Source organism: Lygodium microphyllum, chromosome 10 (genome assembly GCF_053477565.2).
Source record: "Lygodium microphyllum isolate KBCC chromosome 10, Lygodium_microphyllum_v1.1.10, whole genome shotgun sequence".
NCBI lineage: Eukaryota > Viridiplantae > Streptophyta > Polypodiopsida > Schizaeales > Lygodiaceae > Lygodium > Lygodium microphyllum.
This window is the reverse complement of record NC_141144.1, coordinates 99868901-100013079: the sequence shown is the minus strand read 5'-3', so window position 1 is coordinate 100013079 and position 144179 is coordinate 99868901. Positions and strand designations below refer to the sequence as shown.

General features: G+C 42.9%; 2 protein-coding genes across 2 annotated transcripts; both read left to right on the top strand.

The window, feature by feature from the left end:
* The first annotated feature begins 47922 nt into the window (after positions 1-47922).
* LOC148030346 (protein EXORDIUM-like 2) lies at positions 47923-49470 on the top strand. Its single transcript, XM_087686656.1, has one exon. It carries the CDS (start codon positions 48173-48175, stop codon positions 49244-49246), a length of 1074 nt encoding a protein of 357 aa, XP_087542782.1. The 5' UTR covers positions 47923-48172; the 3' UTR covers positions 49247-49470.
* Positions 49471-75540: 26070 nt separating this feature from the next.
* On the top strand, positions 75541-137521 carry SFGH (S-formylglutathione hydrolase). Its single transcript, XM_087686655.1, has 7 exons — positions 75541-75806; positions 77190-77307; positions 77621-77668; positions 79391-79587; positions 79742-79840; positions 121616-121681; positions 136858-137521. Exons 1-7 carry the CDS (start codon positions 75657-75659, stop codon positions 137038-137040), a joined length of 861 nt encoding a protein of 286 aa, XP_087542781.1. The 5' UTR covers positions 75541-75656; the 3' UTR covers positions 137041-137521.
* Positions 137522-144179: the final 6658 nt, after the last annotated feature.

Sequence of the window (144179 nt, the reverse complement as noted above, 5' to 3'; positions counted from 1 at the left end):
ATCTTCCCCCTGTTCTCCTGTTAAAAGTGACATGGTTGGGCTTATTGGGGTGGAAGAATGATGCTCCTCTCAAATTCGTGACAACTCTAGGGTCTTCTTGCTACTACTCTTTCCACCTTTGCCAAAGCTTCTAGAATGATGGATCAAAGATGCATCAAGGTTGCTAGGTCTGGAAATGAAATACTGGCCTACTTTGCCTATACTCGTGTCATGAAATTTAGTGGAATTGGCATGGCTTCACCATCAAGTGTCTCAACTACAAACAATCCCAATGGTATGGATAGCATGATGGCCAAACTAGCGGAAGGTTTTCACCTAGGACACTTAACGTACAAGTGTGTGATCCCACACTCAAGGCATCTCAAGTCAGCCTTCTCTTGATTGGCTTGCTCCCTTTCGAGGCATCGAGGTGAGATGTCTCTTGGGTGATCGTAAGTCTAGCATACCATGGGTTCTTGGTTCTGCCCTCCTAGGACGCTACCTCTACGTGTTCCCCTACCCAACACCATCATCGGCATTAGTCTAAAATCCATCAAGATGGGATTGCCCTCTTCGTCATACGATATGTAATGGTTTATGTATGCTGCATCCTCATTTGGCTCCTCTATGTAATGTATCGAAATATCGCTCGATGGATGGGTCATGATGGGTCCAAGTGGTCTAGCTATCCCTGTGGGGTTGATGTCCATCCTAGGTGTTATCGTGTTTCCCCCAGCATAGAGGAGCGGAAAATGAAAAAAAAAGGAAAATATCAGAAAAGGCGCAGGATAAAAGCAGGAAAAGGCGCCTTGACCGATAACCAGACCCTGAAAATTTTAAATGTTCGGGCACGACCCTCAGAAAGCCTCGGTGTCGCCCCGAGATAACAAAAGAGTAAAAGGGCGCACCATTAAAATGTGGGAGCGCCCCCGAATCTTTGTAAAAGAGTGCCAGGCTCACTCCTGTGCAAAGTGTACGTATTAGTTGGGAATAGGATAAATTAGAATGGTGGGAAATGGGAAAAAGGGGCCTAGGCTACGGTCGGCCATGAAAAAAAAGGGAAAAGGGGATGACAGCCCAAAAAGGATTTAGGGCTTTGTATATAAAGTTGAAAAGTGAATGAGAAGCTCATTCTTTGGTGTGTGGCAAAAAGAGTCTTCTTTTTCCTCTCTTCTTCTCTCCCTCTTGCTTGTGTGTGCTCTTGAGAGAGGGAGTGTGAGAGTGTGAGGGAGTGAGTGTGTGTGGGAGTGAGGGATAGGGTGAAGCTCTTCACTATCTTCTCTTCCCTTCTTCTCTTCTCTTCTCTTCTCTTCTCTTCTCTTCTCTTCTCTTGCGCACGCGGCTATGGAGGATGGAGCTTGGAGATGGAGGAGGCTTGAGGATGCTTGAGCTAGCATCAAGAATTGTGGAGCTACCAGAGTGCAAGAGAGAGGAGCATACTCGATCAAGCATCAAGGTAAGCTCACTACACTCGTAGGATCGACGGCGCGTCGGCTAGGTGAGAGATAGCCATTAGAGCTCGCTTGGAACACTTGAAACAATAAGCGGTCCGTAGGTCTTTGCGGTAGAGCGAAAACTCCCACATTTTGGTTCCATTGTCGGGACCAACGGATTCAAGCTTGAGCACTTGCGCGCCTCATATCGGGCATCGAAGTAGGGTACTCATCCCCGAAATGGAGCTTGAGATAGGTAGGAAGTCGGGTGGTTTTTAATCTTCAAAACAAGTAAGTATTTTGGGATATTTTGGTTGTTTGATGATTGGAAAGCATGGAGAATCTATTTCAGTTTTTTGCCTTCGATCTTTGTTGCATTTAGCATAGGTTAGAGTTAGGAAATCGAATCGGAAAAGGGTAGGGCTTACTGTTTCAAAACATGGCAAAATAGTGAAAAAATCGTGCAAAATGTGTTAAATGCTCGCTAATGAGGCCTAAGATCAGCAAGTGAGTGATTGGGGGCGTCAACGCCACATTTGGGAAGGCATATAAGAGCCAGGAGGCCAAAAGAGAGCTCATTTGTGCCATTTCAGTGTGAGAGAGAGACAGATAGAGAGCTCTAGTCCGTGTTGATTCAATCGCATCACCGACGCACTTATCGGCCCGTTCAGGTATACAAACCTCTCCCTCTACTTCCCTAGATAGGATCTGGAAGTGCATGACCATGGCGCCGGCCTACATTGGGTGAAACGATCGAAATCGCATTCGAGCGAGTTACGTGCGCCACATTTGGCCCATCCGAGTGGCCTCTGCTGGGCCGAGTCCCAGAATCAGCCCTCGGCCCTTGTCACTCGGCCCACTTGGCCAAACCTAGTTGGCCCTCGGACCGTCCGAGGCAACTGTACGAGTCAACCCACTTGGCCGTCCGAGTCAAAGCTCTTTACCACGTGGCACATCCACACTCAGCCACACTCGGGATTCGGCCCTCGGGCAAGTGCCGTTCGGCCCATTCGAATTACCCTGTCCGAACGCGCCATTCGGCCCGTCCGAATCAAAATCGTCCGAGTTAAATCCGGAAATTCGGCCCTCGACCCCATGCCTCGGCCTGTTCGAGTGACCTACTCGGACCTTGCAATTCGGACCAGTTGGTCCGAGTGCATTTTTTAAATCAAATCTGTCATAAATTTGACCCGACCCGACTAATACGCATTAGGCAAACTGTCGAAACTCTTCGGGCACTCAAAACTTGATTTTGGCACGCGTGACAAGAGAGATTGTGGTGCGCAGCCGCGTAGCGGCTAGAAGTGGACAGTTGCGAACCCAAGGACTTGGATGCAAGCAGCTGAACCGTAAAACCTGATCGACCGGAAGCGAACAAGGCAACATACAAGGAAACCCTAAATCCTGACTAAACGGCCAGAAAATGGACCTACAAGCCTATCAGGCCCGAAACAAGCGATACTGTGTAGGACACTGAGGAATTGGTCACGGCACTCACATTGAATTTCCGCACTTGAAGTATACTTAATAAAGCTGAAAGCCTGATTGGGCACAAGTGCACGAGAAATGACACACTCACCGAGTGACCATAAATTGAGGTTTGTATTCAATAACCAAAGGTACTCACTCAGATAAACCGCTCAAGGAACCCACCAATATAGGAGAGGACCCAAGATATAAACAAACCGTCAAGCACAGAGTAGGACCAAGTCAAGACCATTCAACCTGATCGACAGCGTAGTGGAGCGCAAGAATTCGACCATGATGGAGGAAAGCTCAGACCATCGGTCTAGTGAGGAACTTGATTTGAACATATTCCCAGATACTATTTAGCCAGCTGGTGAGTAGCTACGACGCGCATGCCCGGTACGAGCACCGCGGCAGGACAACATACGCAATCATTGTAGACCTAGAGGAGGAGAGAAGGCTAGCCCGCAAGACACTGTGGGGAATAGTTGAGTATAATAGGGATCAACGGGCTAGGAACCAAAGGCAAACCATGGAGCTGCATGAGGTGCAGCGAGTGCTGAACTTGGCTGGCCGAAACTGAACGGACCATGAGAGAGCACTAGAGGGAGACTTGTCATTGAGTGAGCTCCTCATGAAACGGCTGCTCAATAACACCGTAGTAGAGCAGAGTGCCACCGCACTAGCGATGTCTATGCTTGCAGGATTAGGGGCAAACCAGGGCTCAAAGAGCCAGGCCAAAATACCGATTGTTACCAAGCAACTCGATAAGTACCAACCGCATGATGATCCATACAACTTTGTTAAGCAGTTTGAGCAAGTCTGCGAAGCCAACGGCCTCAACGACTAGACTCAACGTTCGCAAGCATTCGGGCTTTGCTTAGGTGACAAGGGTAGGATGTGGTATACAAGTCTGGATGCCGTAGAGGGAGCCAACTTCAATAATCTCAAGGATCTCTTCGTCAAGAGATTCGTGAGCCGGGATACTCCTATAACTTGCCGGTGCGCTTGATGAACGTCAAGCAGAAAGAGAGGGAGGACATCCGCGACTATGTGACCCATGTGAGAAGTCTCTTTAAGAGAATCCCTCTAGGCAAGCGACCGACTGACATAACAGTTTTGACTGTATTCATCAGCGGAATTTGGGATGAGGAGTTACATAACGCTTTGGCAGGCAATTCAAGCTTGCAGGGGGACATGGTGGCTAGAGTTTTCGAGAAAGCCATCAGAGTCGATGACCAGCTGAAAGAGCGAAGCTCTAGAAGCTCAAACCTAGAAGAGACCAACCCGCGAAGCTTAGAGAGAACGTCAGCCTCTACTGAGCGGCCAATCCCATCATTCCAAGATAAGGGGAAGGCCACTGAGATAGACCAAGGCTTGGTTGAGGTCAAGATGGAATTAGCCAAGCTACAAGACATGTTGAGATGCCCAACGTGCCCACACGTCCAATGCGTGTACTCTGGCGGAAACCACTTGCCGGGCGAGTGTCAAGACCCTAGGTCAAGACCTTGTGCTAACTGCGATAGGTTCGGCCATGATGTCGCATATTGCAGACTACCAAGAAGACTTCCATACCCGCAACCCTACGGCCAGCCTTATCTAGCTAACAGGCCGCAGCCATTCTTCGGAAGGGGAGCCCCATTGGCTCTTCCTGCACCTAACGATATGAAACCAGCCGTCCCTAGAATGGGCATAAATCCTACAGCCATTCCTAGACCGCCTGGTCCTTACGTGACCCACCCACCGAGCAACGCTCCAGTACACTACGTGGAGCAGCCAAATGATGAAGAGACCTACATATGCCCTTACGTCTCGCATGACGATGAGGGCAACGTGGTCCTCATGGATTATCGACCCGTGCCAGTGATGGTGTTAGGACGAGGACGAGGTAGAGGCCTAGGAGGGCAGCCGCAGGATCCAGTCACTTGTTGGACTTGCGGACACCCCGATCGTGTCTCATCACGCTACTCTGAAAGAGAGCAGCAAAACAGGGACAAGGCTGACCAAAGGTGCGCTGAGTGTGGAATCACCCATCTTTTCATAGACTGCCCTAAGCGGAAGCTGTCCTCTAGCTCAGCCAACTTGCCATCCGTCCCATTGGGGCTGTTTGGTGTCGAAAACCCCGATGGGGAGGCCACACCTATTCCCTTGCGGGTTATGACCCGAGCCCAAACGAAGCAGATCGGCATCTCTCTGCCAGGACCTAGCAATCTTGACGCAACCTCAATAGGAAAGAAAAGCCGTAGGTGGAAAAAGAAGAGATCGGAAGCTAAGGTCGCACTAAAGATCGAGAGTACTACGACTCTACCTACGGGAAAGAAGGTCTTAGACGCGGAGGCAGAGACTTCAGCCCCTAAGACAATTGAAAAAGAAAGAGCTAAGGTAGGGGAATACCCGCATCCGAAGTGACAATTAGAGGCCATAGAAAAGGTGAAGGAATGGGTGAGGGAGGCTCAACAGTATCTCAAAGACGCTAAGCCCATCGTAGAGAACGAGATCGATGATCTCTCCAGCATAAGCACACCAATATCACCGCTTCAACCTAAGTCGGCAGAAGTAGCTATGCCGCAAGCAGCGTCGCTAAGACCAAGCCTAGACGCAATAGAGCCACAGATCAGCTGTGGCCATTGGCACGAACAATCTAGGCTAAAGGAAGGACGAGTATCTAATAATCTCCTGACCACTCTAGTGACCACTCCTGTAACACTTAGCCTAGGAGATTTGCTTAAGCAGCACCCTACCCTATGGCAAGACCTTAAGTAGTGGGTCGAAGGATCACAAGAGCAAGTCACGGCAGACCCTCGAGACCAGGATGCAGAAATGCAATTGCCAAGTTTGACGCTGCACTCCGTGCCTAAATCCTTGCACATCAACGCCTTTTGAGAAGGCTCTGAGATGCACGTGGTCCTGCCGGTCCTAGCCTTGGGTGACACAACAAGGAAGGGAATCGTAGACATGGGAGCTGGGGTTAGTGTGCTTAGCTACTCAGTGCTTCAGACTTGGGGAAACCCGCCTGTCGAAGCTGCTAGGTTTAATGTCACGCTAGCAAATGGTATGAGAGTGAAGCCATTCGGGGTACTGAAGAATTGGCCAGTGAAGATCGCATGTGTCCAGTTCTCTGTCGACTTTATAGTCATGAAGGGAGTGGACTACGATGTCCTATTAGGCCGACCCTGGATGCGCAACGCTGGAGTCATCGAAGATTGGGGTAACGGCTTGATCTTCCTTGGCAATAGAACGGACGCTGTAAGAATAGAGATGGACACTTAGAAGACCTCACCAGTCGACCTAGACGCCATCTCTGCTATGCTCAAGGGGAACACTTAGGTCAAGAAGCCCTATGGGTCCTTGACCAAGTATATCCCATGCCCAGAGGATAAGCGGGATTGGATACACATTCTCGCTACAATGGACCTACCATTCTCAGACCATGAGGCGTATGAGCAGGCCATCAAAATGATCGGCAAGACCAACGAAGTACTCTCTACAGCAGTCTGCATGATGGCAGCAAGCCTCCATGGAGAGCCTAAGCCTGTCACCTTCCAAGTACTATCCAATAAAAGGGAACTCTAGGGGGTATTGGAATACCTAACGGACAAGCTAGCTGGCAACCCAGTTGCAAACTTCAAACCACTCCAGGATCTCTTAGAGGATTCCAAGTGGCAATGGACCAAGGTGCACGAGTTAAACCTCATGTATAACTAGGCCCTGGCTCCTGACCAACGACACGAGGCATACCAAGTCCTAGGAGACGACGAGCAGTCAAATGACAAAGATTCCAGCAACGAATACGAAGACTGCCAATCCTTCAGTGATGAGAGCGAGTGTGAAGTAGATACCATAGAATACGACACTGAAGGACAAGAAATTGAGCAAATACGAGCAGACGCCAAGCCGGAGAAAAGGCAAGCCCTTAGAAAAGAGCGAGGAGTCATGCGCATGGAATGTGATCGTGCTTAGTTGGAATGCATAGGAGCCATAGACCTTGAGCAAGCAGGCCTAGCCCAGCCAGGAACGACATCAATACTTAGGACCGAATCGCCATCTGAACTACGGCACCAGGGGAGACCACCTCTTCTAGCGAAGATGGAGGGTTTGACTCTGAATCGGAAGTTACTTCGGATAGTGACCCAGAGATCCCTAGGCGGCCCATGACCAGACGCACCAAGGGGGACTTACTAGTCCACCTGAGGCATAGACGGTTAAGGCAGGATAATGCAAAGCACCCCAGGGATACAAGATCAGAAGAACAATAGAAGGCGTAGGACCTCCCTAAATGCTTCACGAAATTCAAAAAAGGGATAGGGTAGTAGTTCTGTTAGGTGCCAAATGTCAAGGGTAGACAAGCAAACCAATCGAAGGACCAGCCAAGGTCAAAGAGGTAGACCTAGCCCCAGAAGTGGAGACATCCCGACCAGTGTTCATTGCCGATGACTTGACTGGTAAGGAAGAATTGAGTCTTGTCGCTCTCTTGCAGGAGTACATAGACGTATTTGCCTAGTTCTTAGAAGAGCTACGGGGGGTAGATCCGAGTGTTGTGACTCACAACATACCCATGACGACGGATGCAACGCCGGTCAAGCAGCAACCGTACCCTATGAATCCAAAACATGCTCATGCTGTCAAAGAGGAAATTGACAAGCTGATGAGAGCTAAATTCATTTATGAAATTGAACACACAGACTGGGTATCACCCATAGTCATTGTGATGAAGAAGAACGACAAAATCTGAGTGTGTGTCAATTACAAGAAGGTGAACGCTGCTACGAAGAGAGACAACTATCCCTTGCCGTACACCGAGCACATGCTTAAGAGGGTGGCAGGAAAGGAAGCCTATAGTTTTCTGGATGGCTTCTCAGGGTACAACCAGGTGCAAGTGCATCCTGCAGATAGACATAAGGCTGCCTTTGCCACGGAGTGGGGCGTCTTTGCATACATAGTCATGCCCTTCGGGTTGACCGATGCCCCCACCACCTTTCAACGTCTCATGTGCACCATCTTTAAGGACATGCTTCACAAGGAGTTAGAGGTCTTTGTCGACGATCTGTGTGCTCATTCGATCTGGATCGAACACTTAGACAAACTTCGTGCAGTCTTTAAACGGTGCCGCTTATATCGTCTCTCCCTGAACCCCTTGAAGTGTCAATTTTGGGTAAAGCACGGATGCATCTTAGGACACGTGGTGTCGAAGAACGACATTTCCACTGACTTCTCGAAGGTCAGGGTTATTGTTGACCTTCCATCCCCAATTAATTACAAGGGAGTTCAATGCTTCTTAGGCCATACAGGATACTGTCGGCGGTTTGTGCTGAACTACACACTGATCACGAGACCACTGTACAAGCTGCTGATCGTCTTCGAGTGGACCGAGGCATGCCAATGGGCATACGAAGAATTGAAAAATGCTTTAATAATAGCACCACTTCTAGGAGCCCCAGATTGGACCATTACCTTCCACGTGCACATCTATGCTTCTAAGTTTGCATACCCAGTGAGCATAACTTAGATTACCCAGTGAGTTTTGCTAGCAGACAACTCACTAAGATGGAGTTGAATTACTCGACAACAGAAAGGGAGGGATTAGCCATGGTGTTCGCTGTGAAGAAATTTTGGCATTATCTATTGCCCACACCCTTCATCTTTTTCGTGGACCATCAAGTCCTGCTCTATTTAGTGAACAAACCTTGTGTTACAGGGTGCATAGCTCGATGGCTCCTCCTGCTCCTAGAGTTCGATTTCTCCGTGGTGGTACGAAAGGGAAAACAACATTACATGGCTGATCACATGTCCCGCATACCCACAGGAGAAGCCGCTGGACAAGGCATCATTGACGAGTTACCTAACGCCCACTTATTCCATATGTCCAGCGAGAAAGATCTATTTAAGGCTGACCTAACACCATACTGGGAAGACGACATAGTCCAAGTGCTCGAGCTTAGACTACCTGAGCGACCAATAGAAAATGCATGACTTAGGCGCTTGATCCTGAAGATCCAGCCCTACCAGCTGATTGTAGGCCAACTCTATAGGCTGGGGCAAGACGGATTGCTGCGTAGGTGCGTGTGTGGGCATGAGATGCACGATGTGCTCTCGGAGGCACACAGCGGCATCATGGGAGGACACTTGAGTGGAGACATGACAGCAGGGAAGGTGCTGCAGTCTCAACTATGGTGGCCCATGCTTTTTCGCGATGCCACGCGATTCGTCAAGCATTGTGACGAGTGCCAACGGACAAAATTCCCGATTCGTAAAGATCAAATGGAGTTGACCCCAATCATTGCTCGCCAACCCTTCGAAAAATGGGAAATTGACTTCATAGGATCCATCAGTCCTGCGGTGTAGTACTCACAAGCCAAGTACATCGTAGTGGCCACAGATTTTCTCACGAAGTGGACAGAGACAAGAGCCACACGAAAAAACGATGCTAGGACGACTGCCAAGTTCTTGTGGGAGCAAGTGATCTCGCACTTTGGTTGCCCCATCGAACTGGTTAGCGACCAAGGCACTCACTTCATCAACGAAGTGATAGCACATCTCCTATCCACCTTTCTCATCATCCATCGCAAATCCTCACCAAACTATCCTCAGGCTAATGGCCAAGCAGAATCAACTAACAAAATTCTTATCAACGTCCTGACTAAAGTAGTCTCAGCCTCACGAAGTGACTGGGACAACAAGTTGATGGCAGCCTTATGGGCCTACCGCACAGCTTATAAAACGGCAGTCGACCAAACCCCCTTTAGGCTGACCTATGGAACTGAGGCAATTCTACCGTTAGAATTCTTCGTCCCTAGCCTGAGAATAGCACTCCAAGAATGATGGGAAGGGAAGGAAGCATGGACGCAATGCCTGGTTGACCTGGAACGCCTATCAGAGACTCGTCTTCTAGCCACCCACTCGCTTATCTGCGAGAAAGCCCGACGCAAGAGCTGGTTTGACAAGCACGTCAAGCAGCGCGAGTTTGAACAAGGTGACTTAGTGCTCCTCTACTCAGCTAAAGGACATAAGCAAAATATGAAATTCAGAGGTCTCGGACCCTTCAAGGTTCGGGCAATCAGCCGAACCAGCAATGTCGAGCTTGAGACTCTAAACGGTGAAGAAATAGGCTTCTTCAATGCCAGTCGTGTCAAGAAGTACTTCCCTCCCACTCATCCTTTGCATGAGCCACCAATGTTAGAACCACCGATCAAAATACGAGCAGCCACAATCACTGAAATCAATGAAGATGATGAGGAAGCTGTAGAACCCGCTTACCTTCGTGTCACGGTCACTGCCAAGCAAACATGCACTTTCAACGCCTTGATCGATGAGGGAGCAGACTTCAATGTCTTAAGCAAGGCAGAGGCAACCCAAGTGGCCTTCAGCACTCAACAGAAGGCCTTCCTTGACACCATCCTGGACGCTACCCACGCAGCGCAAGGAGAGCCATTGGAGGTGATGCAAAGAAAACTCGCCATGGCACGAAGAGCCCTATACACTGGACTACAGATGCCACCATTACCTGCAGAGGTTAGGCTGAGCTTGGATGAACAACGAAAATACCTAATGCTGGCTAGCCTAACCCCCCAGGAGATCGACGCCCTCGGATTCGAGGAAGAAGCAGCATACGCAGAACGGCAGGGGGAAGAAGCAGAACTGGATATCGATATAAATCGATTCAGGGAGGACATAGTCCCACAAACCCCCTCGCCATAGTCTCAAGAGCCACCACCAGAGGACCCATTTGTGGAAAGAAAAGCTGTCTCTAGGGAAAGACGCAAAAAGTTGGTTGAGGAAGCCAGAGAAAAACTGAGAGCCAAGCCAGCCGTGCTACCGTCCGCACCTCTCCCACCGTGCCCTGATGATCTGCCCGCAGGATTCCACGTAGAACTGGTGTTGTGGGAGATACAGGAACTAGGAAAGGATCCATTCCCCTTTAGTTTCCTCCTACCCAACAGTCTGCGGAGGGTCCTGCCGCTCAAGGTGATGGACGAGGTAATCGCGGTCGGTGGCCGTTTGGGGCAAAAGTGGCTGGAAGAGCGGGAAAAGACCCCGACCTCTCGGGGCACAGAGGCGGCCATCTACTAGCAAAATAAAGTTTTTGAAGTCCCACACATTGTACAGGGCTACAAAAGCCAACCCCTGTGGAGGAGGCGAGTATGCAACATGAGCATGCTTGCCTGGATGGCGTTTTGTAACACCCTGCCATTCGAGTGGAACAACCCTACCTACATGGCGTACCCTCGAAGGGTAGGGGTAGATTTTGATGCCACTCTCCACGGGCGGTATCAGTCACAATGTGTGACCGGGCCTTCCTTTATTCAAACTGTCACTAAAAGAATAAAGAATAAAGTGACGTGACGGGCACCCGCCACCTGCAGTGTGCAGTGGCGGGTACTGTCAGTGTAGTAATACACGGGGCGGCACGGCGGAGGCGCCTTTACCCCCAACAACCTCCCACTTAAAGGCGAATCTGCCCTAGTGAGAGAGAAAAGAAAAAAGAAAAGACAGTACAAATGTACATAGGTACAAGGGATGAGGAAAGGTGACATCTCATCCAACGCCCATCAACCTCTTGAGGAAGGCAAAGCGCTCAGTAGTGAGGCTCTTCATGAGTAGATCAGCAGGATTCTCGTCAGTGGAGATCTTGACAAGGTCAACAGACTTGTCCTCCACGACACCACGTATGAAGTGATACCTCACCTCAATGTGTTTCGTCTTCGCATGGAAGACCGGATTCTTAGCCAACTGAATGGCACTCATAGAATCTGAATGCAGTGTAGGTGTAGCATCAATCCCAAGGTCAGCAACTAGACGGCCTAACCATATGGCCTCCTTGCAAGCCTCAGTGGCTGCAACATACTCGGCCTCAGTGGTAGACAAAGCCGTACACTTCTGAACCCTGGACATCCAAGAGACAGCCCCTCCAGCATAGGTGAATACATAGCCAGAAGTGGACTTTCTACTATCTGCATGTCCTGCATAATCGGAGTCAGTGTACCCCACGACCCCTGTATCCTGGCTGCCATAGCAAATACACATATCTACTGTGCCCTTCAGGTACCTCATGATACCCTTCATGGCATCCCAATGTCTGCTGCCAGGTGTAGCCATATAGCGTGCCACAACACCAACTGCATGCGCAATATCTGGACGAGTGGCTATCATGGCATACATCAAACTGCCCACGGCTGAAGCATAAGGGATCTTGGCCATCTCGGCCCTCTGCTCATCTATCTGCGGACAATCGGCCTGTGATACCTTCATATAAGAAGGTAATGGATAGCCAATAGGCTTTACGTCCTGCATGCGGAAGCGCTCAAGGACTTTATGAATGTACTCCCGCTGTGAGAGATACAAAAGCCCCTGATGCCTATCGCGCTTAATGCGCATCCCAAGTATATGTGAGGCCTGTCCCAAATCCTTCATCTCAAAGCTCTTCTTCAGCTTAGACCATCTAGCTCATCATGAGCTTTCCCTGCTATCAGCATATCATCAACATAGAGTACCAAGATAAGCAAACTGCCATCACGGGCTTTCTTCTGTAAAGACACGGATCCATAGCACTCCTGCTGTAGCCCTGTGACTGCATAAAGGCATCAAACTTATGATACCATTTCCTAGGTGCCTGCTTCAAGCCATACAAGCTATTCTTCAACTTGCACACTAGGTGCTCCCTGCCAGGTTCTGCAAAGCCCTTAGGCTGATCCATATAGATCTCATCATGCAAGTCCCCATGTAGAAAAGCCGTCTTGACATCCATCTGATATAGATCTAAGTCAAGCTGTGCAACCAAAGCCAAGACTAAGCGCAGGGTGGTCATCTTAACCATAGGAGAGAAGACCTCATCAAAGTCCACACCATGTTTCTACTTAAAACCCTTTGCTACCAATCTAGCCTTGTATGCCGGCTTGGGGTGTCCAGGGGTACTTTTCAGCTTGTACACCCACTTGCATGGCAAAGCCTTCTTGCCCTTAGACAAGGCAACCAAATCCCAAGTCTCATTCTTATGCAGGGAGTCTATCTCAGACTGCATAGCCCTCTCCCAGGAGTGACTGTCACCCCTGCACATAGCCTCATCATAAGTGAAAGGCTCTCCTGCATCTGTAACCAAAACAAAATGCATAGAGGGCTGAAATCTGTCAGGTGGACGTCTGTCTCTAGCAGACCGTCTCACCGCAGGCTCTGCTGCCTGTCTAACTGCCTGTCCAACACCCTGGCCCTATGTAGGAACTGCTGCAGGCTGTACTACTAGCTGTGCTGGAGCTCTAGGCTCCTCCTGAAAGATCACTCTGCGGATCTCAACCACCTTCTCAGGCTGCCTGTGCATCTTGTCTTCATGGAAGACGACATCATGGCTGCGTATTATTTTCCGCGCCTGCGGATCCCATAGGCGATAGCCCATCTCTCCTGACTCACCATGGCCAAGGAATATGCATTTAATGGTCTTTGGATCCAATTTACTCCTCTTGTCCTTGGGCACATGGCAGAATGCCTCACATCCAAAGACATGGAGATGCGCATAAGAGGGTGGCTTACCAGCCCAAACTTCCTCTGCAACCTGGAAATCCAATCCACTAGAAGGCAATCGGTTTATGACATGCACTGCCGTACTAACTGCCTCAGCCCAAAAACTCTGGGATAGGCCTGCATGGCTAAGCATAGAGTGCACACGCTCCTGAATAGTCCTGTTCATGCGCTCAGCCAAACCATTCTGGGGTGGGGTGTAAGGGGCGGTCAACTGACGCTTAATACCCCTGTCATCACAAAACTGCTCAAAAGCATGCGAGACATATTCTCCCCCATTATCTGTCCTAAGGCATTTCAGCCTATACCCAGTCGGTTCTCAACAAGAGCAAGCCATCTCTGAAAAACTGCCAAGACATCGAACTTCTGCTTTTTGGGATAAGCCCACACTTTCCTAGAAAAATCATCAATGAAGGTAACGAAGTACTTCGCGCCACCCATAGACATGCAAGGCATAGGCCCACAAACATCGGAATGCACCAATGACAAGGGCTCTTTCATGCGTGGCCTACCCGATTTCTTATGCGTAGACCTATTCTGCTTACCATAGAGACAATGATCACATGAGTCAAAACATGCATAATCCAAAGGCGGAAGATACTGCAAACCAGATAACATTTTCATTCCCTTTAAAGACATATGCCCCAAACGGGCATGCCAAAGTGATACATGTGGGATAGAGCCCACTACCAAAACATGGTCTACAGAAGACCCAGATACAACAAGAGGATAGAGGCTACCAGCCTTGGCGCCTCTAGCAAGCACAAGTCTGCCTTTGGTGATCTTCCAGGCAGAATCCCCAAAACAGACATGAAACCCTGCATTATCCAACTGTCCTGCAGACATAAGACTGCGCGTAAGCGCAGGTACATGACGTACATCCCTGAGCAAAAAGGAACTGCCTGCAACTGAATATCTCCACAGCCCACAATATCAAGAGGCCTGTCATCTCCAAGTCTGACTGATCCAAATACAGTACGGTAAGAGTGAAACCACTCACGGTAAGGCGTCACATGGAAGGACGCACCTGAATCCAATAACCAGCACTGTGCATACATACTAGGTGTCTCAGTCAAGTATGAAGCATCAGAAGAACTAGCTGCAAGTATGAACTCATCACTACCATCGGAATCCTTGGTCTGCATGACATTAATTTCTTCAATCTTGACGCTGGACTTCGCAGGTACTATGCTGCGATCAGAGGACTTCTCTTGCACTTTCTCTTTGCCCTTATCCTTGTGCTTCTCATTGCGCAACTCATGACACTGTGGTCTGATATGGCCCTTTTTCCCACAATGATGACAAGTGACATTAGCGTTGCGCCCACGCGACTTTCCACGAGATTTAGACCGACCCTTCTGCGAGTCACGGCCTCGGCCATTACCACGGTCATACCTGTCATTCCTGCCTCTAACTGTCAAAGCATGACTAACATGAGAGGCATCCAAGTTTTTGCGATTCACCTCTTCCTGAAGAAGAGCACTCTCAACATCTGCCAATTTTAGAGTAGCACTAGAGGCACAAAGAGCAGTGCGGAATACATCCCATGATTCATTCAGAGTCCCAAGCAAGAAAAGAGGAGTTACTTCCTCTCCAAAGGTGATATCCTGCGAAGTCAGGTTCTTCAGTATAGCATGGAACTGGCTCAAGTGAGCAGACATAGTCACATTATCCTTCATGCGCGCAGATCCATAAGCTGCTTCAACCAGTGCATCTGACTCGCCGGACTTTTCTTATCATAAAGATTCTTGATCTTATTCCATAGATCCCATGCACTCTGTGCTTCCTTAAATACATTATAATGTACCTATTCAGTGAGAGACAATACAATCGTGGACTTGCATAGCTCATCAACTTCAAGCCAGTCGTCATTGTCCATAGTTTCAGGCTGCTCCCCACTCAATCGAAGTGGCTTAATCTGAGATTTCTGCACCAAAACGTGCCATATTTGACTCTTCCAGTAAGAGTAGTTGGTACGATCCAACTTTGTAATGTTAAAGATGGCACTATCATGCGAAGATGATGCCATTATGCAGGCTGGAAATGCCCAAACAGTCCAAAACTGCTTGCTGTTTTAGTGTAGAAACTGCCCAAAAATGACCACAACGGGGTCCAAAGGGCGAGCAAAGTGTGCCAAAAGTTGCTGCCCACTTAGTACTAGGTGCGGTACACCAAATCAGGATATTTCAGCATGAAAAGTACACCTCAGTCCACCAATAACTGCTTGCTGTAATAAATTGCTGGTATGCAGTCTAGAGAGCAAACTGTCCCAAAATAGGATCCAATGTCAAGCAAACAATGCTAGGTCCAAAGCCGGCATGAAACGGACATAAGCAAGGCCAATGACAGTGAAAAGAACATGAGCTCAACACCGAAGCATGTAAAAATAACATCTGCTAGTGAAAGGCACACCCCCAGACACTCTAGGCAAAGTGTTCCTGTAACTGCCAAAACCTGACACAAATAGGTGTCTGCTCAAAGAGAAAGATCCAAATATGAGACTCAGCTCATAAGCATCCTGTGAACCAAGAGTACATCAATGCATATCCATAAAGATCGGAGTATGATCCCAAAGTCTCAATGCGTATGTAGCTGCTCAAGACATAAACTGCTCCAAATACATGTAAGTGCTCCAACAGCATGCAACTGTCAAAGGTCAAGCAAGCATGTAAAATGCTCCCACTGGCACAAAAGGCGTACAAAGCGAGCTCAGAAGCTCAAACAACCCAAGAGAAAGCACCAGTGATAAGTGACCCTGCCAATGCATCAAGCGCATCCAAGAGAGCATGGCATACATGAAGCACCGGTCGTATTAACCATGAAGCAATACATAAGTCCAAATAAGCTCTCGGCCAACTCAATGACATCCAAATAGCAACCAAGATCAGTGATCAAGTAAGCCGGGAATGCTCAAATACATCCAAATCCAAGCTCCAAATGTCGATATGGCATACACGAACCAAATAGCATATGTCACGAACCAAAGCATGTAATGCAAAAGCCTAACTGTCAAGTAGAGACATGAGGCATAGGCGGTCCACGAGCATGCCAAGTCGGTCCAAATGCCAGTGAAGACGAAGCTAATGCGAAGCTCAAAAGCATCCCATAATCTCATACATATGCTCCAATTCGTCCCCAAATGTCAGAGACATCATGCCAAAGCTCAAAGCATACATCCGGTATCGGTAGGTAAGTGCCAAAGCCTGTAAAGTACCTTCAGCCCACTGTTATTCCAGCATGTATTTACTATTCTAAACAGTAGATTTCAGCCCCAAATTCAAGCCAAAATCATGGTCAAACCAAATGCATACATCCCCGATACATCCGTGTAGGAAGTAGACCGCATACGGGCATCAAATAAGGTAACCGGAGTAGAGTATAAGCATCAAATGCCAATGCCAAGTGTGGCTGCCCTATTTCCAGCACTGTATAACAGTAAATAACAGTCCCAAATCAGCCAATATTTCAGGCCAAAATCATGGCATAATCATGTGCACACATTCCCAAGGCACTAGGCATCATGTAGACTGAAATAAAACCCTGAAAGAATGATCAAATACCTCAGTATCAATGCCTTGAAGGTGCCTCAATAGGCTGGGAAGGTGCTCGGGAAGCCGGGGAGTGACGGGAGCTCGGGGAGATCGGATATGGCTGCCGGGATGGAGATCCAATGCGTGAAGTGAGTCGATGCGAAGGTCGGGAAGCACCGAGTCGAGCTCGAGTAAGAGAATGCCAAGCTTTGATACCAGTTGAAAGGTGAGAAGGATCGAAGCTTGCACGCGAGCTATGGCGGGAGAGCAAGAGCAAGAAAGAGAGAGACAAGAAATGGGAACTCCAACAGTCACAATGTGTGACCGGGCCTTCCTTTATTCAAACTGTCACTAAAAGAATAAAGAATAAAGTGACGTGACGGGCGCCCGCCACCTGCAGTGTGCAGTAGCAGGTACTGTCAGTGTAGTAATACATGGGGCGGCACGGCGGAGGCGCCTTTACCCCCAACATGACTTTCCCATTATTTATAACTCCACTGTAGTATCCTTTGAGTATGCCCTTCTTTTTACCGCCGAAAGCCTAGATGAGTCTATGATGCGCTTTCTTGCGGATTTCTCCTCATGTCCTGACCCTGCTTTTGTAACAACTTGTAATTATCTTAGGTTACTTAGGCTACTTCTTAAGCAGGACCCGACTCCACAAGAGCGCGGCCTACCTCCCCTATTCGTTGACCCTAACGCTATAGACAACTGCGCCATGGCTCGTCTCATGATGAGGGCTAGTCTCCTTCCCTCTTTTTGCCTAGCCCTTCTAGAAGACATGAATGACAGCCAATTCACTAGGTGCAATCACCCCTTCCTCTCCACCACTTCTCTTCATGTCCGCATGAATCTGAAAGATTACATGCAAAGTCGCCAGTTTTTGAGCAAATCTATCCGACCCCCTTCCCCTCCTCATTTCGATGAAGACAAGTAGGCCTATTTATCATTTTCAAAAAAAAGAAAAAAGAAACAAAAGAAACAAAAGAAGAAGGAAAAAGAATGCACCACAGCCACCGCACCTAGGGTTCTCCCTAGCCCCCTCCCCACTTCACACTTAGGGCAGATCAAGGGCAAGACTTTCAGACCTGTCACCCTAAGACTTGCACCGCACCTCCAACGACACACGAACTGGGTCCTCAAGTGTGGGACGTTACCGAGGGCTGGCCCAAGGTTAGACCCATCTCCCAGTTCCACTACCATGGGCACCACACACTACACGGCGAAATAGACACACCCCTTAGGGAATGCACAACTTTTCTTGTAGGTTATGTTTGAGTTTCAAGAACTGGCTACTCCATTGAAGCGGATCATCCACGCTGATGGCTATCATGATTGAACCAAGCCAAGATAGATCTGCCATTGGCATAGATCTTGGAACCTCATTTTCCAAAGATGCATGCCCAATGCCTCAAGATCTATGGATCGCTTATTGATTCCACAAGCTTGAAGACCTTCAACTCAAAGACAAAGATCTTCAAATCAAAGACACAGATTTTCAATGCAAACAGAGTTCGGGGGAGCTTCTCCAGAATAAATCCCTCCAATACCATCCTCCTAAGGGATTGCTTATTGCTTCAAGCATTTCTGATACTCGAGGGATGACCGGCTACATAAGGGGCGCCGCAACAGTGTGAAAGATGCCGAGTATCTTCATGGAGCCTAAAGCACACCGGAATCTCTCCTGGTCATCGTCCTTAAACTCCATCACCTATCATTCACCCAACCACCTTGAAAGCAGTGTCATCCACCTACCCATTCCGCCTTGCAACCGACCTAACAGGCCACTACGTCCCACCGTCGTGCCATGGGACTGGCAGTTGGCTAGGAGGGGGGTAATGTTACCGTGTCTCCCGCAACACAGAGGAGTGAAAAATGAAAAAAAAGGAAAATAGTAGAAAAGGTGCAGGATAAAAGCAGAAAAAGGCGCCTTGACCAATAACCAAACCCTAAAAATTTTAAATGTTCGGGCACGACCCTCAGAAAGCCTTGGTGTCGCCCCGAGATAATAAAAGAGTAAAAGCGCGCACCATTAAAATGTGGGAGCACCCCCAAATCTTTGTAAAAGAGTGCCAAGCTCACTCTTGTGCAAAATGTATGCATTAGTTGGGAATAGGATAAATTAGAATGGTGGGAAATGGGAAAAAGGGGCCTAGGCTACGGCCGGCCATGTAAAAAAAGGGAAAAGGGGATGACTGCCCAAAAAGGATTTAGGGCTTTGTATATAAAGTTGAAAAGTGAATGAGAAGCTCATTCTTTGGTGTGTGGCAAAGAGAGTCTTCTTCTTCCTCTCTTCTTCTCTCCATCTTGCTTGTGTGTGCACTTGAGAGAGGGAGTGTGAGAGTGTGAGGGAGTGAGTGTGTGTGGGAGTGAGGGATCAAGAGGGTGAAGCTCTGCATTCCCTTTCCTTTCTTGTTGTGCCTATCATTGTGCATTCGAGAAGCTCGCTCAATGTAAGGTCAGCTTCTAATGCTCTCTCCCTCTTAGTGTTTGGTATTGTCCTATTTTGGTTGGCAAGTGCTAAGATGCGTTAGACTTCACGCATTTCTATGTCTTGTCTTAGTTTTTGAGCTCGTTGCTCTTGGTGATAGGTGGCAATGCTTAGCAATGATTTCCTTGCCAACCTTCTCTCCTCCTCTAAATTGGCTATGGTCTCCTTGGATGGTCTACCATGATGCTCCATTTTGGTTTGCAGGTCATATTGGGTCATAAATATTGTTGGATATCGACTAGGAATTCTTCCAAGTCAAGCTTGTTAGTTTTTAGGTTGGCATTGGCTGCTAACATATTGCTAACTTCTTGAGCAACTAGGACATCGATTAGATTGGTCAAGTTAGGTAGAGTTGTGTCCCTAAACATACTTATCACTTTCGCTCCTGAAGCAACTCATCAATTCAAGTCTCTTAGTATTCAGTGATTGGGGTCCTTGGTTGTTGTTAGATGTCTGGCGGTCTCCTCCTACTAGTGGGTTCATTTAGCTTATCTCTTCTTGGGTGAGTTCCTTGTTATTTAATGCAATCCTCAATGTTATGGGCACTCAAATGCTAGTGGTGTGCTCCTTAAAGTACGCTATGCGAAATCAAGCTATCAACTTTTCTATGCATGTCAAGTGTTTAATTGATGCAATGTGTGAATCCAATGAAAACAATACAATGCAACATATAATTTTCTTGATTCTCTCATGCATTTAATGACCACTCTAATTGGTTCATTCTGGTCTCTCCACCATCCTAGACGTGTGTCTGAGGGGTAGCAAATTTGGTCAATGAGTCTGGGTCTCTATCGAGACACAGGGATGAGGGTCATTGCCGTGGTCATTTTTTGGGCCGTTACATCGCGATTCATGAGTCTGATGGCCATATGAGCCGTTCTACGCATTTGGAGACCTACGAGGGTGTCCTCTAGATTGGGTTTGCCTACCCTGCGTAGGTCCAATCTACCAGAATCTGGGTTCTACACAACTCGTCCGAGTGACAATGTCTGAGTTGCAAACTCGCACGTCCAAGTCGAGTACATGTCTGAGTCCTATTGTCTTATTTGTAATGTCTAAGTGCCTGACTTGGACCATTCGAGTGGAGTGTTTGAGTTTGAGTGGAGTATCCGAGTTTGAGTGGAGTGTCAGAGTCCAAGTGAACTAGGGCATGGCCATTCGAGGCCAAATTAATTCTAGGGTCCGAGTTCGAGTCTCAGACACCTCGTACAATTTTTGGTTGTTCGAGTGGACTTGTGACTCAGACGACTGTGGAATTCGTTCGAGTGCGACGTAGCCAACAGGGGTCTAGAATGATGAAAAATCACTTAGATACTCCTAGCGCCTATCCTAACGTTGTAAACAGGGTCCTCACTAGGATCAACAAGCATTAATTTTGACACTTGGAGCATACTTGTAGGGCTTAGGGATGCAAAAATGCAAATTGATGAATGAATCTATGCTTCTGCCTTGTAGAGCTCTCTCCTTCTCTCTCGAGAAAGCTCTCTTAACTGAATGCACACAAATGAGCTCTCTCTTTGTCTTCTTGGCTTCTCAAACCCTTTCTCTCTTGCCGTGTTACTTCCCCTTCTCTCTCTTTGTTGTGCTAATGCATTGAAGCTCTCTTTTTCTTGTTGTTTCTCTATTTTGGGCTTGCTATTACACCAGAAACCCTAATGTTTATTCTTTGTTTTCCTTGTTTTTTCCTTACCTAAATGCATCCAAATCACAAGCAACTACTTATATTAATCCAATCTATTTACCTAAATCCAAAAAACTAAAAAATTTTACTCATAAGAGAGATCGAATACCTCTTCAAATCCCTTGCTTCCTACCTATCTCAAGCATTAGTTTGGGGTGTGGGGTGGGTTGAGCTCACAAGGGGTGGGGGGGAAGAGGGCTTGGGTGGAGTGGGTTTTTTTTTTTTTTTTTTTTTTTTTTTTTTTGGGCGGGGTTGGGGGGGTGCTGTGTCATAGGGGGGTGAGGTGGGGTGGGTGGAGGGGGGCGCATCGCATCGTGTCGTGGGTGTGCCTTGTGGTGGAGTGGGCAAACCCTACTTCAATGCTCATTCGGAGCACACAAGCACTTAAAGCTTGAATTTGTCTGTCCCGGCAATGGAACCAAAATGTGGGAGCTTCTCACTCAACCACCACGACCCACAAACCACTTATTATTTCAAGCATTTCAAGCATTTCAAGCATTTCAAGCCAAGTGCAATGGCTACCTCTCACATAGTTGTATGCACTCTCACACCTACAAGTGTAGTAAGCTTACCTCCATGCTCGATCGAGTTGCCTACTCCCTTAAGTACTCCAATAGCTCCACCATCCAAGGTGCAAGCTCAAGCATGCTCAATCCTTAAGTTCCAAGTTCCATGCTCCATTGTCGTGTGTGAGGCAAGAAAATAGAAGAGAATAAGAATAGAGCGGAAAATGGAGAGCTTCTCCACCACAGTCCCTCACACTCACACACTCACTCCCTCGCACTCCCTCTCTCAAGCACAAGCTCAAGCAAGAAAGAAGAAGAAGAGGAGACCTAGTTTTATTCACAAACAAGAATGAGTTTCTTCATTCACTTTTTGCCTTTTTATACAAAACCCTAATCCCCTTTGGCCACCCATCCCTTTTTTACACGCCCGGTCATTTTAGCCTCAATCCGCTTTTCCTATTCTCTTTATATTTGCATTGTGTCTTCACCCATGCTCGTCTACATTTACAAATTGCACAGGAGAAATCCTGGTGCTCTTTTATAAGGATTTAGAGTATATTTTTATATTCTAGATGTGCCTTTTCTCTTTTGCACTTGCCGTGAACTTTTAAGGTTGCCCTTGCGCTTTTGGCTCTTTTTCCTCCTATTTCTTTAGTCAAGCTGCCTTTTTCTACTTTGCCCTACGTTTTTTTAAATTTTCTTCTTACTTTCTTGCACTATGGTTAACACCAGCCCCACAAATTCCTTTAGGCAATATGTTTACTTTGCATACTGCATGCCATATTTCGACTTTGACCAAAAGCCTCCTTTCAACTAGAGAGTTGGATAATGCATGTTATGTTGTATGTTTTGGTGATTCCTCATGGAAGCTTGCTGGTGGAAATCTTGTCCTAGCATGAGGTGCCAAGTCTAGCACTCTTAACCCCTTACTTGTATCTCGGTTTAGTGGCTATAGTACTACATGTATCATTATGGCATCGTCACCTTTGGCAAATATCATTAAAGGGAATAAAAATGCTTACCGGTTTGTAGTACCTTTCGTCCCTTGACTATAAGTTTTTTTATTCTTGTGATCATTGGCTTTATGGTAGGTACACTCATAATTCTCATAAGAAGTTTTGCTTTATGCACATGGATGTGTGTATGGCTCTTGCTGATTCTGATGTTCGTGGATATATGTCATGTAAGTCTTTAGTAGGTGGTGTGAGCTATTTTGTTGTTTTTATTGATGATTACTTATATAAGGTCTCGGCATACCCCATAAAGCAAAAATTAAAAGTCTTAGTTGCATTTTAGTGTTGGCTTGCTTTTGTTGAGAACCAAAGGCTGAAATGCCTATGATTTGATAATGGGGGAGTATGTATCTAAAGCCTTTGAGTAGTTTTGTGACAAAAGGGGTATTAAGTGTCAATTAACCATCGTTTGCACCCCACCCTAAAATTTGTATGGCTGAGTGCATGAAAATGGCAATTCAAGAGCAAGTCCATAGTATGGTTAGCTAGGTGGGCTTACTGCAACACTTTTGGGTTGAGGCAGTTACCGCTATCATACATTTGATTAATCAATCCCTGTACACTACTCTAGACTATCAGGTTGCATAGGAGGTATGGTTTGAAAAACCTCTATCATATGCTCATTTGTGTATCTTTGGATGTGAGGATTTCTACCATGTTTTCAAGGACAAGCCCAATATATTGGATTTTAAGTCTGTGAAATGCATCTTTCTTGGTTATGGGGATGCAAGTGAGATGGGTTTCACCTATGAGATCTGCAAGCTCGAAAGGTCATCCATAGATATGATGTTGTTTTCCATGAAGAAAAAATGCATAAGTAGCCTTAGCAAGTCGTTGAGGTACACAATGTGATATTTTAGGAGGAGCCTCCTATTACTGTACATCCAGTAGATACCCTACATTAGTTAATGTTCTAGCGGCCAAAGACCATGACGTTAAACAAGAGGTACATGTCCCAAAGCCTATTTTGTGGCAGTATACTAGAGATAGACGTCAACTTGGATTGATTTGCACCCTTTATGGATTATGTTATGGTGATAGATGTTGGTAAAAATCTTACCTATGATGAGGCCATACATAGAGGTGATAGTCACTCTTTAGAGAGGGCCATGCAATCAGAGTATGACTCATTGTTGAAAAATCATACGTGGATTTTGATTCCTTTGCCTAGTGAAAAATGTGATTTGCCATACCAGTGGGTGTACAAGTCAAAGAGTACCCTTGGATGCCCCAAGCTAGTCTATAAGGCCAGATTGGTTGCTAAGGGTTTTAAGCATGAGCGTGGTGTTGACTTTCATGAAGTCTTCTCTCATGTCATCAAGATGACTACCTTATGCTTGGTTTTGGCTTTGGTTATGCAGCTTGATCTAGACCTCTATCAAATGGATTTCAAGACAACTTTCTTACATGAGGACTTACATGATAAGATCTATATGTAGAAACCTAAGGGCTTTGAGAAAAAAGGCAAGGAACACCTAGTGTGCAAGTTAAGAGAGAACCTTTATGGCCTTAAGCAGGCACCTAGAAAATGGTACCACAAGTTCAATGCTTTCATGCATTCCTAGGGATATACCCATAGTGATATGGATCCGTGTTTATACAGAAGAAGGCTCATGATACCAGCTTATGATTTTGGTAGTCTTTGTTGATAATATGTTGATTGCTAAGAGTGCTCTCAGGATGAGTTGGATGCCTTGAAAAATAAACTCAAGAAGAGCGATACTATGTAAGGATGTTGTATGGCCTATATGCTCATGAGGTCTTTTTGATGCTTGATCTTTGATCTTTTGGCACGGGTGCTATCATATGCCCTTGTAGAGATTCTTTGCTTGATATTTATGGATTTTATGCTAGTGGAACGTCTTTGGATGCTTGACAAACATTGAGCAGGCGGTTTATGCTACTTGAGCATTTGGATACTTGAAACTGGGATCTTCACTTGGATGTTGCATGGTTGATATACAGTGGTCCTCACAGATATACTTGAGCTGATTTGGGCTTTGCACTCCTTGAGCATACACCTATTTATGTCAGGTCTTGCCAGTGTTGTGCACACTTTGCCCTATTACACAGGGGGTTTGCTGGCTTACTGACGGATTCATTTAACATGCTTGGGTGTTTGCTCGATGTTCGTATGACTATCACATGTTGATTTATGCCCGCTTGATGCTGGTTATGCTTTGACAGTCAGTGGTTGACTTGGTGCATTCATTTTGCCTACAGTTTGCTCTCATTGTACCTAGCTGTAATTTATTATAGCAAGAAGTTATGCATGGACTAACATGGAATTTTCATGCTGAATCATCCTAATTTTATATACTTTTGATGGTACTTGGTGGGAAACATCATTAGCTATCAGTTCATGGTCATTTTGCCTTGGTTTTGGTGATATTTTGACTATTTACACCAAAAAATAGCAAGCAACTTTTTGGATTGCAGTATGGCATCTTCTTCCACTGACAATGCTATCTTTAACATCACTAAGCTTGATGGTATGAATTATGCCTATTGGAAGAGCCAAGTTTGGCAGGTATTGGTGCAGAAATCATAGATAAAGCCACTAAGGATACATGGCGAGTAGCCTGAAACTATGATTGATGACAAATGGGATGAGCTTGATGAGTTATGCAAGTCCACCCTCATCTTGTCTCTCACTGAACATGTGTATTACAATGTGGTTGAGGAAGCACAGAGTGCTTGGCAGCTTTGGGATAAAATCAAGAATCTCTATGACAAGAAAAGTCCAGCAAGTTAGATGTATTGGTAGAAGCAACTTATGGACCTGCGCATGAAGGAGAATATGACGATGTCTGCTGATTTGAGCCAGTTCCATGCTATTCTCAAGAACTTGACTTTGTAGGGCATTACCTTCAATGATGAGGTTACTCCATTGCTTTTGCTTGGGACTTTGAGTGAGTCACAGGATGTATTTTGCACTGCCTTATGTGCTCTTGCTACTATTTTGAACTTGCTTGATGTAGAGAGTGCTCTTTTGCAGAGACTACCTCTTCGAAGACCTCTCCGAAGATGGTAGAGAAGGGGAGTGCTAGGGTAGGGGAGTATCCTCACCCTAGATGCCAACTCGAGGCAATAGCCAAAGTTAAGGACTGGGTAAAGGAAGCCTAGGAGCACCTCAAGGACATTGAACCTATGTTAGAGGATGAGATCGAGGACCTCTCTAGCGTGAGCATGCTAGTCTCACCTGCATGACCAAGGTCGAGAGATGTATCCATGCCATAGGCGGTGCCACCTAGGCTGAGTTTAGATGCTACGAGCCAGCCAGTCAATTAGGACCAATGGCCAAGAAGCACAAATGTAGGAGAAAGGCAAGCAACTAGCAACCTCCTCGCGATGTTAGTGACCACCCCAATGACTCTGAGTTTAGGAGACCTTCTCAGGCAGCAACACCCCACACTATGGCAGAAGTTGAAACACTAGGTGGAAGAACCGATGGAACATGCTGCCACTAACTTGCAGGATCATGATGTAGTCACACAGATACCCAGCTTGACGCTGCACTTAGTACCAAAGTCACTACACGTCAACGCCTTTTGGGAAGACACTGAGATGCATGCAGTCTTGCCTATCCTAGCCCTAGGAGACGTAATACAGAAGGGAATCATAGATACTGGGGTAGGAGTGAGTGTGTTGAGCCATATTGTGCTTCAGGCTTGGGGAAACCTGCCTGTCAAAACCACTAGGTTCAACATCACTCTAGCTAACGGAACGAAAGTAAGGCCATTTGGAGTCTTAAAGAATTGGCCAGTGAAGATCACAGGTGTCCTGTTCTCTGTGAACTTCATTGTCATGAAGGGAGTGGACTATGACATTATGCTAGGCCAACCCTAGATGAGGAATGCTCGAGTTGTCAAATACTAGGGCAATAATCTAATCTTCTTAGGAAACCGAATGGAAGCAGTAAGGGTTGAGATGGACACTTGGAAGTTGACCCCTATTGACCTAGATGCCATCTCTGCCATGCTCAAGGGTGATGTTTGAGTAAAGAAATCGTACGAGCCGTTAACTAAGTACATCCCTTGCCCTGAGCATGAGCGAGATTGGATGCATGTCCTAGCAACCATCGATCTTCCATTCTCAGACGAAGAGGAGATGTACAAACATGCTGTAAAAATTGCGAGTGTGTCGAAGAAGGAGCCCACAATGCCACTCTGCATGATGGCCAGGAGCTCAAGTAACCGACCAAGGCCCATCTCTTTCCATGTTCCTAGAAAGAAGCTAGAACTTCACAAGATCCTCAAGTATGTGATAGGTAAATTGACCAGCAACCCCGTTGCTAATCTCAAACCTCTCAAAGACCTCCTGGAGCGAACCTAAGTGGAAATGGACTAAGGTGCATGATTTGAACTTACTGTACAATTGGGCCTTAGTCACCGACGAAGAACGTTCTAGAGACGAGAGTCTAGGGGATGACAAGCAGTTAGGAGGAGCTGATTTTGATGATGAGTACATGGACTGTCTCTCTGTAGTGAGGAAAGTGAAGAAGAGATAGACACCGTAGAGTACAACACTGAGGGAAGAGTGAGAGAAGATAGGGGCAGACTCCAAGCCTCAGAAAGGGAGTGCTTACAAGATTGAGAGAAAGTCATGCGGATGGAGTGCGATTGCTCTTGGTTGGAGCACATGGGAGCAATAGATTATGAACAAGTAGGGATAGCCCAACCACCCACAACACCCTTGCTTAGGGCAGACGCATCTACCGAGATACGACTATCAGGGGAAACTCCTTCCTCTAGTGATAATTGTGAGTTTAATTCCAAATTCGAGGTCAGTACGGAGAGTGACCCAGAGATACCCGACCTCCTAGGACCAAACGCACCAAGGGGGATCTGCTAGTCCACCTGAGGTGCAAATGAGTGAAGGAAAAAAGGAGAGGGCAGACGAAGAATTCAGAGGTGGAACAACATAAGAAACTGTAGGACCTATTGAAATGCTTTACAAAGTTTAAGAAAGGTGACAGAATAGTGATCCTGCTGGGGGTGAAAAGACAAGGACAGACAAGTGAGCCGATCAAGGGAACCGCCAAGGTCAAAGAAGTCTTGGTAGGGGAATGCGAGAAGCCTCAATCTATGTTTATAGCCGACAACCTAACCAAGAAGGAAGAAGCCAATCTCATTGTGCTCTTGCAAGAGTACGTGGACATATTCGCCTGGTCTTTAGATGAGCTTAAAGGAGTGGATCCTAGAGTGGTGACACACAACGTACCAATGGCCCCTAATGCAGCGCCTCTGTAAAAAACCCACCGTACCCTATGAATCCAAAACATGCCCAAGCCGTGAAGGAGGAAATCGATAAGCTAATGAGGGCATGGCATGATTCATCTACGAAATAGAGTACATGGACTGGGTATCATCGATCATGATAGTCACGAAGAAGAATGGGAAGATCCGAGGGTGTGTGAACTATAAGAAGGTTAGTGCTACGATAAAAAGGGATAATTACCCATTACCATACACGGAGCACATGCTTGAAAGGGTAGCAGGTAAAGAGGCCTACAGCTTTCTGGATGGCTTCTCACGATACAGCCAGGTGCAAGTGTATCCCGATGATAGGCACAAGACTGTGTTTGCCACTGAGTGGGGTGTCTTCACTTATATCGTAATGCCCTTTGGGTTAATGAACGCACTTGCAACCTTTCAGCGTCTAATGTGCACCATCTTCAAAGACATGCTTAGAAGAGAGCTAGAGGTGTTTGTAGATGACCTATGCGTGCACTCTAGTTGGGCAAAACACTTGGAAAGTTGCAAGCAGTCTTTGAACGATGCAGGCTTTACAACTTGTCATTGAACCCCTTGAAGTGCCAATTCTGGGTCAAGCATGGATGCATCTTGGGGCATGTGGTGTCCAAGAACGACATAGCCCTGACTTTTCAAAAGTCAGGGTCATTGTTGACTTGCTGCCACCCAAGGATTATAAGGGAGTTTGGTGTTTCTTAGGTTACACCAGATACTATTGGTGCTTCGTGTTAAATTACGCATTGATTGCAAGACCATTGTATAAGCTGTTGATCATGTTCAAGTGGATTGAAGAGTGCCAGCGGGCATATGAGGAATTGAAAAAGGCTCTCACAACTACACCAATCTTATGAGCCCAAGACTAGAGCATCACGTTCCACGTGCATATAGACTCGTATTTGCTATTGGAGCTGACTTGTGCCAGCTTGGTGAACATAACTTGGATTACCCTATGAGTTTTGCTAGTAGGCATCTCATTGACATGGAGATGAATTACTCCACCACAAAAAGGGAGGGGTTGGCCATGGTAGTCGTCGTAAAGAAGTTTCGACACTACCTTATGGCCACGCCTTTCACCTTTTTTGTAGACCATCAAGCCTTGCTATATCTTGTAAATAAACACTGCGCTACTAGACGCATTGCTAGATGGTTGATTCTTCTTCTAGAATTTGATTTCTCTATGGTGGTACGCAAGGGCAAGTAGCACTACATGACTGACCACATGTCCTGAATACCCACCGTTTGCTGGACAAGGCATAACTGACAATTTGTTGGACGCTCATCTTTTCAACTTGTCCAGTGAGAAATATTTTTTTAAAGCTAATCTAATGCCATACTTAGCGGATGATATAGTCCAAGTGCTAGAGCGCAATCTACCTGAAAGACCTATCGAGAAGGCCAAGCTTAGGAGACTTATTCTGAGAATCCAACCTTATCAATTGATAGCCGATCAACTTTATAAGTTAGGGCAAGACGGGTTGCTATGGCGATATGTGTGCGAGAACGAGATGCATGACATGTTGAGCGAAGCGTAGGGTGGGATTGCTGGAGGGCACTTTAGCGGGGATACGATAGCCTGCAAGGTGCTGCAATCTCAATTGTGGTGACCCACCCTATTCTGCAATGCTACTAAGTTTGTAAAGCATTGCAATGAGTGTCAAAGGACTAAAGTTCATGCACAAAAGGATAAGATGGAGTTGACCCCTGTCATTGCACAACAACCCTTTAAGAAATGGGGAATCGAATTCATTGGACCCATCAGTCCCGCAGCACAATACTCACAGGCTAGATACATCATCGTAGCAACTGACTATCTTATGAAATGGACCGAGGCACGAGCCACTAGGAAGAATGACGCTAGGACCACAATGAAGTTCTTGTGGGAGTGGGTCATCTCACGATTTAGGTTGCCCTATTGAATTAGTAAGTGACCAAGGCACTCACTTCATCAATGAGGTGATTTCCCACCCGCTCTCAACCTTCTTAATCATCCATAGGAAATCCTCACCCTACTATCCTCAAGCTAATGGCCAAGCATAATCCATGAACAAGATCTTAGTCAATGTCCTTATGAAGGTAATTTCCACCCCACAAAGTGACTGGGACAACAAACTTATGGCAACATTATGGGCCTATCGAACAGCCTATAAAACGGCTGTGGGACAGATGCCCTTTAGGGTGACCTATGGGATTGAGGCCATCATGCCATTAGAATTCTTTGTCCCTAGCTTCAGGATAGCATTACATGAGAGATGGGAAGGGAAGGAAGCTTGGACCATTGACTGTCTCATGGAATTGGAACAACTCTTTAAGACTCGGCTCATAGCTACCCATGCCCTAATTTGTGAGAAAGCATGATGGAAGATGTGGTTTGATGAGCACGTCAAACAACATGACTTTGAGTAGGGAGACCTTGTTTTGCTCTACTCGGTAAAGGGCCACAAGCAAAAAATGAAATTCTAAGGATTAGGACCTTTCCAAGTGCGCACCATTAGTAGGATGGGCAATGTAAAAGTGGAAACCCTTGAAGGTGAGGGCATAGGCTTCTTTAATGGCAGTCACATGAAAAAGTACTACCCTTCCACATATCCACTGCATGAGCCCCCTATGCTAGAAGCCCCTGTCAATGTCTATGTAGCCACCATCACCGAACTACATAGCGAGGATGAGGAGGTAGTAGCACCAGCATACCTGCACATCGCGGCCGTAGCTCGATGCACACACACATTTGATGCCTTGATTGACAAGGGAGCTAACTTCAATGTCTTGACTTACACTCATTGGACCCTCATTGGTAAGCCACAGTTATAGCGCACCAATGCTAAACTCAGCCCATTCGGGGGCAACAAGTCATATGCACTCCTAGGGAAGTGCAAGATCGTAGTCTCTATCGAGCCTAAGAGCCTATCAGTCATCTTCTATGTATTGCCAAATATGAAGGATGCAAGTCAAGGATTGCTATTAGGATGCACTTTCAAGAAGCAAGCACATTACAATGTAGATTATGATTTGCAGCGTATTCATCTTGCCATTGGCAATGTTTGAAACGTGACAACTTTCAGCAGGGGCGGCGAGGCTCCACCCAAGCCTGCCATGCCACCGATAGAGCTACCTCTAGGACCAAGCCGAGGGAGGGGGGTCATGACTCATCACAATCCATCTAGACTACAAAACCACCGCCAACTAAGGCCATCCCCAAAGCCACGGAGCCCATGCTTAAATGGGTGCCAAAGCACCAAAAGCGACCTACTCATAGCCAGCAAACACAACCCCACAAGGCTAACAACTATCATTCGAAACCTAAGAGACTGACCCGATGCTATTGACATAGGCCCATAATCAAGCTGCGATGGATCCCCAAAGATCTATTGCGAGGCCAAGGATACTCTAAAGGCAACACTTGGATATGGGTGCCCAAGAAGGAAAATCCTAGAAGCATAGTTCAACCACAACCATTGTTTGCCACCCCACCCCCACACAATCACACTCCCACTAAGGCAGTGAACACCTGAACTTGAGCTGCAAAGCTTACAAAATCCACAATAGTTGCAGTAAAAAAAACCCCAACCAATCTATCGACCCAAACAATAGCTTGATACATCGGAATCATCTAAGTCCAGAGAGCTTGGCACCCTAGTGGTTACGCAAGAGGAAGGCAATGCACCATCTATGCCAGTGGATGCACCCTTAATATCCCAAAGCAGCACTGGACACACGAATCAGACTATGAAGCTACCCTTAGACACTACCCTTAGGCACACCATTGTCAAGTCTGTTGCCACTAGAACCATCACTGTCTAGCCCAATTCCACTGCAACCACTAGCAAGTCTTAGGCCTTCCTACAAGCGACGTTCATTCCTATTGGTCGCCAAGGACCCTGCTGAGAATACGAGAGATGACTTGGTGACTTGCATCAAGCTCTTGGAAAACACTTTCACCATGTTGGCTAAGAGCTATGAAAGACTTGACCTTGGCTTGCTTGATGAACCCCTTGCCTTTGATGTTCATTCCTTATCCTGCACTTGGGAAGAATACGAGTTCATGACCATAAAACTCCCCAAGGTTGCAAAGGAGTTGATCGATAATTGTGATATCTCAAAAGAGAATGCACTCATTAGACGGTTAATAACATCATACCGCAAGCCCCAAAGGCATGCATCACCCGTTAAGCTTGAGGAACTCACTGGCCTCGCCGACTCAGACTCACTGTTCTTACAAAAATGGTGTAACCTACATCTCCAATGGGAGAAACGAGGTTGCCAAGTAATGACTAATGCTGAGTAGTGACGTGCAATTAAAACAACCGAGTACGTCCCAACTTACATAGCACCAACCTCTTTCAGGGTCTTGGCCATCACCCAAAACAAACACTTAGATGACCAGCCACCCTTACATTGATCTCATCCTTACGAAAGAGGAGCTGCATGTGGCTAGCCGCATTAACTCGGGTGATTTTCTAACCGATGTCCTAACTTACATTACCCAAGTATGCATTAGCCCTCATAATCTTGATCATCATGCCCACTTGGAACACAACCCTGATTTCTATGATTGGCTTATGCCAAAGTAGATAGCACCATACTGTACTCAACTGCCCTTGCCTCTCCCATGTCCAATCCTAGGAAGGATTCTCATAATTTCTTGAGGGGGGAGGGGGTAAGGTGATAGGAAAAAAGAAGGAAACAAAAAGCCTTAATCAAAGTTAAAAGTAGGAAAGAATAAAAAGGGTTGGAAAGAAAATGTTGAAAATGTTTTAGAATGAATAGGCTGTTGCTCTAAAAATTTCATGTCTTTAATTCAGCTTGTTCATTCTCTTTATGGAAGAAAAATCAATTTCTTGCTTACCAAAAAGCCATTAGAGGAATATTAATTTTGGATTATGATGAATGACAGGTACCCACAATGGTAGGGCAAGATGAAGGTGGCAAGCTCCCTTTTATAGAAGAAGAGCACACTAGGTATGGCCTGAGTGTCGAGACAAGGGGCTTTGGCCATTTCACCTTCAAACACACACTGAACCTGGACGAAGCCATCTTGGAGGAGCCAACTATAAAGCAACTGGTGGACAAATATGCCCTCCGAAAGTACATGGAGAAAGTAGGGCAAGCAATGGATTGCTGCATGTGTGCAGAGTTCTTGAGAAGCTTTGATGATGCAAGGAACCACGGCACAATAACAGTTAGGACTTGAGAAGAAGAACATCAAGTGGAGATACCATTGAGCACTGCAAGGGTGGAGAAGGCCCTAGGTTTGGCCCCCAAGAAAGAAAAATGTCCTCGGAGAGATATATATGCCATGCTGGGAGTGAACAAGCATGATGTGCACACGGTGGACGGGATAAGTCTGTCAAACATCCCAAACCCAGAAGTGAGGATGCAAGCGAGGATGGCCCATGCCCTCTTCTCAGGACAAAGGCACAATGCATTAATGAACAAGATTGGTGTGCCACTACTAGAGAGCATAGTCTCACGGTCCCCTAAAGAAGTGGATTGGAATGGGTTTGTCATAAAAACCATCAAAACCTCGATCACCATCCTAGCCACAAGCACAGCACTAATAGGAGGGGAGTCCCTAGCCTCGACGCCTAGATCATCGCATAAGAAGCTTGCCTCCAAGGCCTCCATAATCAGATTCGGCAGGGTCTTGACAGTAATCATCCAAGAAGCAATAAAGGAGGCAGAAGGAGTTGATGAAGAAGTTGGAGAGACACCCCATCAATCACCTCCCCCTAACATAGAGCAATCCAGTGAGAGAACCATTAGTGAATGGGGAGAGTAGGAGGTGCAGACTAGCCAAAAGAAGGCCATGAAGCCCCAACAACAAAGGAGAGAGGATATGACGAAGGAAGAACGGGCAGAGCTAAAAAGAGCCCAAAAATTTTCCAAAAGGGCGGAAGAAGAATGAAGGAGAAAAGAGGAGGAAGAAATGAAGAAAGTGAGAGAAGAATCATGAAGGGCCGAGGAGGAGAGGAGAAGGAGAGCAGAAGAACAGGCTAAGGAGCTAATGAGAAAGGAGGATGAAGACATGGCAGAGGCCATGCACAGGTTTGTAGAGGAGACCCATGGTACCGAAGAAATGGCCACCTTTATGGCATGAAGGTGAACCAAGCGACATCGTTGAAGCAGCCCAAATTGTTGTAGGAAAGGGAAAAGCCCCATTGCACCCCCTCCCTTTGACTCTCACACCTCAGACCACCACCACCACCTCCACAACATAGGAGCCGGTGCATGCCATATGGACACCACTCAGCTCATGTCATGATGCAGTTCCTGGTCATGAAAGTACAAGAGATAGTGCCAGGGACAGGAGCCAAAAGGCTGGCTACAGTAGACACCGAGTTAAGGCAAGACCCAAAGCGGCAAAGGTTGGAAGTATCCGCCACCAGAGCATTGCCAACAATGATCTCGACCGCGGACTATGATGCCTATGTAGATGAACTCCTAGCCTAGCTAGAGAAGGCTAAGGAAGAGAAGAAGGCCACGACTGCAGAACTAGAGGTCGAAAGAGAAGTTTCCATAGCTCTAAGGCTAGAGATAACACGACAAATTGTGAAACATCAGAAAGAAATTCGAAACCTTAAAGAGCAACTCAGTGCCAAAGAAAAGGAGGCACAAGAGAATGAAGATCGCCTAAGGCAAAGGCTAGACGATGAAGCCCAAGACCTAGTGGCGGAGCAGTGGGGCCACAAGTTGCTCATCCATCAATACACTGAGCTCCAACAACAAATGGCACGGGTGGAAGAGATGAATGCGGAACTACAAGAGAGCCAACGGGAAGGGGATCGGGCATCAGAAGAACAACGCCAAGAACATGAGGATGCCTTGGTATTCAACTTGTGGTTAGCAATGGAGGAGCAAGGAAGGCTAGAGAGAGAGATAGGAGTTGTGCCGAACGAGAAGGAAGAGGCCATAAAAGAAGCCAACAGGAGCTTGCAGGAGGACAACTTGCGAAACGCCAAGCAAGAAGTGGAGGGGCTAATGACCATGCCTATAACCGAACAAAAATTGCACATGGCAGAGCTAGAAAGCCACGCGCAAATTACTGAAGATCTATCAGAAAGGCTCGCAGAGGCCCACCAACAATAGTTCTTCGTGGTGGCTAATCAAGGTAGAAGAATAGCCGAAGAGTAGCTGAACCGTCGGGATAAAGAGAACACCCAAATGTTGGAAGTGTGGAATAAGTAGTAGCAAGTGGTAATGATGCTATCTCAACATATGGAAAGGGGTAAGAAAGATCTGGAAGAGAAGGCACATTAGTGGGACATGCGCAACTTTGAAAGAGCGTGAGGATTGACAGAGCACCTGGTAGTGGTGGAGTGCGAGAGGCTGCTTGCAGAATCTAGAGCTGAGGCCGTTGAAGCATGCTCCAACAAGTAGAGGCAATCCTTTTTTAGCACAGTGCTTCATGTCACACAAGTTGAAGGCGAGGATTCGGTGGAGAGAATGAAAAGGAAGCTGGAGTTGACAAACATAGCTTTAAGGTATGGTCTGCAAGAGCATGCACTCCCAACCGGCACATGCATAACCAAGGAGCAGCAATGCAGCTACTTGAGACAAGCTAGCCTCTCCACCGATGAGCTCAGGAAACTTGGATTCAAGGAGCAAGAGCAGCCCCATCCACCCCCAGTCCCAACCCACAATGGAACAAGACATCCAGGAAAAAGGGCCAAACTTTGAGCATGAATTCAAAGAAGAATCACAAATTAGAGAGCCAAATCCGCCCTTGCCTGACCACCCCTAGAAGAGCCAGAGGGTGCCCAAGTTCCCGAGCGCGTTATTGCTGCAAGAAGAAGAAGACGGGAACTCGTGGAGAAAGCTCAGCAAAGAGCACGAGCACGGCCACAACAGCTTCCTAATGAGCCCATGCCACTACACGAGGATCACCATCCCGTCAATTGGCCGCAGGAGCTAACTATTTGGCAACAACAAGAGCTCCAATTGTGACCCTTCGAGTTCTCCTTCCTCTACCCATGAGCCTTGGACGGAGTCTTATCCTTGGAGGTAGTGGAAAGGATCATTCATTTAGGCAATACTATGGCTAATTGATGGGTCAATGATAAGGTCTATCAGGTTCCCAAAACTACTGGCAGGATAAGGTCTATCAGATTCCCAAAACTATCTGAGGTTACAAGGCACAACCAAAGTGGCGAAGGAGGATTTAGGACACCAATTTTGATGCATGAATGGCCTTTTGCGGTACGCTACTGAAAGAAAGGAATGATCCTATCTACATGCCCTGCCCTTACACACATGGGGTGGATTACGACAGGGGATGCATGGTGTATATGACTTCTTGAAGATCTACAACATCAACGTAGCAACTCCTGAGGAATGCATCTACAACATCAACGTAGCAACTCCTGAGGAATGCATGACCTTTAAAGTAAGGGACTTGTGCCCATCCATCAACTGATTTCTCTTCCTGCCCGAACCTAGCCTTCATAACTACTTGTAATTACCTTAGGACCATTAGGTTTTTGCTTTTAAAAAAACCAACAGCTAAGGAAGCCCACCTTTCCCCACTCTTTTTTGACATTAACCAAGGAATAGATAGCTATACCATGGCTAAGCTCGTGATGAGAGCAACCCTGCCTATCTCTTTTTGTATGAAGATCATTGAGGACATGAGCAATAGCCACTCTACGAGGTGCAATCATCCTTTCTTGTCAACCACACCTCTTAATGCAAAGGCTAGTATCAAGGAATACCTGCAGAGCCACACCTACTTGACCAAGCCCCTAAGACCACCTCGCGAATCGTCCGAGAAAAATCAGGGAAGAGCCTAAGAGCACCCCTTGCATCAAAATGCCTGCTATAATCATCTACTAAAAAAAAGAGGGGAATAAAAGGAAAAAGAAAAAGAAAAAGGCAAAGAAAGAAAAAGTGGAAACACTGGACCCCCCAAAAGCATCTTGAGTGCCACAATCACTGCACCTAGGGTTTCCATACCTAGCCCTGTCCCCCACTGCACATGCTTAGGCCACATCAAGGGCAAGACATTCTCCCAGACCTGTCTCCCTAAGTGACGTACCACACATACAACGACGTACGAACTAGGTCCTCAAGTGTGGAATACCACTGAGGGCTTGCCCAAGTTGACCCATCTTCCAGTTCCACAAGCACGTGTACCATGCATCACATGACAAAGCAGACACCCCCAGGTAGTGTACCTTCTTTTCTTTCCAGGTACAAACAAAGGCCCCAACCGCCGGCTTCGGAGGCCCCATCATCCATGCAATACGCCCCCGGTCCCCACTCCCAAGCCCAATTTCCCTGGGACCCATCAACATCGACTCACACGTTTGTGCTTCCTCATCAAACCCTCACCATCTCAAAAGGCAAGCGTCCTGGAACCAGCACTTACTTACAAACGAGGCCATCTTGTGCGATGATATCACCATGCAGGCAAAATAGAACAGAGACAGAGACCGAGGCAGCCCCAATCAAAAAGTGAATGAAGAAGCTCATTTGGAACAGTGTGTGAGAAGGCAATTGTGGAGGACCAAAAGATGGATCCGTCTAACTATATCTTCAATTTCAAATATGGATCCGCCCATCCGTCTCTCTCCAAGAGGGATCCATCCAACACCATATTCAATTTTAAAAGATAGATCCACACAAGGCCAGTGTCAAAGGGAGACATGCCCCAACTACATCTTCAATTTCAAGGGCCGGTCCATTCAACACCATCCCCCGCAAGGGCTTGTATACAAACTCAAAAAAGCCATCTAGCTATACCCATCCCACATTCCAACTACTACACATCAGTGCGATGGGACTGGCACTAAGCTAAGAGGGGGGTACTGTTAACCTTAGCATAAGAAGAAAGAGGAAAAAAGTGAAAAAGCACAAGTTGGAACCTAAAAGAGGCGACCCAGGAGGAAATCAGACACAATGAAAGAGGTAGGAAGGAGAACGAATAAAAGTGCAAGGGCAGCCTCAAAAATCATGTCAAAGGCAAAAGCACATTTTTAAATACAAGACGCCCCTAAGACTTTTGCAAAAGAGCATCAAGCTCCCTCCTGTGAAAATTGTAAAGGTAGATGGGCGGTAGGAAGGAAGCTAGGAAGATAGGAGAACAATGGACAAAAGGGCCTAGACCATGGCCGGCCATGTAAAAAGGGGATGATCGCCCAAGGGAAAGAGGGCATGTATATAAGCCAAAAAGTTAATGGAAACTCTCATTCTTGGCGTGTGGCAAAAAGCTTCTTCTTCTTCTTCTCTTCTTCTTGCCTTCTTATGTGTGCTTGAGTGAGGGAGGGAGGGAGTGAGTGTGTGAGAGTGAGGGATCGAGGAGAAGAAGCTCCCCATCTCCTCTCTTAATCTTCTTCTCTTCTCTTCTCTTCTCTTGTCTCGTGCGGTTATGGAGGATGAGAGGGATTGAGGTTGCTTGAGCTTGCCTCAAGGATCGTGGAGCTATCGGAGTGCAAGAAGGAGGAGGGTACTCGATCGAGCATCAAGGTAAGCTCACTATACCCCATAGGTAGGGAGAGCGCATCAGCTATGTGAGAGGTAGCCATGGCCACTCGGCTTGAAATGCTTGACCAATAAGTGATCCGTAGGTCTCGGGGATTGAGCGAGAGAGCTCCCTTCAAATTGTGTATTAGCCACTCATAATGATTGAAATGTAGATCAATTAGTCAACAAAACCAAATTTCTAAATGGTGATTTACATGAGGTAGTGTATATTTTTTAGCCTCATGGTTTTGTGCAAAAGAGGCAAGAAAACAAAATGTATAGATTAAAAAAAGGCATTGTATAGTATGAAGCAAGCACCTTGGGCTTGGTATGAGCAGATACATACATACATACTTAACTATACATGTTTTTCAGAATAGTCTAATTGAGAGCAACTTATATGTCAAACATGAGGGTGATGTACTTTGAATCATTGTAGTTTATATCGATGACATGCTGCTCATTGGTCCTAATGAGATACATATTGCTACTCTTAAGGTTGAGTTGAATTCAACTTTTGACATATAATATTTGTTGGGGCTAAAGGCACCTGCATCTAGCTACTCATGTATTACTACACTAACAATACATGCACACTTGTACACTACAGGTGGTGGGCATTTATCATTGTCACTTCATTCTTTATTCTTTCAGTATAATTTGAATAAAGAGAAGGTCGTCACAGACTGTGACTGTTAGAGTTTCCACTTCTTGTATGTGTTCCTCTCTCTTGCTCTTACTCCTTCCACCATAGCTCTTGCTTCCACTCACGTGATTCCACTTCGGGCTCACTCCTTTCAACTGGTATCACAGCCATCTTCCTTGAGAGCTCAAGCCCAACCTACGGCATTGCTTCAACTTCCATTTGAATATCTACAATAGTTCACAGTCATGGTGAGTAGACATAGCTTCAATCTTCAAGTTATGTTGATTTCGCATTGCTCGGCCTATTAAGGCTTCTTTAGGGCATCATTGGACCTGCCTTGAGCTCACTTCAGTGAGCATTTAGCTTAGCCATAGTAGCAACCACACTAGACTAGCTAGCATGATTTGCGCCTAGTTGTCCAACCCACCTCCCTGATCAATTTGGTGCCTCTCTTGCCTCCCATGTGATCATTGACAACCCTCAGCACTTGGAAAACCTCTTGGACTCTTCTCGGAATTGATCACTTGTGCATTGGAGCTCCCAACCTCAATTACTTGCTAAAATATATAGTAGACATGCTGTTGTACATGTTTGAATAAAGTTTTCTTAGACATGAAGCTTGTACATACTTTTCGAGATGCCTGCATACATATATATGGATGCTAAATACTTGGGGAATGATATGGTATTGATGTGAGATGCTATTAGACTGATTTGAACACACATTTGGCTTAGTTTTCTCAGAGATTTCATTGTTGTAATGGCAGGGCTAAATGTCATTTATCTGGGAAAAGCATATGCGTCTTGTCATTTGATGCTTCTGGAGCTTGGTATTGATGCCTGGATGTTAGCTTGACACTGGGGGATGCTTAACAAATGTCTTAAAATGCTTTTGGGCTTTGATTGAGCTTGCATTGGCTTGGTTTTAGCTAAGATTTTACTATTGTAATATAATGCATAGCAAGCTTCTCTCTAGGAATATTAAATGCCTATTGCTCTTGGCCGTCATTCGAGTGCTTCATACAATTGTATTGATACTTAGCATTGGTCTTTGTACTCAAATATAATCTTGGATGCTCTTGAGCTTTGATTTTGCGCTAGATAACATTCATCTTGTCTGTGGTTGCATGCCTTAGTTGCTTCATGGGCTATGCAGTACGAGCTTGAAACACATATTGGGCTTTATGCTTCCAGATGTATGCTCTATGGATCTTGGATGTCTAGATGTCATTCATGATATTTTGAGCTTTGCTTGCTCATTTGGCATTTGAATTTTGCTTCAGTAGGAGCTACTCATCTTTGTGTATTGATCCACATTGGCACTTGGATGTACTACAAAGCATTTGGTTTATGCAGTTGAGCCTAAGCTTTTATCACAATGAGATAGTGGGATTCATTGTGATATGTATATGCTCTCTTGATAGTTATGCATATCCCATTGTGGGCTGATTTGATCTCTTGGTTTGGACCTGGTACTTATGTTTGTTAGGGTGTTGCCAGTGGTATTTATATGCTTCTGGATTATGTATTGAGCTTTTTCTTAGTAGGTTATGTATCTAGTAGTTCTCTTCATTTATCCTTGAGACCTACCCTATGCATGATATCTATGCCTATTGCATATATGATTTTTGACACACTGAAATTGTGACAATCTTTAGTGTTGGTTGTTCATGGCTTCTTCCCTCTTGGTTACTTACAATTGGTTGTTGTGGTATATTGTTGCAATTTATTACTGTAACCTGCCATTTCAGTTTTATGCATTCTATTTAAGGGCAATGACCTAGACTTAATCTTTTGCTTATAGGTTGTGGATGCTCATTACTTTGGCAGTATCTCCTATCTCTGGCTTATTTTAGCAATAGTTTTGGGGTTGATTTTTAGGGTATTATAATAGCTCATCTTGTCCTTCTGTGTACCTGCTTGGTCTCATTATGGCTAATGATTCTCATAATAATACTATCTTCAATATTGAGAAACTAGATGGGACCAATTATAGCTACTGGAAAACCCAAATATGACAAGTTTTAGTGTAGAAATTACAAGTTAGACTACTCAAAAATGGGGATGTCAAACCCGAAAACATTGTGGCTGAGGATTGAGATGAACCCAATGAGCTATGCAAGTCCACAATCATTTTATCACTCTCTAAATAGGTCCATTACAATGTTGTAACTGGAAATTAGATTCCGTATGAGTTTTGGACATAGATTAAGAATCTTTATGACAAGTAGAGTCCTGTATCTCAAGTGTATTTGTTGAAATATTTGATGGACCTTCCCATGAAGGAAGTAACTTCTATGTGTGCACACTTGAATGAGTTTCGCTCCATCATTAGCCATTTAGCTTTGCAGGAGGTTGAGGTCAAGGATACTTTGCATCTTTAATTTTTGCTGCTTCGTACTCTACTCGAGTCATGGGACACTTTCCGTATGGCTCTATGTGCTAAGGATGGGCTGAAATTGTAGGATGTTGAGAGTGCCCTCTTGATAGAAGAGGTGAACATAAAGAATGTGAATGCTTTCCATATGTCACATACATTGATTGTGTTGAGAGGCTAATAGGATGGACATAGCTATGGTAGAGACTTCAATAGGTCTTAGTCAAGGACACGTGGACAAACTCACAATAAGTCTCATGGCCATACGTGCGATCTTGTCATTATTGTGGAAAAACAAGTCATATTTGGCCACAATGCCATAAAATGTGCGAAGACAAGCGTAAGGAGAATAGAAAGGGTAAAGTGCAAGACAAGAATGATGATCGCAATATACACTCAATGTTGGTTGATAGATTCAAGGGCTTCCTTTCATGTGACCCCTCATAAAGAGTGGTTTCAGTCCTATTGCAGTATTATTGGATCTATTTGTCTGAGTAATGACCTCGCATTGGAGATAGTTTGTATTGGTGATGTCTAGCTACATTTTGGTTCAGGTAGCATGTTCATTCTTCATAATATATCTCATGTATCGGCTCTGACAAAGAGTCTTATCTCTACTAGCACCTTGGATGATACATGTTATGTTGCCTCTTTTGGTGATTCCTCATGCAAGATTACCCATGGAAATCTTATTATTGCATTCTAATACCCTCTATCCCTTGCTTGTATCTTGGTTAGTTGACCATGTTTTGGCTATGGTTGCAATTCCACATGTATCTCACTAGCATCGTCACCTTGGGCACATGTCTTTGAAGGAAATGAAAATGCTCATCAATTTGCAGTATCTTCCAACCCTAGACTATAAGTGTTTTGAGTCTTGTGATCATTGTTTATATAGTAGACAGATACATGCTATGCATAAAAAGTTTGATATGAAGTGCATGGGTGAGCCTTTGGCTCTTGTTCATTTAGATGTATGTGGTTCTATGCCTTGTCGTCACTAGTGGTGCGAAATACTTTGTCACATTCATTGATGATTACTCACATAAGGTTTGGGCTTACCCTATTAAGCAGAAAGCAGATGTCTTGTCTAACCTTTAGCATTAGCTTGCTCTTGTTGAGAACCAGTTTGGGTATAGGTTGAAATGCCTAAGGTCAGATAATGAAAGTGAGCATGTCCCAAAAGTTTTTGAGAAATTTTGTGATGAGTGGGATATTAAGCATCACAATTGATCACCCCCTTCACTTCTCCCCATAATAGTATTATTGAATGCATAAACATGATGATTCAGGAGAGAGTCTACAGTATGCTTAGCTCAATAGGATTACCCTAGCACTTTTGGACTGAGGCTGTTTACTACTGATGTATACTTGATCAACTGGTCCTCCTGTACTACTATTTATTGCCAGGATGCAGAGAAGGTATGGATTGGGAAACCTCCATCATATGCTCATTTGCACGTATTTGGTTTTGAGGTATTTTGCTATATTCCCAAAGGCAAGCTCGATAAGCTAGATCCTAAGTCCATGAAATTCATCTTTCTTAGTTATGGGGATATAGGTGAGATGGGCTATTGCCTATGGGATCCATAGGCTTGCAAGGTTATCTATAGCCATGATATCCTTTTCCATGAGGAAAAGATACGTAAGTAGCATGAGCAGGTGGTTAAGGCTAGATTGGTGGTAGCTAAGGGTTCAACTAGGAATATGGTATTGTCTTCGATGAAGTCTTTTCTCCTATGGTCAAAATGACACTGCTTGGTACTAGTATTGGTTGCTTAGCTAGATCATGACCTTTTATCAGATGGATGTAAAGATGACTTTTTTACATGGGGATTTGCATGATGAGATCTATATGCAATAGCCTAAGAGCTTTGAAGAAAAAGGCATGGAACACCTAGTGTGCAAGTTGAGAAAGAGGCTTTATGGCCTTAAATAGGTACCTAGGGAATGGTACCACAAGTTTTATGCTTTTATGCATTCACAATAATATAACTGTAGTGCTATGAATCTATGTTTGTAAAGGAAGAACGCTTGTGATGGCAGCCTTATGCTTTTGGTACTCTACGTGGATGATATGCTTATTGTTGGTGGGAGAGCTCATGTGATGAGATGGGTGCCTTGCAAACTCAGCTCAAGGAGAACTCTGGGATGAAGGACATGGGATAGGCCTCACATATTCTTAGGATGGGCATCATGCATGATTACTCTAAGGGGCTCCTTTATCTATCGTAGAGGGAGTATATCCAAAAATTCCTTGAGTGCTTTTATATGCAGGATGGTAAGCCTATTGGATGTTCTCTATCTTCCCATGTGAAGGTTAGTTAGGCTGATTATTTATAGTCTGATGAGCAGAAGGCCAAGATGACCAATATACCTTATACCTCTGCCATGGGCAGTTTGTATGCCATGATAGCCACTTGTCCCGACATAGAATTTGTAGTGGGAGTTGTGGCATGCTATATGACTACATTTAGCAGACGGCATTGGGATGTCATCAAGGGTATCATGAGGTACTTGAAGGGCATTGTAGCCATGTGTATATGTTATGGTGGCCAAGAAACAAGAGTCGTGGGGTACACTAACTCTGATTATGTAAGGCCCACACACCTATACATTGCAGGTGTGGCAGTGCCCATCACTATCACTTCATTTTTTATTCTTTTAGTGATGTTTGAATAAAGGGAAGGCCGATCACACATTGTGACTGTTGAAGTCCCCACATCTCTTCTCTCTCTCTCTCTCTCTCTCTCTCTCTCTCTCTCTCTCTCTCTCTCTCTCTCTCTCTCTATCAATCATAGCTCTTGCTTCCACTCCAAGCTCACTCCCTTCAAGATTTGGGTATCTTGTATCATTATTTGGGCATTTAGTTCAAGTAGTGTGATGGAGATATTGCTTTGTGTCAAATAAGTATGTTGAGGCATTATTACAAAGATTTGATCTTGAAGACTACAAAAATATTGCTATTCCTATGGAGATACAAGCCTTCACGACACCAAAAATACTTTTGACATCTTCCTCTATCAATAGACAACTAGATTCTTGATTTATAAATATGTTGTGAGTCCTAACGTTTACTTTGCAATCTCACAAATGAGTAGGTTTATGCATAGCCAAATGTTGGGTATTGGCATGCAGTGTAGTAGATCTTTTGATACTAGAGTCACACCCGATACCTTGGATTGTTTTATCTCCAGGGGGGATCATTACCACAAGATTTACATTCTTTTTAGATTCTCATTAGACTTGGTTATTATGACACCCATGTATCCACAAGTGGTTGTTGCTTCATGCTTGGTAGCTCATGTATAGTGTGGTTGAGCAAGAAGCAACCCATTATAGCAACTTCTAACATGAAGCTAAGTATAGGGTCACTTTCACAGCTATGGTTGAGCATGTTTGGCTCAAATGCCTTTTAGTTGATTTGGTCATCTACCTACCACAATCATCTTCATTGATAGTTAGAGCACATTAGTATGCATGAAATTCAGTATTCTATGCACGTATTAAGCAGATTGAGGTGCACTATCATTATATCATGGAAAGACTCTCTATAGGAGAGATCAACTTGGCCTATGTGCCAACATAGGCCTATTTCGCCCTTTAGGAGGTTTTTTTCCCTCAACCTTGTATATATGCCTATTCATTTTAGGGGCATACTTAGCCTTATAAATCTTCTTCTTCCACTACTCTCAATACACTTTGAATTGTGCTCTCTTAACATTCCTCTTCTCCTAGTTGTGTACTTGGATTCATGCAATCCTAAATCCACAACCAAAAGTCAAAATTTAACAATTTGCAATAAAACAATAATATATCCTAGATTTGGCATGCATATTAAAAGGATTACAAAAGCACATGCTACAATTAGCATATCAAAGTTTGAATCCCACAAAATTATGTATTAGATAGTTAAATAAAGTGATAGACCTTGTAAGAATGTGCAATATATGATTGGACATGTATGCCTCCCATAATCACAAAGAAAGTTATTTGTGTAGATGAATGATGAGTCCATGAGGTATTTACAAGGGCTATAATTCAATGTATAGTATAAGTCACCTAATAAGTTCCATTTGCTCTAATTTTTTCACACAATTAGAGCTATAAAGACCATGTTCTACTTCTCAAAGTTGTTGACTGACCATGGGAGAGAGATCCAAAGCCATATTAATAGGTTACGTTTTTCTAGTGACCCAAGTAGTAATTCAACCGGTAGCCACTTGGACCTAACTTCCCATAAAGCTTATAAAGGATCCTTTGCCTTAAGTTATTTGAGTCAAAATTGAAAAGATGTCTTTAATCTTTTGCTCTTAGCTTTTCTATGATATCTTCTATCTCTTGAAGTCTGAAATCTACCAAGTCACTCTCAATTACTATATATCTCTTGCCCACCATTAAAAGGTGTAGGAAAGGGTTGTGTATATACTCTTCTTTGCAATTGGAATTTAGGGATATGCACATACGATGACACTGTTAATCCATGTGAGAAGCTAGAATATAAGAAAAGGGTGAAGGGACGATTGACAAGTAAAACTTGTCTAATCCTTAAAAAATTATCAAGTTGAATTTTCCAAATCCCAATTGAGAAGGAAACGAATTTGGCATGGAGAATATCTGATGTCCATTCAAATGTTTGTACCAACTCACTCACAAATTGAAGATGTATTAAATCTCATGGAAACCACCACCATTATTGGGTCAATCACTTCCATCAAACATTAGTTTACAATCCAAGAACTTTCACATAGGGTCACAACTATCAAAGAATTGAAATTGAGATTTGTTTTGATCTAGTAATGTGTGCATTCTAGAGGAGAATTAAAATGCAAATGATAACTTTCTTTTAAAGTGGAGGGGTTCGCATAGCTTAAAAGTACATCAATTACTTAGAAACTGATTGAAGATAGTCTTGTTTTGGTGCTAAAGCTCACAAATGACATGGGATTTTACATAGCTTTTGGTCATAAAATAGTTTTATCAGTCACAATAAACATGAAATGGCTTGGGTTGTATGTGAATTGTTCATAGCACACCATAGAGAAGCCACTCTTAAGCTCAAAGGAGTTGATGGCCACTTAGTTTCGGGATCCATAGTGGAAGCACGGTCTATTAAGGCTTGGGGCTACTTGAAACTTGTTGGAAACATTGATGCGTAACAAGTAATTGCAATATAAAAGTTTAAAACATGTAGAAGATGAGCAAAATGCAATAAGTAAGAATATGGATACACAGGAATGGTGTCATTCTTACTGTTCATGAAATATAAGGTAGATTCTTTAAAGCACCTTTTTGGTAGTACACTGTCTTCTTTGGATATTCTTGCAAGAATATGTACATATTTGATTGAATATAGATGTTCACCTAAGAGAAAAAAAAGTGTTCATGAAATACTTTTTTAAAAGCTAATACATTTCATTACTCGTACATCTTTACTGGCATGTGAGGACATGTTATAGTAACAGTAAGGGGATCTAAGCCTATTCTCGAGGGTAAAATTATCCTTAGCTAACTAGCACATTGCATATTTTTTACTTTTTATATTTTAGAGGGTTTTGGTTCTTTCCCTAATCAACTATTGAGATTAGCACAAGGGAAAAAGCAAAACCAGCACAAGGCTACGACTCAAGTTTTAAGGTTGTAACACCCTTCAAGGGCGGGTTTATTCTTCACATGAAAAGTACAAATACATTTACCCTGCAAAATAAGGATATACTTAGGATAAGAAGAATAATGTACCCTTCCAATCTCTTCATGAAGAAATGGAGGTTTTGGCATCGCCCTTCTTTTGGATATTTTTCAATTTTAGCAAGCAAATGCTCTTGTTGATCGTTGTACTTTCCAAATTTGTGTCATTTCCACATTTTAGTTATTTTTGAAGTTAGCGCCCTCAAACTTGTACACGTTTAAAATAATTCCCATTTATATTTTGAAATGTATTGCAATGAAAAAAAGAAATACTATTTTGACACAAAGCTTAAGAAGTTGTCTTTTTGGAGCATTGGGACTGTGAGGGGTTTTCACATTTAGCTTCATGCGAAATTTGACTTTGGTGGATGGTTATAGTTGAAACTAAAAGTTTTGAAAAGCTCATGCTTTAATACTTGCTTCAAATTTTGAAAGTTTTTTTAGTAGCAATTCCTTTGCCTTAAACTTCTGTTACAACTAAAACTATTATGAAGCGCAAGGTTTTGAACCCTTCTTTAGATTTTGAAAGTATTTTAGTGGCACTTCATTTTTTTTTTGCATTGAACCTCCTCTGTTTTTTTTTTTTTGGATAGCCGTGACTCAGCCCTTATGAAAGCCAGGTGTGCGAGAGAGTAGGTCTTGGGCATGAGTCGTTGAATGTTGAATGTGGCATTGTTTGGAAGAATGATGTGGGGTGCAGTGCACCGGGGTCCCCGACCAGGTGATCTCGATGATCATCTTGTTATAAAATGGTCCGTTTCCTTCTTCTTTTATTATTTTCCCGCGCCGAAAGGGTAGAAGACCAGAGTCGCCGACCAGCGGAAAAACGAACCAACTTGAAACAGCTCTTCAGAAAGCCTTCGGAGTCCCGCGGGCAGGAGTTGGCCGAGAGCAGCGCGAGAAGACAAAGCATGTGCGAGACACACTCACTCGGCGCGCAACAAACTCACACTCACAATCTGATGACACAGTTTCCCATACCCATACGTCCATTACAGTGCACAACCCCCCCTTTAAATGCAGCCTGCGGCTACCGATCACGGATGTATCGTTAGCACACCTGATGGCTGTAATCCTGTAGAGTGTTTGAACATCTACTTCCGACGAGGGGTAGTGCAGGCCTTCTTTCTTCATCGACGGACGCCATGGCCGCTTCCTCGGCTTCTTCTTCTTCTTCGACAGCAAGACGATGCCTGCTGATAGCTTCCCTGATGCTCCTGCAGCTCACCCCCGTCTGCCTCGCCTCCAAGCCCCACGCCCTCAACCTCTTCTCCCAGAGCCTCGCGCTAGTCACCCCCCCGCCGCTGCTTCTGCCCTACCGCAACGGCCCCGTGCTGTCGGGCGAGAAGACCCTGGACGTGTACATCATCTGGTACGGCAACTTCACGGCGGCGCAGAAGGCGATCGTGGAGGACTTCATCCATTCCTTCTCAGCTTCGTCGGAAGCCGCCGCTGCCACCGCCACCTCCGTGAGGGCGGTTAACGGCAGCAGCAGCAGCGGGCACGCGGTGAGAGAGTGGTGGATGACGACGGCGGGGTACAAGGACGCGAAGGGGGAGGGGGTGATAACGGAGGTGCGGCTGGCGGGGACGGCGGCGGACGAGAAGAGCACGATGGGGAAGACGCTGACGGCGCGGGGGGTGGAGGAGCTGATGCTCCGCTTCGTGGCCGTGGGCGGGCGGAGGGGAGGGTTCCCGGCGAGCGCGAAGGCGGTGTACATGGTGCTAACGGCGGCCGATGTGTACGTGGACGGGTTCTGTCTGAACTCCTGCGGGTTCCACGCGTACACGTTTCCGGGGAAGGCGACGGGCGGGCGGATGCTGCCGTATGCGTGGGTGGGGAACTCGGAGGTCCAGTGCGCGGGGCAGTGCGCGTGGCCGTTCGCGGTGGCGCACTTCGGGCCGCAGACGCCGCCTCTGAGGCCGCCCAACGGGGACGTGGGCGTGGACGGGATGGTGATCAACGTGGCGACGGTACTGGCGGGGGCGGCCACCAATCCCTTCGGGACGGGGTACTACCAGGGGGACGCGGCGGACCCGCTGGAGGCCGTGTCCGCGTGCACTGGCATCTTCGGGCGGGGGGCGTACCCTGGCTACCCGGGGGAGCTCCTCACCCACTCCGCCACCGGCTCCAGCTTCAACGCCCATGGCCTCCACGGCCGCCGCTTCCTCATCCCCGCCATGTGGAACCCCGCCTCCCTCAACTGTGTTCCCCTCTAAATGTTTACATAACCCACCGGCGCTGCTCTCTGCACCACAGTGGAAAAGCCAATAATAGTTTTTGTATTGTACAGCACCTGAGATTCCCATAACACCCGTTTCAGGCTCGCATGTTGTACCCGGCTTTCCGGCTTTGCAGCCTTTGCCTGCTGACGCCGAGCTGGCCAACCATTCATACTCCCACTAGCCCTAACTAATATATTCGAAAGGTTGCCTACGAATAATGAGTTCACACTGCTGAAGAGTGTGTTGGTTCTGCAGTGACTGCCGCTTGAAGGGGTACCGACGTTCTGGTGATTTTTCGCTTTATCTTGCTTGGAATGGGAAAGTAGCCGTTCTTTTTTAACTCTTTTAAAGCTGCCCTGAAACTGCACTACTGTAGAGCTTTTTAACGTGGAAAAGTTGGCTTTGTGTGTACCCTCTAGCACTCTTAGGTTCGTTTTCTTAGCGTAGCATAGAGTACGAGCTAGCGTAGCATAGAGAAGCTCGTACTCCTAAACTCAAAAGGCCTAATGGTAAGATAAATTGGAAACTAATGTAAGGGCAGCATAAATAAGTTTCCTCTTGTTTCCTTTATCCCTAAATTTCAAAAGTTTAGGTGCAACTTTGGGTATTGAAGCGTAGTTGGATCAGTAAGTTGAATACTTGAAAGTCTTAATAGCCCTTGTAACACCAGTTTGTTCATGTGGAATAGTAAGTTTAATATTTGAAAGTCTTAATAGCCCTTGTAACACCAATTTGTTCATGTGCAAGGTTTTTGCAACTAGACTACCTAGAAGTCCTTAATTTAGGCTCTTTGGTCCTTTCCATTTGCTACAAGTGACACCTTAATTGTTGGAGCCAAAAATCCAAAGCTAGTTAACGATAAGTAACACACACATGAGTGGATGAATGAATATTAGAAATCTAAACAAGATGGTTATAAAGTTAGTTTCCACTACTCTTCTTAAGGATGCAGGATTGCCCTCCTCCTTAGTAATGGAGGAAAGAACTTAGATAATATAGCAACAATGAACTCCTTTTACAATGAATGGGAAATCGCTAGCCTCAAGATATTTTCCCCTATTGTCAATGGACTCTGAGGCATTGCAATCCTCTCTATGAAACTAATTCATCTTCTTCCAAAAGAGCAAATGCTCTATCACAATGGATTGCAATGCAATGTTGAAAGACAACACACTTTCAGGTTGGCCCTTATTTGGTGAATCCTACAGCCTAAACTCAACCTATTGAGTCGTTTGAACATGATGAGAGCTGCAACTATTTGGAGACCTCACATTTTGAGGATGGCCCTTATTTGGTGACCCCTACGGCCTAAACCTAGCCTATTGAGATGTTTGAACATGATGAGAGCTGCAATTATATGGAATCTAGAGAAAAATACAATTTATTATACTAAAGTACTTGTTTTGAGAAGTCATAAGAGGAGCAACCCTATCCCTTTAAAGCTTGGATACACATCAACTAATAAAACTAGAGCTTGAGTGGATTTCCTTGTTACATCCATATGAACTACAAATATCAATTCAACATTGATTTGCTTTATTATATTTCAAAAAGTTTACCTACAAGATCAAGGAATGTTAAGTTGCTTTATTGTAGCGTCCAACTGTCCCATGAAGTTGTTGCCAAACACGATTGCTTCTCTTGCTTCTTCCTTTCCCAAATATCTATGTCAAGATCCCCCCCTTGCCCCAACATCCATTACACTCAACTTCTCTCTTTCTCTTCTCACCCTTATATGATCTTTTGCCTTATAGCATCTGACTCTCTTTTTTCTTCTCACCCTTATCATCCTTCTTTATCTAGATAGCATTTACAAATTTCTACTTACTAGTAGAAAATGAAGCATTTTCTTTACCTTTCTGACTAGCCACAAAAGCTTGATCTGCAACATGCATAATGGACCTATTTTGCCTAACTTTTTCTTCTTGTAGCAAAAGAGAGAGCAACTCATCAAATGGCAAACCATTTGGATTGCCTTCTTTCATCAAACAAAGAGTAGATACAAATCTCTAATAAGAATCATGAAGACCATTCAAAACAATTTATAGAAGTGAACTATTTAACAAAATCTCATTTGGAACAATCAACTACTCATTAAGATATTTGACATTTGTCAAAAAACTATCCATGGAGTCACCTTTATCCATATGTTCACTCTCTACCTACTTATGTGAGTATGTAACACAAGTGTTATTTTTTCCTTGATGTAAATGTGCAATTGTATCCCAAGCATCCTTAGATGTTTTGCATGAGAAAATATGTGAGATCACGGTACATTTTACAAACAATGTAGCCAAAGCACGAGCTTCTGTATTTCTACCATCCCAACAAATCTTTTCAAGAGCAGGTGGTAGTGGTACTCTAGTATTAACTAGAGCAAAACCTGCAACATCCTCAACAACATCTATTTTTGTTTCTTCTTTTGCACTTTCGACTTCCAAAATAGCAGCATGACATCTTTCAATACCATGTACAATATTTCAAATCCCCTTTGCAACCAATACATGACAGATTATATAAGCACATAGTGGATAGTTGGTTCCATCCAACTTATCTTAAATAGCCAATATACAAAATATATCATTTTTGCCAACCATGGCCATTGACTATACTTGATGTAAAACTTTCATGTGTATGAAATGTATAAAACCAACATGTGCTATGTAGCACATTAGGAAGGAGATTATAAGGGCTCTTATGTAGAAAATCTATTGATGTCAAAAATTCTACACAAAAGAATGAAATAGTGCATTAAAAATCGGTTAATTCCAAGCCCCAAAGAGCTAGCCCACAATATATGTCGACATGAGAATACTTGTCAAACCTCATCCCAAGGAAATCATGTGGAGAGTGTTTATATTGTGCCTAAGAGGTAGACTCCTGCTCTGATGCCAATTGTTGGATTTAGGATTGCAAGAATGTAAGCACACAGCTAGAAGGAGAGGAAGCTTGAGAGAGCACAACTCAAAGTGTATTAATAGTTTTGGAAGAAGAAGATTTACAAGACTAAGTATTATTGACAATTAACAAGCATATATACAAGGTTGATGACAAAAACCTCATAAAGAGGGAAAAAAGTGCCCTAGTGGTCTTAAGTGTGTTCATACACATCACTATTGAAATATGGAAACATTGGTGTCAATAAGTGCACATTATATCTTAGGTTTTAAAAATGGTTAGATGAGATGCACCTCATATTTAGGACAAAAGCAAATGAAATTGATGCTCAATAATGTCTCAAAAGGGCTATCACTTGCTAAAAACCATACACATTGGATATTAAGGGTCCATTGAGACTAGAAAAATAGAGTAGGGATATATGATGAGCGTGTGACATAACATTTGGAGACTACATTGATAAAGAATCAATTATAGTTAATGCTATGCAAACCGACACCTAGGCACTGCCTGGGGGTTTACACATATAGAGCCCACATGGAAAACAAAGACCTTAAAACAAGGTTGAGGTTGATGTTGTAGATGATGGTTGTAGAAAGAATCAAAGAAGAGAAAAGGAAATGTAGCTCAACTTCCTCACATGACTAAACATGGTAAAAACCAATGTAGCGTAAGGCTGAAGTTGAAAAAAAGCTATAGAGAAGGAGGTAGACAAATCCCCGAAGGGTAGGAACAAAGAAGAGGCTTGCACACAAGGGACCAAGGTCAATTCAAACCCCCCTGCCCCCCCAAAAAAAGAAAAAAAAATGAAGTCCCAAAAGGCCAAGTCATGCCTACATGTAACAACAAAAATAACTAAAACATGAGGGAAGAGGGAAGGAACAATCTAGCAAATGGTAAGGACAAGCTATCCATCGATAAATATATTTTGCACCTCTTGCAAATGAAAGTGATGATTGGTTAGGGCCCGATCTAGATAACATTGATGAATAGGAACACTCATAAGTGCTCTATTATCTCATGTAATGTATGTGGACTAAAATTCCAAGGCTGAAAAGCTACATGAAATAAGATTCTAAAAATAAGGAATATAATTGCCTTAAGATTTTAGGAATTCAAGTCTATATGACATGGAGAATGAAGTATTTCCTAACTATGGTGCCTTCTTGGCACCTTCATGTCGTAGGGGTAGAGGAGGTATGTGTCTCTTAATCAAAGAGAGTTTGCACCCTTGCTAAGGTGGAAGGACAAAGTAGGCAGGGTTGTTGTAGTCTTTATCATGATTAGTAGATTTGGTTTGGCCATCGTTACAGCATATGGTTCATGGATTATGGGGTAAGTTCGTCAAAGAAATTACTTAGGATTGCACTAGACTAATGGGTGATTTGGATATAACTACATGCAAAGATGATAGGTTGCACAACTACAATACCATATTAGTTGCACAAAAGGATAGTCAAAACAATATATGTAGGTGTAATGACTTGCCATGCATCCTACATATCTTGATTGATGAGGGACACACCTTCACCTAGCATAATAGCATAAGAACAATTCATAAAGAGCAACTAGGCTTTATAGAACCTATGTCAATCAAGTTGGATGGTAGCTTGCATCAGGTTTCTTTCCTTCTCACTAATCATATAGAGTCAAGATGTGGCCCATTTAGAACACCTTTCAAATGACCACCCTTGCTCAATCTAGTAATGGAGGACCACTATGCTTTGTGTTCGATTGCACCCTTTTGAACGACAATGACTTTATGACAAGAACTTTATAAATTAATTGGAAGCTTGCTCGAAGGAGATGAGTGTTAAGATTATTGACCCAATTAAGAAGCTAAAGAAGTGCTTCTTTGCTAACCTCACTAAAAAGCATGGCAAAGATAGCTTTGTACTTAGGAGGAAGTTTATGGATGGAGGTGTATGATGTAGAAGTTCTCTTCTTAATGTCTATTTGTTCATCCTAATCCTAATGATGTTTATCCTAATGATGATGTTCTTATTTGGCTCTCACAAGATGTTGATGGCTATATTGCAATCCAAGGGCAAAGCACCCACTTGCATGGCAATGCACCCTTTCCATCAGGCAAGGAAACTAAGTCACATGTGTGGTTCTTTTGTAGTAAATTAACCTTAGACTACATAGCCCTCTCCCAAGAATGAGAATCACCTATGTGCTTAGCCTTCTCATAGGTAAGTAGCCCAATAGAGTTTGTCACCATGTCATAATCCATAGAGGGCTTGTAGCGATCAAGAGGATGTGAAGCTCTAGTAAAGCATCTCAAAATTGGTTGTGGGGCCTATATGGCCTATCCTCTTTGTCATGATCCTACACAACATGTGAATCCTAGGCCACTACATCATTAACAATTGTAGTAGGCTGTCTCATTAGGGCTAGCTATTGTGATAGTAGTTCCTCCTGAAAAATCACCCTGTGAACCTCAATCATCAACTCTGGTCTCATTTGTAGATCCTCATGGAAAATAACATCATGGCTATGGATAACCTTTTGAGCTTACAGATTCCAAAGACAATAGCCCATCTCACCTACATTCCCATATCCAAGAAAGATACATTTGACACAATTTGAATCCAACTCATTGCACATGTCTTTGGAAATATAGCAGAATGTCTCGCATCTAAAGACTTGCAGGTATGCATATGAGGGAGGTTTCCTAAACTATACCTCCTCTACAACTCTACTACTAAGAGAAATGCATGGGGATCTATTAATGAGATGCACAATAGTAGTAAAATTTTCAACCCAAAATTCTAAATAGTCCTATTCATGCACTTTGCAATACCATTCTTAGATGGGGTGTATGGTATTGTTAATTGATGCTTAATACCCTTCTCATCACATAGTTGCTCAAAAACGTTCGAGATATATTCACCCCCATTATCAAATCATAGGCATTTTAGCCTAAACCCAAATGGGTTCTCAACCATGGCGAAAAAGTGTTGAAACATAAGTAAAGCATCCAATTGGAATGATAGGGTATGGGATCACAAACATCTAAATGCATAAGAGCCAAAGGCTCACCCATACTCATAAAGTTAGACTTTTTAAATGAATTACGAGTCTGCATGCCATAAAGTCAATGACCACATGAATTAAAATGAGAATAATCCAACAGTGAGAGATACTACAAATGGGACAATACTCTCATACATTTCAAAGACATATGTCCAAGGCATTGATGCCATAAATATACATGGGAAAGATTGGTCACAACCAACACATGATCAATAGACCCAAAAACAAGCAAAGGGTAGAGGCTATCAACCTTGGCACCTCTAGCAAAAACAAGACCACCATGAGTGATCTTCCATAAAGAATCGCCAAAGGATACATCATTCTTGTCATCATCTAACTATTGAAATAAGACTTTTGTGAGGGCTAGGACACGACGTACATCATAAAGCACAAAAGAAGCACCAGTACCAAATTGCACTCTAATATCATCCATGCCAATGATGTGTAATACAATGCCATCTCCCAATCTAATTGAATCCATAATAATACAATGGCGGTGAAACCATGGCGATGCAGGATAGCATGAAAGAAAGCTCTTGAATCAAGAAGCCAACACTGAGAGTAAGTAGACAGTACATTGATCAATTGAGTAGCATCAAGAGATGATGCTGCAAGAATGTAGTCATCAAAACTATCATTCCAATGCATTTTTTCTCCTCTATCTTCACACTGGGCTAAGGTACAATCTGAATGGACTTTACATTTTCCTATACATTTCACTTCACATTTTCCTATACAATTCCCTTTCCTTTCTTGTTGTGCCTATCATTGTGCATTTTATGGCATTGCAGCCTAATGTGACCCTGTTGTTGCCCACAATTATGACATGCAAAGAGGACTTACAATTGTGGGAATTACTAGAAGATTGCCCACAAGAGACTTGCCCCTATTAGGCTATGAATCTTTACCGTGGTTATTATTACTATTTTCACCATTTTTGCCTCTAACAATCAATGCATGAGAAGTGTGGGTTGCATCAATATTCTTGATGTTTGCTTCTTCTATCAATAGAGCACTTTTTATATCACCGTGTTTAAAACTATCCTCAAGGGGATTAGCACTCATAGCAATACAAAAATTATCCCATGACTCAAGTAGTGTGACTAGCAAGAATAAAGACTTTATGTTATCCTTAAATTTGATATCCTACGAAAGCTAGTTGAAAATCGAGTGGAACTCATTCAAATGAGTAAATATGCATATACCCTTCTTCATGCAAAGATCCACAAGCTTGTTCAACTAATACAAGTAAGATGCATCGCTCTACTTTTCATAAAGATCAAGGATCCTCTTTCATAAATCATAAGCACCACCGTTAATAAAGATAACATCTAAATACACCTGCTTAGACAAAGCTTGTATGATAATGGACTTGCATAACTCATTACCAAACACATCCCAATCTTCTCTATTCCACCCTTTTGGCTTTATGTCCTTTGTCTTCAATGATTGAACATGCTTTTTTGCATTAATACTTACCATATTTGTATCTTTTAGTACTGGAAGTTGCTAGCATCAAGCTTTTCAATGTTGAAAATAGCACCATCACCTGATGCATGAGAAATACCTACCATAATGACTACAAAGTATAAGAGTATGGGCTATTGTAATTATAACAAAATAGTCCAAAAGTGAGCCAAAAGGGTGAGCAAGAGGTGAGGAACAAAAGAGGATATAGTTGTCTACAAACAATACATACTAGAGTGCTCAAACCAAACAAGGTGCTTGCACTCAAAGAAACTACTCATAAATAGTATTTCATATCGCTATCCATAAAACTGTAGTAAATCACTGTAATCAATAGGCAAATGATCAATCGAGTAAGTTCCCACTGCTAAGAACATGCATGATAAATACTTGCCATAATGACTGCAAAGTACAAGAGTATAGGTTGCTTTAATTACAGAGCCCATAAGAGTAAATATCTTCAAGAATAGTGTATACATATATTAATTGAGCATATACATGAGTAAGAGACTCTCGCTGACTCTAAAGAATCGAGCTCTGCCAAGCAAATATAAGTGTCTCCCATTGGAAGCAAATCCAAAATGTTCAAGAGCACAAGTAGGCTCAATGTATCAAGCATATAACATCCTCAAAGCCCAAGCGCATCAATGATACATCCAGGAGCATATATATCCATTATGTCTTCAATCCGCAAATGAAGAATCATTGAAGCAAATGGTTAACACCCAAATACATCTAACATAACTCAAATCCAAGCTTTAAAGGTCACCATAATTAGTATATTCAAATATAAATATCAATGCCAAGTATCAACATAAACATATGGAAGACCTAAATAGTATGTAAGCATGTAATACATAAAGCTCTATAACTTATAAGCTTGCTATCCAAACTAGAACTATTTCTATTCTATGTAAAAATAGAGAACTAAAAACATGCATAGGATCAACTATGTGAGTATTGAGATCTATAGTTTTCATCGTGCTCTTTGTTTCTAGTTATAGAACACCTCAATCCAACATCATATGTAAAAGCTATGGCCAAAATACAATAGTGCTATCACATTGCCATAACTGTCCGTTACTTCTACAACATGCATTATATCCACTCAAAATGGATAGAGTGGCTACATCTTAGCTCAATGATCACTCAATAAGGCTCAGTTATGCCCTAGGAAGCTCCTCAACTAGCCTATAACAAGTATTGAAGGTAAGGAAGCCAATGCATATCTCAAAGGGATTGAAATGGGACTCCCATGAAAGTTGCAAGTCAAGCTCTCCCCCAAGCTAAATGCAATGTTGGTGAAGCTCTTCCAATGCCCGCTCTAATATCAATTCAAAGGTGAGTAGATGGTGAAAACAAGAAGAGAGTAAGAGCTATGGAGGTTCAAGCAAAAAGAGAGAGACCGGTGTATGGGAACTCCAATAGTCACAATGTGTGGCCTACATTCTTTTATTCTATTTGTCACAAAAAGAATAAAGAATAAAGTGACAATGATAGTATTTGAACAAATTGTCATTGAAAAGAATACAAAAAATATTACATATTATTGATAGTAATCCTTATTGAGTAGTCTTTCTAGGCATGAGTGGATGAAGGTTCCAACTGTTACCTATATTCATACAAAAGAAGAAGGTGAGAACCTTGCCTTCTAGTACATATTGTAGATGTCATCATAGGACTTGATTCTTATCCCGATCACATCTAAAAATATGCTAAAGAAACTAAATCCTAAAAAAGACTTAAAAAATAAAATAATTAGAGCAAGAGTATATCATCAAACCAAATCAACAGTTGCCCTAGACTCAGTTAGCATATTATTTGTTCCTATCAAAACACTATGTTATTAAACTATCTTCGAATGAAGCATGTTTACTATTTTACAATTCCAAAAAGCTATTTTTTGCTAAGGTACTAGAGATCTCTTATTCAAGAGAATGAGGTATTGAAAGACTAAGAATATGTGCAACATATTTACCAACACTACAAAGTGAAATGCAAACAAATTAGTCATTAAGGGTGAGTTTGTTAGAGTCCTGTTGGGCTAATCATTAGTCCACCCAAGTGATTAGTACATATAATCGAAAGGTTACTTTCAATAAAAAGTATGCATTGAATGAAGTAAGTAAAACGTGATCTAAACTTAAGAGCCTATGCTGAAAATGTTGAAAAAGAGAGCTAAAACGTACAAATCTTGTGTATATTAATATCTATGGCATATACGATTTATGAGTACCATTAAGATTTTCTCAATCTAGTAATAAACCGGTGTCATTCAAAATGATTTTTCTCCGAAGGTCCTTCTAGGGCTTAGATCTTAGAAGATCATAAATATCTATATGAGCCAATATTATCCATAAGGACTATGTGGGAGTCAACGTGAGAGAGAGAGAGAGAGAGAGAGAGAGAGAGAGAGACTGGTTTGTGGGTCTTCATGTTAAAAGTACTACTAAATGCATATAAATTAAAGTGACTACAAGAGGATCAATATGTCTATAGCCCATGCATCCCTTCGTAGTAATCCACACGCGGACTAGTAAGGGGCTGGATGGGAGGTTGATTCCTTCATAATAACAGAATCGAATTGTCGAAGCTACAAGATTAAAGGTGATCACTGGGTGTCGAACTAACTACAGAACCGATGCAAGCAGCATACGGAAGGGCTGGCTGATGAGCAACCTACTACACGCCAGCCTGTTCCCATAATTAACGTTATGAGGCCGCTGGTATTTATATCATGGCTATTATATGCGGCCAGCACTGTGGCGCAGTAGTGAGAGGGAGGAATTGATCAGCCTTTTGTTCAGCTGCTTGACTCTGCGACTGCATGACAGACGGCCACGGCCCACAATTATCCTCAGAAGCTTCTGATCGTGGATGGAATGCTTCCAGGGACGTCCGAGTCATGATTAGCTGTCCTCAGAGGCTGATGTTTAAGGCGGCGGACCATTGCAGTGTATTGACAGGCGCAAATACTTCGACCCACAACCACCTTCCAACTCGGGCCTTCGGAATCGTAATTAATCATAGCATTTGTCGGAATCCAAATTTGGTAAACAATATGCTCGTTCATCAAATCATGATGAAGGACGGAAAAAAATCATTGGCTCCTTGAAGCCATGCCCGCTCAAGGAAAAGCATTGGCTATCAGGCGGTTATTGATTCCATGTCAAACACGTTCAGGTCGAAATATGGCTTTAAGATTGACTGATGAATCGATGGATGCTGGCAGCTGCCAGAAATTCTGGTAGTGCAGTACGAAAGAGGGGTATTCTACCTCCTCATCACAAGGTTGGAGTGTTAGTGAAAATATCAAACTTACCCATGTCATTTCACTACCACGCCCAGCTTGTCATCATGAAGATTCATTGCCAAAAATCGAACAAAAGCACCAACACAAGCCCTATAATTGATAATAAAGCAGCATGCTGAAGCTAGCAATGGGGTGTGTGTAACAAACCTACCTACTAGTTCGCGTTCCTAAATGTACAAAACTACTTGGTCATGTCCATATGGTGTAATTGAAGCAGCTACATGGTAGCTCATGGCATTGAGTGTGGAAACCATTCATTATCTCACAAGGAGCTCTAACAAAAAGTATGACGTGGAAAGAGCTAAAGAGTAGTGGCCTTTTAGATAAGGCCAAGGGGAGTATATGCCTACTTAAGGAGTGCCTTGAATCTAGGAGTGCAAAATTTATTAAGACAATACCGCTACAATTGATGTGCCTTTTAGCTGTAATGAGCTAAACATATTATATTGCATCCAAAGTGCCTTATACCCTAGGTTAGAATCCTTATTTGAAAAGAGAGAGCATGCATATGTGTTATATGTAATTTAGTGAGAGGGTGTGTGCACATATGCATAGATGAGACACTATAATTAAAAATCGAGTAGGAATGTGTGTGTGTGTGTGTGTGTGTGTGTGTGTGTGTGTGTGTGTGTGTGTGTGTGTTTTTAAGTCATATAACAAGAAAAAAATAAATTAGGTGCTACTTATGGCTAGCTCAAATTGAATGTGTATACGTATGTAGTTTTTTTATATATAAAGAAATCAAGTTGTAAACAATAAAAGCAAAGGTTATATTCACTGTCTTGCGTGTATATAAGCGCTTATACCAAAGACATAGAGAGAGATATGTGTGTGTGTGGATGTGTCACATGCACAAGCGCGTGCGCATGTGTGTGTGTTTTGCCTCATCAGACTATGTAGTAAAAAGTATTTGTGTGTATGTGTCTACTATCCTCACACAAGGCCAAATAGTAATGTGTGTGTGTGGGTGGGGGGGGGTTTTTTGTATAACTCAATTATGATATTTTTATCTTATCCTTCCCCAAAAGCTTCTCTTAAGCAATGTAATCACAAATTATAAACATGGCTAAATGCATCACATAAGCAATGCTAAAAGTTTTGTTGCTTAAGCAATGCCATGATTAATGACTCCTTGCAATGCTTAAGTGACACTTTCCTCCAAAGTTCAAAATTTTGAATGTTGTGTTGTTGACATTATGGTGCACATTGTGTAAGTGACATATTCAAAATTTGTGTAAGTGACATATTCAAAATTGAAGGTAAATTTGTGGCATCAGTAAACAACCCTTTTCCTTGTAGAGTTACTCCCCTTAGTAGTGTGTTTTGTGAGTTGAAGGGATGCCTTCTTTTCACATTTTTCAAATGCAAGTTAAGGCATCTTTATTGAAGTCAATAGTGACCTTTGCATTATGTAATATTGAGTGAATTTGTTGCTTCACATAATCAACATTACATGTCACATGTGGCTTAAAGGACTTAACTAAACAAAGTCTTCTTCTTCCATTGAAAATATTAGAGATATACTTTTCAAATTCAATATCTAGCAAGATAATACATTTTCTGAGCAAGGATGCAACTTACCCTTATAAGGATTGATATTTGTGTTGGTTAGCACTAGCTCCAATTATCCGATTTTATCCAAGCCTCATACATGAGTGTATTGAAATTGGCACCTTTACTAATTAGAGCATCAAGATTGTGCTCTTTCTTTGTAATGATATACTAATTACTTGTCATTTCAATCAACCTTTATCATATTTATAGCTCTAATAGCAATGTTTAGCACTTCCATCACAGGTTTGATGCTCAAGGGGATATCACTTCTTGATATGCCTCCCATTGATGTTGCATATTCCTTACCTTGCCAAAGTTTCTAACTAAACATTGCTCATCCTACTAATGGAGTGGAAATCCATGTCCAAGTCCTCTAAACTTCATTTTTGGGCTTATGTCCTCTAATTCAACAAAGCAACACAAGGTCACCTTTACTGAAGTCCCTTTGATGTAGTAAGGAGATGACTGTTGATGGATGACCATAAATATAGAAACTAGATGTTCAATAACCTCATCGGTGAAATGTATCCCTTGATCACTCACTACTTTTTATGGGGCAACTGGATCGAGATATGACTTGCTTCGACAAGGACTTTGTTGTAATCTTGATGTCATTCTTACCAATAGCCCTAGTCTCAGCCCATTTGGCCATTTAGCTTGCAAACATTGAGTTGTAACGATAATGGGTCCAACGATTTCAATTCCCCACTCTTCAAATATTACTAGACTACAACTAGTGTTAGCTTCATTTAATCCTTTCAAATGGATGCTATTATATGATGGCACTTGTCATAGTGCTTTACAAATCAAGATGTGCATATCTTTGACTAAGGTTGCCCACCATAACTAGGCTTGAATCGCTTTTCTTGCCCTGTGTCTATTGAAATGGCCACATTGTATCCCTTAGCATGCTTCTTATAGCAAATTATGTATCTCATGCTCACAAACAAACCTCCTTAAAGAACCATCATGGTCTAACCTATAGAATCAACTTACTATGATTCGGTAAGATTAGGTCTTAGAAGCTAGATTCAAGCACTAGAAGTAAGTCGTCAAGCAATGCATAGTGATGTGCATGGCTTGTTGACACATAAGAAGAAAATGAATTTGAGTTTCAAGTAAATAATCGTAAAACTTGTTTACTTGCACCATCCCTAATCTTCCCTTTTAGTGCTAGAATAGTTTGTTTCAACTTCAATGAACTACTTTCTACGAAGCTAATGGGAAAGTTCATATTATGTTATTTAGGTTGGCATAAAATCACTCCATTAACAATCTTTTGTGCGTTAATATGTATAAGGAAAGTTATGGACCCTATATGGGCTTGCAAATTTGATACTAAAATTAGAACCTTCTTCAAAGCCTCATATTTGCACTAACATTATTCTATCCAAGTGAATATAATAAATAACTTGTAAAGAGATCTAGCAATAATTTTCCAATTAAGAACAAACAGTCGATAATGCTCGGTATGACAAAGGGAGTGCAAAATTCCCTTTAGGTGGTTGGAGGAAGATTAACAATAAACTAAAACATCCATGAACTTGAGCCATTGAATATCTATTTTATTTCCATGACTCCACTTTAGACTAACGATCTAGATGCATAGATCGGCAATGGATTGAGAATTATTTATTTTATGATCCATCCATTCATGTCATAATCTATTGTTTTGTCATCTAAGGTTTCTTCATATGATTTAATGTCAATTTTTTCTTATTTGTATTCTTCATCTCAACTCTCACCCTCATTCATTTGACTTGACATTGATGCACAATCATATTGAAAACTTTAGTCAAGAACTTTAGACTAATTCAACTTGGAAGATTTTGAGGGCCCTTCTTAGGGATTGAGGTTGGCTAATACATTAATTCTATGGCTCTTACCAACTTGAATTTGTTAAGGGGTGTCTCATAGGACTACCCCATGCTTGGACTATTACTAAATTAATTATGCTTACACTTCCACTTGTATCTAGAATTCCTTTTTTGTCAGTGCAACCTAAGGCTACCATTTGTCGATGACTCTTTCTTAGAAGGTGATCACTTCTAATGCTTCAACGATCTCATTGAGTGTTAAGCTCAAAATATGCACGCTTAGATTTGAGTTTTGCAAGTTGAAGTTAGTTGTTTATCCTTGGGATAATTATTGTTGTTACCCCTAATTCTATCTCCTTGAGTCAGTTGATCCTAACCCCCAAGGCAGATGGCTTTGCACTTGCTAAGACATTGCCACCCATAATTCTCCTTCATCTAGTAGTGGATCAAATGCACTTTTTCCAAAGGTTCCTAGAATTATTAGAAGTCCTATTTGCACTAGAGATCGGCTTGCCTATGGGCAATGTGGTTGCACTCTTGCAATTTGAGATGACTTAAATTGTCTATCTCTTTACTTTCTTTTTGGAATTCTCTATCTAGGTTTTGCCTTTTAGGGCATCTAGAAGCTACATGCCCGAGTTGACCACAATATCAACAACAAATCTCTTGTCTAGACCGGATCATGCCTTGTCCATGATCTCATCCTAAAACCATCATTTGGAATTAGCATGTAGTCCATTAATGTTGCATTACTTTCATCATTGTTGGTGACATAAATGTTGCTATGTAACTCCTCTTCTAGTGATTCCTCCACATAGTGGGCATGAACATCACTCAATCAATGCATGATAATCAAGACTCATGATATTAGGATTCTTGAAGGATTGATGTCAGTCCTAGGCAACATAGGTCTCTAGTCATTAGGTGTAAGTAGGGCTAGAGGGGCCTTGCATATAAAAGTCCTCTATATTCCAAGTATGGGTTGTTAGCAGCATGAAGATATTTCAACAAGGCTCAATGTCTATGCCCTTCAAACTAGGTGCCCTTATCCTGCTCAAGGATACCTTTAAAAAGGTTTAGTGAATGGTGCACAAAAGGACCTAGGTTGTTTCCCAAGCTCTTGAGGGATGCTTGTCTGCAATACCTCAAGATGGCATTTCCACACAAGGATCAAAGCTTTTATCTAAGCAAACAATTGGCACAGAGGCTCTTGCAGAGTAGTGACTTTCAAGGTGCCAAGGCATGGGTTAGAGTTCATTGTTGAACTAAATCTAACTCTGGATGTGCATGGTCATAAAAGAACTATCCTTAACATCTAGCTTATAGAATTGCATGAGTAATTTTACTTTTTAAGTTTTAGCTTGAGTTCCAAAGATCCTGTCAAGCTCATCCCATGCCTTTTTTGCATCTTTGATGCCGAAGATATGGTGCAACACATCATCAGATAGTCCCTAGGCAATGATGCCTAGAGCTTTGCTGTTCATCTTTATCCACCCTTTTGTCTCAAACTGGACTTCTTCAACAAACCCATCTTCATCATCTTCCTTCTTGCCATCTACATCTCTTGTATCATCCTCAAATAGATCCCAAAGGTCTTTCCTCATGAGATGGTACACTGTCTTTTCTTTCCAAGCATGAAAGCCTTTACCATCGAATTTGGCTATTTGCTCAAGTTCAGACATTTTGAAGGAGGTCTTACTATGACTATACTATGAATGGCCTTACCATATTCCCTTTACCAATATCTTGAGGGTTAAGATGCAAGTGTTCTTGGTCTTTCTTGTCTCTAACTATGGATTTGTAGCCTCAAAATGCTCAAAAATGGTCTTGTGGATCACAAGGAGAGCTGTGCATATAGTTGATAGGGCTCAAATGGGTGCAAGGTGTTGAGAATCAGCAATCACACTCACTAGATAGCCTCTTTGTATGGAGCTTCTGGGCTAAGGACATGCAGGCTTACCTATCCCATATGCACAGTGGTGCCTACTGCAGTTTCCTACTTTCCTATAAAGCATTGTACTTGCTTCCTTTTCTTAATGCAATAATTGTACTCTTTTCTTTTCAGTGAAGTGTCAATGTCATTGTCCACATACACAAGATTGTGTTTATGAGTCCAAGTCTCAATCTTGGAACCTAATTCACTTGTGTAACAAACAGTGTCTTTGTCTTCTCCATCATGAGTCCACACTTCTCATTCCATCCACCATAACTCACTGCCATGCTCTAGATCCCGTATCCTGTCACATGGTATCAAAGCGCAGCTGAGCATGGCTTAGCATGTTTCAGGTCCTCTCTCTACTCTCTCAGTCTCTCATAATCTCTATCCAGCTCAGCTCAAGTGTTTGACTTCATCTCCAACTCCATTTTCACTCTCTACCCCTTGGCAGCCATAGCCAACCTGCAACCTACCTCTGTTGGAGGAGCTGGATCTCCACTTACAGGGCATATCTTCACTTGCTTTCTTCTGGAGAAATGTTCCTTGACTCAGGGCGCTGCATCCTGTCACTTCAAACACCAACATTGGTGACCTACAGATCCAGCATTGCGTGATTCGTCAGTCGCAGTTTAGAAAACGGCGCCTTCTGTTCGTACAGCCCAATGTCCATCTGCGCAGCGCGATTCGTCCTGGATCTTTAGGGCTTTTGAAGCCTATCACTTAGGCTATCTTCAGCTTGAATCTTGAGGCTTATGGTTCAGGCTATGAGCTGGAATCCTCAAAAAACCAGTCGTGCAGAAACCCTAAAAAAGACCACCATAGCTTTTTGAGCTCAAGCTCCTCTCTCACTTCACCTTCTCTCTCCTGCCACTTAAATCCAGGAGGGGAGATCTCACTAAGCTACTAAATTTCTCAACAAGACAAGCATCAAATCAAGGAGGGGAGATCTGTGAAGCATTTTTGAAGAACCATTGAAGATTTGAAGACTCAAGGAAGAAGATACAAACATAGTGTCCAGTGACACTCATCTAGTGCTCTTAGCACTTGTGTCTTGTGACACAACCAACTTTGCTGCAAATTGAGAATTTTGGAAACTGATTTGCTGCTGATCTTGCAACCTCAACATGGGAAAAGACTCTCCAAATGCTCGATTCAAAGGAGTCGGGTTCCACACTTGGCAAACCTGCATCAAGCTCATCCTGATGAAGAAGGGTCTTTGGGCCATCACAAATGGCAAAGAGAAGAAACCTCGAGATGCGGACCTTGCAGTTACTTGGCAGAAGAATGATGACAAGGCACAAGCCATCATCAAACTGGAATTGGATGACAGCTACATTCATCATGTGGATGCCTGTGACATGTCCCATGACACTTGGGATAAATTGGATACCCTATTTGGTGCACAGTCAAACTCGTCTAAATATGGTCTATTAATTGAATTTTTCCGACTTGATATGAAGCCTCATACATCCCTGGCATCCCATCTGAACTACATGGAAAGCCTGCTTAACTTGCAGGAATAAAGCTAAAAATAGATGAAGATGTTTGTATTGGTGCCTTGCTAAAAAGTCTGCCTCCTGCCTATGATAATGTATCAACCACTCTAACCAATATGCCTGATCCTCAACTTGTTGATATTAAAGCCTCTCTGTTAGAAGAAGAAAAGAAACTTAAAAGCAAAGAAGAGCCCAGCACTTCAAAGGATGAACAAATGCTATATGTAAACAACAGATACAAAGGTAAAAAGGAACCGCTCTTCTGTGACTTTTGCAAAGGGACCGGACATACTGAGAAGTTTTGTCATGCTAGGAAGAGGTCCCAAAAGGCCTATCTTGCAGCTGTGAAAGAAGAAGAAGACCATGGACCAAAAGATGAAGAAGAAGATGAAGACGAAGACCACCAGGATCGGAAGGACAAGACTCATCAGTCCTTCTACTCTCATTACTCTGATAGATTGTTTTAAAAGCCTTGTACTTCCTTGCCCTAATGCTTCCTGTCATAAGCTTTGTAAACTCCTCATGTAACTTGGCATTACAGTCCCTATACACTTTGTGAGGCCCCTGTTACAGCCTCTGGATGTCCATCATGTTTTGGTGCCCACACTTAGCCTTTTCTGCGACAGCCTCTGGTGTCTACCATGTTTGTGGTGTGCCCACACTTTGCAGGTGGTTCTCATTACAGCCTCTACACACTTTGTGCCTTTCTAGTTGTGATTGAGGAGGGGTGTTGAGAATCAGCAATCACACTCACTAAACAGCCTCTTTGTATGGAGCTTCTGGGCTAAGGACATGCAGGCTTACCTATCCCATATGCACAGTGGTGCCTACTGCACTTTCCTACTTTCCTATAGAGCATTGTACTTGCTTCCTTTTCTTAATGCAATAATTGTACTCTTTTCTTTTCAGTGAAGTGTCAATGTCATTGTCCACATACACAAGATTGTGTTTATGAGTCCAAGTCTCAATCTTGGAACCTAATTCACTTGTGTAACAAACAGTGTCTTTGTCTTCTCCATCATGAGTCCACACTTCTCATTCCATCCACCATAACTCACTGCCATGCTCTAGATCCCGTATCCTGTCACACAAGGGCTTTTATATCAATCCTTGAGGTATTTCAAATGCTAATTCCTCAAGGGTACTTGCTCAACATGTAAGAGGTTCCCTTCAAGCCACCATTGGTCAAGTTTCTATTCACATAAGGTCATTAAACAATGTTTCACTACTATGCACAAGATCAAGGTTAAAAGTCTTCAAGTTGGTAATGTTTTACAGAATTAAGGGCATAAGTTTCATAACCTCAAGGTATTCCTTCTAGTACAAGTGCAGACGTTTTCTAATGCTAGTGACCTTCTAGTGGGATAATACAAGTTCAAGAACCTTGATATACTCCCTCTAGTACAAGCATAGACTTTTTGCAATGCTAGTGACCTTCTAGTGGGATACTACAAGTTCAAGAAGTGGTTATTGGAGCTCAAGGGAGTGCATGGGCACTAACTACAATCCCTTGGGGTATCCTATAGCCCAATACCTCCAAGCTAGTAAACCAAGGGATGATGACCTCTTAAGCTTTGGTGGTTCACTATATATAAATCTTCAATGTCACGTGCATTTAAGGCCTATTTAAAATGACCCTTATTTGTAAAAATTTTTGAAAATAAAACACATCCATTTTTTGTTCAATTTGTAAATGGCCCCTTTATTTGGCACCCTTTTGTATGTTAAGAAATGTGTCAAAATGGTATTTTAAAAAATCCTTCTTTTGAATCCATGTGATATGCTTACATGTTGATGAGAGACCCCCTTGATTGAGAGGCATAAGAAATCTTGTCAAATGTGATCAAAATAATGTTAATTTGAGTCAATAGAGGCCAACTCAATCAAAGAAGGAACTAGTTGGGAGTCTAAAAGTAGAAAAGTGCTAAAAGTAATAGTTGCCTAAAATTGTGCATTGCTAACAATAGCAATTGGCATAAAGCTTAGAATGTCACAAAGAAGTCTAGTCAAGCATCAAAAGAATAGGAATATAATTTTTGGAATAGTTTTAGGCTGTAATTTCATTTTTAAAATAGTACAACAATAACCATTTTATGAATCTCATAATACACAATATTTGTAAAATCAAGTGTCGAGCTCCCTCATACAACTTATATTTAATTAGAAGATAAATTGAGTCTCTCCTGCACACATAAAAATATTATATAGATATTTTTGTCTACAAGTATGTCTATCTATTCGTAATTGTTGTCTATGTAATTTAAGATCCCGCAAGCAACCCACAAAGGTCTATGGCCCTTCTACATAGGCCAATGGACCAAACAAGAAAATGGAAAAGTGTGAAGGGTACCCACTCATGCAACCCTATGTATTTAAAGTTGAAAGATGAAGAAAACTCTCATGTTCTTGTGTGTGCATACTTGAGAGCTAGTGTTGCTATTGTCTCAAGTTAACAATCTCTATTTCCAACAATAAAATAGATACCGCTACACCTACTCACACAAATTGCATTTTTACCTTGAATAATTTAATTTTGTCACCTCATAAGCATCCTAGATTAATTAAATACATAATATCATAATATTCCTAAACACTACAAGTGGCGAGCACCCTTCACCATCACTTCATTCTTTATTCTTTTAGTGATTAATAGAATAAAGGAGGTTGGTCACACATTGTGACTATTGGAGTTCCCACATCTTGTGTATCTTTCTCTTACTCTCTCGCTCCATCTGCCATAGCTCACACCTTTGGTGCTTCCGCTTGCTTGTGCTCTCACTCAAGCTTCTCCCTTCAACTGATATCAGAGTTAAGATCTAGGAGCTTCACCCGACATCATCTCAACCCAGATTTGAAAGCTTCAACCTCAGGGAAGTTACTATATGTATATCCTCTACATCATATGCATTCAAAGCCTATTTATAAATATCCTTATCTATGAATTTTTTCTGAATAAAACATAACCCTTTTCTATTCAATTTGTAAATAACCCCTTTATATTACACCCTTCTATATGTTAAAAAAGTATAAAAATTGTATTTTAAAAATACCTTATTTTGAACCCACGTGATGCACACATATATTCATGAGTAACTTACCCAAGGCTTCAACATTGCACTAATGGCAACCATGGCTTCAACTTGAAGAGGTAAATATTCATGTTGTGCTCCTTCCTGACTACTCAAGGCTTGTACTAGGTGCATTGAGCTTTGCCACCACCATCACTGTGCCCAACACAACTAGTAGGCCACTGGCAACAACCCACGCCGATTGCACATGTTTTGTAGGCTACTTGGGTAGCACCTCAATCATCTATAGTAGCAACTCCTATTTGGCCTCTTCCACTCATTAGATGCTTGCTAAGGACTTCAACATTATTTAGCACCCTTTGCATTGTGGGTTTGGATACTCATATTGAGCTCAAAGATCTCTGATATTGGTTGTATACTGTGGGTAGCATGCTATAATACGCATAGGGATAGCATACACTTCATTTTCTAGGGCTCTACTAATGCTCGTATGCCTACATATTGATGTTGGCAAACATTGGGGTTTTTATGTTGATGTCTTGGAACGCTTACTCACATAGCTCAGTTTTTATTGTCATTTGAGTGCTATAATAACAATGCAACACACCATTTTATTAGTGCACCCATCTACCTCTTGCTCTCAAATACTATTTATGAACTCAATTGGATGAATTGATACTTGACATGGATGTTACATGCTCGATTATGCTTATTGAGAACTCTTGAGCTATGATTTGGCTTGGTTACACTGACATTGGCTATGATTTATGCTATTGGCTTGTGCTTTGGATGCTACAGTAAGAACTTGAAGAAGATAATGGGTATTATGCTCCTGGATGTATGTCACATGTATCTTGGATTTCGATGCTATACACATGAGAGAGAGAGAGAGAGAGAGAGAGAGAGAGAGAGAGAGAGAGAGAGAGAGAGAGAGAGAGAGAGAGAGAGAGAGAGAGAGAGATGAGATTAGTGGGCAAGAGGAAAAGGAATGAGATGAAAAAACTTGGGCTAGAGAGAGAGAGAGAGAGAGAGAGAGAGAGAGAGAGAGAGAGAGAGAGAGAGAGAGAGAGAGAGAGAGAGAGAGAGAGAGAGAGAGAGAGATGAGATTAGTGGGCAAGAGGAAAAGGAATGAGATGAAAAAACTTGGCTAGCCCAACATAGCCCATGGGTAGCTCATTTGCATGGGGGTCTCCATGTGAGAGAGAGACATATAAATGTAGATATGAAGTTACCAACCTATCTTTTGAGAGATAGAGGGGGAGATGATTTAACAAGCTAGTCGTATACATTTCTCTGTGTGTGTGTGTCTATGTGTGTGTGTGCGTGTTTGTTTTTATATATAAAAGAAAATGTGAGACTTAGGGAGCATTGTATAAATTACACATAGGGTTGTTTGTGAAATCTGTCAATTATAATATAACTAGTGTTCCTTGCATGATTCACATGCAATGAATGTTACTGTGCAAAGCTATCATGAAGTTGCCTTGTGAGGCAAAGTAAAGTTGTTGTACGGCTCACTTCTCTCACTTCTTCCCCACACATCATATTTCGTTTTCCTTATCTTTCTCTCTTCTCACTTTATTCTCTCTCTATAAATTTAATCTTATTTCTCTGTCTCTAAACACATGTATGCACATGGACAATCACACACACATGCACATGCATAAACACACTCTCTCTCCTCCCCCAAATCCTCTCTCTGTCTTAATTTTTTTTCTCTTTCTACCTCAAAATTTCATTCTTTTTAGTCTCTCTCTCTCTCTCTCTCTAAATTCCCCCCTCTCCATCTCTCCGTTCTTTCTTTCTATTTCTCTCCTTTCCTCTCTCTCTCTATTCTCACTCTCTAAAATTTTCATCTCTCTCTCTCCCTTTTTCATTCTCTCTCTCTCTCTATGCCCCCAAATTTAGTTCCTCTCTCTAAATATTTTTTCTCTCTATCTCTCTCTTAAGAGCTTTTTCTTCTCTCCATCTCTCTTTCCCGAATTTCTCTTAATTTTTCTATTTCCTCTCTCTCTCTCTCTCTCTCTCTCTCTCTCTCTCTCTCTCTCTCTCACCCCAAAATTTCATTCTCCCTCTTTTCCTCGCTCTCTCTCTAAATTATCATTCTCCCTATTTTCCTCTCTCTAGATCCTTTTCCTCTCTAAACTTCCCTCTCTCTCTCTCTCTTTTTTATTCTATGTCTCTCAAATTTCTCTCTCTAGAACTTGTCCTTTTCTCATATCTCTAATTTTTTCTCCCCCCTCTCATCCTATTTTCTTTTAATTTTTCTATTCCTCTTTGTCTCTCTCTAAATTTTCTTTCTTATGTTTATAGACTTTTCTCCTCTCTCTCTCTCTCGTCATTCTCTCTCTTTAAATTCTTTTATTCTCTCTTTCTCTCTCAAAATTTCATTCAATCTCTCAAATTTTCTCGTTCCTCTCTCTATAAAATTTTTATTCTTTCACAACATGTAGCATACTCATTGTGCAAAGGACCGATGGATCAAAAGTTGTTTCCACTGGTGGTTTGTCCACCACACCACCATCACTTCATCACCATTCCCTCGTCATTGACATCCTTGAGTGGATGGGTAGCTTGTTTGTTTTGTGATGGGTTGGACCTAACCATCCCTTCTCCTTCTCCTATATTCTCCTCAATTGATCTCTTTCTCTTTCTACACTTTATTCTCTTTCTCTCTCTTCCTATAAATTTAATCTTCTCTCTATCTCTAAATTCACACGCACACTGTGTGTGGGTGTGTGTGTGTCTCAAATTTTCTCCTCTTTCCATCTCAAAATTTCCATAATATTTCTCTCTCTTCATCATCTCATTGAATTTCCCCCTATTTACTCAAGATTTATTCTCTATTCTCTCTCTCTCTCTCTCTCTCTCTCTCTCTCTATTTTTTTACTCTCAAATTTTCTCCATTCTCTCCTTTTTTTTTCCTCTTTCTCTCTAATTTTTTTTCTCTCTCTCTCTCTATTTTTTTCTCCCTCCCTCTCCCTCTCTATCTTTGTCCCTCTCTCACTCTAAATTTTCTCTCTAGACTCCCCCCCTTCTCTATCTCTTTATTTATGAGATGATGTCAAAAACATTCAATTAAGAAAACTTATATAGAGACTTTTAAAAAATCATTTAAATTTAAAAAGGGGGAAAAAGAGGGGAGAGAGAGAGAGAGAGAGAGAGAGAGAGAGAGAGAGAGAGAGAGAGAGAGAGAGAGAGAGAGTGTGTGTGTGTGTGTGTGTGTGTGTGAGTGAGAGAGAGAGATGGGGGGTGTTTCAATTTAAACAAGTTTAAATTAAAAGTTCAATTTAAAAATATTTATATTTTAAATAATATTTAATTAAAATATTTATATAAACATTTATAAAATATTCAAATTTAAAAATATTTAATTAAAAAGAAGACGAGAAATAGATAGAGGGGGAGGGAGTTCATTTAACAAGGATAGGTTTGGAAGGTCTTCTAGAGGTCTAGGGCCTCCTAATATTGTAAATAGAATAAATAAATAGAATTTATAATTATAATATAGTACTAGAGTTCCATGACGACCTACGTTGCTCAGTCTAAAGGAAAATGTGTGTTCTAAAGTGCAAATGTACACCCATGCTCTTTCACACTCTTCCTCTTTTCATACTCTCTTACTCAACCACTCTCATGCAAATCAAGGGGATTAAGATACAATGATAGTAAATGCTCTTTCATACACTTTATTTTGAAATGCTTGAAATTTGAAAGATTCTTTCTCAAGCTCTTTCTCACTCAACTTGATAATTCATTGAATCCCATCTCTCAAAATATTATGAGAGTAAGTCTATACAATTAGCATGACTTTTGCAAGGAGATTGACTATAAAATGTAAGCATGGTTTGCAAGGCATGGTTAGGATGATCGGAGGACCAAAACTCATAATGGCATATGAATGGCTAAAGTAAGAGTAAATCTGAAAGTAACCAGGTAGCAAGAAAAACTTGGTCAAGTCTCTATGGAGTTCATGGTTGTATGTTGCTTTGCAAACAAAAGCTGTATTATTCAATTAAAATTTTCTCAAAATGTGTTTTAGTTGATTTTGGTTCTTTCGATTGTGAAAATGTTGTGAGGGTAAGTATATTAGTAGCAAGTCATGCAACAACCCCTATTTTACATCGAATAGAAAGAGCTATGATAGCAATTGCTATAGTGATCATCTATCCTCTCGATATCATATTTGTTACAGCCAAAGTGACTATATTAGGGTTGCCAATCAAATGAGAAGGACACTGATAAAGTCAGAAAGCATTAACAAAAAGGAGAGGACAAAGGTTGTCTCTCTTCTCTCCAAAGAGACAGGCATCATGATGGAAATAACATAAAATAAGAAAAATGCCACTCAGATGGAAACTCCTCTATTGCTTGGTGTGGGTTCCACTTGAAGCATGTACCATCAGACTCCTTTATAGCCTACCATATGTTCAAGCTGAAGCATAGAGAGAGAGAGAGAGAGAGAGAGAGAGAGAGAGAGAGAGAGAGAGAGAGAGAGAGAGAGAGAGAGAGAGAGAGAGAGAGAGAGAGAGAGAGAGAGAGAGAGAGAGAGAGAGAGAGAGAGAGAGAGAGAACTAGTTGAGATGCTGTGAGGAGGGAGTGTTGTCTCTAGAGAGAGGAGAAGGCATGTGCAAAGAGAGAGATGTGACCAAGTATTAATGAATTGATGAAAAAGAAGCATGCCACTTGCAGCTCTTCTTTGACTAAGGACATCCAACTCTCTTTCACATTTATGAAGCATGCCCACCCTACTCATAGCAAGTTCCTCACCATTCCATGACAATAGCTTCCCTGCCACCTGTTGTATCAACTCTGCTTTCTTTTATTTATCACTCTTCCATATCCATGTTTGCAACGCCAAGCTTCTTAGTATCAACATCATATATCGGTAACTATTGTAGCCATTTACTATTCACCCTTGCAAAAATTAATAGAGGAAAGATAGACCTCACCCCACTCAAATATTTTCCAAGAATGAGTAGATGACATTTTGGCATGCTCAGAATGCCAAACTCCATTTTAGCATGGAGAGAGAGAGAGAGAGAGAGAGAGAGAGAGAGAGAGAGAGAGAGAGAGAGAGAGAGAGAGAGAGAGAGAGAGAGAGAGAGAGAGAGAGAGATATGAGCATAGAAGGATGCTAAGAGAGAGAGAGGGAGGGAGGGAGGGAGGGCGTGTGTTGTTCTACTACAGGTTCCTAGTCCTGACCATTTGATTGAGGAGCCACACATTAAGGGACATCAGCAAATTTGATCGAAGAAAGGCTCGCAAGCTTGATAGATGCTCACTAAGATACATGGACTCTATGGGTAGATGATGTCATTGGTGCTAAAAGAAAGAGCCCAAAATTAAAAATATAAGTTAGAATTTGAAAAACCAACTGTATATTGATCTCTTTCAAAGACCCCATCGCTGAGCCTAGTAGCATGCTACAAATAGGATGATGATCTCCCTTCTCTCATAACCCAACTTCTCTGAAAGCAAGTGGATCCACATTTTTCTCTGAATACTTGCGATGCCAACACAATTAATTTTACTTTTCCTTTTTTAAAAACCCAAACTTATTTTTTGTTAGCTTTCTTCGGGATCACCCATTGAGTGAGATGTAGGCTTGGCTTTATTTTGGAGCTTCGGTTGCCAGGTACGGTTCTTTTTCTTAATATGTAATAAAGAAGAAAGATAGTTAATAGTATAATATAGATCTTAAATGTTAAATGGATTATCATTACTAGCATATTGTGCCACAGGATTCTAGCATATTGTGCTAAATGGATTACTAGCATATTGTGCCACAGGATACTCAGAAGCTCATATACCTTTTGGAGTTGCGAAGACGCAGCAACACCAGTCTTGCAGCCATGGCGGAGGACACTTCTGTCACTGAGCTCAGCAGCAGCAAAATGTTCGAAGGATACAACAAACGGTACAGGCATTGGAGTACATCCTGTGGATGCTACATGACCTTCACCATCTTCTTCCCTCCTGATGCCGCCACCACCAAAGTGCCTGTGAGGATCTCCTTTTTCCACCTAAGTCTTCAATTTGACTGTTCTGTTGAAAACATGAATCTTGCTGTAGGGCACTCCAGAGAATGAATCCATCCACACATGCAGTACAAGCATGATCACTATGTGCGCAAAATAAGAAAAAATTGATTCCTTGCTCGACTTATTCAGAGATATGAGAACGGAATTTCAAGTCATCAGCAAGAAGTTGATATACATTTTGCAATCAATTTCTGGCACAGATGTTAACCATCACTATTTGTTTCTCGATTGATCTACTGATTTACATTTAATTAGTAAGTAGATTATCCATACGGTCGCAAACTTACGCTTGACTACTTCTGATATACCATCAGGGAAAAGAACCCAGTTTCCTTGCATCGAGATGTTGGTATAACATTTCCCATTAATCTCTGCATACATGTTAACCAGCATCAGAACAACTGAAAACTAATTGTATGCTTATTTCTACTGATTGAAATAGTAGCTAATTAGAAAACCAATCATTAGATCATCTAAAGGCATCATGCATAGTCTGCGGCATGCATGACCTGCATAGCCAGTATCTCTTTTGTTTCATTTTTCTGTCATATGCAAAAGATGCCTGCCTTTTTGTGTAGTAGTTTTTCTTTTCAGCATCATTGGTTCCCTTAACTTTCCAGTCTACCGGCTATGGACTGGCTTTTAAATTCACCTCATATTCGCAAGTAGTCACTCTTTAGTCCCACCTCTTCTCCCAAATCCCCAAATCCTCATGTCAACTAGAGGTTCATGATGGCAGAAACTCAAGACCAAGCATGATATACATGCTAGTCTTAGGCCTTATTTGATGCCAACTATTACCTTCTCTCTCAACAATCCTCTGAAAATCTGCAATAGTGTCATATAATGCCAATGGAATCAACTGTATTGAAAGGTACAGGCATCACTCCCCGCCCAACTTAGAACCTGCGTGGATCTGCGCCAGAATTTCACACAGAATTTTTTGACAAACTCCAATATCGACATAACAAATGCATTTTGATAATATGCATGTTGCATTTAAAAAAGAAGGATGCATGGTTAAGTTGGTGATTACCCTTCAAGCCTTTGTTAACATTATTGCCCATTGCTTGATATGAAAAGCATTGAACTTGAAAGTGGACTTGGTTGTTGAAATAGAAACAACCTCTTATTGTCAGGCTTTAGGTATAAAAACATAAGTAGTCACTTACTATTAACTGTGCTTCTAAAAAGTGGCCGATTTCTGTGTAAACAGTGACATGGGTTCAGATGTTCCTCAACAAGAATTGTGATCAAATATAGGATTTTTAGTAGATTTTGTCATATTCAAGGTTTTCTGCATCAGTTTGGTTTTTGAGATAGCCTCTGCTGTTTGTTTGACAGGTACTATATTGGTTGTCTGGTCTAACATGCACAGATGAAAATGTTATTCAAAAGGCAGGAGCACAGCGGGCAGCAGCAATTGAGAATGTGGCTTTGATCGCCACTGATACATCTCCAAGTAAGCTTCATGTTTGCCTTCCTGTTTCAATTCCTTCAGAACAACAGAGAGTCTTTTACTGCTGGAGCCAGATGTCCCTTACTCTATCAAACCAGTTTGAAAAGGACTAGGGGTTTGGGTTGTTCACTTTCTTTTTGTGTTGTAAAGGGTTTTATTTCAGTGATAATTGGCTTATGAAAAATGACAATACCTATGCATGGAAGTTTGCATGCACATGCAACATACACTGGTCAAGATGGCAGTCATGTGTTTCTAAAACTCTCTTGCTTACCAAGTTTCTTGGTCATCGTGATGTTTCGGTCTGTACTTGCAGGAGGATTGAATGTGGAAGGGGCGACAGACAGTTGGGACTTTGGTGAAGGTACGATCCATGGTCAAATTTTAAGGATGTAACATTCATATGAAACAATAGCTATGTGTTGCTGCCCTATCTATGCAGAATACATAATAGGACAGATAGTGCCTCGTGGGGAAAATACCTAATTTTATATCAGAAACTCAAAGATAATCACATAGAGACATAAGAACATAGACTTCAGCACTTATAAACAGAGAATGAGAAGTAGAACATAGAGAACATGCTAAGAATAGAACAAGAACACAATGAATGATGGTGCCAACTGTCAGATCTGCTATATAATAATGATAATCCATCATACACAGGTCCTGAACATCAAAGAAGAGCCCAAAAACGAGAATGACACAGTGTGCCTCATCAGGTCATGTCTTTTTAACAACTGCTTGCAAAGTGCACTTCATGAGGCATCTAAGGGCTGCTTTACACATAGAACTAATATGACTAAGGTAAAACCATGCTAAGGGCATAATACATAAAGTGTGAAACCACCAGGGCTAACACTATGCAGTAGACTTTTATACTTTTTTATGCAACTGTTGACGTGTACTGCAATTGGGGTGCTTTCATGTGCATGGGAGAGAGCTTAAGCGCACACAAAAAAAGAGTAGAGCCAACCAGAAAGTAAAGATGCATCTAATTTCTCATAGCATGTGATATCTTGACTTAGGATTGCTTTTAACAGGTGTGCTTGTCCTCACTTGTCATACATGTGCTTAGGGTTAGTATTTTACTATTTTGTCAGTTTGGAAGATGTTGTAATGAATTAATTAGGGCAGGCTATTGTACAGGCTGGCTGGTTTTGTGTACATGCCTGGAGGTCTAGTAGGTAGGAATTGAGAGGTCCTCTTTGAGTGGTCAGTTGATCTCATATGTGGAGGAGTAGCAAAAATATTATGCTGTTATGTGATACTCTGCTCCCTCCACACTAGCATATGCTGTGTTTAGCTCAATTTTAATCATTGCTGTAATTTGTGATATTGCAAGTGTACGTACATGGATATACATTGGTATTAATTAATCTGACAGTGGGTGTGCAGAATTTCCTGTTCTGAAGGTGCACAGTTTTTTTGAGGGAAAATGAGGAAGATCCACAGGCTCTGATGGTTGATTTGGATAAAAATTGTTGGTAAAAGATAAGAATAAAAGAATTAAGCTGTTTTAACCTTTGGGAATGAAGGTTCGTATGCAGAGACTTTAGAACGTGGGCCCTAACCATTAGTTGATTTTGCTGTCCCAAGGTGCACTTTGCACTCATTATCTAATCCCACCCTTTATTCATCACACTTAAACGGAGGATTGCTTTTGAAATAGCTACTTTGATTGGATGTGGCAAGCTGCAAACTGTAATGAATTCACATCGAAGGTCTTTTACAGCAGAACTGTAATGAATTCACATCTAAGGTCTTTTACAGCAGAAATCATTAGATAGGCTTGGGGATATTGTACTAATCTGGAGTTAGAGAAGTTGAAGAGAGTTTGCTACTTGTTGTCCATACACGAGAAGATTGATGGTAATATTGATTGGTTACTAGTATGGTGAAACTTCTGGGAAAATTGATTCTAGAGGCTTCTGGGAGGAAAAAATACATGGGAATTGAAAACTTGCAGTTTTAAAAGCTTTCCAGTGTCTGATGAGGTTCCTAATGAAGAGGTTTTTTAAAAATGTACAAGTGTAAATTGAAATAAGTATAACAAAATTTGCTAGGCGTGTTGCTTTTGCTGTAGGTGCTGGCTTTTACTTGAATGCTACTAATGAGAAATGGAAAAATTGGCGGATGTATGATTACATAACCAAGGAAATTCCGGAGCTTCTTAATGCAAACTTTCCACAACTTGATACCACGAGGGCCTCAATTTTTGGACATTCTATGGGTGGTCATGGTGCTTTGATTATATTCTTGAAAAATCCTGGTAAATTCAAGGTACTATACATGATTTTTGTGTGGACTGTTTACTTCAAAGATCCTGATAAATTCAGGATAAAATTTTGAATTATTATACATAATTGTACTCTTTGACACAATATTTTCATGCTACTGTTAGTCACTGATCTGCGGGCTTTATGTCTTATTGCAGTCTGTTTCAGCATTTGCGCCAATTTGCAATCCATCACGTTGCGCATGGGGCCAGAAAGCCTTCTCGAATTACCTGGGTACCGATGAATCCTTATGGAAGGTTTGCCTATCTATCTTTATTGACATCTTTTTCCCCAAGAATTACTCTCTATTAAATGTCACCTTAGTATCACCATTAAGGTAAGAAACTATGAACATAAATCCTCCTACATAGAATAAATTAAAAAATAAAGACAAGGGGTACATGCTGCTTTTGCTAAGGTGAGGTCTCAAATAAAGCTATCAAAGAAGGAATCTTAATCAACTGCTGAATGAAAACATGTCAAAACATTTGAAAGTTGCCAACAACTTTTTTTCCTTTATGAATGAGTTCCAGATGAACTGGTTATATTTCCACCACTTAAAAAAAGTTTTTGGTAAGACCTCTATGAGGGAAGATTCTAGCCACTTATCTTACAAGAAGAGTATTATTATGATGATCAGAACCATGCAGATTATTAGGGGCATAGTAGTATTTACAAATGATTTTTGTTTTAGGGCTAAGTTCTAGGTCTAGTAAAGTGTTTCACCACAAGAGTCTCCAACTCTGGGGTGTGTGGGGGCTTAAGAGCCAACTACCCAAACGGAAAGGGGAAGTATGTCTTGTGATCGGAGATTCCTAGCTGGTTAGATTAAAGAGTAGAATAATGTAATTCTCGAAGAAGTAGATACGAATTATGCTAAGAAGTAGGTGAGTTCTCTACTTGGTCTCTCATCTTTCAAAGCTAAGTACAATTAACAATTGACCTTTCATTAAGGGAGGCATGTGTATGAGTTTATGATTTTGCAATAGAATGGTTGCATATGTGTGCCGTGTGGCTGAAATCTTCCAAGGAAAAACAATGGTTTGATCTCATAACACAACAAATTTTTTTTTTGTACCCTTTGTATGCTGAATGCTGATATGATGAAGTGAAAGAGAGAGCCTCAAGGTTCCGTATCTTTGGGACTTGTAGTGAGGTGAGTAGAGTCAAGTCAATGATGCCAATCAGAGCTCAGAGACCCTGGCTGATTAGGCTGCAGCACTTGTAAGGGAATGCTTTGAGGAGGGAGTGAAACATAGTGCTTCAGGCAGGGGTATATTGGAGAAGACACTGGATGATGGCCAGCAATAAAGGGAGCGAAATGCAGTCCTTAGGAGCTGTTGATGATGAAGAGAAGCTGGTTCTAATGATGATGGCAGCAATAATATAGTTCTCGAAGAAGCAGACATGAATTATGCTATGAAGTTTGCCAAGCTAGCAATAGGTAATTTCTCCACTCGGCCTCTCATCTTTCAAAGCCATCGAGTGGAGGAGTTTATGATTTTGCAACAGAACTTATGCCATGTGGCTTAAAATCTTTCAAGGAAAAACAATGGTTTGAACGAAAAAAAAGGGTGTCTGTATTTTGGAGAGGTGGTAGGAGCACCATGGCACTTGGGAAAGAAAATATATTGCACCTCTTCTGCCAGCCTTTGTACTGCTTGCGCTGCTATATCTTGTATTGGTGTGCCTTATTTGCTAGTAATGTGTGTTTGTCGAGAAATGGTGGGGTTTGTGGGGAGGAACACAATGTATGTACAGCAGACACAATGACAAAGAACTTAGAAACATGGAAGTAGAATGAAATAATGAATCTTGCTAAATGTTGATACAATGAAGTGAGAGAGAGAGCCTTATTGTTCCGCGTCTCTAGAACTGGTATTGAGGTGAGTAGAGTTGAGTCAATGATGCCGATCAAAGCTTGGAGATGATTGCATTATCGGCTGATGAGGTGGTAGCACCTGTGAAGAGATGATTTGAAGAGGGGGCGAAAGATAGTCCTTTGAGGAGGGGGATGTCGGAGAAGACACAGGATGATGGACGGTAGTAGAGGGAGCCAAACGCAGTTCTCAGAAGTTATTGTTGTCTTTGTGAACCTTAGTACCAAAGTTCCAATTAAAGTATTAAATTTGGGCAAAAGGACCAAAGTTTGGGACCAAAATATTGGAATCTAAGATTTTTGGATTAAAAAATACATGTGAAAAGCTGGAAAATGTGGAGAAGGCTGGAGTGCACTAGTTTTGGGCTGTTGTGCTGATTTTGTACCACTCGTGTGGTTAGTGATAAGGGGCATCGTGCTTTCTATTGAGCAGTTAGCCTTATTAATGAAGTTACTAGTGTTTGGCATTAAAGATATGGACGTTATCTTTCACCAATTTACAGAGATTTGATAGATTCGGTACGGTTGCAAGATTACCTAGACTTGAGTCCAAGAGTTTGTAAGTCTTGTCTAGAGGGCAAGTAAGTTGCAACTTAGAGCATCCTATCCTATAGAGGCTAAACATAGAGCTCCAAGTATGTTTGATCTTATTCATACAGATTTGCAAGGGCCATAGAAAGGCTGAGAGAAGTGTATATTTTCAGAGCTGTGAATGTAATACTTGCTGTAATTTTGTGTTAAATCAGGTCCTGTACCACCCTCGCTGAGAAGAAAGGCTACAGCTGCTGCCAAGACCAGATTGCTGCCTTTCCAGCTGTGTTTTGCAGGCTGTTAGCCTCTGTGCAGGCCACCCTATAGCTGGTGACATCTCTTCCACCTGCTAACAGCCTGCATATTGCTAATTTTTGGTGGACACAGGTCCTGTACCACCCTCGCTGAGAAGAAAGGCTGGTTTCATTATCAATGGAGGATCACCATACAGCTGCTGCCAAGACCAGATTGCTGCCTTTCCAGCTGTGTTTTGCAGGCTGTTAGCCTCTGTGCAGGCCACCCTACAGCTGGTGACGTCTCTTCCACCTGCTAACAGCCTGCATATTGCTATTTTTTGGCCAGCCAAGTGTTGTGGACACAGTCTCCAGGTGCTTTTTCAGCTGATACAGGCCATCCAACCATCACCCTGTCAGAGTGCAGCGGTGCGGAAGCGTAGGACTGAGAGAGAGAGAACGCAGAGAGAGAAGAGAGAGAAAGAGACAGTGGACGATGAAGATCTGCTGTATAAAGAATGCTGAATACAAAGATATACAAGGGCGCAGTGCGCTGGACTGCCTGTCTCCACCTCGACGATGCAACCTGCTGTCCACCTCGAAGTCTGCTGCAGTCTGCACTGTCTGCTGTCTGAAATCTGTGAACAGAGACAGAAACTGCGCGTCACCGGTCTGTAATCTGCGTCAGAGAAGTGTGTGTCCAGACTGCTGAAAGTGTCGACTATAAATAGCCGAAATCTGCCAGGAAATAGGGCGCCAGAAATAGGGCGCAGCCAGAAAATAGGTCGGCTGCAGCCGACTGGGCTGCAGGCAGTCGGACTGCCACGTGGCAGTCCGACTGCACAGTCTGACTGTGCAGCTGCCCTGCTGGTCCGACTGTGCAGCTGCCCTCCAAACAGGCTATGATCTCTAACACCCCCTCTCAGAGCCTGGACAGGGCAGAAGCCTGAGGGATCTGGAATGTCGCCGAAGTAGAGCCCGAGGAAGCGCCTTCGTAAACAAATCCGCAAGATTATCCTCCGTCTTGCAATACTCCACAGTGATGGTCTCATCCAGAAGCTTTTCTCGGATGAAGTGGTGTTGGATCTCAATGTGCTTCGTCCGGGCATGAAAAACAGGGTTCCTTGCCAAGGCAATGCAACTCTCATTGTCACATCGCAGCAATGTAGGACGAGTCTGGGGGCACCCAAGCTCCTCCAATAATCTCTGAAGCCACACAACCTCGCATGTGGTGGAAGACGCGGCCCGATACTCCGCCTCAGTAGACGAAAGGGCTACCCTGGGCTGCTTCTTGCTACTCCATGAAATAACACCTGCACCCAAAGTAAAACGATAACCTGTAGTAGACCGCCTGTGGTCCACGTCACCGGCCCAATCCGAGTCGCTCCAACCTGCAAGTACAAGATCTGACCCATCTGTCCCTGCGGGGTAATGAATCCCCAAATCAGACGTCCCCCTCAGATACCGAAGTATCCTCTGAGCAGCCTGCCAATGCACCGTCTTAGGTTCACTCATGAACCCTGCCAAGAGCCCAACAGCAAAACATAGATCAACCCTGGTGTTGAGAAGCCAAATCAAGGACCCTATCAACTGTCGATAGCGGGACGCATCCGCCAAAGGAGAAGCTGAATGGGAAGTGGTCTTCCAGTTCGGATCCATAGGAGTAGAGAGGGCCCGACAATCTTCCATCTCAAAAGACACCAAGAGCTCCTGTACATATCTCTGTTGAGAGATAAAGATCCCCCTCTGAGACTGATAAATCTCATGGCCCAAAAAGAAATGGAGTAGACCCAAATCCGTCATCTCGAACGTCCGATGTAAAGCTGACTTTGTCTCCTGGACCTGCTGTGCATCATCACCTGTGACAATCAAATCATCAACATATAAGACAAACAGCACACAACCATCCTCGGAAGTGTGAACATACAGCTGCGGATCGGCCTTGGACCGCCGATATCCCAACTGAGACTGGAGGAACGAATCAATCTTCTCGTTCCATGCACGCGGAGCCTGCTTGAGGCCATACAAGGCCTTCTTCAACCTGTAGACTTTCCCATCTGAAGAACCAAAGCCAGGAGGCTGCTCAACATAGATCTTCTCCTTCAAATCACCATTCAGGAAGGCCGACTTCACATCCAACTGATAAACAGGCCATCTCCTATTGCCAGCCAAAGCAAGAACAGCTCTAATGGTCGCCATACGAGCTGTGGGGGCAAAAATGTCATGAGAGTCAATACCTGGGCGCTGTGCAAAACCTTTAGCAACAAGGCGAGCCTTGTGCTTATTCAAAGTACCATCACTGAGATATTTGGTCTTGAAGACCCACTTGACTCCAATCACCTTCTTCTTTGGGGGGCGTGGCACAAGTGACCAAGTGCCATTCCTGTCAATAGCCTCCAACTCAGCTTCTATAGCTTTCTTCCATGGGGCGGACTGTAAAGCCTCCGTCACAGAGGTGGGCTCTCGATCCTGCATAACACGGGTCATCAAACAATAGTTGGAGCAAACAAGCTCCGTAGAATGTGCCTGGTGCCTCCGTGACCGCCGCGGACCATCCTGTGGTCCCCACTCCTCAGGAACCCCCTCGATTCCTGAATCACGGAGTGTGTCACGGGCCCAGCGAGGAGGAGGCCGAACCTCCCCTCGTCGTTCTCCATCAGCAGAAGACTCTGGAATATCCACCGGTGGTAACTCCTCAGAGGTGTCCGGTGGAACAGTAGACTCTGTGTCAGAAACAGAATCATAATCAAAAGGCACGGGCTCCAGTGGAACTGTAGAAGGAGTCCAACTCTCCTCTGGATCTCCAAGAACGGGATGCTCCTCATCCGTTGAAGTAGCCGGAACCTCCACAAACCGCACATCACGGCTAGTGTACACATCCCGCTTGACGGGATCATACAGTCGGTAGCCTTGGGACTGGGAGCTGTAGCCAACAAATACCTGTTTTCGAGAAGCCGCTTCAAATTTGTCACGGTGAGCCTTGGGAATGTGAACATAGGCATCACACCCAAAGACCCGAAAGTAAGAAACATCTGGCTTCGTCCCAAAATAAGCCTCAAATGGAGTCATCCCTTCCACGGCCGAAGTAGGGGATCGATTAAGGATGTGGACTGCAGTAGCCACAGCCTTGGCCCACAGAACCTGAGGGGTCTGTCGGTGCTCCATCATGGTGCGCGCCATCTCGATCACACTGCGGTTCTTCCGTTCAAGAATACCATTTTCTTGAGGAGTATTGGTATTGGCAAACTCCTGGTGAATTCCTCTATCTGCACAAAACCGAGCAAACTCATTAGACACAAATTCACCTCCCTTGTCGGATCGCAAGGTCTTCAACTTCCGGCCTGATCGGTTCTCCTCAAAGAGAAGCCAATCCTTGAAGTGCGAGAAAGCTTCTGACTTTAATGCCAAAAAGTAGGCCCATGTCATCCTGCTATAGTCATCCACGATCAGCATGAAGTACGAGCTCCCACGAAGGGACTCATTCCTCATAGGGCCACATAGATCCGTAGATACTAGCTCCATCGGTGAAGTAGACCGCCGCGAAGCTGTGTGGGGAATGGCATCCCTATGCTGCTTCCCCCGTATGCAGGAGACACATGGCTGCTGGCTCACCACTATATCCGGCAACCCTCGAACAAGCTGTCCACGTGACGCCCTCCGAAGATAGTCATAGTTTAGGTGACCAAACCGAGCATGCCATAATTCAGACTGTGACTGTGAGGTAAGAAGAAGAGTAGAGAGGGCAGTGGAAGACTTCAGTTTGTAAATGCCGTTCTCCTCATATCCGGATGATAGAACCTTCCTCGATCCACGATCAAGGACTCGCATTGTAGTACTGTCAAACTCCACCAGAAGACCAAGGGAGCAGATCTTATAAACTGAAAGGAGATGGTACCCTAGTCCTGGTACATGCAAAACCTCTGAGGTATGGGTACCACATCGACCATCCGGAATAAGCTGCATCTTACCCCGACCTGCAACAGAAACTGAAGAGCTGTCTCCAATGAGAATCTGCCCACGCGAGGGTCGCAACTGGGCAACACCATCTGATGAAGGAGTCATGTGCCGTGAGGCACCACTATCAACAATCCACTCTCGAGCTTGGGGAGCCGTCATCGCAGCATCAGAAGTATTCGGTGAAGCGTCCTCAATGACAGCTAGATGAAGAAATGCAGCTGATGAGGATGCAGCCACCGCTCCAGAATCCTTGGTATCCTTCTTCTTGGTGTCCTTCGTGTCTTTGTCAGGGCAATCCTTCTTCCAATGGCCAGTCTTTCCACAAATATGACATGTGGAGTCTTTGTCCTTGTCCTTGTCCTTGTCCTTCTTGGACTTGTTATCCCCCTTCTTCTTCTTTTGGTCCTTCCCCTTCTTCTGAGAGGCTTGACCTGTCAACGCCTCCGACTTGGAAGCATTCTGTCCCTTTAACTGTTCCTCTTGGTCCAAGACCATAGGAACCAACTCTTCCCACCGAAGAGTAGACTCCCGCCCCGAAGCAATAAGGGCAGAGTAAAATGTACCGAATCGTGGCGGCAACTGGGACAATAGTGTGATCGCCATGTCTTCGGAGGAAATCGGCTTCCCCGCATTCTGAACCTGCATCTGTAGCTGCCTTAGCTTGTTAATGTGCTCCCGTAGCGAAGAAGACTTATTTACGGACAAGGTCCGCATCTGTACCTCCAAAGAAACCCTCTTCATCAGGGTCATCCGATTGTACATTTGATCAAGCTCCAGCCATATCTCCCGAGCCACCGTCAAGTGCTCGATGTGAGCGATCACGGCTGTAGTGCATGATAGGAAGAGAAAGGATTGAATCCTGGCATTCAGTTTGTCCCAGTGAGACTGGGCCTTGGCCAACTCCGCACGAGCATCGGAAGAGAGTTTGGACTCATCTCTTACCAAGGGCCGGTCAATCTCCTCCTGTACCAACTCAGCCAAATCATAGGACTCAAGGATGGCCAACATCATGACGCGCCAAATGCGGTAGTTGTCGCCGTCGAGCTTCTGATCTGTAGGAAGAGCCGGTAAGACAGGCACCTTCCGGTCCATAATCGCCTGGAACTCCAAGTCAATCTCTGTAGACATCTTCACCTGCAATGCCTTCACAAACGCAAAAGCAGCCCCCTCTGACTGGGAAAACTCAGCCTGCTAAGGCTCTTCCGCGTCCTGAACCTTCTTTACCCGCTGGAGGCGATGAAAAAGCAAAACCTGCACTTGTAGGCTGAAAACTCAAACTTCCTCCGCGTCAAGCAGCAGTAAACAGCAGCAAATCCACCACCTGTACTCCTTTCCTGTGCGCCCACACTCGTTTCAGCCTTGTTCCAAGGCGCAGCCCTCCTGTCTGCCCTTAAACGCAAAAAACGCAAATTTGTGTCGCGATGGAAACTCCTCTTCAGGTTGATTCTGCGCTCAGTCAGCCCTCAAACACTGCTCTGATACCATGTCAGAGTGCAGCGGTGCGGAAGCGTAGGACTGAGAGAGAGAGAACGCAGAGAGAGAAGAGAGAGAAAGAGACAGTGGACGATGAAGATCTGCTGTATAAAGAATGCTGAATACAAAGATATACAAGGGCGCAGTGCGCTGGACTGCCTGTCTCCACCTCGACGATGCAACCTGCTGTCCACCTCGAAGTCTGCTGCAGTCTGCACTGTCTGCTGTCTAAAATCTGTGAACAGAGACAGAAACTGCGCGTCACCGGTCTGTAATCTGCGTCAGAGAAGTGTGTGTCCAGACTGCTGAAAGTGTCGACTATAAATAGCCGAAATCTGCCAGGAAATAGGGCGCCAGAAATAGGGCGCAGCCAGAAAATAGGTCGGCTGCATTAAATGCAGCCGACTGGGCTGCAGGCAGTCGGACTGCCACGTGGCAGTCCGACTGCACAGTCCGACTGTGCAGCTGCCCTGCTGGTCCGACTGTGCAGCTGCCCTCCAAACAGGCTATGATCTCTAACACACCCAGCCTCTTGCTATCTTCCAGAGTGCTGATGTCATCACCGATCTCTGTTTTCCAGCTGCTGGATGTACATTTTCTGCTATCATCTTCATCCAAACATTGATAGAGACACCGGTAGATTGCTTTTGCTGCAATTTTGGACTTGTCTCAAATACAATACCTCCGACACCACTCTTAGTCAACTTTGCTCTGGTCCTTGAGATATGGAGGTTTGAGGCCCTTAATTATATCATTCATATTCTCATTCACTTATTTTAATTTTAGCATTCTACAGATCATGTTCTACAGGTTGTCATGCATTCTATGTTTCTTTGTGTTAGCCATATCATTTCTTTACATCACGGATCTCTTCATGCACACTTTCTCGAGATGCCTATGGGATAGTCGGTGGTAGAGGAGGGTCTCATACTTCCTATGGCTGGTGGCCTATGGTGATTGGCTTAGATAGGGGTTTGCCTGATCAACTTATCGGCAAACATTAGCCCTAAATCCATTGCAACGAAGCAAGTCATGTACGATCCCTCTTTTAGCCAAGGTCCTTTGTCAAGTAGAGCCCAAGCTTCGGTACGTTGCTTGGAAAGTTTTTTGATTGGTAGGTAGTCATTAATGCTGTTAATAATCTACCATAAGCCACAAATTCATAGACTAAATTGAATTTGAAGCTGAACATAAAGAAATTAAAAAAACAAACACAGAAAGAAAAGCATTATACAAATTGGGTACAATCATCCTCCCATGCATTGGGAGAGCTCTCCCCAATGCAAGTATTTATAGAATTTTATTGCTCGTGTCCAAAATAGCATATTGCATCTATGCTTTTCTCTCTTTTTGTGAAGGGAATCGCAGCAAAGGCAACCTCCAAGTGTCGAACTCTCGCAAATGTAGCCAAGGAAGACTGGATCTGATACAGATTGCAGTGTAGGAGAGAGAAATACTAAAAACGTAGGTACTTGAGGAGAGAGAAAACTGGTGGTTATGCAAAACAAGTAAACGCAAGCTGATTGTGCTAGGCAACAGGTGGGAACTGATGGTGGCAGTGCAGATGTTGATGGCGATAGCTGGAGGAGAGAGACTGACTGCAAATGCAAGTAGGATGATGATGGTGACTACATGTGGATAATGGCGATTGGCCTTGGTAGTAGCAAACACAAATTCCTTGATGTTGGTGATAGCTCCAAGAGATAGGTGACATGTATAGAGGCTGGAAATAGGCGCCAGGTGATAGTAGACTACGATGGAAGTCTTTGACTGTGATGTCCTCCACAAACGGGGTGTGGGCAGTAGAGCTACAGCTCTTGAAACATGCAAAAACGAGATTAAGGGCGAGTGGAGGGCTGCATGTTTACTATAGAAAGTTTGGGTACCCAAACTAGGGTTTTGCATGTGGAACACAGTAACGCCCTAGGATCCTGTTTCTTTTTAAAATAAGAGGGTTTCTTCATTAATTAAGTGTGTTTTGGGGATGTTTAAGTTTAGGCTAATGCATTTTTAGCTCACTACCATTAGCCTTGTGTTTTGAACCAAGTTTGTGCTAATGTCTTTCTTGCCAGGTAGTAGATCCACAAGATTCCATGTAGAGTTAGTGTCAATAGAATCCAACTCATCTTGCATGGCCTGCATCCAATGTACATCTTGCTGAGCTTCGTCCAAGGAAGTAGGCTCATCATCATCCAAGAGTGAGCTCATAAACACATGCCCATCACAATCATCTACTTTCATAAAATCAGCCAAATGCGCTCCCCCCCCCATCATGTACTGCATGTCTAGCAGCCCTTCTAGTGCGCTGAGGTAAAGAAGCATCCATTTTACTCTCCAGGAGACTACATAACAGCCATCTCAGGACTGTTTTGGTTACATTTACAGCAGCCCTTTCATGTTGTATTGCATCTTCCACTGCATGTGGCAAATCATCATCAAAACCTTGCTGTATTATGTCTGTCCTGCCATTTACAGCAGGCACGGACACCAAAGGAAGTGGCAAAAGATCCTCAAAGACATCACCAATGTCGTAGGCGGTTGGCGAATTGAAATTGATAATGTGAAAATGCAACATTTTCAGCAAATATGACATTCCTATTGACAAAAACTTTTTTCCTGTGTGGGTCATACAAGCGATGGCCCTTGTTGTCTAAACTATAGCCAATAAATATGCATTTTACAGCCTTATCATCAAGCTTTCTACGAAACTCTTTCGGAACATGTATGTAGGCTATGCAAACAAACATGGGAAAGTAGTCAATTTTGGGTTTCTTGCCATGCCAAGCTTTGAACAGTGTGATCATCTTCAATATCTTAGTAGGTGCATGATTCAACACATGATTTGCACACTGAAGGCTTTTTAGCCAAAATTTATGAGGCAGCCCTTTGCTTTTTAGTATACAATGAGTCATCTCGATAAGAGTTCAATTCTTTCTTTCAGCAACACCATTTTGCTAAGGGGTCATTCTAACAGTGACTTGATACGTAATGCCTGTTAGAGATGTCATTCCCTGGACAGCAGTATTGTAGCAGGCAATACGGACAGTGCAATTGATGCCACGTCAGCAGTCGGTCAGGTACAGCAATCAGCCAGGACCCAGGTACAGCAGCAGTCGGACTGTTTTATGCAGTCGGTTGCATTAATTACAGCCGACCTGCTTTTGGTCATTTTTGGTGGTATTTTCTCTGCTATTCTGCTATTTATAGCAGACCAGTCCAGCACTTGGACATGTTTTGATCTTGGATCTGACAGAGTTGGTCTGCTAAGAGTGACAGTGCGTGGGCTAATGGAGATCGAGGTTCTCAAGGCGGAGACACATGCAGATATTTTCTTTGCACCTGTGTATGTTTCTGCACTCTTATACAGCATACTACACTGCAGATTTTTTGCGTTACACTGTCTCCTTTTCTCTCTCTCTCTGTATTCACTCTCTCTCAGTCTTTGTCCTATGCTTCCGCATTGCTGCACTCTGACATGGTATGAGAGCGGTGAAGACGGACTGACTGAGTGCAGAACCTACCTGAAGAGGATATTTCAGTGCGACACAAGGCTGCGTTTCCAGCATTTGAGGGCGGGCAGGAGGGCTGCGCATCAGATCAAGGTTGAAGCAAGTGTGGACGTACGTGAAAGGAGTCTAGTTGGTGAATTTGCTGTAGGTTATTGTTGTTTGAAGGGGAGGAAGGCTGTGTTTTTGTCACAACTCTATAGAAACAGAATTTGTATCCTTTTTCATTAATTTGTCTATATAATGATTTATTAAATTTGTTTCCTTTGTATTAATTAGATATAAAGAAAAGTGCATTGGAGCTGGCCCCACTGATGAGTGGTCACAGGTTATGGTGGACCCACGCGGTGGGTTAGAGAAAAGATAGATCACACTTCCACCTATATGGCCCGATTGGGCACCTGTGACGAGAACTCACGCATATTAGGGTTAGACTCGCACACAGAAAGAATTGATGCCTTGAAGTGTGGGCTAGATCCGCCAGAACAGACGGTTACAATCAACAAGATGACATGATCATGAAATGCTTATACAAAGTGCATGTGTGGGCTGAAAGCTTAAAATGCACATTTCTTTGCATAGGAAAGTCACATGAAGATTCTGATACCGTTTTTGCGATGTACACGGAAAAAGCTTTAATATGACACCCATATTGGGGGGTCCCTAAATTTCAGGAGCCTCGAATTAGCCTAAAAATGCAAGTCCTAAAAAATAGGGATGTCATTCTAAAAATAGTAAATTCTGTACCCTGACTGTGCTTACTAAATTTGGTTGTTTCTATTCTTGACAGTATTCAGCCCAAAAAGGAAGGCCATAGAGAAGAGACAAGTGTCAAGACACTTGTCACACAAGTTTCCAAGTGTCCCACCACTTGTCACATCTCATGACATGTGGCTGGACACTTGTCTTGTGCTACTCCACTTTCCCCTTTTGTACTAGCTCTTCCTTCCCGAGCTCCAGTAGCAATAGGCTCCAAACAATGTAACTAGAATGTAGTAATGGCATAGGCTAAGCATGTCAAGACCGGTCAGACATAAGCAACATACATGCTATAAGTACATCCAAGACGGAGCATCCAAATGCTTTGCAAAGCGAGCTCAATCTCAACCAACGATCCCGAATCAAAACCAAGCACTATGTCGAGCCCCAAGTGTCAATACATCACCATATATGTCCGAAACATAGCCCGAAAAGCATAGGCATAAGTATACATGAGTAAAATGACTTCAGCCCAACTGTATACAGCAGTGATTTACTGTTCAAAACTGAGAATTTCAGCACCAAAATCAGCTCCAAATGGTTGCCAAACAATAGGCATACATTCTCCTAACATTCGGGTATCAAACAGGACCAACCGGGCATCAAATGACAATGCCAAACAAGCTATAGCATCAAATGTCAGTGTAACACTGTCATAAACTTCCTGTGGACTGTTATGATAGTCCCAAAACACTGTTAAATTAGTCAAAATGCTATGCCAACACATCAACCATCAAAACCAGGCACCAAAGCATGTTCATATGTCCGAAATGGAGCCTTTCCAAGTGTCGATGGTGGAGGGGGAGAGCTGTTGTTGTGACTGTCAATGCTGAAGATACATATGGGAGGGCTGCGTGATTCTACCAACTGTAAATGGTGGTCCTGGGGCTGCAAAAAATGGTGGCCAAGCTTCAGAGGGGTCCGATTAAAGTCAAGGAAGGCCTCAAACAAGCTCCAGCAAGTCTTGTTCAAAGGCAAGTGAGATATGAAGCAAGGGAGCTTCAATGGTGGCTGCCCCAATCTTGTTTACAGCCTATGAGACCTGAGAACTGAAGTAAACCCTGAAGAAAATGATCAAATACCTCTGATGTAATGCCCTGAAGGTGCCCAGCAATGTCGGGAAGGTGCTCGAGAAGCCGGGGAGTGACGGGAGCTCGAAGGAGTCGGATATGGCTGCCAGGAAGGAGACCCAATGCAAGTAGGAAGTCGATGGGAGGCTGAGAATGCCACGAACCAAGCTCAAGAGTCGGAAAGCAAAGCTCTGATACTAGTTGAAAGGGAGCATCGGATCGAAGGTTGGACTCGAGAGATATGGCGGGAGAGCAAGAGCAAGAAAGGGAGAGACTAGAAATGGGAACTCCAACAATTACAATGTGTGACCGGGCCTTTCTTTGTTCAAACTGTCACTAAAAGAATAAAGAATAAAGTGACGGTGATGGGCGCCCACCAGGTACAGTGTGCAGTGGCAGCATCATTTTTCTTTGCTGTAAACTCATGTACAGCACCCACAGATAGCCAGAAATTGGCCCCATCCATCCCCATCATCATCCCCCACTTCTCCATTATCAAATTCCTCCATATTCCCTCTTCTATCACTGCTGTTTTACAGGACAGCAAGCCTGTAAATTCATTACAGCACCTCCTTCTCGAGCTCTTTCTTCCATTTTAGCAACAAGAAGCAAGCCCTATCCATGTACTGCTGATCAACGATGGAGAAAGGCTGATTTCCCCTCTTTCTTCTCTCATACTGTAAAGAAATAAGTTCTTATCATTGCATAATAGATAATGCATGTGTGTTTGTACATCTTTGCATGATCTTGTGAGAGTGAGAATTACTTCTCCTCACTCTCAGGTTGATTGTAACTGAGCTCTTCCCTAAGGGACTTGGGTTGAGCAGAAATACATTCCTTCGGGGGGGGGGTTGCCCATCTTCAACCCTCAATCTTGGCTCCATTACTTTTACATTTTCATGGCTGTAATTTTGTGAGTAATTTTCATTTTCAGCTTTAAGTGTTCATTCTCTTTTATATTAAATCTCGAAAACAAGCGAAAATCATAATTGTTAAGCATACTACGTTGTTTCGGGGCGTTTACAGTTTTAGGCCTTCCACTGCAAATTTTACCTTTTCATTGCCTCTGGCGGGCGGCTGAAGAAGGTCTTAGGAAGCGGAGGAAAGAGCCCCTAATAGGCTGCATTTACACAGTCAGAGGGGGCTGATTTTGCGTTTGTGCAGGCATTGTAGGTAAACATGTCTACAGAGACTGATTTGGAGTTCCAGGTGATCATGGACGGGAAGGTGCCTGTCCTACCGGCTATTCCCTCAGATTAGAAGCTTGATGGTGACAATTACCGCATTTGGCGGGTGATGATGTTTGCCATTTTGGAGTCTTATGATTTGGCGGAGCTTGTGATGGAAGAGATCAATCGTCCCTCGGTGAAAGACGAGTCCCAACTTTCTTCTAGTGCCCGTTCGGAGTTAACCAATGCTCAGTCTCATTGGGACAAACTGAATGCCAGGATTCGTTCTTTTCTTTTTCTGTCTTGTACTACAGCTCTGATAGCTCACATCGAGTACTTGACGGTGGCTTGAGAGATATGGTTGGAGCTCGACCAGTTGTATAACCGGATGACCTTGATGAAGAGGGTTTCTTTGGAGGTGCAGATGTGGACCTTGTCCGTGAATAAGTCTTTTTCGCTTCGGGAACACATCAACAAGCTTCGGCAGCTTCAGATGCAGGTTCAAAATACGGGAAAGCCTATTTCCTACGAAGACATGGCGATCACTTTATTGTCCCAATTGCCGCCATGATTCGGTACTTTTTATTCCACTATTATTGCATCAGGGTGGGAGTCGACTCTTCAGTGGGAAGAGTTGGTTCCTATGGTCTTGGACCAAGAGGAAGAGTTGAAGGGACAGAATGCTTCCAAATCAGAGGCATTGGTTGGTCAAGCCTCTAAGAAGAAGGGGACAACAAACCCAAGAAGGAGGACAACAAACCCAAGGACACCAAGAAGAAGGACACGAAGGATTCTGGAGTGGTGGTTGCATCCTCATCCGCTGCTTTTCTGCACTTAGTGGTCATTGAGAACCCTGCACTGAAGACTTTTGATGTTGCGATGACAACTCCCCAGGCTCAAGAGTGGATCGTGGACAGTGGTGCCTCATGGCACATGACTTCTCTCCCGTTGGTGTTGTCCATTTGCGACCTTCGCGTGGGCAGATTCTCATTAGAGACAGCTCTTCTGTGTCTATTGTTGCGCAGGGTGAGATGCAACTGATTCTAGATGGACGTGGTGGTATCCACACTTCTGAGGTATTGCATGTGCCAGGCTTGGGGTATCATTTGCTTTCGGTCCATAAGATTTGTGCTCTTGGCCTCTTGGTGGAGTTTGATACTGTTGGAGTCCTTGATCGTGGATCGAGGAAGGTTCTCTCTGCAGGGTATGAGGAGAATGGCATCTACAAATTGAAGTCTTCTACAGCTCTTGCCTCTCTTTTTCTTACCTCTTAGACACAGTCCGAGCTATGGTATGCTCGGTTTGGTCACCTGAACTATGGGTACCTTCGGAAGGCGTTGCGAGGATCGTTTGTCCGAGGTTTGCTAGACATCGTGGTGAGCCATCAACCATGTGTCTCCTATATTCATGGAAAACTGCATCGAGATGCGATTCCCAACAAAGCTTCGAGGCGATCTACATCACCTATGGAGCTTGTATCTACAGATCTTTGTAGTCCGATGAGGACCCAGTCCTTGAAGGGGAGCTTGTACTTCATGTTGATCGTAGATGACTATAGCAGGATGACATGGGCCTATTTCTTGACATTGAAGTCCGAGGCTTTCTCTCACTTCAAGGATTGGCTTCTCTTTGAGGAGAACCGATCTGGCCGGCGACTAAAGACCTTGCGTTCCAACAAGGACAGTGAATTTTTGTCTAATGAGTTTGCTCGTTTTTGTGCAGATAGGGGCATTCACTAGGAGTTTGCTAACACCAATACTCCTCAAGAGAATGGCATTTTGAAGTGGAAGAACCGAAGTGTGATCAAGGTGGCACGCACCATGATGGAGCACCGATAGACACCTTAGTTTCTATGGGCCGAGGCAGTGGCTACCATAGTTCACATACTCAATCGATCTCCCATTTCGGTCGTTGACAAGATGACACCATTTGAGGCTTACTTTGGGACTAAGCCTGATGTCTCTTATTTCAGGATCTTTGGGTGTGATGCCTATGTGCACATCCCGAAGATGCAACGTGACAAGTTTGAGGCGGCTTCCGGATGACAGTTTTTTGTTTGCTACAGCTCCTAGTCCCAAGGTTATCGTTTGTTTGATCCCGTCAAGTGAGATGTCTACACGAGTCAAGATGTGTGGTTCGTGGAAGTTCCGGCCACAGAGGGGGGTGAGGAGCACCCTATACTTGGAGATCGAGGGGAGAGTTGGGTTCCTGAGACAGTTCCTTTGGAGTTAGAGCCTCTTGATGGAGATTCTTCTTCTGATTTAGAGTCTTTTCTTTCACCGGCCACCCCTGTGGAGCTTCCTCCGGTGGATGTTCCGGAGTCTTCAACATATGGAGAGCTTCGTCCTCCTCCTCATTGGGCCCGTGCCACACTCTAAGATTTAGGGATCGAGGGGGTCCCTGAGGAGTGGGAACCGCAAGATGGACCACGGAGGTCACGGAGGAATTAGACACATTCTACGGAGCTTGTTTGCTTTAACTATTGTTTGATGACCCGTGTTATGTAGGATCAAGAGCCCACTTCCGTGAAGGAGGCTTTGCAGTCTCACCATTGGTGGAAAGCTATGGAAGCTGAGTTGAAGGCTTTTGAGAGGAATGGCACTTGGTACCTTGTGCCTCGTCCCTATCACAAGAAGGTGATTGGCGTCAAGTGGGTCTTCAAGACCAAGTACCTTAGCGATGGTTCTTTGGACAAGCACAAGGCCCGCCTTGCTAAAGGTTTTGCTCAGTGCTTAGGCATTGACTTCCATGATACTTTTGCCCCCACTACTCATATGGTGACTATTCGAGCTGTTCTTGCCTTGGCTAGCCATAGGAGATGGCCAGTCTATCAGTTGGATGTGAAGTCGGCCTTCTTCAATGGTGACTTGAAGGAGGAAATCTATGTGGAGTAGCCTCCTAGCTTTGGATCCTTGGATGGGAAAGTATATAGGTTGAAGAAGGCCTTGTGTGGTCTCAAGCAGGCTCCGCGTGCTTGGAACGAGAAGATTGACTCGTTTCTCCAGGCCAAGTTGGGATATTGGTGGTCTAGGGCCGAGATCCGCAGCTTTATGTACACACTTCCGAGGTTGGTTGTGTGTTGTTTGTGCTGTATGTTGATGATTTGATTCTTACAGGTGATCATGCACAGAAGGTTCAAGAGACAAAGACAGCTTTACATTAGACGTTCGAGATGACGGACTTGGGGCTTCTTCATCTCTTCTTGGGTCACGAGATTTATCAGTCTTAGAGGGGGATTTTCATCTCTCAGCAGAGATATATTCAGGAGCTCTTGGTAACTTTTGAGATGGAGACTTGTCGGACCATTTCCACTCCTATGGATCCGAACTGGAAGGCCACTTTACACTCAGCTTCTCCCTTGACGGATGCGTCCCGCTACCGTCAGCTGATTGGATCCTTGATTTGGCTACTCAACACTCGTGTTGATCTTTGTTTTGCTGTGGGTCTTTTGGCGGGGTTTATGAGTGAACCCAAGAAACTATATGTCCCAAATACTCAATTTGATTTAAAAAAAAAAGAACTTATCGGGATTTGTATACAAATGACATATTTCTAAGATGTTTTTTATGCTCTTCTTTTGACTTATTGAAAACAAGTATATTATTGAAGAAAACAGTCACAAAACTGTGATAGTCCAAAAGTATTTTATTCATCATCGGTGCAAATGTAGATAGTGCATTAGTCGGAAAGATATAACAATAATTTTCTTTTGACCAAACGAGGTCCTAAATGTAGTTTTAAACACATTAGCGATATCCAATATGAATTTGATGATATTTGGCTTTGAGATCTATCTTACTGGAAATTGTAGCTCCCCCTAAGTCAATTCAATAAATGATCTATTCTTGGAATAGGATATTGGTTTTAAGTAGTCACTTTGTTTAGTGCCTTATAATCAATGCATATCCTAGAAGTTTTGTTTGTTTGTTTGCTTGTTTTTTTTTCCAACCAAAGGGATAGGTGCACCAAACAAGGAAGAACTAGAGTGGATCAAACCTTTATTTAACAACTTGGTCACTTGTCTTTGAATTTCGTGTTGATGGAAAGGACCTTGCCTATATGGAGCTTTGTGCGGTGTAGTGACCCCATGAAAAATTTCTATCTTATGATCTAGGTCTCCACGAGATGATGGTAATTTAGGGGGATAATCATTGGCAAAGCAATGCTTATATGAATCTAGGAATTTTTTCTGTGTATTGGTTAAAGCAAAAGATTTAGAAGTTTGTACTTCAATTATAAATCCTCTTATTTATTGAGTACCATTATAGTGGATTCCTTGAAATGTAGATTTAACCTTATACAAAGATGGTATGGTTTTAAAGATAATCTTTTGACCAAATTTTTGGAAACAAGATCGCGTGAGCTACCATCATTATGTAAAATATAACATAGGAATCATTAATAAAATCTTTAGTATGAAGCAATGCATATATGGACATAGAATTATGTGACGATGGATTTTCCTCATTGGCTATCTCTTGTTGAAGTGATTCGGCCATCCAATTGGGTGTGTCATTTGGAACCTCTTTTATGTTGTGAAACTTTGCAATAGTAGTCTTCTTGGGAGGCATCTTTACATGGCAATTGGCATGAACATGGCCAAGCTTCCCGCATCCGTAGCAAGCAATGCGAAATTGCTTGAGTTGAGCATCTAAATTGGTACTTTGGGGCTTATCTTTGGTCTTAGAAGATTTAGTTTCATCTCCATTCTTAACTGGATTATTAGATGCACATGTAATTGTGTTTGAGTAATTAGGAAAAAAGTCAAAAGATCTTTAGAAGGGGCGATTATTTCTCACAAATTGATGATTCTTTTTTTGATTATTCTAAACAAGATGAGCTATAGTCTAGAACTCTTTCTCTGCTTCTTAAGCATAAAAAATAGCTTCATAAAGCGAAGAGGGTTGAAGGGTGTTTAATTTTGCTTGAATTCTTGACTGCAAACTGTCTTCATATTTTCGTTGTAGTCATAGTTGCTCGAAATGCCGTTTCGGGCTGCCCGAGATGGAAACGTTTTGGGCCCGAAATGTTTCGGGATCAACAAACGCATTTTGGAATAGCTGTTTCAGTGGACAGGGTTTTTCACCTAGTTTCAGGTCGGGAACATCATTTTGCCTTCTTGTGCCTTCCTGTGTGAGCATTCCACTTTCTTTCCCCTGCTGTCCACCCTCTTTCTCAGCTAATCACCCTCCCTACTTGCTGTTTGCTCCATATTCTAGCCTTGAAACTCCACATTCCTCATCCTTTAGCTGCCCAATCCCTTTCCTTTCCTGTCCATACTATTTCTAGCTGTTTTCCCTCAGATTTGGTGCTGATTTTTACTATTTCCAGCGAGCAATCCCTCCCCTCTCTTCATTCTTCACTGTCCACACTGATTTGAGCAAGTTTTTTCCACTTTTGTTACATGGTTTCCCCTATTTCCGGCAAGGTACAGCCATGGTGAAGGACACATTTTGGAGCCACACACACATCGTTAGTGACTATGGAGGTAGCAGTGGCTCAAAGCAGTGGAAATGCAACTACTGCCATGTCATACACACGGGGAGCGTTACACAAGTGAAGAATGATCTTGGTCGTATTAGTGGTAAGGATATTGATAATTTAGAGCATTGGAGGCAACGACGCCTTGTGGTTAGTGCACCACATGAGGATGATACTTCATGGCCAAGTGCACGTCCTATGGTTGCTCCTCCTTTCATAGGGGGTAGTGCCCCAAAGAGGGGTAGAGTGTGCAGGGATGTTTGTGGTAGTGCTTCTGCTACTAGTGCCAACATCTCTATGGATATATGTGCAAAGGCCACTCGGGGAAGTGTAGGTGCTTGTGTTGAGGGTCCAATTGCTTCATGGACCCCTTTGCCACATCTTGGGGGTGCGCAAGGTGGTAGTAGCTCATCAATAGGTTAATGTACCATTGGGGCAGCAATAGCTGTAAGAGGATCATTGGAAAGACCAAGTATTATAGCAGCCCTTCAAAAGCAAGCAAAGGTAGAGGTAACTTGTGAGATTAGTGTGCCATCCGTTTCCATATTGCACGTACAAATAGATGGAAAAGGACCATCAAGGCCATCCATCGGATTGGATGTGAGCCATCCTCAGAGGCTTTGCACACATGAGCTTGTTAGAGAGAAACAAGCTGTAGTGCTAGAGATGTAGCATTTGAAGACTACTTGACAGGAGTATGGTTGCACTATTTTGTGTGATGGATGGACAGATGTGAGGAGAAGAAATGTGTATAACAATCTTGGTGTCCTCTTACAAAGGCATTGTGTTTTTGCATGCCATAGATGCATCAACAGCAGGGACAATGATTACAAGTGAGTACATCTATAGGCATATTAGAGCTGCCATTTTGGAGGTTGATGTAGAGAATGTAAGGCAAGTCATCACTGACAATGGCAGTAACTATGTGGCTATGGGTGCTTTGTTAGAGAGTGAGTTCTCTAATATCATATGGACTCCATGTGCATCACATTGTTTGGATCTACTCTAGGAGGATTTGGAAAAGGTTGGATGGATAGATAACCTCTTCAAGAGAGGTAGAAGCATGGTAAAGTTTGTGACAAAGAGGCCTAGAGTACATGTCATTTTTAGGGCAAATAGTGATTTGGATGTTTAGAAGCTATCAGGTTGTCTCTATAGAGTGGGCTGCATGGGATGAGAGGGAGTAGCCTAAGGCTTTAACATTTATCAGAAATGTCATGGATGAGGCCTATTGGGAGGATGCAATTGCATTGGTAGAATCTTTGACTCCCATTTACATTGTTTTGAGGATCACTGATATGGAGGGTAGTACTCTAGGACTTTTGTACCAGTACATGGATCAAATTGGAGAGGTGCTCGACAAAAACATCTTCCTGTCTCAAGATAAGTAAGTGAATCAATGACCATTCATTCTAATTTTATCTTTTTAAACATATGTATGAATCTATGAACTATCACGATTCATAATTTATATTGCTATGTGGGTGATATGTTAACTTTTATATTTGTTATAGAGTGCAAGACATTTGCGTAGTGTGAAATAAGAGATGGGGTTGGTTTCATAAACCAATCCATGTTGTTGCACATTGCTTACATCCTCTTTGGCGCAGCAAGGATCAATATGCAAGTGAGGAGCTTGAAGAGGGGCTGCAAGATTATTTTAGTAAGTGGGTTGATGGAGATGTTTCCATTATTACGTGACTTGAGGATGATCTCCTAAAGTTTCGTAAAAACACTCTTATTTGCACGCCCCACAGTAGAGTTACATGAAACATAGCTCCAGCTTGTGTCGTGGTGGGAGAAGTATGGAAATTGTGCTTCGACATTGGTGAGTAATGTTTAAACAATAAACATGTTACATCATACAATGGTACATGTAAGTTGTAACATAAATAAGTGTGCTGAATTTCTTCTTATTCTTTTATTGGAATTTGACAGAAAAGAATGGCTATTCGTATTCTCTTGTAGGATTCTAGTAGTGGCCTTGCTGAGAGAAATTGGAGCACGTAGGTATTGTTTCACACCAAAAAGAGAAATAAGTTGAAGGCTGCCCAGCTTGAGAGATTGGATTTTTGCCATTGTAACTTGTGCTTGATTGAGAATTCAAGTTACATACTTGAGCCAAAGTAGGTGAATGTAGATAAGATTGACATAGAGAAGGTAAGGGACATTCCTACCATTCTAGAGGAGATACACATCCATGATATGCTATATGAGGAGATGTTTGTACTTGTGCATCCGACACGGTCCAGACGTACATTAGCTAGAGGGAGAGAATCTCAACTTTGATGTGGAGTTGCCTCTACCTTTACAAGTCAAATGGCAGATGATGATGATGATGATGCCTCCTCTTCCTCTAGTAGCAGTTCTAGTGCTCCTGCTAGCAGCCTTGAGGAGGCCGAGATAGAGATGGCTTTGGATGATGCCGAGTGATTCTCATGAGTCGTTAGATGATAGACCATGATATGATGATTCATAGACTTATTCTTTGCAAATTTGCTGTTAGTTGATTATATAGATTCATGTTTATGGTTCAATGGCATTTGGATGACTCATGAGATATTGTGATACACCGTACATCATACATCATAGTTGTATTTCCTTTTCACGCACTATTTATTGAGTTATGACTCATGAGTACTCTTGTTTTTGACTCTATATGACATAATATGAGTCTATGACTATTTACTTTTGAGCCTTTAATCTCGAGCTTACTTTCTATGACAAGTCACAATTTATTGGCTCAAATTGAATCATGATTCATGTATACTTTAAAACTTGTCAAAGCTTAGTTCTCTTCTTAGTTCTAATGTTATATTGTTGAGGAATTTAGGTGTTTTGATGTAGAGGTTCAACTAACAAGCGGTGTTACTCCATCATATATTTATAGTTTTATTAATGACTATAAATATTTTTTTAATTTCTATATTTTTTGAATTCCCGTTTTCCCGTTTCGTCGTTTTGGACTAGGACCGAATCTCTATTTTGCGACTCCGAAATGTGTTTCTATTTTTCCGTTTTCAAAACTCCTGGAAACTATGGTTGTAGTGTATTTTCAACAATATTTTCCAATATGCATAGAAGAAGAAGGCACTGCCAAATTCTCTCAGTGTATATATATACAATATCTCCATCTTGCCATGAGAGACTGGTCTAGTTGCATCTAGCTTGTAAGTCAAAATGAGGAGGCAAGGATCACTTCTTTACCTTGTATTGGAAGTTGTCTCATGTAGTAGGCTTATTGGCGCTATTTTGGAGAACATTCCACCAAAGAGAGGCTTTATCAAATAAGTAATTAATAGCACATTTATCCTTTTGGGTGAAAGATTCCTTAGTGAAACAATAATCAAACTAACTAAGCCAAGATAAAATAGCTTTACCATATTTGTAGCCATCATATTTTGTAAATCGAAAGGACTTGCGGCTAATTCTATGCTCCTTTTGTGCTTGCTGTGCATAAAAAATACCACAAAGAATGCGTGCGATGCAATCATCTTTGTCTTTGGAAGCTCAAGCTTGTTGTTGTTCATGCTCTTGTAGAACTCTTGTGACCTCCGTTAAATTGTGTTGAAGTAGATCCACTTGTTGCTGAAGAGTAATTTCAGGCAAAGGAGAATAGTCTTTAGTAGCGGTGGAGCCTTTGAATTATGAAGATGAACTCTTGTTAGAGAGCTCTGCTTGTCACACTTCCAGAAGTAGTGCTGCTTTAATGAGATAATGGGAGTTTAGGATAGAAACTTGTGTGGTTGAAAGAAGAATCCACTTTGCATGTACATAAGCTTTTAAATGTGCTTGTACTCGAACAATGAGATACCACTGGCAATAAATTGTTTGGTAAGTGTAAGGAACAGCAAGGAAGGAAGTAGAAGTCTTAGAAGGTGAGCAAGAATTGGATTGAAGGCTGTGTGGTAAGGAATAAGTCTTGTATGGCTTAATAGAACCTTAGTAGATTGTAAATCTTTGAAGGTGGTTGTAGTTGTGGACTGTAAGTAGGATTATAATATCCTTTTCCTCTCCCTTTATCAATGGTATGCAATCTGATCTGACAGCAATTGCAGCACCTTTTTAAGGGATGAAACTGGAGATGGTACAACACAATTTGGAGAAATGCAATCCCTGGCTCACTGCATTTCTCGCAGGCAGAGAGGAGCAGCATGGAATTTTCAGGGCAGCAGAGAGAGGAAAGAGCAATATAAAAATGAGGATTCAAGTCAATAATTTAAATATTAGCTTCTCACTCCTACTTGAAGATTGAGATGTCGATAGATGTACTTCTCTCTGTCTGTCTGTCTGTCTGTCTGTCTGTCTCTCTCTCTCATAACAACACGACTTGATAGGGATACAAAAGAAGAAACAAACAATTGTAAGCCTTTGAAGGCAAACATTAATGGTCAAGTATACGGTCTTCTCTCCCTTGGAATGAAAGGAAGGGGACTTGAAGAGCGTCCAGTGAAGAAAAGGAGTGTGTGTCCCTTGTAGAAGCAGGAGCTTGTGATTGTTTGCTTTTCTTATCCCACAGCCACTTTGATGCTACTATGACAGCTATTTCTTTCATAGCTTTCCAATTGAGTTGCTCAATCCATTCTTCATTAGGTACTTTGAATATGTAGTGAGCAAAGGGTGTACATGCTCTTGAGTTGTCCTCCTCCTTTGAGATGAACCTGTTTAGTAGAGAAGTTACTTTCGGTCCTATAATATGGTTTGGTTTGTCTCTTTTGACTTTGGCATCAACACCTTATCCCATTTGTGCATGCTTCTTTTGTAAAAGGATACTTGAGTAAGTGAAACCCTATCTAGGGCACTACTTGAGTGAAAGCTTGTCATGGGGATGTGGATATCTAACTTGTTGCTTTGGCATAATTAATTTGTGCGCATGTTAAGTGCAAGTTAAAATGGGTATGGTGGTCATCTAGGACCCTAGCTTGGGCAGCAGTGGACATTGACATAAGTTGTGATATGTTATGTGAGATAGGTGCCGGTGTGTGCTTGATGACAAGTCTTGGCTCTAGGCATTAGTTGTGCCCTTCAAAATGACATGTGGTGTCATGGGTTTAGAAAAGTAAACATTTAATTCCAAGGACTAAGGCTAATGAAAGTTTGAACACTTTCAAGTCCGTAGGGCTTAGCTTTTTAAATTGTGGATGTTCAGTGGCCAATTTGTGGGCATGGCAGTAATTGTTAGAGATGTCATTCCCTGGACAGTGCAGCAGGCAGGCCACGCCAGCAGCCACGTCAGCAGTCTACGCAGGTGCCACGTGGCAGCCTGCAGTCGGCCAGGCTGTGCAGTTGGACAGATTTTCTGTCAGTTGGCTGCATTTAATGCAGCTGACCTGGTCATTTTTTGCCTTTTCTTTTCTGCTATTTATAGCAGTCCTCCAGCACATTGTGATCACTAGTATTTGACAGAGAGAGCCTGCTGGTGACGGACAACACGTGGGCTGATGGAGATCGAGGTCCTCAAGGTGGAGACATACGCAGATATTCTCTTTGCACCCGTGTATAATTCTGCATTTCTATACAACATTCTTCACCGCAGATTTTTTGTGTGTCTTTCTCTCTCTCTCTCTCTCTCTCTCTCTCTCTCTCTCTCTCCTCTTTGTGTTCACTCTCTCTCTCAGTTTTGGTCCCACGCTTCCGCATTGCTGCACTTTGACATGGTATTAGAGTGGTGAAGACGGACCGACTGAGTGAAGAACCTATCTGAAGAGGAGATTTCTGCGCAAGGCGAGCGGGAGGGCTGCGCATCGGAACAAAACTGAAGCGAGTGCACGCATGCGGGAAAGGAGTTTAGTTGGTGAATTTGCTGCAGGTGGTTGTTGTTTAAAGGGGAGGAAGGCTGCATTTTTGGCCTTCCATTTGCAGATTTTACCTTTTCATCTCCTTCGATGGTGAAGAAGGTTCGGGCATTGGAGACAAGAGCCATAGTAGGCTGCGTTTTCGCAGTCAGAGGGGTTTTCTTTTGCGTTTGTGTAGGCATTGCAAGTGAAGATGTCTACAAAGACCGATGTGCAGTTCCAGGCGATCATGGACCAGAAGGTGCTTGTCCTACCGGCTCTTCCCTTAGATCAGAAGCTTGATGGTGACAATTACCGTATCTAGCGAGTGATGATGTTGGCCATATTGGAGTCTTATGGTTTGGAGGAGCTTGTAATGGAGGAGATCAACTGGCCCTCGGTGCGAGATGGGTCCAAACTCTCTTCCATTGCCCGTACAAAGTTGACCAAAGCTCAGTCTCATTGGGACAAATTGAATGCCAGGATTCGTTCTTTCCTTTTTCTGTCTTGTTTTAGAGTCGTGATTGCTCACATCGAGCACTTGACGGTGGCTCGAGAGATATGACTGGAGCTCGACCAAATGTACAACCGGATGACCCTGATGAAGAGAGTTTCTTTGAAGGTGTAGATGTGGACCTTGTCCGTGAATAAGTCTTCATCACTTCGGGAACACATCAACAAGCTTTGGCAGCTTCAGATGTAGGTTCAAAATGTGGGGAAGCCCATTTCCTCCGAAGACATGGTGATCACTTTATTGTCCCAGTTGCCACTACGATTCGGTACCTTTTATTCCACTCTTATTGCATCAGGGCGGGAGTCGACTCTTCCATGGGAAGAGTTGGTTCCTATGGTCTTGGACCAAGAGGAACAGTTGAAGGGACAGAATGCTTCCAAATTTGAGGCATTGGTTGGTCAAGCCTCTCAGAAGAAGGGGAAGGACCAAAAAAAGAAAAAGGAGGACACATCCAAGAAGGACAAAGACAAAGAATTGACATGCCATATTTGTGGCAAGACCGGTCATTGGAAGAAGGATTGCCCCGACAAGGACAAGAAGGATACCAAGAAGAAGGACATGAAGGATTCTGGAGTGGTGGCTGCACCCTCATCGGCTGCTTTTCTACACTTAGTGGTCATTAAGGACTCTACACCGAAGACTTCTAATCGTACGATGACGGCCCCCTAGGCTCAAGAGTGGATCGTTGACAGTGGTGCCTCACGGCACATAACTCCTTCTCCTGTTGGTGTTGCCCATTTGCAACCTTCGCGTGGGCAGATTCTTATAGGAGACAGCTCTTCTGTGTCTGTTGTTGCACGGGGTGAGATGCAGCTGATTCTAGATGGACATGGTGGTACCCACACTTCCGAGGTGTTGTATGTGCTAGGTCTAGGATATCATTTGCTTTCGGTCCATAAGATTTGCTCTCTTGGTCTCTTGGTGGAGTTTGATAGTGATGCTGTTCAAGTTCTTGATCGTGGATCGAGGAAGGTTCTCTCTTCAGGATATGAGGAGAACGGCATTTACAAATTGAAGTTTTCTACAGCTCTTACCTCTCTTTTTCTTACCTCTCATACACAATTCGAGCTATGGCATGCTTTGTTTGGCCACCTGAACTATGAGTATCTTCGGAAGGTGTCGCGAGGATCGCTTGTTCGAGGTTTGGCAGACATAGTGGTGAGCCAACAACCATGTGTCTCCTGCCTTCGTAGGAAACAACATCGGGATGTGATTCCCAACAAAGCTTCGTGGTGGTCTACTTCACCTATGGAGCTTGTATCTACGGATCTTTGTGGCCCGATGAGGACCGAGTCCCTGAAGGGGAGCTTGTACTTCATGTTGATCATAGATGACTACAACATGATGACATGGGCCTACTTCTTGACGTTGAAGTCGGAGGCCTTCTCCCGCTTCAAGGATTGACTTCTCTTTGAGGAGAACCGATCTGGCCGGAGACTGAAGACCTTGCAATCAGACAAGGATGGTGAATTTGTTTTTGATGAGTTTGCTTGTTTTTGTGCAGATAGATGCATTCGCCAGGGGTTTGCTAATACCAATACTCCTCAAGAGAATGGCATTTTGGAGCAAAAGAATAGAAGTGTGATTGAGATAGCGCGCACCGTGATCGAGCATCGACAGACACTTAAGTTTCTGTGGGTTGAGGCAGTGGCTACGACTGTTCACATCCTCAATTGATCTCCTACTTCGGCCATTGACAGGATGACACCTTTTGAGGCTTACTTTGGGACTAAGCTTGATGTCTCTTATTTCAGGATTTTTGGGTGTGATGCATATGTACACATTCCGAAGACGCAGCGTGACAAGTTTGAGGCGGCTTCTCGATGACATGTTTTTGTTGGTTACAACGCCCAGTCCCAAGGTTATCGCTTGTTTGATCCCATCAAGCAGGATGTCTATACGAGCCAAGATGTGCGGTTCGTGGAAGTTCTGGCCACAGAGGGGAGTGAGGAGCACCCCGTACTTGGAGATCTAGGGGAGAGTTGGGCTCCCGAGACATTTCCTTTGGAGCCAGAGCCTCTTGATGGAGATTCTTCTTCTGATTTAGAGTCTTTCCTTCCACTGGCCACCCCCGTGGAGCTTCCGCCGGTGGATGTTTTGGAGTCTTCAGCATATGGAGAGCGACGAGGAGAGGTTCGGGGAGAGGTTTGTCCTTCTCCTCGTTGGGCCCATGCCACGCCCGTGCCACACTCCGAGATTCAGGGATCTAGGGGGTCCCTGAGGAGTGGGAACCGCAGGATGGACCGCAGAGGTCACGGAGGAACTAGACCCATTCCACGGAGCTTGTTTGCTCTAACTATTGTTTGATGACGTGTGTTATGTAGAATCAAGAGCCCACTTCCGTGAAGGAGGCTTTGCAGTCTCACCATTGGTGGAAAGCTATGGAAGCTGAGTTGGAGGCTATTGAGAGGAATGGCACTTGGTACCTTATGCCTCGTCCCTATCACAAGAAGGTGATTGGCGTCAAGTGGGTCTTCAAGACCAAGTACCTTAGCGATGGTTCTTTGGACAAGCTCAAGGCCCGCCTTGTTGCTAAAGGTTTTGATCAGTGCCTAGGCATGACTTCCATGATACTTTTGCCCCCACTACTCGTATGGTGACTATTCGAGCTGTTCTTGCCTTGGCTGGCCATAGGAGATGGCCTGTCTATCAGTTAGATGTGAAGTCGGCCTTCCTCAATGGTGACTTGAAGGAGGAAATCTATGTGGAGCAGCCTCCTAGCTTTGGATCCTTGGATGGGAAAGTATATAGGTTGAAGAAGGTCTTGTATGGCCTCAAGCAGGCTCCGCATGCTTGGAGCGAGAAGATTGACTCGTTTCTCCAGGCCAAGTTGGGATATCGGCGGTCTAGGGTAGATCCGCAGATTTATGTACACACTTCTGAGGTTAGTCGTGTGTTGTTTGTGCTGTATGGTGATGATTTGATTCTTACAGGTGATCATGCACAGAAGGTTCAAGAGACAAAGACAGCTTTACATTAGACGTTCGAGATGACGGACTTGGGGCTTCTTCATTTCTTCTTGGGTCACGAGATTTATCAGTCTTAGAGGGGGATTTTCATCTCTCAGCAGAGATATATTCAGGAGCTCTTGGTGACTTTTGAGATGGAGACTTGTCGGACCATTTCTACTCCTATGGATCCGAACTGGAAGGCCACTTCACACTCAGCTTCTCCCTTGACGGATGCGTCCCCCTATCGTCAGCTGATTGGATCCTTCAACTGATTGGAGCCCCCTATCGTCAGCTGATTGGAGCCTTCAACTGCAAAACCAATGGGCTGCTGTACATACACTTCTTCCTGAAGTCTTTATATCCAGCTGATGCACTTTCCAACCAAAATGTGCAGCCAAGGCAATCATAGACCGAATGGTCGTCATACGGGAGGTAGGAGCAAAGGTCTCCTCATAGTCAATGCCCTTTTTCTGTGCGTAGCCTTTAGCTACCAGCCGTGCCTTGTACTTATCTATGGATCCATCTGCATTCCTTTTCAATTTGTAGACCCATTTCGTACCAATGGCACGCTTGCCAACTGGCAAAGACACCAAATCCCAAGTATGATTCTTATGAATAGAATCCAATTCAGCTTGCATGGCTGCCATCCAATGCACACTATGTCGTGCATCCTCAAAACATTCAGGCTCCTCATTATCATGAGTACATGCTGCCATAACAAACTCCATGGAATGTGCTGAATCATGCAGTCGAGTTTGCCTTCGAGTACGACCAGCCAAGGGTGTTTCCAAATGACTATCTCTCATAGTCTGCGTGTACCATCTAGGCACCTGTCTTGCTTCCTGACTGTGTACAAGTTCCTGCTGAATTTCAGTTTCAGCAATGTGCTGATTTACTGCATGTTCCATAGGAGCAGCTGGCTGAACATTAGGTTCATTTGCTGAAGTACCAGCTGAATCACCAAATGTGATGGGCAGCAGCCCTTCAAAGACATCACGGGCAGCCTGATATGTATCAAAACCAGCCAAGGATAATTCTGATTTTTCATCAAATACAACATCCCTGCTGACAAAAACCTTCTTGGTCACGGGATCATAGAGTCTGTAGCCTTTGCTTTCGCTGCTATATCCCATAAAGATGCATTTTACAGCCTTGTTGTCCAACTTCTTTCGAAGTACCTGTGGAATATGGGCATATGCAAGACACCCAAAAGTACGGAAGTGGCCAAGAGAAGGTTTGCGGCTGTGCCAAGCCTCAAAAGGTGTGACGGTTTTCAAGGCCTTGGTAGGGCATCTGTTCAAAATGTGGCAAGCGCACATGACGGCTTCCATCCAAAAACTATGAGGCAAACTCTTTGCCTTCAGCATACATCTGGCCATCTCCATGAGTGACCGATTTTTCCTCTCTGCTACCCCATTCTGCTGTGGAGTATATGCAGTAGTGTACTGATGGATAATGCCCTTCTGCTGCAAATAAGAATTCAGCATAGAGGACATGTATTCCCCCCCTCGGTCCGAACGGAGAGTCTTAATCTTGCAACCAGACTGAGTTTCCACAAGTGCACTGAAAGCCAAAAATGCATCATACACTTCTGACTTCTTTTTCAAGCAGTAGACCCAGCAAAAACGTGTAAAGTCATCAATAAATGTTACAAAATAGTAACAACCACCCAATGACTGTGTCTGCATGGGCCCACAAACATCCGAATGCACAAGCTGCAATCTGGCTGTTGCTCTAAAAGCAACATCACGGGGAAAAGAGAAACGATGCATTTTCCCCAAAATGCAACCCTCGCATAAATGCTCAGGAGGTCTCTCCAAGAGAGGTAATCCATCCAACATCTGAGTATGCTGTAATAGCATCAAGCTGCCATAGTTTACATGCCCCAGACGAGCATGCCATAACTCTGCCTCTAACATAGCAGGAGTAAGAGTGAATGTCAAATATGCAGACTGATCTACCGAAAGAGCATCCAACTCATATAACCCATGACACAGAGAACCTGTCAAGACCAATGTCATGTGTTCCTTGTCACGGACCATGCAACGGTCATCATCAAAGGTGACTTGCAAACCACAACGTGCCATAGAAGAAATGGAAAGCAGATTCTTCTTAATGCCAGGCACATACAAAGCATCCTGTAGGCGGAGAATAGAGCCATCAATGGCTGTAAGCTGAATCGCCCCAATACCACGAACAGGGTATGATGCATTATTAGCACACTGAACAGACTTCCCAACGGGAGGTGCACCAAGAGAAGCAAACAAATCTCTATGAGATGTGATATGCCGTGAAGCACCACTGTCAAAGAACCAAGTGTCAGCATCTTCTGTAGAGCTAAATGCTCTATCAGCCCAAGAGACATCATAACTGCAAGTGTAAAAACAATAGTCCCTGGCTGCAACAAAGGACGCGGACTCGCTAGCAGTGGAAGGAGCTGTAGAAACAGACATCCCTGACTCCTTCTTCTTCTCTTTGGCGATGCGCTTCCTGCACTCAGTGATATAGTGGCCAGGCTTCTTGCAGTAATGGCATTTTCCTTTCTTGGCTTGCGTGCCCCCCTGTTTCTGAATTGTCTGTGAAGTGTTACTACTACCAGAACTCTGCGAAGCATTTTTCCCTTGGCTGTTTTTACCCTTCTGCCTTGACATAAAAGCCTGCTCAGAGGCTATACCATCCACACCACTGTTCCGTCTAGTTTGCTCCTCCTCTAGAAGCAAACTGACAAGCTGAATGAAAGTGATGGGCTCTTTCGAAATCCTCATAGTGAGGTTCAAGGCAGTATGAAAAGCCAAGTAAGAGGGAGGCAGTGAATTCAATGTCGTAGAAATCAGCTGCGCATCTGAGTAGTACTCATCCACATTCATGAGTTGCTCCCGCAAGTCCTGAATTTTGTTGAGATGATCCTGCATAGAATCACCCTCATTCATCTTTAGAGTCTCTAGCTCTTTCTTCAAGAAAGAGATGCGAGTCTCATTCTTTCCTGCAAACATCTGCTCCAATGTCAACCAAGCTTCTTGTGAAGAAGCTGCTGAACGAATATGAGGAATGATAGAACGCTGAACTGCCAATGCAATCAGCGACATAGCCTGTGCATCCCGTGTATCCCAAGCTTTCTGAGCTGCAGTTCTTGGGGGAAGTGGCTGAGCGGGCTGAGGTGGAGGGGGCTGAGGTTGCCCTCTTGCACGTCCTCCTGGAGGAGGAGTAGCGGGAGCCACAACTCCCGGTCGTGCTTCCTCTCCACTGACATAATCCCACAAATTTTTGGCCACTAATACATTCTTCATCATGAAAGACCAAAGGGAATAATTGTTCCCATCCAATCGGTCTTCCTTGGACACATAGGTGAATACATCTCCTCCCTGATTTGCCATTATTTCCCAAAAGGCAATAGAGCAATGTCAATGCAGTACGGGCTGGAAATCTGCAAATTTCCAGAAATTGCAGCAAACACAAGTCTGCAATTAATGTGCAAAGGGTACTCTTTCAAAAAAAAAAACTGTCACTGATGCACGCTTCCCAAGGTGCAATTAGTGCTCAGCAGCACTAAAACATCAAAAGCCCCAAAATTTTCTGCCCAAAATTTCTGTCACAAATGTCTGTTACAAAAGCCCCAAAATGTGCATTCAATGTGTCACTGACTGACACAGCACGTTTCCCAATGCTGAAAACTGAACCTGCTGCTGCTGCACGAATCCCTGTGTGGAAATAAAAAATGCAGAAATGTTACCTCTGCAGGTCGAAGACGGGCATGGATCCCGAGACTAGCACGAATCTCGAGGTGGCGCGTCAGAGGCGGCGGCGCCTTAGGGTACTGCACAAATGGCGGACTCCACGGGAGGTGGCGCTGACTGAGCTGGCGCCTGCCGGAAGCAGAGTGCAGAGGCGACGGCCCTGCACAGGTGGCGTGTAGGTACAGGCGTGCAGGTCCAGGGGCGCAGCAGGCGACAGAGGCGGCGTCAGGCGGAGCAGGTGGCGGGCGCACTTGTCAGGTGGTGTGTCAGACGGAGCTGCGCACAGGTGGCAGCGACCTCTGTAGGTGGCGCGCAGCTGGCGGAGTTCGCGGGGGCTGCAGGCGAAGGTACAGGCTGCACGTACTGTACCAGACAGGTACTGACCAGCTGTACCAGACAGGTACCGATGAGCTGTACCAGACAGGTACCGACGAGCTGTCAGTGCTGACGCAAGTCCTCGGGAACCGAACAGAGCTGCTGACCAGCTCTGATACCAAATGTTAGATGGGAGAGGATCGAGGTGCAGCTGAAGTGCAGTAGACAGTGTGAGAGTGAGAGACAGAGTTGAGCACGATACCCAATGCAATAGTACTGAATAGAGTGTTAACTGAAAGTACAAATGATAACCCTTATACCTTAGGGTTATAAGGGGCTGTTCACACCCGAACACAGTAAGTGCCCGTAAGTGTGCACCACAAGCACATACAAAATAGTACACATAATCTGGGGGAAAAAACCTCTCCTACCGAGAGTAAAAAGTGCCCCAGTGTCCTAGTGATCACCCGCACACTCCCATATGAGCGTAGGCGTAAGTAAGGCGTGTGAGATACCCAACACTTTGTTTTGCTGTGGGTCTTTTGGCGGGGTTCATGAGTGAACCCCAACAGGTGCATTGGCACGTTGCCTTGAGGATTCTTCGGTATTTGCGGGGGACCTCTGACTTAGGGATTTCTTATCCTGCAGGTATAGATTTTTCAAATCTTGTTCTTGCAGGATGGAGCAACTCAGATTGGGTTGGTGATGTGGACCACCAGCGGTCTACTACAGGCTATTGTTTTACCTTGGGTTCAGGTGTAATCTCATGGAGTAGCAAGAAGCAGCCCACGGTAGCCCTTTCGTCTACTGAGGCGGAGTATCGGCTCGCGTCTTCCACCACGTGTGAGGTTGTGTGGCTTCGGAGATTGTTGGAGGAGCTTGGCTGCCCCGAGACTCGTCGTACTCTTCTGCGGTGCGACAATAAGAGTTGCATTGCCTTGGTACGGAATCTTGTATTCCATGCTTGGACGAAGCACATTGAGATCCAGTACCACTTCATTCGGGAGAAGCTTCTGGATGGGACCATTGATGTGGAGTACTGCAAGATGGAGGATAATCTTGCAGATTTGTTCACGAAGGCGCTTCTCCAAGCTTTTCTTTGGAGACATGCCAGATCCCTCAGTCTTTTGACCTGTCCAAGCTCTGAGAGGGGGTGTTAGAGATGTCATTTCCTAGAGAGTGCAGCAGGCAGGCCACGTCAGCAGCCATGTCATCGCCACGTAAGCAGGCCACATCATCGCCACGTATGCAGCCATGTCAGCAGTCTAGGCAGGTGCCACGTGGCAGCCTGCAGTCGGCCAGGCTGCGCAGTCGGCTGTTGCATTCTTCACTGCAGATTTTCTGCGTTTCACTGTCTCTCTCTCTCTCTCTCTCTCTCTCTCTGTGTGTGTGTGTTCACTCTCTCAGTCTTGGTCCCACGCTTCCGCATCGCTGCACTCTGACAGTAATCGTTGATTTTCCACAATTAATTATTGCTGGAAATTCACTTCTAGCGGCTGAGCTTGTGAGGGGGTGAGAGGATCGAGGTGCAGCTACGAGTACAGTAGACAGTGTGAGAGTGAGAGAGACAGAGTGAAGCACGACACCCAATAGAATAGACTGAAAGAGTGAAAGTACAAAGTACAACCCTTAAACCTTAGGGTTGTAGGGGGTGTTTACACCCGAACACGGTAAGTGCCTATAAGTGTGTAACATAAGCACATAGGCACATACGAAAATAAGACTATAAGTCTGGGGGAAAAAACCTCTCCTACCGAGAGTAAAAAGTGCCCCAGTGTCCTACTGATCACCGACACTCCCATATGAGCGTAGGCGTAAGTGAGGCATGAGTCAAATACCCAACAAACCCCCCTGGAGTGAAGAGTGATCAAGAGTATAAGGATCATCCGCCACCAAAGGATATCAAATTTAAAGCATCGCGAAATGCTTCAAATTTGTCACGAGGAAGAGCTGTGGTAAAGATGTCTGCCACATTACTGGTGGTAGGACAATAGACAAGGCTGATATCACCTGCATGTAGCCTCTCTCTGACAAAGTGATAATGGATCTCAATGTGTTTCGTGCGGGCATGAAACACTGGGTTCCGTGCCATTGCAATGGCACTCTGACTGTCAGTGAACGCATTTAACTGTGGTAGTGAAAGTTGCCTTGTATTCAGCTTCACATGACAATGTGGCAACAGTGGATTGTTTCTTGCTAAGCCAAGAAATGCAAGAAGAGCCAATAAAGAAACAATATCCACTAGTGGAGTGACGTGTATCATAATCACTAGCCCAATCAGAATCACTGTAAGCATGTAACTGCAGTGGTCCCCCCTTGGCATAAAGCAACCCAAGAGATCGAGTACCCTGCAAGTAACGAAAAACACGCTTGACAGCTTGCCAATGTGACATACGTGGCTGATGCATATACCTGCTCAAAGCTGAAACTGCAAACTGTATGTTCGGCCTAGTGTTGCATAGGTAGATAAGACATCCAACTGCAGGAGCATATGTATGTATATCAAACAAATCACTGTCATCATGTAATGACAGTTTCAATCCAGGTTCCATGGGAGTACAAACTGGCTTGCAATCCTATAAGCCAAACTTCTCAAGAAGCTGCCCAATATACCTTGACTGTGATAGCCCAATACCTCGAGCATCATGTATGAACTGGATGCCCAAGTAGTAATGCAAAATTTCCAAGTCAGACATGTCAAAAGTTTACTGCAAATTTTGTTTGAATGCTGAAATCTGATCAGCATGTGTTCCAGTGAGCAAAAGGTCATCAACATAAAGACATATAATCAGCATAGATCCCCCTTCTTTACATACGTAAAGGGTAGACTCAGATGAGCTGTTGAGAAAACCCTGACCAAGCAAGAAAGCATCTATTTTTGCATATCAAGCTCTAGGAGCTTGTTTCAAACCATATAGTGCCTTTTTGAGCTTGCATACCAAATGTTTTGAGCCTTCAACCACAAAACCAATGGGCTGCTGTACATAAACTTCCTCCTGAAGTTCCCCATGTAAAAATGCAGTCTTGATATCCAGCTGATGCACTGTCCAACCATAATGTGCAGCCAAAGCAATCATAGACCTGATGGTCGTCATAGGGGAAGTAGGAGCAAATGTCTCCTCATAGTCAATGCCCTTTTTCTGTGCGTAGCCTTTAGCTACAAGCCGTGCCTTGTATTTATCAATGGATCCATCTGCTTTCCTTTTCAGTTTGTAGACCCATTTCGTTCCAATGGCTTTCTTCCCAAATGGCAAAGACACCAAATTCCAAGTTTGATTCTTAGTGATAGAATCTAATTCAGCTTGCATTGCTGCCATCCAATGCACACTGTGTTGTGCATCCTCAAAACATTCAGGCTCTTCATTATCAAAAGTACTTGCTGCCATAACAAATTCCATGGTATGTGCTGAATCATGCAAACGAGTTTGCCTTCTAGTATAACCAGCCATGGGTGCATCCAAAGGACTATCTTACATAGTCTGCAAATACCATCTAGGTAACTGTCTAGCTTCCTGACTGTGTGCAAGCTCTTACTGAATTTCAGTTTCAGCATTATGCTGAATATTCCGATCAGCCAATGGCTGAATTTCTGCACTTTCCATAGGAGCAGCTGGCTGAACATTAGGTTCATTTTCTGAAGCTCCAGTTGAATCACCAAAAGTAATGGGCAGCAGCCCTTCAAAAACATCACGGGCAGCCTGATATGTGTCCAAACCAGCCAAGGATAATTCTGATTTTTCATCAAAAACAACAACCCTGTTGACAAAAACCTTCTTTGTAACGGGATCATAGAGTCTGTAGCCTTTGCTCTCATTGCTATATCCCATAAAAATGCACTTAACAGCCTTGTTGTCCAACTTTTTTCTAAGTACCTGTGGAATATGGGTATAGGCAAGACACCCAAAGGTACGGAAGTGGCCAACAGAAGGTTTACGGCTGTTCCAAGCCTCAAAAGGTGTGATGGTCTTCAAGGCTTTGGTAGGGCATCTGTTCAAAATATGGCAAGCACACATGACTGCTTCCATCCAAAAACTATGAGGCAAGCTCTTTGCCTTCAGCATACATCTGGCCATCTCCATGAGTGATCGATTCTTCCTCTCTGCTACCCCATTCTGCTGTGGAGTATAGGCAGTAGTGTACTGATGGACTATGCCTTTCTGCTTCAAAAAAGAATTCAGCGAACGGAGAGTCTTAATTTTGCATCCAAATTGATTTTCAAAAAGTGCACTGAAAGCCAAAAATGCATCATACACTTCTGACTTTTTTTTCAAACAGTAGACCCAGCAAAAACTTGTAAAGTCATCAATGAATGTCACAAAATAGTAACAACCGCCCAATGACATTGTTTGCATAGGCCCACAAACATCTGAATGCACCAACTGCAATCTGGTTGTTGCTCTGAAAGCAACATCACAGGGAAATGAGAAACGATGCATTTTTTCCAAAATGCATCCCTCGGATAAGTGCTCAGGAGGTCTCTCCAAGAGAGGTAAGCCATCCAGTATCTGAGTACGCTGCAAAAGCATCAAGCTGCCAAAGTTTACATGCCCCAAACGAGCATGCCATAACTCCGCCTATATCATAGCAGGAGTAAGAGTGGATGTCAAGTATGCCGACTGATCTACTGAAAGAGCATCCAACTCAAATAAACCATGACACAAAGATCCTGTCAAGACCAAAGTCATGCGTTTTTTATCTCTAACCATGCAACAATCATCATCAAATGTGACGTGCAAACCACAACGTGCCAAAGAGGAAATAGATAGCAAATTCTTCTCGATCCCAGGCACAAACAAAGCATCCTGCAGGCGGAGAATAGAGCCATCAATGGCTGTGAGCTGAATCTTTCCAATACCACGAACAGGGTATGATGCATTATTGGCACACTGTACAGATTTCCCAACGGGAGGTGCACTAACTGAAGCAAAGCTCCAAAGTCAGCCATGCATCTCGTGAAGAAGATGCTGAACGAATGTGAGGGATGATGGACCGCTGAACTGCCAAAGCAATCAGCGACAAAGCCTGTGCATCTCGTGTATCCCAAGCTTTTTGAGCTGCAGTTCTTGGAGGAAGTGGCTGAGGTGGAGCGGGCTGAGGTCCCCGTTGTCTACGTGCCCCTTGAGGAGGAGGAGCCACTAATACATTCTTCATCATGAATGACCATAGCGAATAATTGTTTCCATCCAATCTGTCTTCCTTGGATACATAGGTAAATACATCACCTCCCTGATTTGCCATGATGACAAATTTCCAAAGACAAATGAGCAATGTCAAAGCAGTAAGGGCTGGAAATCTGCAAATTTCCAGAAATTGCAGCAAGCACACTTCTACAATTAATGTGCAAGGGTGTACTCTGTCAAGAACTGTCTTTAATGCACGCTTCCCAAGGTGCAAACAGTGCTTAGCAACACTGTATTGTCAAAATCCCCAAAATTTCTGTCACAAATACCCCAGAACGTGCATTCAATGTGTCTCTATCACAGACACAAGCACGTGTCCCAATGCAGAAAACTGATCCTGCTGCTGCACGAACTCCTGTGTTTGAAATAAAAAATGCAAAATGTTACCTCTGTAGAATGATTGCAGCTGACTGACGACAGGCACGGATCCCGAGGCAATGTCTGCGCACAGGAACAGGGCGCGCGCAGGGACTGGCGGCGTTTGAGGAGGCGGCAGCTGCAGCTGGCGGCGCCTGCAGGAGGCACGCTGGGCAGAGGGCACGCTGGGCAGAGGAGGCGGCGCCTGGACTGGCGGCATCTGCAGCAGGTGGCGCGCTGGTACAGAGGAGGTGGCGCTTGCAGCTGGCGGCGTCTGTAGGAGCAGCGTCAGCATGCAGGTACAGGGCGCGCTGGTACAGGTGGCACGCGCAGGCAGATGAGGCGGCGCCCAGGGCTGGTGGCGACCGCAGACCTGGCGACGGGAGCTGGCGGCTGGGGCAGAAGGCACAGTCGGGGGCTGCAGACTGCAGACAGGTGGCTGAGCTCAGAGCTGAGCTCTGATACCAAATGTGAGGGGGTGAGAGGATCGAGGTGCAGCTGAGAGTGCAGTAGACAGTGTGAGAGTGAGAGAGACAGAGTGAAGCACGACACCCAATAGAATAGACTGAAAGAGTGTGGAATGAAAGTACAAAGTATAACCCTTAAACCTTAGGGTTGTAGGGGGTGTTCACGCCCGAACACGGTAAGTGCCCATAAGTGTGTAACATAAGCACATAAGCACATACGAAAATAAGACTATAAGTATGGGGGAAAAAACCTCTCCTACCGAGAGTAAAAAGTGCCCCAGTGTCCTACTGATCACCGACACTCCCATATGAGCGTAGGCATAAGTGAGGCGTGAGTCAAATACCCAACAGAGCTATGCATGGGCAGGTGTGACACTTGGCAGAAGGAGAGGGAACATTGCATGCATGGTTGCTTCAGCCTGTAGGGAGCCAATCTGGGCTCGTTGAGGGTCAAAGAGAGAGCATCCAGGTTGAGAAGTGCTGATGGAGGTGAGCTGAAGGCTGTTAGAGCAGATTTTGCAGCGGACAACATCATTTAGGGGCTGCCCAACAGGAGACGATAGCATCTAGAGGGACCAGATCAGTGGGCGACATATTTTTCTTCCTCTGGATAGGAGGCTGCCACATTTTCACCTATCCTGGCAGCAGGTGACTGCTGTTGGAGCCCATGTCTGGCATCAAATTGCAGTTTCCTCTCTCTTCTTCTGTTCTTCTCTCGTCTCAGCAAACGTGAAGAAATTCAGCAGTATTTTACTGAAATTGAACCTGATAACTGCTGCAATTAGAGTTTTCCAGCAATCTTGGGAAGTGTGCCAAGAAACGCCAGGCTTATATGGTGGACTTTGCTGTAAATTAGAGAAATTGCAGCAGGTGTACAGAGGATTGCCCATCTACAATTGAAGTGGTCTTCATGCAAGTGTTGTTTTTGAAGACCCAAAATTTACCCAAATGTCCATGGAATCAAAGGGCAATTTGGGGATTTGTGTTGCTAGTCACTTGTGACAGCCCTAAGTTTCAAAATTTGTAGAGATACTGGCCAATCAATAGAGGAGGAGGGGATTTCGAGATAATCTTTTGAAATTGAGGTAAGCGCGACTCTTCTTGGGGATTGGAGTTCAATCTCTAGCTTCCATCCTTGATCTCGATGAGCAGCCACCTTACTCATGGCAGCATTTGCTCGTCATAGACACCATCATTGTTACCTTGGCCTGTCTTTTGGGCAAGCTATAGGTGCTTCAAGGAAAATAATGGCTGCTGCAATGATGGCAGTAAAGGCTGAGAGCTGGCAATGAAAGCTAGTTTACAGGTTTGATGTGCTGGTGATGAATGTATGGCTAATGTGGGATGATGAGTGGCTGCACAACTATGACTTTTTCAATTTGTTTGGGCTGCACAAGAGCCAAATAAAGGAGGGTTAATTTTGACTTAAGGACTTAAGATTTTATAGCTTAACACCCCCTCTCAGTCCTAAAAGGGAGCCCAAGGGGAAATGAAAAGGAACACTCTATGCCCTTTGATTATGCACCCCCAGACACTACTCACCCACCTACCCACCCTACCCACCCTACCCACCCACACACATACACTATGCAGCCCCCCACCCCCCCGGGTCTGGCCCTGCTTCCTGCCAAAAAAAAAAAAAACAAAAAAAAGGAAGGGAGAAAAAGAAAACAAACAACTAGTATTGCCCTGCCGCAAGCCCAGGACTTCTGTCCAACTGCTCCAAGGATACCAAATGCTGCTCCAGCATAAAAAATGCAGCAATTTCTAGCCCCTCTACTGCCCAGCCACTGCAGCACCCATCTTCATAAAAATTGCAGCATCCTACCCTCCAATATGCAAATTTTTGCCCCTGGACTGCTCACTCCATGTTAAATGCATCTCCCTCATCAAGACATAGGAGTTGCGGGTCCTTCTGCTTCTAGATCCTCTTCTTTGGGATCTGTTTGAGTATGACATGCTCATTCCGATGAATCATGTAATCGTGGATTCCTCTCTGAGCACCCATAGCCCCAGAACCTGAGCTTTGGAGACCTATGTGGACTTCTTTTGCTTCTACTTTGAGCCTACGCCCTACATTGCAGTTGGCTGCTCCACTCCTTAGCATCCATTCATGTTACCTTGCTTAAAATCCTTTTCATCATAATTTCTTTGAGCTTATGTGTTGTGTACTTTGCCTAGTTAGCCCTGGTGTTCTCACATATGATGGCAGTTCCTCACATAATGCCCCAACCATCTCATTTGTGAGAGCTTGTTTCTGGGGAAAAAGAGTTTGTTTTAGAGAAAGTGTTGTTGAGAGCATTGTAATTTACTCAAACTGATATTGTCGCATCTATTTTCTTGATCAAGAGCTTGGGGCACCAAATGAACCAAAATTCAACTTGAGCTTTCCAGAAAGGTCTGTAAGAGTCATTCTCTGTACAGGTTCTTTCATGATAAAATAGATTTTGTGTGCTCCCTTTGGGACTGAAATGTCTGAAGTAGTCCCAGGGTTCTTGGTATCAAACTTATAGACTTCATTAGCGAGTTGGTGTGTTAAAGTGGGTAGTTGGCTTGCATCAAGTAGGATGAGAAGTTACATTAAAAGGAGAAAACATTGATGGCGTGCTGTTTGTTTGCAAGTTGATTTCAATATAGCATTAAAAGATATGTTAATAAGATCTGCTTTTCAATATATTACAGGAATATGATGCTACAGAACTTGTGAAGCATTACAAGGGACCAAAGACAACAATTCTTATTGACCAGGTACGAAATTGCTCCTTAAGGTTTTCATATGTCATTGTAAACCAGATACAAGAAAAGGGGGACATATTCTAGGCTTTTGTTTGCTGCAGGTTGGGATTTATGTAAAGAATGTTTTCTTGATCCTAAAGAACATTAAACTATCATTCTCTTTTGTGCCTTTCAAATTCTTTAACATATTCTTTTCGTTCCAGCATATGATTTGGAATGATTGGAAGACATCTAATTTAAATGACATATGTACAAGTGTATACATTCCCCCCAGAAAGGATATGAACCAGAAGATAATTGTATACAAATTATAATATTGTGCCTATATTTATTTGGAAAAAATGATTTGCATATGTGGAGAAAGACAGCCAATGACATTTTTATTTAATGTTGAAAAAGTAGAATCGGCTGTCTTTTTCTTACCAGTATTTATGATTGTGGCAATGTATCATCAGTACATGTGGATGCCCTTGTATGCTAGTGATCTTAACATATTTAACATTTTAGTATTGGCATGAATGCTTCAATTTTTTTATTGTAGCAAAATTATTAGTAGAATTGTTGCTTACTGGAACAGTGAAGTCATGTTACTCAAAACTGCTTGCCGCTGGCTTCCTGCCGTGAACCCGTCAGCCCCGTCCTGCTTCCACAAGCGGATGGTTGCTGAAGGAGTGTGTCATACTCTGCTGGATCCTGATCGCGAGCAACCAGGCAAAAACGTGATGTTGGATGATGAAGGGGATGCTGATTGGTTGTGAGCAGGATGGGACATCCGAACACAGCTGTTTTGGGCTGTTGGAGAGGCTGGAGGCTGAAAAAGATGATGACAACAGCAGGTGCAGAGCTTGGGCAGGCAAAATGCAGCAGTAGCTGCAGTCATGATACAGGTAGCAATAGCAAGAAATATTAAAATGCAGCTGCTTGATGATGCTTAAGGGTAATTGATGGCAGCAAAATGTGTCACAATGTTTGGGCAGCAGTGTGAAAGTGCAGACCAGAAAAACACAGCAGCAAGGATGCCATTGGACTGGATGGCCCAAAATGCAAGGTTTTTAGCAAAGATTAGTAGTAAACACAAGCTGTGGAGGGTAGTGAGTGGCTGCCTTGATGACCAGTAGGGCGATGATGGCTGGAAATAGTCTGAATCTGCGATGGAGGGCTGAGAAGCAGATGCCTAATGGTAGAAGACAATGGTGTGTTGAGCTAAAAATGCATTAGGGTATGGGGGCTGATGGATTGACAGCCCCTTGTAACTTGACAAATCCCTCCCCAATAGAGTGATGATTTCTGTCGCGATTTGAGAAAGTTGATTGGTGGAATTTGAAAATGAAGGCCTGTGATTGGTTGGACAGCCTATAGCAATTTTGTGAAGGGTTGCCCATTGAGAAGCCATCAATTGCCATGAAAGAAATTTCCTAGCTTCCTCATGCATTTGCGAAGCTCATTTGATTACAAAATTCAGAGATGGCTTAGCACTAAGTTGTTTTGACAGGGCAATTTTTTGCTGATAATCCCCTGGCTCCCGTACCCTACAAACTGATTAGCTCTTTAAAACGACACCAAAACATGTAAATTATGAGAAGTTTCATTAAATGGTGCGTGGTCCTAGAGAGTTTGTGTCCTAGAGAGTTTCTACATCTATAAATAGATAGGCTGCCTGCCATTCAATCCATCCTTCTCTTGTAGGTTTTGGCCATCAGCCCTCTTCCACTAGCTGTCTAGCCCCCAACAACTGCTGCTACATGGTCTACAGCTGTCATTGAGCCTCCCACTACTACTGGTCATCAGTTTCGATCATCTTTAGGTGGTTACATTGCTTTGTTTACTAGTTTTAGCCCGAGAGACTGTTGCAGTCTGGTTTCTAGCATGCTGCCCTTCCATTTCCAGCATCGGCCTGATTTGCATTTGCATCTATAACATGTCTTTTTAGTGTTTTCATCTCATTCAAATTGACCTACAGAATTGAAGTGATTCTACTAGTGCAATTCTTGGTTTCAACCTTGAGAATAGCAGTCTAGGAGAGATGGGAGAGCAAAGAACATTGATAAATCGTTTGGTAGAGCTAGAACGCTTATCCAAGACTTGTGTCATTGCAACCCATACCCTACTCTGTGAGAAGGTGTGACATAAGAGTTGGTTTGATAAACATGTCAAACAACGAGACTTCGAGCAAGGTTCATCAGACTAGTAGTTATTGCATTTGGGATCTGTCTTCGGTGGATGATACATCGATACCTCCTTCGTCCCGCTCCCACAAGAGCCACCAGTTGTTGGATAGCTTTGCCCTTGAGCATTCTGTACATTCTCTCATTCATTTACAACATTGCTTCATTCACTTCAGAGTTCTCTTTCTTCTTTGTTTGTGTTTGTGTTTTTGCATTTTGCGTTTAGGGTTTGCATTTATTGCATTACTGTCTGAGTTATCGTGTTTCAGTTGTGTTCGCACGTTCTTCTGTGTTTTCTTTGTGCAAACCCCAATATATCCTCACATGGTATGAGAGCTGGTGCTCTTTTAAATTAAAAGAGCATCATGTGGCTATCATGGAGAGCTTGGTTTTATACGAGATACATGAATGACACATAATTAATTCACGATGGCTCAAATGACTCCATTTTTGCATTCTTTGATCCTTTCTACGGTAGCTTCTTCATTGGAGGCCCTAAGGAGACATTATGGTCTTAATTTGGAGAACAACACTCCTTCTACTAATCTTTCTTGAAGGGATCACTCATCAAGGCCCAACTTTTTTCATCTCATACTCCTTCATAAGGTGCATCTTAGTTGGAGTACTTTGTTAACGAGATTGATCGCCTCTTAGTTGAGGAAAGACTACCTATTGAGGACACAACCGAAAGTTCAAACTTTTCACAATGAAGCCTAGTGGTAGGTTTGTACAATCCATTTTTGTGTGAGTTTGATTTTGTCTATATTGCTCATTCTGTTATGTAGGAACCAATTGTAAGTCATCATGGAGACCTAGATTGGTACCGGTATGGTTTTGAAGAAAAGTCTGTGTTCAAAGATGTTCCACAAGGTAATCCTTCATTCTCTATTTCATTTGAGTATGAGTTTGATGCTTCCCATTCACCTTCATATTTTCCACCTTTCCTTCCCACGTTTACTTTACATTTAGATTCTTCTTCTTTCAATTTGGATCCTTACTTTAGACCTTTGATAGATTATTCAGTCTTAGTGCACATTGTCTTTGATGCACATCAAGGTTTTAGGCCATCACTAGACCTTTAACACTATGCCTTTCACACACCTACAAGTTTGTTACCGTGCTAATGAGTCACCTCCTTCTTTTGAAGGAAAGGAGTGGAAAGGAATCACCTCCACATTTAGACTCAATTTTACTTTCCACAATTGATACATGAGAATGAAGTTTAAGGAGATGGTGTCGGACCTTTCTACAGAAACCAATCATAAAAATGAGGATCGTATTCCATAGCAGCATAATGGTTTATGTTAGTTGGTCTGATGCCCACGTGTTATGTAAGTGAGAATATTTGTGAGGAATCTCCTGTTTTCAAGCGGCTAGCAATATGTAGCTCCTCTTCACATAGTACTCTATCCAAATATGGAAGTAGTAGCACATGATCTTTCAAAGGGGTCTTTTTGGGTGATGGCTAATACTCGGAAGGAAGTGGGTGCAGTGTAAGTGGGGTCATACTCAGTGGACTTGATGACTCGCCGTTGTTTCACGTTAGTCATTATCTGACAACTAAGTCGTTCCCACTGTGTACCTCGAGTGAACCACTTGTGAATGCATGTTTTGACGTAGCTAGCCTCTCTAGGTCGGCTATTTTTGTTTTTGAGGCTTCTACATGGCTATGCTTAAAATATGTGATTAATCGGCAGTGTATTGCTTGCTCTTTGCTAATTTGTGTGGCAATGAGTTCTTTGGCAAGAGAGGTGTGTTTGTTGAAGATGAATTCGTACTCTTCCCAAGAGCAAGGGAGGCCTCTTACTGTCGTCGCAGTGTCTTTATCTAACAAACCTAGGTCCAAGTAGTTATAGCTGCGAGCGAACAGGGTGAATGTATTGTCAAGACGGCGGATGTTGTTGACAATAATGTCACCTATATTGGCAGCCATGTCTGCTGCGAGTTCCACTATGGAAGGTTTGAAGTATGTGGGCAATAACTCAGCAGGAGGTTCTGGTTTAACATGACTCACCAACGATGTAGTTATACCTGACCTCGCTGGAGGATTTGCATGATTGTCATTCAATGTTGGTGCGCACTTGGAAGTAGTTGTGGTCATTGAGGACTATTCTTGTGGGGTAATTGGATTGGAAAGGGAGACAATTGTCGAGTCTTCTTGGGATGGAGAAGAAGCTGCCTTTAGGTCCTCGGACAGTTGATATATGTTCATGTAGCTTTCATTGATGTTGGTGTGAGGGTAGCGAGCTCTTGGTGCTTAGGTTTCCATTTGTGGGCAAATGGCAGTGAGGTTAATGATGCCGAGGTCGTCTAGCCCTTGACTGTGACATCATTGAATCGTTCCATTTGGGCACCGGATTAGATAACTTGCTGCATTGCTGGTTGTTATAGGGAAGCACAGTGGTCAGTTTTACACCAGTGTAACTATTAGCATGAGAATGAATTGTCTTCCCTTTGGTTTGTGCGGTTGTGAGAGTGATCATGGTGGGATTCTTTGGCAGCCATAGCCAATAGTTGCCTTCATAATACCCTTGTGCGCGCAGCAAGTTCTTGGAAACCCATTGCAGCTTTACATGTGTTTGTTTGCCATAGTGTCAACTTTTTGGTTGGGTTTTTTAATAGTGGATTTGAGACTTAGGTGGCCTTGAGATTGAAGTTTTGTAGGAAGAATACTTTGTGTCAGAACCACACTTGGTGTGGACGTTTTGACCAGTGGTTAGCTTGCTTACAGGTTTCTGTTTGGCTGTCTGAACTTGTTGCAAGTCATGTAGTATTTGTTTACCCCTCTCACTAGAGTTAGTGGCAGATGAAAACCTCGATGGTGGCACAGGCTTGGCTGAGGCTTGGGTGCCCTTACTAAAATCCATTATTATTTTGACATTTGTGAGAGTGAGGTGGATACGTTGGGTCACGTAGTCAACATTGCATTGACTTTGTTTCTTGAAGGTTCATCCCAACAATGTTTCTTGTCCCACTTCCTCAGTGTTTGGAAGCACATAAAAAATAATAGGAAGGCTTTTAGTCTAGACAGTGATTATGACTTTGCACTTTCCTAGTTGAGAGTATGGTTTTCCCCCATATGGATTAATTTTGGCGAAGTTAGGATCAACTGGGATTGCCGGTCCAGTCATCATACATGAGTATTGTTATTATCAACAACTTCGTCAATCAATGCATCAAGAACATGGCCTTATTGGGTTGTAACACGTAGCCGCAAGTAGGTTGGTGTAATGGTTTCCTCATCTTCAGGGTCGACTTCAGTAATTGATACTGCTTGTATGTTTATGGGTGGCATCAGCATAGGGGGCTTGTTCAGTGGTGGGTGCGTAGGTGGGTAGTATTTTTTAATGCGATCTCGGTTGAAGAAGCCTACTGGTTCTACTAGTATGGACCCTAAATGGTCCTAGTCCGTGGAACTTCATTTTTTGCTTGTGGCCCTTGATTTAATATAGTAACACTACGTCACCTTTTTCAAAGTCACGTTGTTTGACATGCTTGTCAAACCATGCCTTCCTTCGTGCCTTTTCATAGATGAGTATATCAGTGGTGATAAGTCATGTTTTAGATAATGTTTCCAACTGAAGTAAGTGTTTGATCCAAGCCTCTTGGCCTTTCCATCTCTCTTGCACAACTATCCATAGGCTCGGAACAAAGAATTCGACTGGTAAAATCGCCTCCATTCCATAGGTTAGTTTGAATGGCGTTTGTCCAGTAGCTGTTTTGTAGGTAGTGTGATATGTCCACAGGGCTGCCATTAGCTTATTGTCCCAATCACTTTGTGAAGGAGAGAGTTTTTGTCAGTTCATTGACCAAGATTTTGTTCGTTGCTTTAGCTTGACCATTGGCTTGGGGATAGTATGGTGATGACTTTCAATGGATAACCAAAAAGATGGACAATAGATGCTTAATGACCTTGTTAATGAAATGTGTGCCTTGATCGCTAACTAGTTTAATGGGGCAGCTAAACCTGGAGATGATTGGCTCCCAAAGAAACTTAGCAGTGGTCCTTGCATTGTTTCTCCTCGTTGCCCTTGCTTTAGTTCACTTTGTAAGGTAATCTGTGGCTACTATGATGTATTTTGCTTGGGAGTACTGAGCAGCAGGACTAATAGATCCAATGAAGTCGATGCTTCGTTTTTCAAATGGTTAGCGTGTCATTAGTAGCGTCGACTCCATTTTGTCCTTTCGTATGGGAACTTGTGTATGCTAGCTCTGATCACAGTGCTTAATAAACTTACCAGTATCATGGAACAGGGTAGGCCACCACAGTATCATTAGCCCAATAAGGTGTAAGGTTTGCCTTGTAAAGTTTCTTTTCGTCAGATATGTGATTTGCCATACAATGCTGCTTTTTCTTTAGTACCACCACTGAAAAATCAAATTCTAACAAGAGTAGCAAGCATCTGGCATGCATCTTGTTGCGCAAGGCTTGTTAACCAAATAAAGCAATGTCTGATGATCAACAAAGAAGGTGAATGGTGTAGCCAAGAGATAATGTCTAAACTTTTTAACCGCAAACACCATTGCCAATCCTTGTTACTCTATTGCAGAGTAGTTCATCTCTGCATTAGTGACCTATCTATTGGTGAACTCACTGGAAAATCCATGTTATGTTTACCAGGTTGGCACAACATTGCCTCCACAAAATTTTGAAGCATTTATGTGCACATGGAAAGTGGTGGATCCATCTGGATCTTTTAATGAGTGCATAGTTTAACACAAACCGCCAATAGTATCCAGTATGACCTAGGAAGCATTGAACTCCCTTGTAGTTTGTCAGAGGGGGAGGATCAACAATTATCTTCACTTTTGAGAAGTTCGTAGCAATTCCATTCCTTGATACGATGTGCCCTAAGATACAACTGTGTTTTACCCAAAATTGTCACTTCAAGGGGTTCAACGAGAGACTGCATTGTCTATACCATTCAAAGATTATGTGGAGTTTCTCCAAGTGTTCTTCCCAGTCGGTATGAACACAGAGGTCATCAATGAATACTTCTAACCATTTTCTTAGCATGTGTTTGAAGATCGCACACATGAGACGTTGGAAGGTGGTAGGGGTATTTGTCAGCCCAAATGGCATGACTATATAAGCAAACACCCTCCGTTTAGTGGCAAATGTTGTTTTGTGCCTGTGGTTTGGGTGGACTTGCACTTGATTATAGCCTAAAAACCCGTCTGGGAAGCTGTATGCCTCCTTTCCCACCACTCTCTCAAGCATGTGCTCGGTGTACAACAACAAATAGTTGTCTTTCTTAGTAGTTGCGTTGGCTTTTTTGTAGTTTATGCACACTTTGATCTTACGGTTCTTTTTGAGTACAATTAGAATGGGTGATATCTAGTTTGTGTGCTTGATATCATAAATGAATCCTGCGCGCCCAAAAGTTTATCAGTCTCTTCTTTCACAACATGAGAATGCTTTGGATTTATGGTGTAAGGCCTTTGTTTAACTGGTGTTGCATCAGGGACCATAGGGATGTTGTAGGTTACTATGCTTGTATCGATGTCTTTTAGCTCCTCTATGGACCATGTGAACACATTGGAGAATTTCTTTAAGAGACTAATGAGGTCAGTCTCTTCGATTGTTTGCTATGAATATTGGCCGGGGTTTTTACCTTTACCAACCAAGTTGACTTCCTTAACCTTGGTAGGTCCTTCGATGGGCTTGCTGGTTTGGCCTTGTTGTTTCACTCCCAATAACACCACTATTCTATCACCCTTTTTGAATTTCGTGAATCGTTTAGGTAGGTCCTGTGGTTTCCTTTGCTTTTTGGCATCCGTATCCTTAGTTTGCTTCCTCGCTTTCTCCTTTAGCCATCTGCGCCTCGGGTGGACTTAGAGGTCTCCCTTGGTGCGTTGGGTCCTAGGGGGTTTTAGAATCTCAGGATCACTATCAGAGGCTTATTTTAGAATCGGATTTGAATTCAGAGCCTTCGTTGGAAGGAGTCTCACTAGGTGGTCGCAACTCAGATGCTTATTCTATTTTATATATGGTTGTGAGTTAACCCTGCTTGCTCATAGTCAACCACATCTAGATGCTCTAGCTAGGTCCGGTCACAATCCACTTTCATAACCCCCTTTTCTATCCCGAAAGCATTAGTGCCTTTGGGCTTAGAGTCCATCATTATTTGCTCGATTGTCAGTCCATCAGTGTCAAAGTCTATGGTTTCCACTTCTTCCTCACTATCCTTGTTCCCAAAGTCACAATCCACGTATTCATCATCAGAATCCTCTCGTTTAGAAGATGTGTTTTCCACCAGTTCATTGTTTTGCAAGTTTCCATTGTCCCTTAGTAGAGCCCAATTGTATAGTAGGTTCAAATCGTGCACTCTAGTTCATTTCTACCTTGTCTCTTCCATGAGATCTCTAAGCGGTTGTAGATTGGTTGTAGGGTTGCAAGCTAGTTTTCTCGTCAGATACTCAAGGACCTTGTGTAGCTCTAATTTGTTTGTTGGAACATGATAGGTCATAGGCAACAGTTTTGCGTTCGAGCTTTGTGCCATCATACACAGAGGTATTGTAGGCAAGGCATTCCTTGGTGCATGGACTTTAGCCCCCTCATTGAAGGTGCTTGCCTTTACCATAGCCCTCTTGTAATCATCCTCGTCGTTAGAGAACAGCAAGTCAATGGTTGCAAGCACATGCATCCAATCCTGCTCATCCTCTGGACATGGAATATATTTGGTTAATGAACCATAGTTGGGGCTACTCTGTGATTCTCCCTTGAGCATGGTTGAGATGGCATCTAGGTCGATTGGTGAGGTCTTCCAAGTGTCCATCTCTACTCTGGCTACTACCTTTATGTTTCTAAAGGATATTAGTACGTTACCCTAGTCCTTTATTACACGGGCACTTATCCATGGTCTTCCTAATAAGGTATCGTAGTCCACTCCTATCATCACAATGAAATTTACTGAAAACTTTACTCCGGCTATCTTGATTGGCCAATCCTTTAGTACTCCAAACGGGCGAAGCTTCGTACCATTGGCCAAGGTCACATTGAAACTAGTAGTTTCAACAAGTGGACTTCTCCATGCTTGTAGCACTATATGGCTAAGAACGCTCACTCCTACTCGAGTGTCTACAATGCCCTTTTGTGTCGCGTCTCCCAATGCTATCACAGGTAGGATGGTGTGCATCTCGATCCCTTTCGAGAAAGCATTGATCTGCAGTGACCTTGTCACTGGAGATAGTGTCACACTGGGTATGTGAGTGTCATTATCTTCTTCGTTTGGTGGCACAGTTCTCTCTTGCCTCTCAACCCATGCCTTAAAAGTATTTCACAACCCCCCATTTTGCCTCATCAATTGCCCTAAAGGCAACGACACTTGCGTTGACACAACATTTGCTAGTAGTCGTGCATCAACCTTGTTGGTTGCATATTGTCTGGATGGTTCGGTTTCTATCCCTAGGTCTGCGGCAAGGTAGTTGGAAATGAGGTTCTTACCCTGGGCTAGTCACTGATCGTATGTAGGCTAGCGAGGAGGGCAGCTCTATACTAGATATCTCATGGGCTTTATGATCTAGTAAAGATTGTCCAATGTGTGCTCGAGCCTCTTCAACCCATCCCCTCACCTTCTCCATGATCTCCATTTGATGCCTTAGGTCGAGATACTCCCCTATCTTAGCACTCTTCTTCTTTGCCGTTTTTGGTGCAGATGTTTTGGATTCTGCATCAGGTACTTGCCTTCCCAATGTTAACGTTTTAGCGGTGTCACTCTTCAAATTAATCTTCCCTTCAACTCTCTTTTTCTTTTTCTTTTTATTCTTTTTGCCAATAGGCCCAGGTACTGACTCTTTGGCTTGCTTGGCTTGTGCCCTAGTCATCACATTAAGTGGTATAGGCGTTGCGTCATCATGAAGAGTCTCTATTTCAAATAGTCCTAAGGGAACTTATGGCATGTTGAGCCACTTGTTGATGCTTTTCTTCTAGGAAAACTCGCTTACAAGTGTGTTATGCCGCACTCAGGGCACCACAACTCGGCTTTGTCTTTGTTAGTCTGTTTTTTCAAGGCATGGAGAGGAAATGTGTCCAGGATGACCTCAATTCCAGCATGTCACTAGTTCTTGTGACTGCATTCCTCCAGACCCTTGTCCTCTTCCTCTACCCAATGTCATCACTGGGATGGGCCTATAGTCCATAAGAACCAGGTTTCTCTTCATCGTATGAGATGCAGGGGTTCACATAAGGCTCCTCCTCGAGTGGTTCTTCTACCTAATGCACCAGTGCATTGCTTTGTGGCAAAGTAATGATTGGTGTTGGGGGTCTAGGTATGCTGGTTGGATTAATGTCTGCCCTTGGTGCAACTGGCCTTTGCTCATTGGGCATTGGGAGAGCTAATGGAGCTACTCGACCAATTGGAATGTGCAATTCGTCAGATACTATGGCTGATAAGGTTGCTGGTATGGCAGGCGTCGAGGCAACCTGCAATGGATAGCTTCATGCCCATAGATAACCACACTCTTGTCTTTTTCCTATGTTTGAGATGTTGCTTGCTTGCTACGAATGGTGGACTTTTCACTATGGATAGTGATAATTCTTGTCGATTGTGTAGCTTTGCTGCTTCTTTCCTTCAGCAGATTGTCCACCCTTATGGCCTCATCGAATACATAAGCCAAAATATTTCGTCGAAAACTTGAGTTGCCAGCTAGAGCCTTATACAATTCTTCATTTTTCGTTGTATAGATATAGACATTCATTTTGTTATGTTTTGATGTATAGAAAGTAATACATCACAAACTTTGACAAGGAGATAGGTCAAACTGAGGCTAAACCTCATGCTTTACCACTACCATACATCCACAAACAATCATTATATTTTTCCTTATTTTTCCAAGGCGTATTTCTATTTTTCCCCTTATTTTTTTCATTTTCTTGAGTTATTTGGCAATAAAATATACTATTTTCTTATTTTTCTTGTTCCAATCACTTCAGCATACTAACATTCAATTTATCTTCCATTTTTTCCCCATGGGAACACCTTTTACACACCCGAACCGGAAAAACTATCATTTTGCCACTTCCAGGTGATAAATACTGTTGACACTGCTCTAGTCGTGGGTCTCTCAGGTTTTGGGATCTTCTTATAGAGACTTCTCACATGAGTGATGTAGTCTCAGATTTCCTATTTGTCTTATTGGCTCACATTCATGAGCTTGACGATTAGGTTATTAGAGTACCTAGCCTCCACGAAGTGCTTGAACAAATTATTGAGAGTATCGAACTTGTTCTTTTCTGTGTAACATAAATCTGATAAATACAAATTTATCTACTGATTTTGGACAATGCACACCCGATTGGCCCAAAATTGGCACCCCTTTCAGTATTTCTTTAGCTTTATTGAAAAAGAAGTTGATTTACAATGGGATTGTCCCAATCCCTTTCGGTATTTCAACTCCCCTTGCTGTGATGAATCACCAGCAAGTCTTCAATCTGATTTGCCCCTTGATTCGGGCAATCAATTGGCCTTCATCCGCTTTGATGTAGATGGAAAATACTCCAAATTCAATTACTTGCTGGTCTCTCCACTTGAATAGGCTAAAAATAGCTTCGGCCTTGTTGAATCCAAGACTTGGAGCTTCCAATTTTTGGCACACTTCCCAAGGCTGCTGCTAAACCCTAATTTTTGCTGCAAATTAGGGTTTACAACAGAGAAATCTGAAATTTCTCAGCCTCCAAGGGTCCAAATGCTGAGATTAGTGGAGCAAGGTTGTGAAATGGTTGGGAGATGAGAGAAAAAGCTGTAGAGAGAGAAAATTCAAAGTTTTGTTGCGAAGAATGACTAAAAATCAGTCAAATGCAACTGCTGTCTTGCCACAATAGCTTGTAGATGCAAAGAACTGAAGAAAATCAATCATTTATTATTGCTGCCCCATCTCAACAACTTGTAGATGCTGTCACTTGCTGTTGATTGGTCTTCTCTTGCCCTTGGCTGCCTCAGAAGGTCCTCCAATGGCTGCAAATCAGACTAGCAGCCTCTTCTCTCTCCCTCTCTTGTAGGCTGAATTTATAAAAATGCCTCTCTAGCCTCTAAAGACGTTTTTCAGTCTTGCATGGGCATTTTTGACAAGTGGCAACCTTCCCCAATGGTTTTTCCAGCATGTTTCATAATTAAATATTAATTTTCAGCCTTTAAATACTGAAAATTAATCTAATAATTATTTTGGTGCCCTGAAAAATAATCTGACTAGCTAATAATTAAATTGGCTAGGCAACTTCCATTCTCGAGTGTCTCTTGGCCATCTTTGACTATCAGATTGGCGTTAGGTACCATTAAACGCCACTTCTCTAGTGTCACCAACGTACACTTATGGCCAAATGAATGACCTAGGCCAACAACTGACACTTGATACTACCAAGTACCTGTGACTTATAGCAACTTTTGCCTTTGACATCCCATGATTTCTTTGGGTCCCGGGCTCGTAAATTTACTTTAGCCCCGGCTACACCTTATATGTGCAACATTTACTTAACCATGTGATTAAAAGTTAATCCACATGTTAAGTGAGGTTTCAAAAATACATGTCTTCATGACAGTTGAGATATTCTCTGTCTTGAGTCAATGTGGTATAGTGTTAGCACTTGCGAGTGCTTAAGCTTAGTTGCCTTGTGGCCCTCAATGGCTAAGTAGGCACTTCTTGTTCTCTCTTGTGTATGGTACTCCTTGTGAAGATCCGGATGTGTGCTGTGACCTCCCTCTTTCGGTACTCCTGCTACTCAAGTTCCTTTGGTTTGGTTCTATCCTTGTTCTCGTTGTAATCTTCCTTATTCGGTTGCGGGGTCTTAGGTTAAGGATGAACACATTCTCAATGACTCTATGGTCTCACAAGGCCTAGGAGGTCCTTGATAATTCCCATGTTATGGTCATTGAAAAGGTATGTCCTTTTTGTGGTCGGTTTCTTGTTAGTTACAATGTTCTTCTGTCCAAGGGGTGCAAGCAATCCTCAAGACAAAATAAAGACTTCCAATGATCTTCACGTCTAGGCTAAGCACTTTTCTTTTGCATTAGGTTGCGGTTTGTTGCTTAAGGTGAATGTAACTATCTTCATTCTTTGCGTCTAATGCACTTTGTATTGATTGTGATGGTTTCGAGGTAGCTGGCACATTGAATACTCTTATTGAGCATCCAAAATTTGGTGAAATGTTGAATGGTCCTTCAAAGATAAAGCATGAGAAGCAGCATTCATGATCTAAGCAAGTCTATGAAGCTCATGGGAAGCAACCCCACTCTATACCTTTCAACGGATGGGCTCGAGGAATGCCAGGGGGCTCCATTGCAACATTCAGTCCATGGGCAAGTGCTAGTATGCATGCAAAAGGGATAATTTTCAGCATGATCAGTTTGGATGCCTACTATTCAGCACAGCCAGGTGCTTTAGGTGGTGGTTCTATGTTCCAAGCTGTAGCTGGTAATGCTCTAGGTAGTTTTGGAATGCAAGGGAACTAAGGTGCTGGTTCATCTTGGAAGGCAAAATGTGTTTGGTGGTATCCAACCTAGAATGCAACGTGAAATATGTTAGGTTAGGATTCAGCAACACGCACGCACTCACACACACTCCTAGGGAACAAGGGAACAACAAGAGAGGAGAGTTGCTGGAAGGTCACATGCATTATGTGAGAATGATAATGAAGGTACAATCCCTAAGGTACTAAATAACACACACACACACACACTCACTCACTCAAACTGAACAAGAAGAGAGAAGAGAGTTGCTGGATGGTTACATCCACTATGTGAGAATGATGATGAAAGTACAATCCCTAAGGTACTAAAGCACCGCACCCATTGATGGGTGTTCACGCGGGGAAAAGACCCTTCTCTAGTTATAAGGTAAAAAGTGCCAATGTTCATTCCAGAGCTACAGAGGAGCATGATAAGTGTAACGAACCCCCCTCGAGTGAATGATGTGAACTTGGAGGCTTCATTCTATGAGATATCTCTCCACTCATTCCATGTATACAATATGATCATCTGTAGGGTCATTGCGCTACTCACACATTATTGATGGCATGTGCATCTACCGAACATTAAAAGGACCACCTCGAATGGGGTCTGTATGAGGAGATTTATGTCACTCAGCCATTTGATTTTGTGCAGAATTGTCATGATGGAAAAGTCTGCCATATATAGAAGGCTTGCAAACAGTAGGTATGAAAAGATACTCTCTTACTCGATTGATCTTGGTTTTCAGAAGAGTTGGAGAAATAGCACCCTCTACAAAAAAATGATGACAGGATTTTGTCATCCTTGTTTTGTACTTTTAAGTTCATAGCATGCATTTGCCATTGGACAGTTACTTTCAGTGATATTCAGTTTAAGGACAAGAAAATGGTTTCTACACCTGTGGAAATTTGGATTTCAGGTTTTCTATTGAGGATGCAGGAGCCTTTCATGCCTCACTATATTAATAGGTAATTGGATCATGCAATGCAAGGCAAAATACTGTAGGCAGTCTTCCAGCTGGACAAATTCATGTGTCTTATTCTTACAACATTGGCAAGGGGTCAAATGTGTCTTCCATTTGCTTGAAATGTACTCAGACATTGGGGCTGTTTTGCTTATGTGGCTCTACTACTGCTTTACATGCCTTTAGGGACATTGATCGGGTAGGTTGTTATGACACAAATGCCCACGAATTCACATAGCTTTCACAAGGCTTTGGGCTTACAACTCAAGCCTTTTGGATTGATGTGCCTCATCTCTATTCATGTTCTGTTGTGAGTGCACCCTATCATTGGGAACTTTTTGCCCATGAAGACCCATTTCGGTTGTAGGTTGTAACTTACGGTTTGCACACCCTATTCATTTTTTAAGTTTGGCCTTGAGGAAAGGCCCCATTTGGCCAAGTTTCATTTGTGTGGGGTGTGTGGGTGAGCGAATGTGCATGTGAGAAGGTGGGGGGGGGGGTGGTGGTGGTGGTTTGTGCTTCCAATGTATATACCGTGTCAAAAAAGTCAAGAGATACCATTGTATAAATTATTGCAAGATCAGTTCATCTCATTTTCTGTTTTTGCTTATGCAGGGGGATGCAGACAAGTTTTTACATGAAAAACAGTTGTTGCCTGATCATTTTGAAGAAGCTTGCAAACAGTATGAGATGCCATTGAAATTACGCATGCAACCTGGGTATGACCATTCTTATTTCTTCATTGCAACTTTTGTAGATGATCATATTCAGCATCATGCGAAGATGCACAAACTCTAGCTGAGGTGCTAGGAAGCTCCATGAATGTGGAAATTGAGATCATCCGAGTGTCACTTTATTGGAAGTTTTGAAAAGTTCGTGTAGGGCCGGTCAAGAAAGACTGACAAAGTATAAGATCAATAAAGAGTTACAAAAATGATGTAAGGTCAAGAAAGAGAGTCATTTGAGCAACTGTTATGGCTTCAAGCTGTCCAACAATGGGTGTTGCGTGTTCTGAGAAGTTCTTAATGCAAATATATATGATTTGGTAGTGTGACAGTCATAAAAGCTGCCCTTTTGTCATGTATACATGTTTCTGAGAAGTTCTTAATGCCAATGTATATGGTAGCATGACAGTCATAAAAGCTGGCCCTTCGTCATTTGGTGGATGAGGCGTCCTTTTGAAGTCATCCCACCCTCCAAGTGATAACGTGGAGCACATGGATTCATGGAGTCTTAAAGTCCAAGTGATATTGCACTGAAGTATATTTTTGGTTTCACACAGATAGGCACTTGAAGGAATTGCATTGGAATAGATTTTTGGTGCACAAGCCTACTAGCATGACAGAGAATTTGGCTTTGTGAAACTAAGTAATAGTATGTTACACAGTTGAAAAATTTCTTCATACCAGGAAGCTATTGTGCTAGTCATGAAAGGATATAATGAACATGCATATATGGAGTTGTATTTTTGCAAGAAATTTTGGCTGTTTCCATATATGGAGTTGCATCTGAGCAAGAAACTTGGGCTTTTTCCAAGTGGAGAAAAGTTATGGTAGTTTGAAAAATATCTCAAGATCGTCATTCTCACCATAAAAAAGCATTGCATAGTTGGCTAGCAGTGTTATTCCAACATATATGAAGTTTCATGGTTGCACTTGAAAATTTGCAAAGTGGCCTTTGGGAAAGGTTTTTAATCTTATTTTATGTATGTGCTTTGCTATGCTCGCCCTCTCAACTCAACAACAATTGACCATTCTAGCAACTTTTTAAAATTTAAAGGAAGTTCATGTGCTCTTATGTTAGTGCATTTTTTCCACCACCTCACATCATGTTCATGGTGAATGCTCTCACTATCAATGCTTGGTGATGTTCCACTTGTAGGTGTTTGGTGTCTTATCTTAGGTGCATTCTTGTTAATGATCATATTTGAGTTGCAATGCAAACTTGAGGAGAGAGTGTCTCAAAAAGCTACATATGTTTGAAGTCAAATGGTATGGGAGCTTAGCAATTGATTTATATCTCATTAAAATCAACCATAAACATGTGCATGATGGATGCAAGGCAATGGATGAGTATCAAGAAATGACATGTTGCTTTATGTTGCATATTGGATTACAATATGTATTGACATATTTGTCTTGATGTTGCCATATTTCAATTCATCAGTGTGGCCATCAAAGTTGACATTGGGTCCATGAGGGGAGAGGAGAATGATTCATCTAGTATGTAATGCCAAGCTTGGTGAAGAGAAATACATACCAAGTATAGAACTAGTAAGTTTTAGACATGGGTTTATTGCGTCGCCATAAAATGACTCAAAAGACCATATGGTAGATGCATTTTCTTTGTACATTTTTTAAAGTTTGGTTTATCATGCATTCTGATGTATATGATTTGTTTAATTTTTTTTTTTAAAAAAAGAAAAATTGTCCAAATTTACAGTTCTAGGCAATTCTAAGTGTGAACTTGTACAAGTAGAGATGATATGTGTACAAGGACTTTACGCCTTCAAAACTACACCTTGTGATGCATTATTATGTGTCGAGCCGTTCTTAATGCATTGGCTATAGGTGCTTATTCAATCCAAGTTTTCTGAGTGTGATTCTTTGTAGCTTTCAATTTTGGGGGAGCTAACGTATATTAATGCACAATAATTATGGGATGTTAGAAATAGGATTGATAACTAGAAGGTGATTCCTAATGCTATACCACATGTTTTTGATAGAGTAGATGTTTTAGAAAGCCACACTAGATGTTGTATGAGATTATTTATATTTGTCATGCTTATACATCATGTGTGATTACTTTATTTTCATTGTAAGCAAATACAATCATGTTTTGATCATGCTTTAATTCATGTTTTTGAATATTGCCATTTGATTCATAGTATTATATTCTTTCTAGCTTGACATTGTAACAACCTTTCCTCCTCTTCAACCAATGATATTGATTTTATCACTTCAGTCATAATTATCTCTCTCTCTCTACTCTTAGTGTTGCCCTTGCTTCAATTTAGTTTCCTTTGCATCTAGTTGTAACTTTGTTTCTCCAAATATCAGGATTCTTGATAAGCTCAACACATCCAACTACTAAGGCATTGGAACTCTATCTTAAGTAGGCTAGCTATCGGGGTATTCATGGAACTAAAACAATTAGTTATCCCATTGTGAACTCACCCAAGCATAACAACAAGATAAGCATTTAGAGAAGAAAATATAATCCAAAGGGTTAGTTATAGGGTTGCTTGCTTTTAGAGTTGCAAAATTTCATAAAGTGTGAAGCATGGCAATTTGGTAAGCAAGCAAGACAACCTTTTTTGCATGATAGAGATGTGAGCAAAACTATAGTTCATATTGTACATAGAGATGTTTGGGGGTTTACACAAAACAATATTGACTAGCTTGAGGTTTGGAAAGTAGGCCTTTGGAAAAGTTTGGTTTGAAAAAGTGCTTTTGTTTGGAGAATTGAAAATTATGTATATTCTTAGAGAAGGATTTTCTTTGAGTAATAGCTAAAGCAAGAGCTTTATTATGGGATTAATGAAAGAAATCTTTCATTCAAAATATGCCATTGAGGCAAAGATGAGCGTTCTCAAACTTTCTTAGTGCTATTGTTAAAAGGATAATCATAGTTTTTTAGTAGAGTGTTGAGTAGTTCTAAATCATGTCCAAGAGGAGGGATGAGTCAATACCATAAATATGGTTGGAGTACTTGAGAGATATATTAAGGCTTTGTTTAGGAGCAAGTTTCATTGGTTCAATAGCTTGGTGAATAGCCCTTATTCTAGCAATAGAACCAATTTAGTTTCAAGGTGGATCAAGAGATGAGTTGTGTTTTGAGAGCCACTTAGTGGTTTAGGTAGACCATATGTTGGTGTAAGACAATACACAAACATTCTAGTATTTTTCATAGAAAATTGCATGGCGTCCTTTGAGCTAGATAGGGGATGATCTTTTTTTCATTTTCGTATCATCAATGGATGGGTGCACAAAGTCCAGGATAACTTATAAAAAAGGGAGGATCACATGGAAATTCAGCCATCCCTTGCTATGAAAAGAAGAAGACGCCCTAATGTAATATTAAAATATGATAGCAACATCAAGCCCTCAAGTAACCAAGAAATAAGAGGGGCCTTCATGGCTTCTCTAATTTAAGTAGTCATTCCCTATGAGCTTTCTAAAGAGAATAATGTGGTCCACTCTCTAGATAAGTTTACCTTGTTCTTGTGAAGATTCGATACAAATGGATTAAAGTTTAAAACTTAGAAGGTTAAAAATGATTTAGAACAATGTAAGATTAATTAGGTACGCAATTCGACTCTTATTTGGCGACAAAGAATGTAGAGTAGTGTGTTGCATTAACCCATGCAAAGCACTAGTATAAAAGTGCCCTTCATTGGACATCAATCTTTCGTATCTTGGGGGTGCCACATGCACCCATTGAAGACATTGTATTAATATGTCTTGAGAGCCATGGTGGTTGAATTATAAGAAGACCCATTAGTCCCCTTTTATTTGACATTTTATGGCAAGTTTTACATGAAGAAAACATGTGAATATATGAATGTACAAGTTGCTATGGTATGGCAATCATTGAGTGAAAAAAATGCTCATCTTCTCATTGAGAGCAAATCTTTTTTGAATTATAGGATGCATCTTAGTCAAGTTCATTGAATGCTTTTTGTTGCTTTTTCCTTAGTGAATTTGGTAAAGACATTATTGTCTTTAGGAACTTTTCACTCTTTACAATCTAATAAAATCACATCTATGGCTTTTGTGAAAAAAATCATGTCCATCATCATAGTTAAATAGTGGTTATTGACCCTCTTTAACAAGTGTAAAGGACTCAATGAAAGTGGGCCAATCAACATTGCCAAAATCCTTTTCTCCATTTCTCAATGTAATTAGTAATATTACCTATTTTGTTGTTAACCACTCTAGTTAATGTTATTTGTGAGATTGTTATTTGTAGCATGTGATTTCACTTTTGGTTTTGTGTGTAGTGTGGCAATGTGAGTTGGTACTAATGAGAGTGGAGCAATCATCTCTATGTGATTATGACTTCATGTCCACATGTTTATTTACAAGTTTACATAAGGATGTGCATATGTATGTATAGATTCAAACCTTTGTTAGAAAACATGTTCTAATGAGTGTAGCACACATAAAATTGTTTTCTTACTTCTCTCTCTATTTCCCTTGTGCAAACTGTTAACTTCTACTTGTACAAGGGGAGGAGGATTCATCGTGTGACAAATGAATTGAAAAATACTCACATCTTCTTCTTTGTTGCACTTGTGCAACCATTAACTCTTACTTGTTTGGAGGGAGGGCCTTTCACCCACTACAATTAAACATGCCATTGTTTTCTCGCTTAGTCCTCTATTTCACTTACACAAACCATTAGACTTCTATTTGTATCTTGAAAGGGGGATTTACCCACGTAACAAACAAATTGAGAAAAGAATATCTATGTGCATACAACTATCTCTCATATCTCAACTTCATGATCCTTCTTTCTTTGATTGTGTATGACATGCTTGTGCACTAGTATTGTACAAGAAAACATGGTTCCATACAAAGTCACTAGGTTTTTGTAGCAAAAGGAGTGGACACTTGTTTACGTGTGAAATGTGGGGTATTTATATATTGTATGTATGCATCTTTCTTTCCATTAAAAGGTTCAATGTATGGATTTTATGCACATGCATGTGTGTGTGCGTAAATTTGTACCACTTATACAACATTGGTCTTTTTTGAGTCAAAATCATATGATAAAGTGACAACCATTGTCATCAATTGAGCTAAATTGGGCATGTGCAAGTGTAGCCACATTGTGTAATGACCTGGTGTCAAAAAATTCTCATCACATTATTGAAATTCAACTAGGTGGGGCACATTATAAGTGTTCATCATTACCACATTCTATTAATAGAAGTGTCGTGTGTGCACGTGTGCACATTGAGGAGCTAAAAACTTGTTGAACTATAGGGTTGATGTGCTAGCATGTATGCTAGGTGTACCTATGTGTGCTAAGAGTTCACTAACATGTCAATATGTTTATGTATATGAAGAAGTGTGCCTATTTGTCCCTTTGGATAATATATTGGTGTTACAAGACTTGTTAGTTGTGAATATGGATTTGTCTTCTCTTTTATGTAGATCTCACAAAGAAAAAAAGTTAGCAATAGTAGCATTTCATTAAAGAAAATAAATTCCTCTATAGATTCATTTGGTTTAGGGTTTACTTTTGTTGTCCTTATCCTTATCCTTATCCTTCTTGGACTTGTCTTTTTGCTCTTTTTCTTTCCCCTTCTTGTTGTAAATATGTAATTCTCACTAGTCTCATCATTGTTATCTTGCTACTCTTCATCCCTATGGCTTGATGAGCCTTCCCCAAAATTCAAGATTTTCATGCATGTAGGATCATAGTTCTTTTTTTTCCATGAATCTATATTGTTTCGAGGCCAATCTAACATCCATGGTTTTTATCATTGGCATTAGCTTTGAGAAGAGTGTCATAAATTTTGGTTCTTGCACAAAGAGCAACATGACGTTTGATTTGAGAGATTGGGAGAAAATCTTCATATGTTATGGGATAACTTTTAAGGTGAGCTTTTAGGCATATATTGGTTTTACATGACCTTTTACTCAATCAAATGGATTCAAGTTTGTGTTCAAGATAAAAAAGGTTTATTGGACCAATCCGTTAGGGCAATGAATCCATAAGGCACACAAGATTAGACATTTGAAAATGGACAAATAAGATCCTAGAGTTGCCTTACTATATATTATGATACAAAAAAAAAAAGTAAGGTCTATGATAAATGAAAAATAAGATCCTAGAGTTTCCTTACTATAGTGACACAAAAAAGAAGTAAATAGATTAGTTCCATTACAAGGTTAGTCACATTATAATGAATACTAAAGTTTAAAATGAGAGCCCAAGCTTACAACCATATACGTTTAGGCCAGATATAGATGTTTGCATGCCAAGTAAGATTTCACAACACTCCATTTTATGGTAATCAAGTAGTGTCCAAGAAGGTTCTATTTTAATATGCACCTCATACATTATTTGTGGCAAAATAGAAAATAATGTGCTTTAGGTGTTTGACCATAACTTCATGCTTAGGACCAACAATCGTGATTTGTGCACTTACAACCCTTTTAGTTGCATCTCTTGAAACTTCATTCTACCATTTGAGGACCTTGTTGATATGGGTGCTGTAGGACGTTGGAATGCAGGTGTTGTAGGCTCAACCATGGTGACACCAATGGAAGCCACATTTTTTGTCACATTAACCATTCTTCTTGTCATATTCAATAAGCTATCGTGAGCGGTATCCATATTTGTCTGAGTTTTATGTGCCAAAGGGTCACCTAGGGTATCACTATATTCTTATCCACATAATAATTATGTGTAATATAGTTTAGTCAAAGTTGTAGCATTTTTGTCTACTAACCACTTTTCCCAAAATGTTATCTTGCATAGAAGAATTTGCACAATTTTGAATTGTTTGTGCACCTGGTTTTCCATTGAATCAATCCCATGCACTTCACTTATAAGGTATGGTCCATAATCTATAGCTACTCTCTTGATTTTGTTATTGGCTCTTAACCAATGACTATGTAATGCAAACTAATACTATATCTCTAGATGCACCCCCACATGCTTTAGGTTCTCCTACCCCCATTAAATGCAATGTTGTGAGGGCATCCCTTTTTCTTTTTATGTTTTGTTTCTGTGTCAAGCCTTGATTAGTGAGAGAAAATCTTTGTAATGCTATCCCCCACTTTCCTCCCCTTACACTACATACCATCCTTGTCTTCATGCATAGTTGTTGGTTCCTTGAATATGATTTGAGCATTATGGTGGAGTTGGAGCATTTCCTATTGTAACTCATTGCAAAAAGTACCTTCAAATTGGGGCTATTT

What these genes read in the sequence shown, in the direction of transcription:
- LOC148030346 (XM_087686656.1), top strand. Translation starts at nt 48,173, where the DNA reads ATGGCCGCTTCCTCGGCTTCTTCTTCTTCTTCGACAGCAAGACGATGC.
- SFGH (XM_087686655.1), top strand. Translation starts at nt 75,657, where the DNA reads ATGGCGGAGGACACTTCTGTCACTGAGCTCAGCAGCAGCAAAATGTTC. An exon ending in CAGTTGGGACTTTGGTGAAG is followed by an intron (nt 77,669 to 79,390) that starts GTACGATCCATG and finishes CTTTTGCTGTAG; the next exon opens with GTGCTGGCTTTTACTTGAAT. An exon ending in CCGATGAATCCTTATGGAAG is followed by an intron (nt 79,841 to 121,615) that starts GTTTGCCTATCT and finishes AATATATTACAG; the next exon opens with GAATATGATGCTACAGAACT.